The sequence below is a fragment of the Falco cherrug genome, chromosome 4 (genome assembly GCF_023634085.1).
Source record: "Falco cherrug isolate bFalChe1 chromosome 4, bFalChe1.pri, whole genome shotgun sequence".
NCBI classification, from domain to species: domain Eukaryota; kingdom Metazoa; phylum Chordata; class Aves; order Falconiformes; family Falconidae; genus Falco; species Falco cherrug.
This window is the reverse complement of record NC_073700.1, coordinates 94,236,994-94,381,172: the sequence shown is the minus strand read 5'-3', so window position 1 is coordinate 94,381,172 and position 144,179 is coordinate 94,236,994. Positions and strand designations below refer to the sequence as shown.

General features: G+C 41.6%; 2 protein-coding genes and 1 long non-coding RNA gene across 4 annotated transcripts in view; 1 reads left to right on the top strand and 2 right to left on the bottom strand.

Annotated features, from left to right (window-relative positions):
* The window catches only part of LOC129736064 (uncharacterized), an 18,056-nt gene extending 12,218 nt beyond the window's left edge, over positions 1-5,838 (bottom strand). For both annotated transcript variants that reach the window (XR_008732236.1, XR_008732237.1), the window contains exon 1: positions 5,726-5,838. This is a non-coding gene — a long non-coding RNA (uncharacterized LOC129736064). The remainder of the gene's footprint in view (positions 1-5,725) is intronic.
* A 28,635-nt stretch (positions 5,839-34,473) lies between these two features.
* Positions 34,474-98,679, bottom strand: SEPTIN7 (septin 7; the record flags this gene model as incomplete). Its single annotated transcript, XM_027809990.2, has 14 exons — positions 34,474-35,503; positions 36,056-36,195; positions 38,204-38,339; positions 40,991-41,011; positions 45,422-45,547; positions 46,470-46,521; positions 48,634-48,730; positions 49,941-50,033; positions 51,841-51,958; positions 54,946-55,080; positions 55,566-55,666; positions 61,973-62,079; positions 95,694-95,796; positions 98,641-98,679. Coding segments are annotated over 14 exons (1,308 nt in total), but the record flags the coding sequence as incomplete, so codon positions are not given.
* On the top strand, positions 95,688-117,817 carry LOC129735871 (uncharacterized). Its single transcript, XM_055707449.1, has 2 exons — positions 95,688-95,792; positions 115,074-117,817. Exon 2 carries the CDS (start codon positions 115,082-115,084, stop codon positions 115,787-115,789), a length of 708 nt encoding a protein of 235 aa, XP_055563424.1. The 5' UTR covers positions 95,688-95,792; positions 115,074-115,081; the 3' UTR covers positions 115,790-117,817.
* The last annotated feature ends 26,362 nt before the right edge of the window (positions 117,818-144,179 follow it).

Here is a 144,179-nt window from a genome sequence, read left to right as displayed (position 1 = left end):
ACAGGGCCAGTCTGGAGAGCAAAACTTGGTCATTGACAGCTGAAGAGAGCATCGCTTTGAATTCTGTTGAGCCAGATGAGCCTTTACTACATTTTTCTGGATGTTAAGTGAAGGTGGCAGGTTTAAAATAATAAAATTTTATTATTTTAATATTACTAGTAACATTTTATTTAAAATATTTTTTAAAAGAAAAAGGTCATGCACACAAAACCTCGGTCAAGCTACATCGCTTCTTGGTGCCTAATGGTACAAACCCCGTTCGTTCAATAAGAACTCAAGGGATTGCTAAAATATGACACAGATCAGTTGAGAGCCACGAACTACACAGAAAACACCCATGTGTACCCTATCCTTAAACTTGTTGATGGACACTCACACCAGAGATGGGATAGCACAACGGGGGATGGTACCAGTAGCTGGCCACTGGCATGGGTGCAAGGAGAGCAAGGCAAGCCCATCACTGAAATGCACACAGCAGGACATAAATGGTTAAACGGATGCTAGAACTGCCTGCAGATCAGCCCTGAGCTTATCAGGGGAGCAAGAGCTGCCAGGCAGCTGCGGCTCCCGGAGCTGTTCAGGCCAGAGTGACACTGACCGAAAAGACATTTGATTGAATTTTGCCTCGGTGACCCGATTACCTGGCTGCTGCCCAGCTTTTGATATCTTATCAGCCTTTCTCGAGCCAGAAGGGAAATGCTGACCCATGGGCAAAAAGCGGGGGACAGATTATTTTGGACAGACATTAAAATATATATATATTTTAAAGAGAGTCTTAAAAGCTACTGGATTAAGAGACCAGGGGGCTTTCATATTTAATTGAAGAATTCCGTATTTCCTCAGTGACAAACAGGCAGATGCTGGGTCAGGATTATTCTCTGTTTTGCAGTCTAATTTCAATGTTTTACTGCTGCCTTCAGCTGGTAAGGAGCTAAAGGTATCAGCCAAGCACTGGGATCCTTCTCTGCAGAAGGGAGTGTAGAATCAGAACCCAGGTTTGTAACAAGAAAACAAAACAAACAAGACCCCCCGCCCGCCAGAAAAAAAAAAAAAAAAAAAAAAAGGAAAAGTCCTCAGAATGTTTCATTGTAAAGAGACAAAGCAAAACCAAATCAAATCGTAGGGCATACTCCGCTGCAGATGACACCTGTGCTCCAGTACAGGCTTCTCCCTCTGTAGGGGACCCCCAGCCTCTACTTCAGGCACTGCTGTGACTTGTGTGTGAAACCACTTGGTTAAAACAAAGAATCCAAGTCCCTGGGGCACATAGTTTCCATAGCCCAGAAAGTGAGACTTACGGAAAACTTATAGAAAAACTTTTTGTTTCCTGTAGCATCTGACTCTGTGCACAGTCGGATTAAACTTCTCTGGAGGTTCATGTCTCTCTGCAGGTGATGTTGCATATGGCAGTAAGTTTTACTCCCCAGATAAGCTCTTGGAGGTATAAACCATCTTTTTCTTCTGCTTGCTGAAAGCCTCGGCATAGTTCCAACATCTTACTGTGACAGATGCAATAAATAATAAACCTTTGAAATTTTGAGTAGTAATTCAGTGGTGGCTTGGGAGTTTAGCTGGATCCTGTGAAAAGGACTCAAATCACACTGAATTTACTGTCCTTTGATTACAAATGGATGTCTGCCCCAGTGCAGCATGTCCCCCCCCCGGTAAGGGATGCCTTTGCCCCTGCTGCAGGGATCTCTCTGCAAAGCATGCACCCCATGCAAGTACTGGGGCTCCTAACATCACTCCTTCAGCAAACACCAGAGAATATCTGAAAATTGTGTTCAGCCTAGCTAGCACTTCAGTGCTTTTTTCTGGGTTTGCTGGTCCCCGTCCCCGTTCCCCGCCCCCCCCCCCCCCCCCCCCCCCTTGCAGGTTTTGTAATTTCTCTAATCCCTGGGGATGTTCAGGTGAACAAGGTGTGCTGCCAGAGAACAGATTTCAGTGAGGAAGACTAAAGTGCCCAGCTCATGTTTTAAATGGGTCCTTCCCTCACAAAGTGTTTGATGCAATTAGAGACCTCATCTTCAGAGCGTCCAGAGGTAGAGAGTTGCAAGCACTGAGTTCCCTCCAGCACATGCCCTGTAGGGCACCATTTATCTCTCTTCCTATGCAATTTTCTTCACTCACCTACATTACATTTTGTCTCCTGATTTTTGCAAAAGTTACACAGGGGCAAAATAAGAGGCTATTCAGAGAACAAAGGATCTGTTGTGCTGAATTTGCAGATCAGTGCTGATACGAGCACTGACAAGTACAGATTTCAGAAGTTATCTGTTGTTAGATGATGTGTGCATATATAGATATATTTTGCTCATATCATTTATAAACTCTTAAGAGACATGTTTACCCGTGTGCATCTGTAGGTGTGTCTATATATAGTTCTCTGCATATATCTGTCTGCTTGGCACCTCCATCAGCCTCTTCTTAAAAGCATGGCATGCAGCTCCAAGGTCCCCGTTTCTTTATCCTCCCAGTCACATCTCCTTCCTTTTTGCTTCATCTACCTGTTCTCATCCCCTGGTTTCTCTCTTCCTCTTCATCCCTGCCTAGGCTTCTGCCTATTCACCTCCAGTATCCCTTTGCATACAGCCCTCAGTGATGCTGTGTGTCCAAAAGCAGCTCCATACACCTGTGGCAGAGGCGGCAGCCACAGAATAAAAGGAAAATAAAGACATTGCCTCCTGCCAGCTTGCTGCAGCAGAGCAGTTAACCCGCTTCTCACTGGTCAGGTCGAAGTACAGCTGGTTCAGAAACCCTAGAGAAAGCTATAGTTTGCTGTTTATTTCCCCGTGTACCAAGCACGTATTCTCAGAAAGGCAAATAAAAGCAGACTGGACAATCACAGACATTCTAAGCCAAGCCAAAAATACAGTTGAGCCAAATAAACCCCCAAACCCAGCAACAACATAAGGAATTTATTTTTTTCCCAGTCATTCTGACTTCAAAATGCCTGCCATCATTTTTAATAAAAACCACAGATTAACCTGCGTGGGCAAACTAAAGAGAAAGAACATGTCTATTATTGGCAGGCAGCTTTGACTTCAACAATGGAAGAGCTCGTGTCTCTTCTTAACACCTCCCAAAGTGGTCACCGAGGGTGCAGAGAAGGGGGGAGCAAAACAGCTCTGGATCTGCTCCCACATGACTCACCGATTAATTTTTTTTTTCCCCCCTTCTGCACCAGCGGTGGTGGGGACACGTGGTCTCCCCTTCTGCCACCGCTTCCCTCTTCAGGCACCTCAAAAGCCACATCCCAGGGAGAAGCCGGGTGTGTAGGAAGGCAGCATAGCTTCAGTCTTTGCTTCTAAAACTTGGCAAGCTTTAAATGTAACAGACCCTTGCTGGCATAGTGCAGCTGGAGCCAGCCATGCACTAGGATGAAGTCCTGGCACTTGATGGAAACAGATACCGGTAAACCTTACCAGCGGCTCACTGGGAGGACAGGCATAGCTCAGCAGGGCAGGAGGGGAAAGGTCTGCCTCCCAGCTATAATTAGCAAGTAACTCAGCATGATAGGAATGGGTCAATGGACCAAAGCAGCTGGTGCCCCCATGCTATAAGCAGTTCAGAGGTTTTATTTCAGATGAGGTCTGGTATAGTCCCCCAGACTGGGAGTCCCTGCCACAAGGACTGAGAATTGGTCTGGGCCACCCCAGATGGGTGCGGACCAGTTTTGATATGCACGTACAGCCAGCTTCTGGTTTGGTTTTCTCCCCAGGCCCCTGGGTCACGTATACCAAAACACTCCGTCGGCACATCCAGCGCCTGCATCCTGACACACAGCTGCTCCAAACCACAGGGCAAGACGGAGGCAAGGAGACCCAGCACCAGGCTCTTGGGCTTGCACCTCTGCACTGGGGGGAAATGAGAGCTGAGCACAAAGCCAGCAGCCCTGGCTCCATCCTGTTGCTAACACAGAGCACGGGCAGATAACGGTGCCTGCATCCACAGAGCTGCCCTCTGCCAGCAACTGGTCCCTCAGCCCGCCCATCTCCCAGACAGAGCAGGTGTCACTGGGGTGGTCCCACTGCTCTCCGCACCCTCCGTGCATGAGCCCAGCTGACACTGTCAGTACAGAGACAGGGATTGCTACAGACCATCACATCCTTAAACTGGAAATGGGGCAAAGAAAAAAGAAAAGGCAGGCAAATTGCACACTGCATCATGAACCTAGGACTTCCTATTGACTTCTACCAGGGAAATGTCACAGCTCTGGATAGCCTCATGCTCGAGGTGACAAATGGACACATTCATCACAGCTTCTGGTGTCGCTTGACCTTTGGGGGATTTTTCTCCCTACCCCCCCTTTTTTTTTTCCTTCTTGCTTATCTGCATGAGAGGGTTTTAATTAGCTCTGAAATGCCATTAAGAAATAAAGCAGGCCAAGTTCATCAAGGAGTTAAGCCCCCTAGGGTCAGCCATGTTACTCAGGGGGTCAATATTCTCCCACATACTTTTTGTAGTCACGTTATGAAATATGCAGAGCAACAAATAGATGTTTTGACTTGAAATAGATTTCACCAAGGAAACATTCCCCAATCTTAGCACCCATTTGACCTAGCACAAAACCAGCAGCAGCCACAGCTCCCCGTCAGCCACAGAGCAAAGCAAAGCCTGAGCAAATTCTTGTAGCGGTTTGCATAGCTGAGGCCCCAGATGGCTGCTGCCATCCCTGTGCTATTAATAAGGACTATTTTGGAACAAATGATCATTTCGCAAGCAACCGGTCTATTTATTAGCCTTATTATCGTTACCACCAGCTGCAAGGTGTTTCAAATCCTCATGCGTTGCAGATGTAGCCTGACCAAGAGACACAATGGTGCAAGCGATGTGATGAGCTGGCCTCTTTGTGCAGTTTTAGCACTTGGAAAGCTGATGGCACCTGTCTGCCTCTTGGCTCTTTACAGTAATGACCTGCAGCAGCTATTTTTTTCATTGCTAGTAGCAAAAGTGCTGTTCAAATTATCTGGGTTAGTCCTCTCAGGTATTGCTGCTTCCCTTCCCAAGTGCGTGCTCTGCAAACAGAGTTTGATAACTTGGAGTGGCAGAGCCGTTCCCAGCTGAGGCAAGGCTTCAGTGTACTTGTTGCTTTTTATAGATTAAGCTCTTGCAAAATAATGTATTCTGCATGTTGAAGAATAAAACCACATTAAAAAAAAAGGGAAAGCAGGAAGGATGATGAGGCAGCATCAGCCCACAATACGGTACCCTGAGGGCATCCCTGCTTGGAAGCCATCCTGAAACTTTTACTTCTTCAACTTTCTGACACATGAAAAGGCAGCAACGGGATGGGGCTTTTTTTGCTATATGCTTTTGACTAAATGCTAATGCTGTCATTGATTTCTATTCCCAATTAAGCATCTTCTACAAAAGGGTGTTTGGACCCACCTTCACCAGCATTAGGAAGACAAAGGTATGACAAAAAGCTTTGGTAGAACAAAGCCCAGTTTTCAGGTGAGTTTTCCTCCCATCATAGTTCTGCACAGCAAGAGATGTAACGGGGGATGGGCAAAACCCATCTGTCATTCCAGTGACAACAAGCTCTCCCCAGCCAAGGTGGCTGGCAGCAGTCTGTCCCCCATCCAGCATCTACCGGGAAGGCACACAACAGGGTACAATGCTCCCTGTAGTCAGCCTGCCACAGGCACCCCGCTTCAAACTTTAGCTACAGAAAGCAAAGCAACTCCCACACACCAACCCCTTCATCCTAAAGACTGCCTACCTGTGGATTTTGCAGCATCTATGAAGTTTTTCACAGTTTTGAGGAGAAGCCAAAAATCAGACTTATAATGGAAACTGAAGCGCAGCCTTTGGCATAGTTTGGCAGCTCTAATCCTATAATAAACCCAAAGCACACGTGAGTCTGCAAAACAGTGCAGTGAATTCTCTATTCCTTTCCACAGTATTTTTAGCAACCAAAAGAATCGTTTTTAGCCTGGGTTGTTTTTTGGTTTTTTGGCTTTTTTTTTTTTTCTTCTTCTTCTTTTTTTTCCCCCCTCTTTCAGTGTAAAAATGCTATTAAAATACAGGCATTGCTTGCAGTGCAAGCAGCAATCATTAGATTCAGACAGACATGCCTGACATTTCAAAACAAGAAATTCTCAGCAATCACATTCCTGGCATGCTATAAAAATGCAAAAATGTGAAACTGTTACCTATGGCAAACATTTCTCCATGGAATGTATCACAGGACCACAGTGAGGAAATCACTGGAAGAGGAGGGAAAAAGTCAGAGTTTGTGTTTTGCAGATAGCTTAAGGGACAGCAAACCTAAGTCTTGAGCAAATGTTTTGGTTTGCATTGTGGCAAAAGTGTTTGTTTCCTTAACACAGGGTGATTACAATGCGATCTGCATTTTTGTTTAAAAATACTTCTCCTGCTGTCTGGGCTGCAGTGTAAACAGGATGTACTGAAATGTCAGCCCATCCGCAGGCTCTGCTGTGGCAGACGCACACGGGGAACCTACACACTGGTGCTCAGATGTGACCGGCATCCCCAGGATAAATCTGTTGCCCTTTTGTTTTGTTGTTTGCCCAAATGTCATCGTCATTTGATTTTCAGTTTGATGGGCACGGGGGAACACAGGGATGAGTGACTCTATTGTTGCAATTAGTGGGACTGAAGGCAAAGGCTGGGGGATGCACAGCCAGAGCTGTGCAAGAGGAGGGTCCTTAGTGAAGAGCCCAAACCTCACTATCTGTGTTACCTCCCCTTCCCATCGGATTAAACCCATCCTGGCCAGCTCCCAGCAGTTACCGGTACCTGGCTGCCTGTGCAGTGTTAGCTGACAGGGCTGGCCCATTCCTTGGGTGGCTCATCACCATAAATATCAGGAGACACCAAACTGTTGTCTTTGGATGCTATTCATATCAGTACAAAGCTAAGAGATAACTAAGGACTGTCCTATTTGCTAATTTTTCTCCATTAAAAAAAAAAAAAAAAAGACAGGAAACCTGCAAAACCTGCGGGCATAAGCACAGTCTTTGCCAGCCTCTAGGCAACAGTTAAAACACTGGTAGTTTCCAAGAATCAAGTAAATTAAAATTTACACAGTGAAATGCTGCTAGTGCTGGATCCAACCTTTTCCTTTCTGCTTTCCTCCATCAAAAGTTGCCCATGTTTAATCTTCTTAAAAGACAGATAAGTGTGGTCTACGAGAAGCCTCTGGTACTGTACAATCGGTATTGAACTGTCTGGCCTGCAAGAACAAACATTTTCTTTACCATACCTGTAAGCTTCATACAACATACATTGCACCTTCCCTGCACAAACTACTGCAGCAGGTCTTCAGTAATAAAAATATTCTGCATTTTCCTGAGCCCTGATCCAATGCAGCACCTGAGCACCAGGTTACCTTTAAGGATGCCTGTGACCACGCCAAAACCCAGAGGACTGCAGTGGCCTCCCCACAGACAGGGACTCTGTGTTTCCAAAGGTCCCTAAGCAGATTCCTCAGAAACCAATATTTCTTGGAGACCAACTTGACATTAAACACAGCCTTACATATTTTAGCTAGTAAAACTGGGGTCAACGAACACGTTCAAGTGCTTCAGCACTCCAAGACCTTACTCACAGTGCACGAGTTACACACAGATCAACAAACGCCAGATCTTTTCCCACATCCCAAAGGTCTGACAAGAATAGCAGTAGGTAGCCCAGGGAGGTGCAGCCACATTAAACTGAATTACTCATTATCCCACAGTCTCGTGTGTCTGCAGGGATCCTTAGAACCCTAATGAAGAAATTTCTTGTCTCTAGTAATGCTGTCCAACCAAGCTAAAACTGGAAAAAAAGGTTTAGGGGAACACATGTTACTTGACTGTCATCTCTTCACAAAAGAAGAACCCCGGAAGACCAGCTGGGTTTTTATGGAAAAGCCGTTTGCCATTACCTGGGCTGTGGGAAAATATTTGTCAGCATATCGCAGCTACAAGGGCTAAGGATGAAAATAATTGCTTAGAAAATTACTTCACAAAATGAAATAAAGACATTTGTTTCAACTCTGTGAGCACAAACCACCTCTTGAATGAACGATCTTCTATTTTGTTTGTTTATTTTTGGTTAATGAATGACCAAATAGGCTTGTTTTTCAGTACATAGCCAACAGCTATAAACATCATGGTCCCTTGAACCAAATCCTTCCTCTCCATATTTCAGCCCAGAAATTAGTAAGGAACATAAGGCTACCACTGATTTTCTTACAGGTGGCTGTAAATCCTTTACAAAATAGGTTTATCACAGAGATATTCTTGGTGTCTCTCCTCTCGAATGGTATGAGTATCTGCATAACAGATCTGTTACGTTGTCTGCAGCTCAGTTCTGTATACAAAGGCGGTCTGTAAAAAACACACATCTGCTAAAACACAGCGCGTATCGAAGGAGGTGAAGAGGAACAAAACCCATAGACAAACAGCTGTGACATCAATGAATTTTTAGGTGTAGGTGGGACCTAGATCACACGTGAGAGCCCTCTTACCTTGTCCCTGCTGGCAGGGAGTGGGAAAAGGTGGTGACAGACGCTGTTAACAGCTCTTTTCTGGGGGCACAAAATTGACCATTGATGCCTTTTCCAAATGGAGAGCGTTGCAATGTTGGATTGTTCCTGGAATTACCAAGAAACCTCTCCTTTCCCAGTGGCCAACACATTTTTTTTTTCCTAATAGTTTTTAAGGCACACACAGGTTTCCCATATAGACATAGATGCCCTGTCATCAACGGAAAGACATTTATCTGCTCTGGTAAGCCCTGGGTAAAGGTCAAGGAAAGCCAGCTGGAAGGGCTAGGATGTTTTGGGTCAGGAAGTCACTTGGACTTGTGCTGACAGATTTTGGCTGAGCTGGCAGGTGCTAGAAACATAAGATGAGGAGGCGGTGGCAGCAGGTGGGAACGGTTGAACAAGCACAGTGTTTACTGCTAAGAAACAAAATACAACAGGGTAGGTAGGCCCAAACACATGAAAACCCCGGTCCTCTTCTCTTTAGCTTTCATTGAGAGCAAAGAGAAGTCTTAATACATAAAAAAACTACAACTCACTCAGAACTTGCGTTGGTGTTACTAGCGCAGAAGTAAAGCAACATTTCTTCTGCTCTGCCCAGCTGGAGTACGTCTATACATGACGGAAGTTTTACTGTGTCAGACTTTTGGGTTGGGGCCATCCAAACCCAAGAAATCCAAAGGAAAGGTGGAGGATCTGGACACCAATGCAAATATACTGCCTAAAATCTGCGCTGCCTTGCTGGCCGACAGGCAGCTTCCCAGCAGGGGGGCTGGGTCCCCACAACCGCTCTGGCGGGGCTTCATCTCTTGCTCATCATCCCTGCATCTCTGGCCCTCCTGCTTGCAGAGCAGCACTTGAAAATGTGCCCTTACCCCTACCCCAGGAAGAGCCAGGCATTTACTATTGCTTTTATGCTGAGGAGATTAGGAAGATTTTATGGTGTGAAAACGTCTCATGGTTTCAGGCAAAGGATAGGCTGCCTCACGACTTTGAATGCTGAGAGCTGGCAAGGCAGAGAAGGAGAAGAAGCTGGCAGCTAACTCTGAGAAATCAGGCTGCCTTTTTCCCTCCTCCCCTCCCACTCTTTCCCTGCACCAGATGTCAACTGGGACACACCGAAATGCCTGCCACCCTCCCAGCTCCCTGCTCACGGCACGGTGCACCATGCAGCAAGCCTCTCGCCAGCTTCCCAGCACTACCTGCCAGCCCATCCCCTCCAGCAGAACCAGCCACCCGGTGCACGCTGAAAAGGCATCTCTGCTCATACCTCTCCATCCTCCTCCTCCTCATCTCCCCTCCTCTTTCATTCACCTGTTAGTTATACATTGCCAAGGTGCCTTTCTGGTGTGGATAGCAGATATACAAAGAGCGCATCAAAAACATGCTAGATGGAAACCAAGGCAGGAAGGAATAGCCCCAGAGAAACTATAGCAGCAGGGGAATATTAATAATTTCCAATTAAATAAACCCCGGTAAATGTCTGCCTTCCTTTAACATAGGCAGGCTTTCCCCTTTTGTCCTTCCTGCTCTAGACATGGTGTGGTTGGATTGGTTTGCTGCTGGTAGAAACGCCATGTCAAAGGACACCTTCAGACCATCCCCATCCCATGTGAAAGCAGGCATGTTCAGCACCAGCACAGGTCAACCCACTGCCATGAGAGCCTGATGCTTCCTGGGAAGATTTTGGCCACACAACAAGCTCTCCGTGCTCCTTTGGGCACAGAGAGTCTCAGCAGCGACGCCGTGGAGAGCCTGTTCAGCTCCACCAGCCATGCAGCACCCAGGGCTGAGCTCTTGCTGCACTGTGCGGAGATGAGTACATAAGCTCACCAGCTTCAAGCATTCCATGACTGTGGGGACCACATGTTGCTCACCACTCAAGATTGGAAAGGCTCAAATGACTTTCCGTGATGACCAGAGTCAAGACAACCCTTTGTGCTTTCTAGACTCTTTCCCTGAATTTAGAAACATGCTACCCTCCCGTCTTTACACCTCAAAGAGCATGGCACTTAGAGGATGGAGGTTTATTCCCTCCCTCTGAGGCAGCAAGAAGAGAAGTTAAACCGGTGAAGTCTTCCAGGACCAAAGCCTAGATGGAAGGAAGCTTTGGCTTGTGAACCAGACCAAGCCCTGGACTAGAAATATCAGCAAGGGAAAAGCTGAGTTTGACAGACCCTGTACATGGCCTGTGGCTTAGGAGCTTTAGTTTCTTTGTCCTTTTGTCTTAAGGGAGCAAACCAGACCTTGTGCACAGCTCTGAAGAGACAAAGGAAGAATGCAACCTGAGCGTGCTGGTGTTCTGCCTGCAGGGAGTGCAAAAAAGCCCCAAAAGGCAGAGCAGGGGGAAAAAGTCCATCTTGGCTCACCTGAGATGGGGGTTATGCTAAGGAGCCTCTCAGAATTTCGTCTAGGTTTCCTACTCGCGTTTGAAGTCTGAGCCAAATTAAGTTTGAAGTCCAGTGGCAGTACAGGCTGGGTGAAGAAATTTCTTCCCCATCAGATGTCAGGTAGTGACAGAATCACACAGAAGAGCCCAGCGCTTTCTCTCCAGGTACCATCACTGCTGCCTACAAACAAAACTTCCCTGCGCTCCGCAAGAAGTTTTCAGCGGCCACACAACCAACCTCCACCTCCAGGTTCTTCGGTCTTTCTTGCCATACAATTTTACCTGCATATCAGCACACCTGCCACCCTGTACCAGAAGCAGCCAAGTGGCTCTGCTCCGTGTCACAGCCTCTGTTACGGTGGCTTCCCACCAGGGCTGAGTTACTAAAGGTCACCTCCTGAATATATGGAGACAAATTTAGCCCAGGAGACCAAGGCAATGATTTAATCATTCTTGTTTAGAGATTATCTTTAGTCATTATTATTAAAGATTTAATTTGTGAAGAGAAAAAAAAAAAAATCAGAGCATGATTTTGAGTGGGAGTTGTGTGCAGGAGGAACATCTCTCCACCAGCTACGGAGAGGACCCGGGTATGCTCCATGGCTGAAGGCAGCCTGCAACAAAACCACTTGCCTGGGAAATGTTTGCATGGGATGAGCGACAGCTACATTCACTCACATATAAGGTGTCAAGATCTGCCAGACACAAAAAGCATCAAGGCCAGCAACGCTGAAGAATTATCGTATGCTGTTTGCTCCCAAGAAATCAAAATCCCTCAGGAAGAAAAAGAACAAGAGAGGGAGGGGGAAGACCCATCTGGGTTTTGCCATTCTGGTCTGAAAGAGACAGCACAGCCTCGCTCCTAGGGTTGCTTTTCCCCACGAGCTGCAGCTCAAGGGCTTTGCAAGGTGGCACCTTCCACACAACACAAGCCCGGGTCCCACCTTGCAGGGACACAGCACACAGACATGGCCACCCTTCCCCACACGACTCTTCCTTTTGCCAAGAGCAATTCATGGCATCGGAGAGTCACTTGGAGCACGGAGGTAAGATTAAAGGGGTTACAACCAGTTCCCCCTACCTCCACCCCTCTGTGCAGCCGCTGATGGAACAGAACAAGGAGAAAGTGGGAGAAGCAGAGGGGCCACGGGGGCTCCAGAGGGAGGTTGGCACCGGTTACTGTGCCTGCTGCCAGCCGCCACAGCTTGGCCTCCACTTCCCAAAGAGAGCAACGATTTAAGATGGTGCCATCTTGGGAAGTCCCCAGCACAAACACTGCAAAAAGATCAAAGTTTCAAGGGGTGCTAAATATTTTGAGAAAGCCTCCAGACGGCTGCCCAAATGGAAAACTGCAGCATTTTCTCTTTTCTTGCTTCATCCTCGCTCCTGGCTATGCAGTGAGATCAGGCGAGGAGCAGATGCACAGAAAGAAAAAAAAAAAAAAAGAAAAAAAAAGAAAAGAAAAACTGTTAGGAAAACACATATAAAAATAGCTGCAGCAACCATTTTGCAATGCAGAGAGCACAGCTATGTGAAGAATACATTTCAATGCCAGCAAAGAAACTCAGACAAGCCTGTTAAGAAGCACCAGTACCCTGCCCCACTTTCCTGCTCCCATGACAGGCAGCAGCTGCTCCCGCTTTGGAACAACGGTGGGGCCCAGCAGGCAGAGCCCAGGATGGAGTCACGGAAGAGATGAGTTTAGCGACCCTTGAGCACCAGCATTCCACCCTGCTACGGCTTCCCCAGCTGTGCAACGCGCCTCTTCTCTTTTGCAGCATCCCCAAGGACTGCTGCTGCACAGCTACGCGCAGCTTGTAACTATGGAGGATGATCATAGTAGCAGTGATAACATAGGTGGGTCTTCCTCGCAAGGGTCTGGTGCATTCCTTGTTGCTCAGGCAGGGTAGACCTTGAGACAAGGTCTCCTGAAACACAAGCTCACTAAACTGTATGGTAACACGGGCATCTGGCTTCTCTTCTAAGCTTAGTCAGCTTAGAAGGGCCTTTGGCCCCCCATATCTTGTTTGCTGATCCAGTATCGCTGGATCCAGTATCTGATGCAGTCCTTCAGGAAGCACGAGCTGCCCGAGCGCTGCCAGCTGCACCGGGCAGAGCCAGCGGCTGTCGGCTATGCTCTGCGGGGCTGGCTGGCCCTGCGCTTTTGGCTACGCCAGTCATGCACCACCTTTCTGTGGTGCTGAACTTGGCCCACATAAATGCGAAGTAATGCTTTGGCTGGTCACCAAATGGCCACATTTATCTCCTGAACAGCTCATCCATCATCGGCAGCTGACCACCAACACCGGGCAGCAACCTCCCAGGTTACTGCAAGAGTATAAGTTCTCTCTTCACTGTAGGGAAGCTCAAGCATGGGCATGTATGAAGTAGGAAGCACATTCCCTGCAAATCCTGGTGTCCCTATGACGGCCTGAGCAACCACCTTCAGACTCCCCACCTCAGCCATTGATGGAACACATACCCCAACATCTGGAGGCTTTGGTCCTGGGCAGAGGGGACAGCATGGGCTGGCCCTTGCTGCTGCTGGTGGGCACCAGGCTCCCAGATGCTTCACTGCATGTGACCTCTCCCTTTTTATTTTTTTCCTCCTTTTCTTTAAATCGTGTGAGTTTTCCCCTCCGAAGCAGCACTTTGGGAACCCACTCCCTTTCCTGCTCTGCTGAAGTAGCAAACCACACTGTGTGGTGCTGGCTGGACACCAGCAACTCTGCAATACTTACCTGAGAAATGTCCAATTCCTCGTCCCAGAACACATCACAGCTGGCTTTTGCCATATGATTACACACAGGGGAATCTGAAGGACTGGACGGCAGCTTGTTTCACCACCGCTGCCACAGTGCAGGAGGGAGCAGAAGCAGCAATTTGCCCCAAGCGGAGCAAGCCTGGTGGTGCTTGCTAGTAAACCCCACACAAGCAAACCAGCCTCAGCCAGCACATTGCCCCACACACCGCCCCACGCTCCCTGCCAGGGCTGTCTGTGGGGCAGGATGGGTGCGTGCATGTCCCTGCACGGGGCTGGAGGCAGACAGATGTACCCAGCTCCCTCTCCCTTTTCCTAGAAAGGTTTCTAGAAACCCACAAACTGGCTTTTGACTGGAATGATCCAGGGAACGATGTGAAAGAGTCAACAAATGAGAATAAAAGGAGTAAACAAGATTTTTCAAGCCAAGGCAGAAAGACGGGGGCAAAGGGCTCTATATAACTCACGATGGGGGAAGAGGAAGGAGTAAGGAGAAAACCTCAGATCAAAAAATGAAATGGTAAATGAGGCACAAAGGACAAGTAAGAAGAGCGCTTAGCCTGTTGCTGCTCATCCAGCTGCAGTTTCCAAAGCAGGATCATGAGTCACCAACCAGCCCCACCAGATCTGGAACAGAAACCGCAGGTTGCAACAGCAGAGCATCCTGGGTTTTGGCACAGCCAAAGGCTCCCATTTGTGGCATGTGGGAGGCTGGAGATCTGGAATCAGGTGCTGCGGGTACGTGTCCATGGCACAGAGGCTGCAGGAAGGCTGCCTGGCTGGACTGCTCACCTGCATGGAGCAGGGACGCTCTGGGGGAGCGGGGCTCTCCTGCCAGTCCAGGGTTACCAAATACACCACTGCGCAATGTACCAGGCTGGGGCTGTGCTCTGCTTATTCGAGTTTTAGACTTGCTAGAAAGATAAAAAACGGAACTTTTTTCTGGGGGTTTTAATGTTAGTGTTGTTTCCTTCTTGACACAGCGCAGTCGAAGCTCCCACCCAGCCAGTGGTCTGGGCTATTGCCACACTGGAGGCTCCGATCCTGCTGCCAGCGGCATGGGGAGCTCTGTGTACTTACCAGCACTGTCATGGCCCTCCCACAGGAGTCAGCAACACCTCCCCGGTTCCTCTTTACCCATCACAGGCATCTTGCAAGCACTTCCAGGGAGCACACAGCCCTAGCAAAGAGGCACCTGCAGAGCTGCTGCCACAACACTGCTTCGTGACCCCAAAGAGGAGCTGAACTGCAAGCAAAGAGCATCAGCCAGCCAGGAGGGGTTTACAGCCTTTGGGTTTGTTTCTCCCCTGCCATGCACCTCAAGTTTTGGACGCCCAAGCAGTACAGTTGAGCAGTGGTACCCAACACGGTACAAAGCAGAAATTTGGGCTGGCCCCAACAGAAAGCTAGAGACCCAGCTCCAGCCTTCACACAGCCCAGGCTGCTGTGGTGCTCGCTGTTGTAGTGGGCAGGAGGCATGTATGCACATCTATGTACGCATGTGAAAGTGTAGGTGTCTGAGAAAGGTTTCATTTCCCTGCAGTGGCTACTGAGAGATGCATGGAAAGGTATTTTTGGGAAGCCTAACGTCCCCTTGGCATGCAAATCAGCTGAGCAGCCCATCAATGGTCAGGCCAGTCTTTTACTTTTCTGCCACAGAGCATAACCCCCGAACTGGGCTCTGCAGCAGGGCTGGGATGCACAGGGGCTGCCAACCTGGCAAACACGTCTCTGGCCAGCCAGCAAGGTGTCCTGCACCATCACAGCTGCAGAGCTCACCACCCGGCACAGCCTGCTAGCTTCAGGTGCTGCCCTCTTATTTCAAGCCCAGAAGTCATCATCATCAGGGCTCCACTAGTGATAAACTGCAAGCAAACAGGAGCCTTGGCTGCATGCTCTAAGACATGCTGTCAAGCTGAGGCAGCTCTTTCTGGTGAAACAGCAAGGACTTTGCTGATCCTAAAGCTGCCTGACCTCTAGGAAGTAGTAATAGCGCTCCGCAACATTAGCAATGATTTATGTGTCTATAAATGGTGAACACCCTTGTGCTAGTTGATGATATTTCCATCTCATGGATAAAGATATCTTGCCTGGTCTCTCACCCTAGGTCTCAGAAAAAGCCCCATCATGAGTCTATGCACATAGGAGAGGTTTTATTTCTGGCCTGGAGGATGAGATAAAAGAGATTTCCTCCAGATTTTAAAGGCTGCTGGTGAGACAAGGAGGGTCACAAGACCTAGAGAAAATCAGCCTCTCCACCAAGGAGGGAGATGCTCCGGTCCTGGCTCTGGCACAAGGCTCTCCTGCCTACAAGTGCCCAACAGTGCTGTTCATTGCCATCTCTAAAGCAGCCTTATTTAGAATAAAAAACAGCCATTACAGGACCTCTGGGGACAGGTCACCACACAACCTTTTCTCTCCCTGGGACACAGGGCCAGGCTCTCTGTTTGCCCCACTGGTGCTCCTGCACCCCTGGGATGGGCAGGCCAGGGAGACCGGCCTTCATTTTAAAGGTCACCGCAGAAGTCAGGAGAGATATGGGGTTCATTGACTCATTAAGCAAATAGGGTGATGCTAAGCTCATCTCACATCACCCACAACCAACCAATACCTGGGTGGAGGCAAGACCAGAGAGGCTGACAGCTATTCTCCTACCCCACAGCTATTCACGTTTGGGCAAACGACCCCTCCCAAAGGACACGGCTGTAAATTGCTTAAACAAATGCAAAGTTCAGACAACTGCAAATAACTTGTCTCGCTTGCCAAAAAAAAAAAAAAAAAATCAGTGTTTTCAAAAAAACCCCAAGCCTGTGCAGCTTGCTTCCAAGAAAGGTGACAAGATGCCAGGAGCCAGTGAGCATGGCAGGTGACTCCAGTTCTTCCCCAGACAAGATTTTTTTTTTTTTTTTTTTTTGGGGGGGTGGGTTGTTTTGCTGTTATTGCTCCTAAGAAAAGATGCGAGGTCACCTGCAGCCCTGCACTTGTTTGCAGGGAGGGGGACACAGGGCACAGTGGGTGAGGCAATGTTTGATCGCAGCTCCCCGAGCAGGCTGGAGGGCAGCTCGTTGCAACACCCGCTCGGTCAGGAGGTGGCTCACCTCAGCACAGGGGCTTTCACTGTCCCTTGTCCTCAGATCAGCAGGAACTTCACACACAATGATCCCAAACCACTTCAAGGAAAGGGAGCAACCCAGCCAGCATCTCCCACCAAACCAACCCTTACATGCCCTCGCCCCTCAGTGCGTGGGGCAGGCACACCAGCATTGCCTACAGTGCAGCAGCCAGCTCGGCCATGGCAATGCTTGGACAACTGACAGGCTGCTGCTGCCCTTTCTCTCCTTGAAGGCTGGGCAAGATGTTTTTTTTCCACTCTGTGCAATATCACAAGTAACTAGTAGTTGTTGCTCTTCCAAAAGCTTAAAATCACCACCAAAACCCAGCACCTAGGAGATGGACTCAAGCCTACAGAATGAAAACCTCAACAGCCGAAGGGACACAGCTGCCAACAGCAACACAACTGCTTGCGTCCAAAGGCTCAGGCTGGTCAGAGGATCTTTTGTGCTGAACGCTGCAGGCATACCCTGTGACTTGCACAAGTGTCACATCATTCATGACGTGAAGACACGACCGTGCCTTCCTCACACAATCTGTCCAGAGATAAGAGACAAGGAGCACAGATAACTCTCACTCCAATATCCCACCTAGGACCCCTCACTCACGCTTTGCCACACAAAGCACTGTGCTAGAAGCTGTTGTTTTACTGGTTTACTAGGGGGGAAGGTAGAAAGAAAAAAGCCTCCAGAGGACAGAAAGCCACCAGGAGTTTGCACAGCCACATGAACCAGCTGGGCCAGGTCGCTGGAGCAGATGAACCGGTGCTTCCCGAGTTCAGCTGCACAGAAGTAGGTGTCCGGTATGCAGCTCCTCGCACACCCCTTGCTAGGGAGTGCTGCCCAACCCTCTTCAAAGGCTCCTCCAACCACACCGCATTCCTACACGTGGTCTGGTGCATGAAGAAACCTCTCATCCATCCCCAAAGGCTGTTTTCTGAACAATTATTTTCAGCCCCTCTCACAGGCAGAATTGTTACCCTTGTGACTTCTGTCTGAAACAGCTTCATGGCAAGCCCCAGAGCATCTTATCACAACCTTCCCCTGTTCCTCCTTCCCGATGGCTGCCCAGGCAAACCCTTTTGCTCCTCGCAAGCCAGGCACCGCGAGGCGTGCCAGCTGCCCCACAGAGGGGGGATTTAACACCTTAGACCTCACTTCTTTGTTTTACCATCAGGCCCTGTGGTTTTGTTTCCATTGCAGGGATAACAAGCCCCAGGCACATTTAGGAGGTAAAACATGCTATGTGGCCAGCTTTAACGCAACAGTTTAGATCCCACATCTTTCACAAAGAAGCATGTGATGCTGGAACATAAACATCTAAAATTTTAGGGTTTGGCATACAGGGAATCAAAAAAGTTGCTTCTTTACATTTGTCTAAAATCTTACCTTTTTCTCCTCCACTATCATTTGCTGCAGCATGACTTACACTGTCAGATGCTGAAATACCTTTTCTGAGGTCTCCAGTACAACAACATGCTGAGCAAACTGGACTTGTCTACAGCACCAAAACAACCTCCAACTCTTCTTCCTCCTCCCCTGGAGGGAGCCTTCAGGTACCTATATAACCTGACCCCGCAGCTGGCAGCTGTTGGGGATTCAGTTCCAGCTGGTGGAGGTCAGCAGTAATTCACAGTTACCACCCCAGAAAGGTGCTGGCGTCTCTGTGCCAGGAGGGGATGACCCTGAGCCAGAGGGCAGCGGGGGAGCACCCTGGCCCCAGAGGGATGGGACTTCTTCTTGCTGTAACTCTGCCCACCTCCTCTGCAGCAGCTGGAGCAAAGCCTAGCAGGAGGCATGGTTAGTCTACGTTACCTGATCAGTAAAACCAAGTAGATAGGATGGCAAACCATGACCGGCACTGCGCAGGGACGTGGGTGCTGGGCTGGGAGCAGGGCTGCTGTGCTTTGCCAGGCTCATGGGTAGGTGTGGGGCAGCTGTGGGTGGGTTTCCAGAGCAGCCTCACCTCCGCAGTGGCTCTGCTGAAGGGTCTGTGCCCTTTGGGCTTGAATGTCCTGTCATGCTAGGGGTGTGTGTGTGGGGTTTCTACTGGGGCAAGGCTCCCCCAGAAAGCAAAGGAAGGGGGGGAGAGGGAGGGGCTGGCAGAGGGGGGGCAAGGCTTGCTATTGCCTGATGGGGAGGGGAAAGCAGGAACGTCATCCTGCTGCGGGACAGAGGGTGGGATGCTGCCTGCTGTGCTCCCTGCCGGCTCTCGTGCCTGAAGGATTTGCAGAGCTCCTGCCCCGTTTAGATCGGGAAAGCTGTTGTACAAAGCTTGGGAATGCCATCCGTTTCCCACTGCTGAGCAGGTGGGCTAATTAAATAGGCTGTGCCATTAAACGGTAATGAAGATGCATGGACTAGAGCAGCGTGATAGCCTCCCAGCAGGGCCCAACACATCAGAAACTGCAAGCGCTTTTCCACTTGCGCCCAGAGAGAGCATCCTCACAGAGCATCCCCTGCTGCCACCTGCCACCGGTGACCGACGGCCAGCGCATGAGCAGCTTCTGCTGCCAGCGCTCGCTTTGGCTCACTGCCTCTTGCAGGCTGGTGGGGATGGAGATCTGGGGACATGTGCGGTTTCAGGAGGACAATTTGAACTCTTAGCAAGGTCTGATCTGAGGAAGGCTGTGATCAGCCTCACTGAGGATTAAGCCCTTCAGGCTAAGCATGGACACCTGAAGGATGGAAGCACTCCCATGTCAGTAGCCACACCAGAGCCCCCATCCCCCACCTCCCTGTGGCCAGGCAAGGGCTTGTTCCTTACTTTTCATCTGCCTGCAGGTCATGCTGACCAAAGCTGTAACATAACCAAGAAGGAAGTCAACAGAATCATGGGGGAAGAAGAAGAAATTTCCGTAAACACCACTGGCTGCTGCTAAAATTAAATGGGAAGGGTGCTGGTTCCTAATTTACTATTCCTTCTGTGATTTCCCGTCTGCTGGGCTCGTGGCTCCCTGGGATGGACGGCTTTCCGCAGCAGCTGTTCCCAGAGAGTGGTGAGCTGACATTGCATGGCATGTATTTTCAAAGTTATTTGGTTTCCCCCGTCCTTGCACGCTATTTAAGATAACACAGGCGAGCACTGCTGAGAAACCTCACGTCTAAGCACAGAGCAGGGTTGGGATGCTCTCTCCCCTCGCCCTGTTATGGCTGTCTCGGCCACCTCAGCTGGGAGAATAGACTTTTCCCCTGCCTGAGGAACAGCCAGCTCGGCTCATGAGGTGATGGAGGAGGACAGCAGAGCACCCCTGAGAGCTGTGCACCCCGCAGCGGTGCCAGCTATGCCACCAGCTCTCCCAGGGGGAGCTGAACATTTGCTGGGCAAGGGTCGGCAGAGGAGAGCAGCCCTGCTACTAAACCCAAAGGCAGGTGACCCAACCTACATCTTGCTTCACTCGATGGTTATCTGGCAAGTGGATTTCAAAGGCATTTTTCACAGGCTGTTGTCTCCCTGAGGTAGTAACTCAAAATCCAGAGCTGCCAAGGACATGGCGTTCATCGCGTTGTTCCCTTGGCTGCAGCCCTGCTGCCTTCCCTGCTGAAGGGGCCAAGCTCCTCTTCCAGGAGTTAACGAGAAGCTGACTACTAATAAATCAGCCTCCCAGTGCTTCTCAGTGCTCCGTGCTCCTTGTTGGGCCTGGGCAAGTGGATGCAGGATTTGCACCAGCATCACTGTGGGGGTTCAACCTGCACTGCTGGTTTGGGGCAGCACTGGGGAGACACCACACTGGGGAGACCACCGCTGCAGTCTCAGCACAACCCAACTGCTTCAGCACGGATTTGGTGGAGCACCTACCAAATCCATTCACATTTATAGCAGGGAGAAGCACGGCCACTGCAGGGCTCTGAGCACCTGCAGGACGCGTTTGCAGGAAGCCGGGCTCAAGAAAAGCCAAGCCCACAGTGGGGTTTCTGCTCTATTTATGGGACTCAACTTACTCAACACAGGTTCCCAGCCTCCCCGCCACTTCTAGCCCCTGGCCAAAGGCAGCTGCCTGGAGATGCTGCCCACAGCTGGGCTCCTGCAAGCCCCCCAGCGCAGGGATGCTCCGGGAGAGCCGGGGAGCTGTGGCTGGGGCCAGGGGCTGTGGGACAGCCTGTGTGCCTCTGACAGCTCCTGCAACCCATCAGAGTGGGACTGTGCCAATGCTTCCACCTGCTCATAGTCCCTGTTTATTTCAGAGACTGGCTTTCCTTCTCCTGCCATCTTCATTTTACTACTGTTAGTAGTTACAACCGAAATAGACACGGATGAAGCTCGTGGCTTACGGAAGCCTATTTATGCTACAGGAAGGAAATCCCGCAGTTGTCTCAGTTTCCCATGCAAAAGATTTTTCCCGAGCTTCTACTCTGGGTTTGCCTGTAATGGGTATAACATCCCCCATTTTTCCTCATTTTAGGAAGCACCCCAGAAATGTGCAACCTCTGCGTTTGCTGAACATCTTTCCTCCTGGGCAGGGTAAGCTCCCCCTCACCCTCAGGCATCTCCTTGGGGGGTCCCGGACTGATGTGGTGCTTCAGAAAACTGCAAAGCACCAGCAGCTGTGGGAGGGCAGAGACTCCCCCCTCCCCCACCCCCTAGGGAAAAAACAACAGCTTGTTCTCTACCGTATCATTTGCTTGGAAGTTTCCTTTTGGCCTATGTGTGGGACGAGTCTGTTCAGACCATTTCTGACCATTAAAATTTCTCATATAAAGCATTGGTGTCCTGGACCAGTGGGGACTGGTCCAGCCCTGCCACTGCTCTGCTCCTGGCCAGCCTCCTGATTTCAGGGCACCTTTTTTGGCCACAAAGATCCCCTGATGGGATGCACTAAGACAAGAAGAAAGCTGGAAAAAGGCATGTCTTCCAGCGTTGGTCCTGGCACACAGCCCCCAGGCAGTGCTGCTTTCCCCCAGCCCTAACCCCACACCTCCATGTGGATGCAAAGCCAGGAGAAAGACTAATTGCAGACAGTGTTGCCAAGAGACCAAACCTGCCCCAAACTGTGCTGTTTTTAACATCTTCCATCCAAGAATCTTGCATGTGTGTGACCGAGGAAGGATTTTTACCTTCCTCTCTCGGTGTTCCAGGTGGGATAGCAGGTGACCCACAGCGTGAGCCAGTCACTGGGGGCTGCCATGAGCCGGGAACAGCAGCCGGGCTTGCCACCAGGATTGCTGATTTCCAGCTCCCAACACCCAGGGACCTTGCGGCTTGAACCAGCCACAGCATTTCTCCACAGCGTTTAGTCTTCAGGGTCAGAAGAAGCCGGGTGCTTGAAATCCCCTCCCAGTGCTTCTGTAAACAACAGCAGAGAAGATTAGGAGGGACAGAAAACGTGGATTGAGGACAAAAATAAAGCAAAATCATAAAGGGTTGGGGTTATTTTGGATAAACAATATGTGAAGGCTGGCCACAGCTCTTCTGCTGTGCAGAGTCCTTTCCCATGCATGCCTGAGCTGCCCCTCCCCGAGCTGGGCTCTTGAAGACCCAGCCAGATGCAGAGCTGGCCAAAAACCATCAAATGAGAGGTGGGTAAAAGGACCCCGGCTGCACTCAGCACCCAAACCCAGCCTCCAGCTCCCCATGCTGCTGCCCTCCCGGGGGTGACAGAGAAAGCCAGGCCTTGGGGGGTGTTGCTGCAGGACTGACCCCTCCCAGCCAGCCACTGGGACCCTCACATGCATCTCCCTCGTCCGATTTGGTTTTATGCAGAAAAACCTCTGCGGGCATCCCTGGCATGCTGGCATCAATATTTAGAGGTCATCAGGGGTTTGGCATGCCTGGAAAAGGCAGGCAGGAATATGTGGAAGCTGCAACACCTTCCAGGACAACCCATGACCCAATTTAGCCAAGCCTTTGGTGAAAATCACTGGGTGTTTTTATCCAGAGGCATTTCTGGACCTGGGCAATCTGGTCTGAAGCGACTTGCTCTGGTGACACAGAAAAGGAAGCGATTGAAACAGTGAGACGTGATGTGGCAGCAGTACCCTGCCTTAGTACTGAAGTTAAAAATACCTTCAGCTGACTCCCCACGCAGGTAGAAGAGACATCATTGAGACTGGGACTGGGCCAAGGCAATAGTTCACTCCTCCTCTCCTGAGAAAATTAAATGAATGGCAGTCATAGGAGAGCCAAGAGCAGGCAGAGCCTTTAGCTTTTCACTCAACAGGTGATTTTGCACGTGACGGAGACTTAATTTCCATGCACTGGTTCAGCCCAGTGTCAGAGGAGACATCTGAAGGTCTGGAGCAACCTGAAGGACACTAGCTCTTCTGCTGCTTCAGAGCCGGTGACAGCCCTTCCCCAGCCCCCTGCACCCTGGCAGCGCCTCAGAGAGTGAGCTGGCGATGCTGGGTGCAGTTTGGGCAGAGAGGACAGGCAGCACTTCGTGCACAACTTGTTCACTGACCTCTTGCCATGTGGCAGCAGCCCTGGTCTGAAGCCCACCCGCACACCTGTTCCTTGGCAGGTGCCACCCGCCACCCACCCATTCAGACTGGCATGCAAGGGAACAGAGGGATGCAGCTCAGCAGCTTTCTGGAGAGGTGTCAAGAGAAAGCCAAGGTGTGTGAAATCCCCTGGAGTTTCAACGAGCCCAAACTCTCCCTTGACCAAGTGATGGTCCTGAGGAAAAGGGACTCAACCTCCTGACTCCCCTTTGGACAAAGCCCCACACCAGCGAGGCCGTGGTAGAAAGGATGGTGCTGGGTGCACGGGTGATGACTTATTTTGCTGGAGAACAAGGACCTTTTCAGTCTTTGGGATATGTTCATAAGGATGTAGCTCTGTTTTTAAGATGACGGTGAGAGCCGCTCAAAGCGCTCAGCTTGAACCAGCAGGGAATTAATATCCCTGACAGAAATTCCTCCCCTGGGAAAGCCGCCCTCAATGAAAACCCAGCTTGCTGTCGTTTCACGGCGTGCAGCAAGTCGTGTGCCCACCCTCTGGTGCTCAGCCAGGGCCGGAGCACAGCTGACACTGCAGCAGGGATGTTGCCAGCTGCAAATTCAGGTGCCGGTGCCCTGTGCAGGCACAACAGGCACGGCCGTGCCCAGGGACAAGGTGCTCGGCAGAAGCCTGAGGTGGTCGCTCCTGCCTCCAGCCCGCCCTGGGATGTCAGAAGATGCAAGGGCTCTTTCTGAAATCCATGCAGGCTTTTTCTGCTTGCTCCTGAGCCCTAGATGTGGAAATAAAGAAAAGATTTTGTTCATCGTCTGGGTACCAGGTTGCAGGGTGATTATGCCTTAAAATGTAGTGAGGGAGCAACTGGCACTGAATCTGGCTCTCGGAACGCACCTGGAAATCAATTCTGTGCACACCTGTCTGCAAGGAGGGGCTGCCCAAAGCCTCCCACAGCTTAAATCCTGATTTGGAAAGAAGAGACCCCCTCAGATGAGCATGGAGGAAGTAAACAGCTTGATGGAGTGTGAACTGGCTGCAAAGGTGCTTTGCTGCACGTAGGCACTTTCCAGGGCAGAACTCGGGTAGATAAGTGATCGTATATAACCAACACTTACGTATGCAATGGGGGAATCTTACTTGAGGTCCTGTGCCTTCATATGCCACAGGGAAATGCAGCAGGGATGGTAGATGCTGGTCCCCGGATCCTGAATTAGGTCAGTGGAGTTGTAACATCTGGCGACGTAGCCGCTTTTCTGCGGGAATTAGGCACAAGCGCCGCTTAGATGCTGAGACGTAAATACCCTGAGATGCGGCTGGTGGATGCTGGAGGGTCTGGGCATCTGTGCTCTCCCTGCAGCCAAGGGGCTCGGTGGCGGCTTTGGGGGCCTGGAGAGGAGGGAGCCAGTGGTCACCCATCACACACCCCTCTCCCAGCTGGAACCCCGGCGTTCCCCGAGGGCATTGCCCTCCCCGGGGGTGGCTGCCGCGTCAGCCATCTGCAAGGCATTGCAGCAGCACAGGAGGAATCGCAGCGGTGAACGCAAGCAAACTTTCCCCAGGAAACTGGGAGAAACTGCCAGTAATGAGGCAATTATCTGAAAAAGCTTGAGAGCTACCCAGGAGCTCAGGAAACCCAGCTTAGTCACGGGATGAGGCCATGGCTGGGGGGATACCAGCTGCTGAGGGACATTCCCGTTCACCTTGCAAAACCAGGGCCAGCTTTTTATATCCCATACAGAAACACACAGTGCCTCTACATAAGCTCATATAAATAAAGACATAGAGGGCATTGGTCTTGATTAGCACTTTTAGCAGCTTTAAAAATCCTTGGTTTTCCATCATGAGATACCTTTACAAGGCAATTAGGTTTTCCGTGTGGGGTTGTTGTTTTTTTTAAGTGCACAGCTGCAGCGAGTCAAGTGGTCCCTTCCTGATATCTTGCGATGCTCTAGCTGGTCTGGGCTGCTCCACGTGGCTCTGGATGTCAGACCAGTTTAGTTCAGGGTTTTTTCTTTGCCACTGCCATCGGAGCCACCCAAGGGGCACAGAATAATTCAGGTGGGAAGGGACTGGGGGTGTCTCCGGTCCACCCTCCTGCTCAAAGCTCAGGGCAGGGTGCTCAGGGCTGTATCCAGCCGGGCTGCAAAACCCCCAGGGATGGAGCCCACACAGCCTCCTGGGCACCTGCACAGCCATCCTGGGGCCCCCTGAACTCACTGCCCTTCATTGACATCCAACAGATACTGGGGGGGTTGCAGCATCCACACGTGGTCTAACGAGTGCTCAGTAGACGAGGATAACCCCTTCCCTTGACCTACGGGGCCACGCTCCTGCCCACAGGGGTGGGAAGCTGCTGGTCTCTATCACTGCCAGGGCACGCTGGGGGCTCGTGCTCAGCTCCTGTCCCACCACCCCCAGGCATTTCCCACAGAGCTGCTCCCCAGCCAGCCCCTTGCCAGCGCCGCTCTCAGGGGTTACTCCTTCCCACTTGCAGCACTTGGCACTTGTCCTCGCTGAGTCACACACAGTTTCTTTGGGTGTTTTTTGAGGCCAGATGTGACATGTGCCAGTCTCCATCACTAGGACCAACAAGAGTGGCCAGCCGTCTCCATGCCCTCAGGTGCACATGCAGCCCAGCTGCTCAGGCAGATGTGTACGGGTCATGTTCTCTCCTGGAAACCCAGACTTGATCCAACTCCTGAGGCTTTCACCAAATGGGACCCCCACATACAGCCAGGACTATGGATTACAAATTCCGGCGCAGAAAGAGCACGTAGAAAAGGAACTGAAATCATTGACCAGGAAGGAGCAGGTGTTAAGCTTTTCTGGCCATGAAAATTAAATTTCTAAGTAAATGGGGCTGGCTGTTTGCCTGCTTTCTCCACGCAGCCGCATTTCCCTAGCTTCACATGACTGGGATTCGTCCTTGCAGATGTAAAGATGGGAAGACAGGTAAACCTGGAATTTTGGAAAACCAATGTTAATGGTAAGAGCAGATTTTAAAAGGAAGATTTTGAGGCAAATGGAAAACTGATCAGAGTAATATGAATCACATGCCAGAATGACGACCCTGGTAAGTGCAGAAGATGAAAGAGAAAGTGGAAGCACACCTATTGCTGATGCCCATAATGATCCTCACCATTTACAACCACTTCATGACTTCATAAACTGGCCTACTCACCCATATCAAATGAAATCCCCTGGGCTTTCAGACATTTCTTTCTACTCTAGAGCATCTGTCTTTACAGACAGAAATAATTCAGTATCTTTTAAATCAGTGTCACATGATTCTCTTCCACAGTTTCCAGGAACTTCTGGGCTATCATTTACCACCTGCACAGCTACAGAGATTGCCTTTTTGTTGTACCAAAATCTTGTGATCTGACTTCATTTTTTGGCTGCTTCTTTCTCCGTAATAGACTTACTTATTTAGTTAGTTCCTCTGCATTTAAAACAATATGTGACCTTACCTCTGGCCCTCAATGCTCCAAACAAGTGACTTTTACAGAGTGTATTTTCAATGGAATATTTTTCTTTGCTTTATTAGAGCTAAACCTCACCATGCAGATTTCCCACCATTCTACACAGCAGCACATCTTCTTCACCATAAGCAGTTACTCACAGATCTGAAATGTGGAAGTGGCAGGCAGAAATGCACTGAAGTTAGAAAGGGGTTTGGTCGGGGGTAGGGTGTCGCTGGGTTTTTTTGCTAGTTTATTTGTTTGTTTAAAATCACTGCATTTTTGGACATCACCAGCTACCTTGTGCCTCATACCCACGACCATTTCACTTTTGCTAGCTACAGGCATGGAAGAGCTGGACAGTCGAAACTGAGTACGCCTCAGAATAACAGATGTAAGGCAAAGGCAGTGCGCAGAAGAATTTAACCGGCATCCTCTCTGATTAATTAGAAATCATATCATTAAACTGCTTTGTCTGGACCCTGGGGCCTTTGCCAATGCCAGGAGTGCCATAGCTTCAGGTTTCAAACTTCTGGCAAATCCCAAATGTCATTCCCCATCCCACTAGTCTGAGGCTGAGTGATGCTGTGGACAAAGCACACAGAAACAAACAGTGAAGCGGCTCGGTGGGTCCACAGCAACTTTTCCAGATGCTGAGGTTAAAAGATGCCCGAGTTCTCAGGTGTGGGCCAGCTACAAGTTTGTGGTCCCAAAGATGGCGATAAAGCTGGAGAGCCATGCCCAGTGGAGCCAGAGTATCTCAGGTGTAACCACTGTGGTACCAGCTGGATGGCAGGATATTTCAAGTTAGAGCTTGAACTCATATTTCAAGTGTTTTGCTTGCAGCTCACACCTGAGGAGTGATGGAGAGATCCTGAGGACTCCAGCAGGATGCTGAGATTTAGCTGTGGGAGCCAGAACAGCAGCAGCAGCAACACCCTTTAAACAAGAAACTCACTGCACCATTAAAGGCAGTATGAGCAAGACACGTGGAGTCATACTTTAAAAAAAATCATCCAGGATGAACATTCAGCTTGTGATCTGCTGCATCCCAAACTCATGGCACTACAGCTCTGCTATGCCCCAGCTCAGCACCAGGCCACCTCTCCCCACGGGCCAGAGCCAGCCTCAGACAGGGCAGCTGAGCAGCCCCTGTGCCCAGCAGCGGGAGAAGGCAGGCGGAGAGCTGGAGCGTGCCAGGAACAGCCAGGAACAGGAGTGCAGGAGGGCTGGGCGCCGCTCACCCTGCAGGGCCCTTACCCAGCAGCTTTGCCTTGGTGGCCCCTTGCTCACTGAGCAACAAAAAGCTCAGCACAAGGAGCTTTTGCAGTCAGAGTGGGAAGAGGAAAGATGGGATGAATGGCAGGAGGGGACAGTGGGGAGGTGGAGGAGAGGAGCAGGGTGGGTGGGGAGGAGGCAGCTACATGGGGTCTTTTCCCACCGGCACATTAGTCGCTGCAGGAGCAGGAGACGCCAGGGGAGGAGGAGCAGCCACAGACATGGGGTAGGCAAGCAGGAGACAGGGGAAACAAGGGCAGGAGGAGGAAGAAAGTCCTGGAGGTCACCAAGCTGCCCTGCAGGGAAAGGCTGGCAAAGGGAAAGCGGAGATGTTTTTCTAAATTGCCTGTTTGAGAAGCCATTAAAACGCACACCTGTGCACATCCTTGTAATCTGGGAAAGCTTTTGTTTTTCCTTCATCTTCCCCAAATGGGCTGAAGCCACCGTGTAGGGAGAGTGTTTGTCAGTACCAGTGGAGGCATTCCTGCACATCCTCACACAACTTCAGGCTGTGCTTAGCGAAAGCCGTTTGACCAACGGCGAAAACCCACCTTCCTGAAACAGGAACTGTAGCACTAAATTCAAGACACTTCCCCACTGCACGCCCGAAGCCTCTCCCTCCAAGGCACTGGCAAGGTCTGCTGAGAGCCAGAGGCTGCAAAAGCCCAAGGTTCCTCCTGCTGTTGTACAGAAAAGGAAAAATAAACCCTTCATGAGACTGTAAACTGAATTTCATCAGGCAGAGGATGTTGCCACCTGCTGCTTAAATAGGGGCAGATGTTAGTTCCCTGGGGTTTGGGTCATTTCTGGGGTTTGAACTGTTTTCTAGCCCAATAAACCTGCGGGTGTTGCCTAAACTCCCGAATTAAGAATGTTAGATGAGTATGTGCACAAAGTTTAGGTCGTAGAAGGGGGTAGCACTGCATGTTCCCAGGACTAACAGCTGTGCTTGTAGCTCAGGTGTCAGCAAATCCTCTTGCACTGTACTGCTGGCAAACACGACAGACCACAGAACACTTCCTTCTCTGCACTTTCTTCACTGTAATCGGGTTTGCAAACCAGGTGGGCTACCACAGCAAGCAAACGTCACCTGCAAAGCCTTCAGAGGAGCCCAGGGAGGTACCCAGCTGCCACTTCTTCCCTGGTGCCAGTTAGGACAAGGTGCAAATCTTCGGGGACAATGAGGATTGTGACTGGCCAAATCCGGGGCACCCAAAAGCAAATTCAAGACAGGAAGCGCTTTTAAAAGTATTTTTAAAGAACTGTAACAAGTGCATAGCCTAAAACGGTAAGAACAGGTGGTGAACAGCTACCTTTATTTGCAATTCAAAGAATGAGGTTGAAGAATTGAGCATTTGTGCGGGACTAAACAAAAAGGCCCACGTTTCCACCAGACGGTGCCTTGGCAGTCGGAGAGAAAGGAGGTAAAACCAGCCCAAGTTGCTCTCCAGGCAGAGCCGAGGCAGCAGCAGCGTTGGATTGCTGTTGGATTGCTGTTGCTCCCCGTGAAATGCCTCTGGGGAAGGATCTGTTATCACAGCCACCTGGAAGAAAGCCTCAGCAGCAGATGCAGTCATAATGCTGGGGAAGGAACGGCAGGACAGAGCTGGGGGCAGGGCTGAGCAGCCAGTCCAGTGCTGTGGCCGGGAAGGGACAGCGCATAGTGACCGTGCTACATCTGTTCACCAGGGCCAAGGGAGAAAAACCCCACCGGGGTTTGGCACACAGGAATGGAGGTGCAAAGTCTTGGGAATCACACCGATTCCGTCTGAACCTACCTTCTGGTTACTTTCTGTAAGGTGTCCGGACAGGATGGAATTACGCTGCTGCTTACTTCTTTTCTTGGTTAGTTTTCTGGGAGTTGAATCAGCTCCATGCAGGCTCTGACCCCCCAAAGCAGCAGCAAAGAGGGAAGGCGAGGAGCTCACACTGTACCAGGTGGCCACTCAGCCATGGGAGCTGGCCAAACCCATTTCACCCATTTTGCCAAACCCTGTGCCTCTGCCTGCATCTCCTGCAAGAAAGGTGTTTTTGCTTCTGCAGGGAGAGGTGAACCTCCATTTTTGATGGAAAACTAAAGAAAACTACAATTTAGGTGACTTTCCCAAGTTCTCAGAGGCCTTTACTAGCCAGGTGAAATCCTGAAAGCTGTCAGCACAATTCTGACTTGACATGTATGAAGCCAAGCCTTCCCCTTAGCGAGGAACCAGTGGTGTGCTGGTGCTCTCACACTGCTCCAGATAATCTTTGCTAAAGCCCGCAGACCAGGGCAGCTTTTGCTGGGAAGGAGAGGGTGGGATCATATTGTTTCTGAATTTTAACCACCTCTCCTTAGGCATAAGTGAAGTTCAAATCAGCAAAGATTTCGCAACTTCACCACTGCGCTTGCCTTGTGAGAACCATATGGATGAGTCAAGTCTGGCAAGAAGTGATTCAGCAGCTCCCAAATGAGAAGGAAGTTATTCTCAGGTATCCAGACGAACTTTCGAGAGCAGAAAAGGGATTCCTCTTACCTCTCAGTAATCTTGATAAACTACAAAAAAGTTGTGACGTGACTGTTTTTTCCATTTCCTTTCACTGGTTTCCATGAAGATTACTGCTAGCAGAATAAGGGGTGGGGGTGGGGGCTGGAAATCAGAGGAGCCCGAGTAGCAATGCTCCCTTAATAAAGCAAAACCACAAGTTTTATCTTGACTTATGTGGTCTAGCTGTCCCAGGGCAAGCTGAAAGATGATAGTCTTCATTAAAAAATTGCTCTGGCTGCACGAAGTGTCTTGGCTGCCCCAGGGACCTCTCTAGACGATAGCACGGAGGTGATATATTACAGAAAGAAAACCAGAGCTGCCTTCCCAACCATGAGGGGAATGACTACAGATTTCTACTTGCTTTCCAATGTCAGTCAGCAGTTTCTTCTCACGGTATGGCTCAAAAATCTGTTCCCTCCAACATCCACTTCTAAAAGCTCATGAGGAGAAAACAGGGTGCAGCACACAGGGATTATTTGCACCTACAGCCTCTGCAGCAGCACTACCTGGCATCCCAGCCCACTTGCAGGTCTCCCAGTGCAGTTGCTGGGCTGCCCCCCCATTGTTGCAGACGCCCTCCTGCTCAGGCAGGGATGCCCCAGGCAGCTGTGGATACCTGCTGAACGGACCAAGCCCTCCAGGCTCACAGCTCTGTATCCTGCTGACTACGGGAAGGGAAAGACCCGCTTACCGTGCTTCCTCGCTGCTGTCCGTAGCTGGAGACGGCCAATAAACGACATCAGCAAACCAAGACGAGAGCGACAGTGCTTTGTTCCAGCATCAGCAGGTGGTTAGATCCAGGCGCAAGGGAGGGATCCCACTCACCCCCTCTGAAGACGACTTCTGCCATTTTTACCAGGATATAGCGCGCATTGCTAAAGATGAACATTCGTGACTAGTTAGAAGCAAAAGAAGCTGCCAAGAGCAACAGCTGAGTAGCTCCTGGGAGAAGTAACCATGTGGCAACAGAAGGCAGGGGTGGTCAAAACCACAGCGCAGCGCTTCAGAAGCGCTCCGTTCCCGAGGTGTTGGTACGGGGAGCTCATTTCAGGAGGAGCGACACAGCAGATCCCGGTGTCTGGGGCAGGCTGTTGCGATGGCTGGCCACCAAACCCGCCAGCCACCCAGCAGAACAGGATACTCAACAGAACATGGCATGAAGCAGGCATGGGTTCTGGAGAAGGGAATAATTGCCTTGCTGAGCCTTAAGTGGTGTCAAGTCAGGAAACTGAGATCTTGGCAGTGGAGAAATGTAAACTGCATTAAGACAGAGCTGTAAACGTTAAGGTTAGGCTGGCAGGAAACCCAAGAACCGTAAGCAAAAGCAACCCCAGCAGCTAGGCCTCAGGGAAAAGCATCTCCTTACCCCGGGCACCTAACACAGCCTGCCCTCACCACCCAAAGACAAAAGAAGCTTGACAATGCGGCACAAATAGGGAGCTGAACCCACTGCATACTGGTTTGCTCCACACCTTCCGCTTATTCCCAAAGCATGAGCTGGTGATCCAGCCCAGTTCTTCATTTCCTTATTGATTTATTCGCACCGAAACCTTTACAAGCATTAATATTTTAAGCCATTTATATTTAAATCAGATTGAGGAGTTTCTTGAATCAATGAAGACAAAACCAGTCCTCAAACAATTCTGAATCTCTTCTTTATGCTTACTCTGGAAATTAGAAGGGAAAATGCAAATTGCCTCACACCTTGGGATGCCAAGCTGAGGAATGGTTTCGGTATTGCTTCAGCAGCATGGCCGCGAGGAGTACTCTGGTGGTACAGCATCACCTGAACTCCAGCGGTCCAACACATGGCCACTCGAGCCAGAAGGGGCATCAGCCGGTCACTGACTGTTCAACAGGAAAACCGTGAAAACTAGAAGAACGACACCACTCCATCAAAACTTGGCACTCCGTATTTCATGCTGGCAGCAGTAATACTTGCATCCAGATACTTGGGATGCCGAACCCAAATTGTGGTCAGCCACATAAGCAACTCAATGTGGGAATGTATTTTACATCAGAAGGAAGTCCCAAGTTTGCAGTCTTTGTTTACTTTTCCATATATAATAATATAGATGCATTTTCCTATCTAGCTCTATATAGAAGTAGATATACCAAGAGCCCCATACGAACGTAGATGCTGGTTGCCCCTTCAGCAGGGCTGCTTGAAGCGGCATGCCTGACAGGACCAGGATTATTTTCTCCTCCTCGCTACCCCTTTAACAGACCACCCACTACACCGAATTGAGATCTTCATTCTAAAACACAGCAGCAAAATTTCAAGACTCACGATTGCCTGAAGACTAGGCCATATTATTCTAACTACTGTTACAGAAACGTGCAGCAAACGTATGGAACTGCTCTTTAACACCTCTTATTCTGTGCCTCAGTAGAGCAGGTAAAGTTTCACAGCACCTCGTGAGGAAAACAAGACAAGTCTAGTACTGTCCACTGACATCTGGGTGCAACAGGCTTCTGACCAGCTAGCACACACACCACGAAACCTCTGCTGCATGTTCTGTTGAGTTGTGACACAAATACAGAGAAATTTAAGTAGCTATTTATTAGCAAGTAAAAGGAGTTTTGACTTTATAGAAATAACACACTTAAGATTTAGTCAGTGGAAGGAAAAAAAATCCTGGCCTCTATCATAGTACCTCTTTAACTTACAGACTTCTACTAGCTACACAGCTACGAAGTTGCAAGCTGCACAGGTTCAGGCCTACTAATCTCTATTTATTTTTTTATTTATTTTATACCCCCTCCCCAGCTAGAGAGTGTAGAAAGTCTGAAAAAGAATTCTAATTTTTGGCAGACTCTTACTCTTCTGGTGCAGCCCAAACCTACCACAAAAAGCCAAAGCATTTAAGAAACAAGTTCAGAGGTGATAAAAGTCTTCCCAAAAGGACAATGCTCCATTTCATAAAAGAACTCAGAACATTTGAATTCTATATGCTCTAAATTTTCATTCAAATACAAATGCTATGTTACAGTTATCTATGAGCCCTCATACAAAAGATCTAACACAAGCTTATACTAGTATCCTATTATCCTGAGTGTGTGAGAGCTTTGAGACTCAGAGTGGGGAGAAAGAAGGCAAGCATGATTAAAATAAGTTTCCTGATAAATAAAATCTCTATTTCAGAGGGAACTAGAATGCTAAAGCACTAGCATGTCCACAGGCATTATATCTTGAGTTTTGACGAGTCTGAAAAGCAATACAGAATCTGCAGCTCCTGTCCTAGATGGTAACACTTGCCTGGTCTTTTCATTCTTCAATTTACAGAATTAAGTATCAAAATAAATTTACCAAGGGGGTGAGGGGCACATGCAGGCAGTGTACATCCTCTGTGATGTATCAAAATACCAGAATTTACAACTCTGTTCACTTGAAAGGGAAAGTTACATCCACTTACTGATAATCGGTAGCTTCTCTGAAAAATAGATAGCCAGTCTATTTGAAACGTATTATAAGGAGGCCTTTATACAGACTACTGAAAATGTCTTCATTTCTTCGGGAAGCTAGCTGAACAAATGTATTTCTGATAAACATAACTCACGTGAAAGAAAAATGAACAGAAAGTGATAGCAGGAGTACTACAAAGTAAGACAAGGGACATGTCAGGGAAAAAAAAAAAAAAAAGACATTCTTCATCATTCCACAAGTAGACATAAAAAGTCGCCATCAATTTTTTAACAATGTACACTGTTACATTTATTAGAACTGACACAGCTAAAAAGACGAAGAGCCCCAGCCCTGCCCAGAAGCCCAACAGAAGTACCTAAAGAGGCTGCAGGAAAGGGATGCAGCACAGCGCCTGCGGATGCGGGGTGCCCTCTTCTGGGCCAGACAGACCAGTGTTTCGCAATTCACAGCCGCTGAAACCGGATTTTTTTTAACAACTCCACAACGCATAGCTATTTTCTATACCTTAAACTAATTACTTGGATAAATCAAAGAGACGGGTCAATCAAGTCCGGCAGAAGAGAGAAAGTTCAGACATTTCCCAGAGAAGAACTTGGCTGTTTAACTCCTTCAAAATTCCTGACACAGCAGCGTGTTACATCACAACATTGTTTATTATGTGACTTTTTACAATACAAACAAAAATACAGAAATGCAGTATATGAATACAGCTAAATGCAAAATGGTGATGTTTTTCTTGAGGCCATATTCCCATTTCTAGTAAAATAAAGAAAGACTGCACACAGGTAGAAACAGGTTGGTAGTTAACTCCACAATTTTGCCTAGAAATGACCTATAAATGCGTTTTTCCTGCTACTTACCATAAAATGTAAAAAGGGAGTTAAAGGAAAGTTTTACTCACTGGTTCCTACCATATGAAAGAAGCTATATTCTATTTAGGAGGGCCAATATATGGAAAAATATCTAAATTAAATGTTATTACAAAAAATGAAGCAGTAATGAGATCCTTCTGGCTAAAGAAGTTACTAAATGAGAATAGCATATATTTAAAGAATCCAAAACATAAAAGGGTTGTTATAAAAAGCTTAGGTGCACTGTAAGCCTACAACTTTTGTTTTTCCATGTGTACTTTTAAACAATGGAAGTGTCAAAAATAGGGTCAACTGTGTTAGACTAAATTACATTATTGTATAATGCTGCACTGAAAGGAATTCCTGTATTATAACAGAGAAGCATTGTTTGCATCATATTATGGCAATTTATCCTCACTAAAAACAGTCTAGAGTCCTTGCATTTTTCAATATCCTGTAAACCGTCAAACCACCAGAACATGATTGTACAACAGTAAAATGTTTTCTTTTGCATTAAAATGACATCTGTTTTAAAAAAGGAAGAGGGGAAAAAAAAAAAAGGTACTTAGAGCTGTTATTTTTCCAAGTACACAACACCCTAGACAATTCAAGGCATCTCATTCTCCATCAAAATTAACAAAAATATGTCATGCTGTTAAATCCATTACTATGGATACAACTGGTGCAAAATTGGTCAAACGGATCCAACAAACACTGATGTCCAGGCTGGCGTATTGGCAACTAATACATAACTGGTGGTCAAAAAGATGCATTTAAAATATCTTCCCTTTCTTCTTATTCTTTTCCAAGGTCCTAAAATGATATATATAAAAAAGGCTGTTAAACAACGCGTACATGCTCTAATCTTTTTAGAGTAATGACTACTGTACATCTTTTAATATACATTTTATAAAAGCTCTACTGGTTGCAGTACAACATATGAAATTTATTATGTACACAGTACCTGCACTACATGAAGTCAAGCAATGCATTTATCACTAGATTTCCCCTTCCAAGGGCTAGGAAAACTTAACACTTTCATTCTCAAAGCTTCAACTCTTCATCCTTCAGAAATCTGATGCAATCTAGCTTTCAAACACAAACATTTTTTGGATATGTATTTAGACTAGTTATGTATGGATACAGTGTTTTTGCAGACTAAAATCTGCTTCAGAAGTAATAATCTTCCCAATATTTCTAATACATGTTCCTTTGTAACTCAAAGCAGTTCCAGATTTTTCTTGGCTTTTAAGTGACATTTCCATCGTGGCCACCCAGCACTGACCGTCATTACCACAGAAACTGCCTTTTAGCAGAAAGCTACCAAACATTTACTTTGAACTCCAGGACAAGACTTCAAATTACCTGGAAGAATTCTGTTGTTCCAAAATACGCTGTTGAGCTTCCCAGTTTGCTTTCTCATCCTCAAACTGGCGACGCTTTTCCTCTAATTCTTTGTGTTGTGCCTCCAAATTCTTTTTCATTTGCTCGTGGCGTCGCTGCAGCTATAGAAAAAGTTATGAACAGTCAGTAAGTGCAGAAAACACAGCAACTTCTGGAGCTGTAGTAACAAACATCAGTATGATACTAATGCAAGGAAATAGAGGATTATGTTTTCTCTTCAGAGAAAGTAACTCTTAGACCAAAACCTCTAAGGTTATAGGCACTGCCAATAACAGAAATAAAAGGGTATTAATCCCACAGCCTCATTTTATACTTAACAGAAAACACCCCAAATGCTGCCCAAGTTACAAGCAGGGAGCTGTAAGCAGCCACATATGGCAAACAAAATTGAATTATTCTTGAATTTCCTATTTGCTGCAAATGTTAAGAAGCAAATTGCAGAGCATCTGAGTATCAGTAATGCATAAATTAGCATCTTTGACTTTGTGCAGGTGAAAAAAACCCCAAACGTTGATTTCATCCTATAATATTAACTATATTAGGGATCTGTTTGAAAAAATATTAAGTAGATTAATTTATTCACTAAAGAAATTACTATTGGTATTACTGAATACTAATAATACAAGTAACATACTAATAAGAATACATTGCCAGAACAGTGTAAGTCTCTTCTGCAAGTTGATGGGACAGATGACAATCAAATATGTTGTATGTGAGAATGGATCTGTGTGTATGTGCGAACCACTAAGTGATTCCTTTTGTGCGGTGTAACATGTTTCTGAATTGGGTTAAACAAAACTCCCTCTTTCTTTACTCTCTTGCAAATTCCTGTCTTACGCAAACCCTTCAAAACATATTTCCTTTTACAGATTTTTTTTTTAAATGCTTTATACTCAGCAGTGCTTATTGTCTACTTTTCTACATTTAGAGAAATACAACAGAAGTTTGAAGTCATGAATGGTGAAGAAAAAAAAAAAGCACTGCATGAACATTTAAAAACTAGCATCACAGGATGCGCTCAGTCAAAAAGTCATGAAGTATTACATGCAAAACAAGATAGGTTTCTGTTTGGTTTTCATATTACAAGTAGAGTGTGAAGGCCAGAAATATAAATGGGTTCAAAAAGATGAGAGAGAGAAAATGAGGAAGGATAAATCCAGTGACTAATTAAACACAGTGATCCAGATAAAATGCTTAGCTTTAAAATCCTCAAATTGCTGAATGGTGTATATTAGCATTTATGCCCTTATCTATATGTTTCTTCAAAAGAAAAAAGTCTGGATTGATACTTTTTTTTTTCCTCTGATCCAGTATGTCTTGCCTCCTTATAATGCCCAGGCTGCCAAGCATTTCAACATTTCAACCATCCTTCCAAGTTCCCTCACTTTCCCTCAGATCTGGAGCCAAACTTTCCTTCAGGAACTTTGACAGTTTTGAACTTCTCTATTAGGCTTCTTATGGGAAGCTGCCTTTTCAAAATTTAAAATTAATTTTCCAGTTAAATATAATTTTACAATAGTCTCTTAGAAAGATCACTCTAGTTGCTTGAAGGCCATAAAAACAGTTTCACTGTGAGGACTTAACCTGGAGATGACAAATTAAATTTATGTACATTCAAATGACATCAAAATGCTGACAACATATCCCTGTCTCTTCCTTAGTCTTGTAATTCTCATTTAGATGGTTTCTTACAGACATTGTATCTAACTTGTAAAATGATTTTTTAATACGCAAATTATCATTACTACATTAGCTTGTGTAAACCATTAAAGTCTGCAGAAGTTTTTAACGCACATGGAAGAAAACATGCATAAAATATTCCAAAGAAGAGGGAGAAAAAGAGGGTAAGAAAGTTAAGGAGTATTCTAACATACTGTGAAAATAAAATGAAAATGCATGAGAACATTAAAATTATGTTTTAAGTTTGGGCGTACACCATTTCAGCAAAGACAACAAGCTGAGAAAGAATAACCGTGTTGTCCTTAAACGTAAAATCTAACTATGGAATCAAATTATAGACAGAGGTTATGTTGCAAAGTCTTGGCAAAAGGAACCATCTCTACACTTGTTCAGCCTCAAGCATATTGGCGTTTAAGACACTTCGATTACCTCAGCCTCGGAGTCCTTCAGTTTCTGAACTTTTTCTTTGACTTTCATCTCAAACACCTGTTCCATTTCCATTTCCATTTTTTTCATTTTGGCTACATGCTCCCTCCTTTCCTCCTCCATCTGTGCCAACGGGCTCCTGCCATAAATCCAGAAAAAGAAGTTAGCTAGTTAGAACTTTTTTTCCTGTCTGTTACATTAGGGCATCTGTAAAAAACAAGATAAAAATGCTGAAGCATTAAGATAAATAACATTGCTGTGTGCACTGCTAGCTTAAATTCAATTTGCATTATTATATTAACTGTTTAGTTAAGCTTTCCTCCAAAAGACACTTTATACAATATATTTTCCTCCCCCACAATTGATTTACATTACATTTAGGGTAACAGAACTCTTGAATTTATATCTTTAGGAGAACCTGGTAGTGGGAAGACAGGAAACCAAAAGTTACCAAAAAAAAAAAGTTAGCATCTTCCAAGTGATCTTCAGGCATCTTTCCTTTCCTTTCAAATATATACAAAAATCAATGGACATAATAAAAATTTTAAGAGCACTGTAGAAAAAGTGTCCCATTTCCTCTAAATCTTCACTGTTTAAAGTGAGTCCAAAGAGTAAGTTAACATTACAACTGTGTTGAACACTGTGGTCATGCTTTTGAAGAGATAGCAACTTTGCAAAAAACAGATTCAGGAACTGAATATCAGTACTGCACGGAAGTGTTAGTTGGAAGACTTTCCTTTAGAAAGCTATTGATAAACTTAATGTACATTATTTTTATAAGTTAGTTATTTTTTTTAAAATATACTTCACGGTTATTCCTTTTCTGGGTTCTGAATTTTCAAAGCTGTATAAGCCTGCTATCTATGTTATGGCGATACAGATTTTAAATAGCAAGTTTCACACTAAATATCTGATAAAACAGGATGATTTTTATCTAGTGATGATTGCTACATAGAGTCATTAAGATTTTTCTACTGTTCAACAACGTAATCAAAACAAATCACTGGCCTCCTTTTTAGGTTTTGAGTATGTATGGCTTAAAATGACAAAGCTTTAACTATCATGTTGTTAACAATGAAGAACTGAATATATCTGGAACTGTTATGGTCAACCAGCAGAGGGTATCTACGGCAATGTCAGCAAAAAGTCACTCAGACCAGCAAATTGTAGAGGTAGCAAGCCTAAGCCCTATCAAAAGTAATTTTGTTTTCATTTTAAAAAAACAAAACAACCAACCAAACAAATAATAATAAAAGACCCTAAAACACCCCTGTTCTGTTCTGATTCAAATAATGCAAATTCTAAAAGGAGAAAAGAATGACTAACTTTCAGTGATGGTTGAGACAATTAGCAATGCCTATTTTGATTCAGCATTTGCTACTCATTCTTAAAGGAACAGAGATATCAAACATAGTTAAGATCTGGTTTGACTGTTAATGGCTCATTTTACCCTTCCTGCTTGCCCATTTTCACCAACTAACCATACAGTGAGAGTAACTGATGTCACATCAACTCAAGACCATATGGACTTTTTCCTCAAACACCAGTATTTTAAGGGTGACAACTGGTGGGGGGCAAGGAGGAGGAAGAAAAAAAAGGCATTTCCATTTTAAAAAAAGAATTAAATTGAATCTGAACGAATAGTTGCAAAGCTTGGACAGGTAAGTAAAATGCTGTATAATATATGGAACTGAAACTGACCCTCAGTCTAATGTTTACTTTAGCCCTTTAGCAACTTTTGTCAAGGAACATAAATAATGGTTAAACCCAGGTGAAAGTACACTAATACACTAAAATAAGAAGAAAAATGAAGGAAGAGGTGAGTAGCAGTACTTGTGGAAACTAACCAGCTGTCAAAACAAGACTATTTTCTTGTTGTTAAAAGTGTACAAGTTCTCAAATGTATCTGCTCTTCAAAAATTAACCTAGGAAGTAGATCTGAATAGTGAGGAATTATTGCTGCAGTTTCTACAGAGCTGAAAAGGGAGCAGAACTGTCCTTCTGTTGACAAACTAATAATCTAATGGGGATGTCACGCCAGCTGTATTGCAGCTGTATATTCATTCAGTGGTAAAAATCAGTCTGCACAGAAAATCTGATAAACTAACAAGCAAGCATTTACAGCCCAGAGCTTTACAACCGAGGTCACAACTGGTTTTGTTAGGTCATCAGTATGTGACGTGGGTAAAAACACATCATCTTGTAATTCAGGATACAACTATACAAGGGACTTGAACAAAAAGAGAGCTGAAGGAAGACCACCGAAGACATAACACATTTAATAGTAGGATGTATGTTAAAACAGCCCTCAAAGTTAATTGGCAAAAATAAAAAATTATTCTAGATATGTGCAACGTGGAACCTCTGCGAGCCAGTAATAAGATAAAACCATGGAAAAAGATTAAAGTAACTAATTTCCCAATCCAATGAAGTGCTGTAAATCTACAGATAATGATGAACCTATGGATAGAAACTGGGGGGATTTCCCAATTTATGCACTTCTGCTTGAAGTTTGACCAAATTTGTTTGAGGCTTAGCCAAAAAGTTTCTAAAAGAGAATGGGTTTTTTACAGATATATCTGTCACTGAAAGTATTTCTAAATTCCTACAGTTTACACTAGCACAGCTTTAAAACAACAACAACAAAAAAAACTGCTAGGGAAAAAACCAATGCTAAGAACGGGATGACAGGAAACTTTTAAATTTGAAACATTAAACAGTGAAACTCTTTTTTGTTTTTATAAAATTTTTGTCTTTAAGTTTTTTGGAAAAATTTAAATGACCACTTACATGCCTTCAACTGTGTCAAATCTAAAAAACAAAAAATACAGAGGCTTAGCTTAGCATGCTTAAATAAAACCACAAAATCAAAAAGCAATAATTAAAAAAGTAAAATCATTATTAATAGATTCCTAAAGCTAATTATGTGCTCCCCCAAAAGCAAATTTTTCACAGTAAAAGGAAAGACTTAAAGCTTGTTATATTTATGTGAAATTCAGTTAGTAAATCACTATACCATGTCAATATTAAGGCAGGTTTGATGTGCAGACACTTTCAGGAATACCTTCCCTAGAATATGCATGCTCTTAAAGTGATTTTTAAATATTTTAGTCACATGAACAACCGCTTGCTCTAAACAAATTTTCGGATACCAATGCCATATCGAGGCTTCTGTGTTCATTTAAAAATTGTCACCTAGCAAAGGACATTTGTATGAAACCCCCAGGCATGTTCTTGTGCTACAAAAAGAGCACTTGACGTCCGTGGCCAGCAGAGGTCCCGCCGGGGCTGAGCTCAGCTCTGCAGAAGGCTTGCTGCAATGTCACCGCCCCGGAGCGCGATGCTCAACCCGGCCGTGCCTGGCGTTGGTACTTCACTAACACCAGGAGCGGGGGCGGGGGAAGGCTGAAAACAAGATGCTTAGATTCAGTCTCACCACAGATTAAGGTGGGCTTAATAACAATTAGAACCGCTCCACACAATTCTCTAAGAATACAGGGAAAGGGAGTTAGAAGCTGTCTAAGCTAAGTGATTAGAACGACCTGTGAGTTGTGTATTTTGTTACCGGGTGACAGACAGGTTATTGGACAGAGCAGTAGATGGATAAGGCTCATTTTACAGCATACGATACGACTTTCAATAAAGTAAGGTTTTACTTTTAAACTGACTGAAGATAGCAGCTTCATACAGCAAATGGAAAAGATTTTTCACATTAAAAATTTTAAATTTCAGAGCGAATGCCAATTTTCTCACACGTCACACAGTACACACGTGTGAAATTACAATTACCACAGAGTTTGAAGAGACAAGTTATCCATATATGTGAAGACTACCCTTGCCATTTGATTTTTCTAATGGCTGGGATGATGTTGAAAATTTGAAGAAATCAGACGCTAAACCTAAAATACAAAAAGGCTACATAATCACCGAAAATACATGCTTTGGATTGCTCTTCGGTCAACGAGTTACTTGTAGAACAGTCATTTAGAGTTTCACCAAATCAAAGGAGACAAATCAGAGAAAATTATCAACTGCACAGAAGAAATTGCTTCACTTCATCTGCCCAGCATTAGTAAAACTTGTAGCACATACTTCCGTTTTTCTTTCACATTTGCATGTTAACAGTATGAAAAACAAAGATCTGCGAAGATCATAAAAATACAGCTGTTTTAAAGGTGCAAAAAGTCAGTCCAGTCTCCAACAGCTGCCAGTAGGAGATACTTTTGGAGAAGCGCAAAAACCGCTGCATGTACGTCTCTTATGTCTAACCTCCCATCTTAGAGAACAGCAGCGAAGTAGTTTCCAGAGCCAGAGGTTGTGTCCGTGCTTAACAGTATGCTTGCAATACCACCAGACAGCATCAGAGCACGTCTCCATTCTCATATGGAGATACAGGATCTGCCTCTTGTGAAAGAATCAGATTTCCAGAGGACAAGTCAAATATTGCTCCATTTGAGACACAGACGCTTCTTTCAAAAGGCAAGCAGGCAAGCATAAATCTCCTAAGGGGATGCATGGATAAACTGTTAATATCTGTTCGTCCCCCTTTCAATTAATTCCCAGGAAGCCACTTCGTTATTAGGAAAATTCTTTCTATGCTGCTTCAACTATGCTAGATTCAACACAATGAGAACACACTGAAGCCAAAAAAGCATGTTAAAGCTTAAAAAACAATGCTGCAACTCAACATTTGGATAAGGTAACAAGACAAGAATAGCATCAGCTGCTTCATAACCAATATATGCATTTAAGAATTGTACTTAAAGTCACCCTGTGTTTGAAGGAACAAACTAAGGAAAGGTTCAAAATATTTCTTACAAGTTTGCAATAGATTTTGCTATCTTTCAAATGGCTGAATCAAACAAACTGCAATCATTTAACAATTCTTCTCTCGAACAAAAGAAAACCTGATGGCTAAAAGCACCAGTTGTATTTATTCTCCTCCAAGATGCAGTACTGCAGTGTTCTGAGAGACATTTCTTATAGAGAAAATTGTTCCAAAAGGCACGTTTGCCTAGAAATATTCAGATGGGACAGCATAGTGATCCGAGATGGCAGGAGATGCAAAAATAAGCATTGCTTCAGAAAGCACAGGAATTCCAGACCCTCTTAGCGTAAATTCTAGCTAAAAAGAAAATCTCAGCAAAGCTATCAGCAACTGACTGAGAAGGGCAAATGAAGGACACAAAAAGAGTTTTGAAACATTCTAATAGATACATTTATACAGAAATGCATCTTGTTATGATTGCAATATGGGAATAAAAAATAGATATAAAAAAATCACTGGTTTATTCTTTTACAGAAAAATTCAGCATAACCAGTCCTTAACCGGGGATTAAGTAACAGACCAAGATTGTAGGTGCAAGCTAACACAAACAGCACAAACCAAAAGATAGTGAAAGTGTTATCACTAAAATTCAGATTTTTTTCAAAATCTAAGGAAAACATACTAAGGTTTGGAAAGGTATAAAAACATAGTATTAAACAACACAAAAAAATAAGAACTAAACAACTTCATTTGATATCCATGGAAAAGTTTCACTTTTCAGTACAGTAACAGCAAATAATAATACAGTAAACAGTATAGCAATAGCAAGTCAGAAGTCCTGGAGGAAATGCAGAATTTTCTTTTCTGTGCTACTAATAATACACTATCACCTCAGCAAAGAGAAAGTTAGCTCCAGATCTTGCACTCAAGTAATTTTCTTCTCTGACGTGCCCACTTACACTGTTTTGTTCTCAAACATGGGAACTACCTTACATCCCCCCCAATCCCCAATTTTTCCACAGCAACTACCTCATCTAGTAATTTTAGTTCTTATGATTCCTCCTCTCCCTCCCATTAACACTGTACCGTTACAAGGAACAGTGTGGCTTGAGAAATGTTTCTCATACTTGCTGTAAGCATTCAGAACCCTCGAGACGCGACTCAGGGACAATATGACGACAACAAACATGACAGTAAGAAGAAGGAACCACTCTGTTATGGATACACGTATTGGAAAACTACCCTTTTTAAGACTTGACCTCACTAAAACCTTACCTAAATTTACATACACATTCGAAGAGTTGATATAACTGACATATACTATTGTATTTTTTGTCAACATCTCGTGTAGGCTCACACTAGACGGAACCAAGTCATGTCCGCTTAAATCATTCCCTCACGGCCACTTTCAAAGCATTAAGGTAGCACAGAATAGACGCTCCTTTAATGAAAAATGGCTTTGTAGCTGTCAAATGGATGGGAATAGCAGATATTTCCATCTAGTTTCAGAGATGTTTTTCAGGAAGAACAGCTGCAATTTGGCAGGTCATTAGTTGAACAGAATAGTACCCTATATTTTGGTTGAGAAAATTGTATTTAAATCTAGTACAAATAAAAGAAATAGTATCACTAATTATTAATTATTTAATCAGTAATTATTGTTGATACAGGAGAAAAATACTTAAGAGTGAGGCTATTCTCAAACAGCATTATACAATGCAGAATAAAGTAGAGCCTACTTTTAAATCTTCCAGTAACTTCATGAGGCTGGCAAACAACTTGCTGTCAGAGGTAATTAAAATGATATATGAGGGTTAAAAAAACAACAAACCAACTGCAACAAAAGACAAAAACCCTCCTTCACTGCAACTCTCCTCTCACAGAAGATAAAGACGTTGCAATAATTTCCCTGCCATGATAAGCAACCGTAGAAGTAGCCAGGGCAGCGTTTCAAAGATGACAGCAGCAGATCTGGATTTTCAAAATTTCCAAAAAAATTTTAATCCTTTCTTCTCAAAAACGTCCCTGACACAAAGTATTGAGCATTCACGCCAAAAGAACCAACAATCCCGAAAGTATATAAACCAAAATAGAAACACTGATGCACAAAAACTTTGCAATAAGTGCCAGTGAAATAAAACTCAAACAAAAATAGTAAATGTTAGATTCAGTCCTGAAGAGAACTCTTACTAAAACCCAGTTATTTAATATGTTCAGTTAAACTAATGTAAACATTACTGAAATAGAAAAAAAATCAGAAGTAAACAAGAGGTATACAGTGTAAAGACCAGAACTACAGTGAAGAGGCAACTGATGGGAGGATAAATAAAAACAAAACCACTCCCCACAGAAAAAAAACAAAGCCAGAAACCCCACCACACATACACAAAACCAATGAAACAAAAACCAGAGCAAAAAGACTAAAGCACAATACAACCTTAACAAGAACTTACTTTGTTAGCTGCCCTTTATTTTTGTTGTTGTCAACACCGTTGTATGTAACAGCTGCCAGTTTTCTGCTTCTGTAGTTCTCATAATGTACGTTATTAGTGACATCCTTCAGGTCCTGCATATGAGTTCTGTCAATAATTGCAATTTATCAGCTTAGTGCACAAATACAAAATACTACCTGAAAAATCAGTCCATGGTAATTTTGCAGATTTACTTAATTTTATAATTATATCCCTTCATTAATGTCCCACTCCCCACAATGTTTCTTTCTTCCACATAAATTACAGCTGTCAAGACAGCAAAGTCACAGAAATACCAGGTTATTCTGCAATGAACTCTCTCAAGTTTGCATCATTCTAGACCTTAATTTACAGGACTCATCTTTGGAAAATTTGACTTCTGTGGATAAACTTGCAAATTTGGAGAACAGATATGAAAAGTGTGTATTACTACTGGAGTAGGTCTGCCAAAGCACATCAGGCAAGAAACAAACAAACAAAACTTCCTAGTTCCTATCTTTTAAGTCTGCAAAAGCTAAATGTAAAGTTCAAGACTAAGTTACAAGCACTCATTTCCCATAATAATTTTCCATTGTCAGCCTGGAGAAAAGCAAAGCTTAATGATCAAACTAAGACTTGTTATAGCAGATGTCACTTACTGAACTGCTGTTAAGTATAGGACTCAGTGCCTAACACAACGAAGCACAAGCAGTCTTGCTCTAGACAACTGCAGCACTGACTTTTGTTTTTAAAAAAATACCTACAACTACGTACACATCAGCACTAACAAAGAACTCTGGTTCCTATGGTTTAATCACAATTTTCAAGAACAAGTAATCAGAAAGCAGAGAACTATTTAAAAAAATATCACCACCACCGCTTGCTAAATATGTGGTTAAACAAGATATCACTAAGTGTAAGATATTGTTCACAATTAAAAATATAGGGATTAATATCAACTCACTAGCTCAAATCCTTTATCCTCCAATATACGACTTCCAATCTCCTGGACATACCAGAAAACTTCATGTTACCCCCACAGGTTACTTACCTTATCAACATGTTCCTCAGAATTGTGAAATCACAGTGTTCACCATTTTCAACTGCAAAGAGGTAAATTTTTGTTGAGATGCCAACCAAAATACGTGCCCTACATAGAGGTAAGGCTTTTAGATGTCACCCAACTCCTACATTCATTCCAACAACAGATCACTTCCCGCCTTTCCTTACTCAAACAGTACGCGTATTAACAGTAGGACAGCATTAGCAATACATCAATATATCCTACCAGCAGAGTTCCTGTGCTCCCCTAAGCCATATGACAAACCGTACTCCATACAGCAAAAAAGCTACTGCAACAGAAGCACAGTTTTGCCAGTTTAAGTAACTGTATGGTCCTTTGGAAGCCCTGCCAGCACAGTTGTATAAGGATCAGGCACTAACCAAAGACCTCAGTCTAAATACAGGTCTATCCGAAACCTTTAGAAGACAGACAAGGCAATCTATTTCTCCCTGCCCCACCAAATGAGTTGCCAAGAGTCTTAATTTTTATGTGGATTTAGTCCTTTATTACCTAAGCAAAGGAAGGCTGTATATCTTATTTGATGCATAGGCCTACAGGCCAAAAGAGCACATTGACAGCTGTCATTAGATGTCACCCACTCCACTGTGCCTATCATCCCATTACTGTAGAAGAGGCTGGTACTGAGTGGCATTTCCCAATACATAATGAATTAACACTGGAGAAAAATGTACATCTCTGAACTCTCTGGCATGCAGACAGAGAAGGCAACACACAAAGCTCTTGGCACACGCAAAAGAAAGGCACAAGACAGGTTCCAATATGCCCCTGAAGCAGAGATGGACGTTTTTGTGGGAAGGAAGAAGGAAAACAGGATGAAGGAATTAAAATAACCCAGGTTCAGTGAATCCTACAGAAAAATGAAGCACATATTCTCCCTGTGTGTTCAGCTTGTATCTGCACTCCTGCATTATTTTATCCCATGGTTTTACACAAACTGTTAAGTGGTGCTGTTCAAGATAGTACATGAAGTCATACTCTCAAAAAAGTATCATCTCTGACTATTCTGTCCTTAGCTGGCAGACTCAAAGCCATTTAAAGAGGCTCCTTTTCGTTAGGCTAGTTCTTCCCTTCCAAAAATTATACAATCAATGAGTGTAAAACACAAAGTTTTTTTTAAAATGAAGAAAAGCAGCAGCATTTTGTACATCTCCAAATGCTAATGCAATAGCCTTAAATAAAGCTGGATCCTCTCTGGTGCAGCTGGTTTTTACTTTCTGCCAAACCTCATTTCCTGCCAGACATGCACTTCAAAGTGCTACAGCATTTCTCTCTAAAGTATTGGTCCATACTCTGCCTGTTGGTTGGATTTTTTTGGGTCTATTTTACACTGCATCAGATGTACAGTCCCTTGTTCTTGGAAGGCAGAAATAGCAAGAAAAAAAAAAATCTTCCCTTTATTCAATACATGCACACTGTAAGGAAAAAGTTCAATGATCATGCAAAACCAGTTTAATAGTGAGTTTCACTATACAGCATGGTGCAAGGTATGCCATGTGCCATTTCGAAATAAGTGAATAGTATTAAAGCACAGGCAATGGCTGCCTGCAGAACATACAGTTATCTTCAAGCTTCTCTAACAGTGGAAAGTAAATTTAAAATGAGTAATAATAATTTAAGCAAACCCACACCACCAAACATGGAAAAAAAACAACTATCAGAAGTATTCAATTAATTACCAGGTACCTTCCTGTTGCTACACTCCAGCAATTAAGACTCAGATGTTTGGGGAAAAAAACAAATTCTTCCAGACACTTTAAATAGTCAAGCTGATCAAATTAACATTTATAATGCGAATACTTTAGAAAGAGGAATCAAAAAATATGTAGGTTTTGCATGAAGAAAATTAAAATAAGAATGCTAACAAACTGTTGTAATTTAAGTCTCATTGTTAACTGCAGTTAAGTTACTACAGGTTTTACAATTCCCCACTGAGGCTTTAACAGGAATCTGTTTGCAAAGTTACATGTTGCTGAACCTTTACCTTGTTCCAAGTCTGTCACAACAATAAATGTATATTCAATAATTTCCAGACCAAAGCACATTGAAATTAAGCACATCAAACATTTCAAATACAGACTAATGTCTAGTAAGTTTGAAATAGATAACAAAAAAAATCATGAGAAAGCCTTACCTTCTGCAACACCCCACGGGTACTGCCTTCCTCTAACTCTCTTGCCATTGACTTCAATGATCGTATTACTACCTACCACAGCAAGAGGTAAACGGTCCTACAAGATAAAGTATTACTTTAAAAAAATCAAAATTTCTATTGCCAAAAGATACTGAAAGCATGCCTATGTATAAACTTGATGTAAGCTAGTTTGGCACTATAACACAGCTTACCCGAAGTGCAATAATTATGTTTACTGACCTCTGCCTAGTGAAATGACAAATATACACATATACATCTCTCAAATTCCTTACACTGTTGTATTCTGTAAATCTAGTTAAGAAACAGACATTACTGTTATTTAGTAAACTAGGCAGCAGGCAAACCATTTCCTATTTACTCAACTGCACAGTAATTATTTACCAATTCATATCCTCACTGGCTACAAGGCCTGTTACTTTGACTGGGTCTTGTACCCAGTTTTTCAAAGGTTTGGCAAAGAACTACTTGAAATTCTTGTTTTCAGCTGAACCAAAAATCTCTTCAGTGTAACAAGCAACAAAGAGGCCAAGAGCAGCATCACGCTGCTGAAAGGAACAGTGTACAAAGATAAGTATTTTGGACTTTTGTCCTTGCTTTTATCCTGCTCTTCTCCTTTAGGCTTAGCCCCAGAATATCTTACATTTGTGCTATTTGTGTTTATCTATCCTAGGTGACTTCCACAGTAACAAAAAAATTTGAAAGCCTTTATAGGCTGTTAAAGATACTGAACAAACAGAAGCAAGGCTCAAGAAACATATACAAGATGGACTCCAACATAAAAGAACAAACCAAAACCACAAGTAAACAAAGAAAAAGCCTTTCAACAGCCTGACAGTCCTTTTGATTTTCTTTAGTCATTTGTCTCTATTAAGGTTTCAGTATATCAATTAGTCAGACAGCTATTAACTGTAATACAGACACACTGTGCCACTGCACACCTCTGCCTGAAAGACAGCTCTTGCCTCCTTCAAAGCTCAGAATCAAACAAAATGTGGTAGGTGGAGAAAAGTCAAATAGGGATGAAATAAAAAGAAAGTGGTCTTAAGAGTTTATTAAATGAACATGTGATCTAGTGCTCTCATTCTGAAGTTTAGCCATTAAAGGACTTAAGTCATCCAAGAGTGTCATTCATTGCCTCTGCTGAGGAGCAGTGACTCTTAGAACAGGTTTATATCTGATTTTTATCTTCTAAACATTTTGGTGGGCTCTTCAGTAATGACAAAAAGCTTTTACCGTTCTACCACACCCCCCTCCAGTAAGCAGTTTTTCCAAAAAGAATTATTTACCTTTATCTTTTTAACAATCTTATTTTCTTCTTCATCATCTGTTTCTGGAAATTCATATATTTTAATTTTGTGTTCTTGGATTTCTTTCATTATCTAAAAACAAAAATGTTATTTGTTTGAGGAATTCATACTTTGCAGTAACCCTATTTCTTGCTGCAATCTGATTCTCCCTCCTTTTGTTTGATATGAAAGACCCTTGCATATTAAGGTGACTGAGTTATATCACAAAACTTGCACATGTTTAACACCATCAGGTGACCCCAAGGGATTTATTGGCATGACTACCTCTCCTTAACCAGGAGAAGACAGGATCAGAGCCAGAGCCCCACAGCTAACAGAACACTATCCATCAATACAGCAAAAATGAACATCAGTTTCCTGCAGCAGGGCAAACAGACATTTACACTAATGGGAATTCTACCTGCACACAGAAAACCTAATACAATACAGCTTAAATTCCCTAGCTAGTTGTGTAACTGAGTCCCTTAAAAAAAAAATTTGAATAGATAACTGCAGACATGCTTCAGCCCTTGGAGTTCTCACAATAGCTACTGCTGTCACTCCTATTCTTTTCCATTTCTAGCTCACCTGAGCATCAGTTGCTTCAAGCAGAATCACCTGCCCATTTTAATAGAGCTTGTGACTGATGGACTGACTCTAGCAGTTAGCTGTGTTGAAAAGTATTTGCAAGCACTAATGAAAACTTAAGAATAACTGACAGCGTCATCAAAAATGAGACTGTGCTGTTTTGGTGCTTGATTTGCCTGAAGGCTATTTTCAAAAACAAGCTGATTAGTTTTCCAGAATTTTAAAACGGAAAAGTATTAGACCATTAAGCCAACAGCTACACTGCAGAGCCTTGGGGAATATTTCTGGTTCATGGGTTTGCACTCTTATAAGAATGTAAGTTCCCAATTCACATAAGGACTTATTTTCATTTGGGAAAGTCTCCCCTATTTAACACCAACTCACTGATAAAGCTGCTTATATATTAAGAAATATTCTGCGTTCTACCATTTTCTCCCTTCTTTACATAAAAAGGCCTCCTAAAATGCAACCAAAACAGACTTCAGGACTACAGCACCTTGCTTAAGCTCCTCCAAGGAAGAAAATGTCCTTCCATTTTCAGTCTTAGATCAAGAGTATTGCACACAACATCTCTTAATACCAACTTCTTTTCAGACCCTGTATTCTTCTAAGCTAGGACTGAACACAGTTCAATAAAACAAACTTCATGCCTTGTCTTGTCCTTTTCTGGGTCCTCCTTATCCTCCTCATACAATACAACAAAGCCTAAATGTTCTACTCTGTTCATGTAGTTGAAATAAAACATAAACCACTTGGAGACAGTAATACCAAATTTTTTCTACAAAAGAAATTTTATCAGTTGTATCAATGTTAGCATTGTATCACCGTCTTTAAAATACATTACCGCAGCCCAAGACTGAGCAACAGGCATACTGATTCTGATCTAATACCTGAGGCATCTTTAATAAATATAGCGCATCAACACAAAAGTGAATACCACAATACAATCAATACTACTGTGATACTGTTAAATAGCTTTTTTTTTTTTTAAATCTTTTCAAGCACACAACTTCTGTTTGGCACCTAAATCTTGAAAGCTCCCTTCCTCCCTGACTGATTTTTATCTCAGCAGTGAATTATTTCACCTGCCAAGAAACATACTAGACTTGAAACCTCTCCCCCTGAGGATAGAAACAAGATTATTTCACCAAGAAATATAATTAAATCTAGATATATAAATTACTTAGCTTTGCTGTCTCAAGTTGTTGCTTCAGGGTTTAAACTTCATATGCAAGAAGTTAAATCTCACCATTTCCATAGGGGCCTACTTACTAAATTACCCCATGTTGTAAATATTAATCTTTCAGCTCACCTGTTTTTTAAACTGTTGGCATTCCTCAGGTGTAAGTGTGTCTGCTTTGGCAATAAGTGGAATGATATTCACTTTTTCATGCAGGCGCTTCATAAACTCTATATCCAAAGGCTTAAGTCTGAAAGACAGCATTAGAGCTTCGCAATTTATATTAATTAAACAAGAATGTACAAATGATTTGAGATTTGTCCTGACAACTACCCTTAAGACACTGATTTGTGAGCGACAGATGCTTGAATGAAATTCAGAAGGCTACCTGTGACTGCTCTAGGAAATCCCCCAGAACTGTGCAAGCCCAGAGGGTAAGTCGTAAATTAATATTGCTAGAAGTCATGAGACCACTGCTAGCTGAAATTACACTCATTTAAGCAAGTAATAAGAACTCTCCTATGAAGGTAGTAAAGCTTGTGTCATTAGCTGGAAGACAGTCCCACTTAAAGCCTGGCTGGTAAGAGCTTACAGTTGTGAATGATGCTCTGTTCACATATGCAGTTTCAGTTTCTGGAAGTAATGTTTATTTCTATGCTTCTTCCTGAAAGTGGGCTCTGAGGTTTTGGGGTTTTTACTGTCTTTAGCAATCTAGTATATAAACTCTGTGGCCTATGTACAAATGAAGTAGAAATATCTAATCTGTAAATCGCTACGTATAACAATAAAAACATTATGAAAGTGGGTGACTGACATAAAAACTAAACCACCCACCATATGGGTATATAAAACCATTGACGTGGATCAAAGTGGTCAATATTTCCTGCTTGATAAAGTAAAGCCACAGAGGCCGTGATGCATTAATGCTTCAGAATTTCAGCGTTTAGTCAGGCTTAAAGGAGTCATTTAAAGGACTCAAGATTATTTCTCTTCATATAAAAGAAATTAGGATTAGGAACATTAAAAACAGATTCAGTTGGTACTCAAATTTAGCTTCTTTTCCAAACTATATGTAAAAGAATAAATAAAGTGTTAAAGAATATACACTTTAACATTTCTACCTGTCACTGAATTTCTCAGCTTCTCAACATGTTTCTGTTAAGTAAATAACATTAATGCACATCTAGATTAAGAGCACTGGTTTAACTATCTATCCATCTCAATACGCTTTCCTCTCCTCACTCCAAAAAGCTACCCAGGGCAACACCAGCTGCCGGGCAGTTGCCAAAGCAGAACGTTCAGAACGACGACAGTGCTCACCTCAAGGTCTTCAGCTGACAGTGTAGACTGAAGCAGGAAGCCTTTACATGAGGAGCCTAGCGTTGCAGAAAGGCTGCACATTATCACCCCATTCCCTTACCTGGAAGGCTCCTCCAGCCCCTTCACTCTCTCCCCGTAACCACCCCCATACCAACTAACTTATCGATTCAGATGTTTATGTGGATACCAGCTAAAAACAATGGGATGCGTTAAATTGAAGGACCTAACCTGCATAATTTTCTTCTTTATAGATTGCAAAAAGTAGGCTTTTGTGAATGTATGAAGTTATAAGGACAAATGAAGTAAGTACACCTACAAATGGCTTTAATTCAATGTAAACACAATCATGCATTAAAAGCAAAGAGTACATTACTCGATGGGTTGCATGTGCTGTTGGAAACATGACTGAAGACTGCACCACTACAAAAAACAGGTAGGAAGCAAGCAATGCCCCTTCAGAGAAGACAGGATCTTAAGAAGAAATGAATGCTAACAGCAGCACCCATTTTTTCTGTGCTTCATTAATTTCCTTTAATTAGATGACAATTCCAAGCATTTACTCCAGTAACTGAAAAACATTATGCAAACCCAGCTCAACTTTACAGGCCCCCACAAGAATAACATGAAATACCCGTGCAAGGAACAAATTTTTCCAGCTTTTTAGCCTCACAAATTTAGTGACCAAAACTTAATTTAACTGAAGTATTACCTTTATTTTTCCTTACAATTTGCACCTCCCACTAGTTTAGAAACTTTAAATGGGTAAGAGAGAAGTGTGGAGGGAAGACAAAGGTTTTTTTGAAAAAGCTCAAAAAAGATTGACTAACACAAAGAACTGATCATCTTCCCTTTATTTAGATAATATTTTGATTTTGTACACTAGTAAAACAGTGTATGCCAAGGATTTAAAGCGTTTGCATTTAAAAATTGACATGCATGCTGAGCAAAACTGACATTACAAACATGCATGTTGAACAACAACAAAAAATGTTTCATTAAGGCAAGTCTAGAAGAACAACTCTTCTCCACCCCTCAGTACTCCTTTCCAAATTTGGAACATCTCTGTCTAGCTCAAAATGATTAGAACCATTCCAACACTAGCTACAGAAACTGAGCATAATAGCTGGCATTTTTCACTGCCTGAGGAATATTCCTCAAAATTCCTTCATCGCTCTCTTCAAGTTTTACTACTTTTGACACATACAGTAGCATAGGCTACTTCTCTTCCTTCTGGTTTTGAAGGTATAACTTAAGAGTCTGACAAATTTGATCAGCTAGACAATGGTTGCTTAACATCTTATCAATTTCAGACACAATCAACCTGCATCTAATACACCCTGGAAATGCAGTTCTCTCTCTCTACCACTAGATAGAAGTCTGATCAAGTTAAAAACTAAGCAGGGGTGGAAGATTGCATAATAATTGAAAAAAAAAAAAAACCATAATGCCTATATTGGAATTATCACTAGACAAAAGATTACACCCCAGGTGAATTAAAGCGTGCAGGAAACTTCCCATCTTCAATTTATCATTAAAGTCAAAGGGAAGGAGGAAGAATGGAAAGGAAAAATCCTGTTGCTTCAAGTGTGAACCAGTTTCTCCTCCTGATCTGAACAAAAGATATAGATCACAAACATACATGGCACTTGCGAACACCTCTGTAATTTTAATTGTTCTAGTACTATTTTCCTTGTCAGATAATTGATGTGCAATCATGTTTTCTCGTATTCTAATTTATGCTTGTCTGGCTTGCTGATGTTTGACAAGCCAAAGCAAGCTCATCTTTGAAATTAAGGATGGCCTACAGGCCATTAAGAAAATTCTATTTGGAACTTTATATAACTAAGAGTGCCAAATTTGGATGTTTATCCAAGATAAAAGACAGAGAAAGAAAATACAATATACACTAATACGAACCCATGTCCTGAAGGAGCAATGAAGTATAAACAACACTGCACTCTATTATCTGGCATCTGACGTCTGTTCACTCGAGATTCTGCATTCAGGTAGTCCTCAAATTTACTGTCAATGTAGTCGATAACCGGCTGCCAACTGCAGAGGTTACATGAATAAAAACCTGTAAGTTATATCATTTACGTAAAAAAGTCCGTCTTTGCTAAGAAATAGATGTACACTATTTCCCCATGGCTTGCCCTTTTTTTTTTCTTTTTTTTTTTTTTTTTAATTAAGACATTCCAACACAGCACATTTTAAGTGACCAGCTCCTCAACATACATCCAAGTTACATAGCTCTGGAGATACAATCTGTAAATTCACTGAAAAACCCTTTCAAACATAATTACCTTCATTATAATAGCATTAAATAGAACACTTAAGAACAGTAGCCAAAGGAATTCACTTTACTGGTCACATCTTGTGACAGTACAGAAGTTGGTTCTGCACACTGCACAAACTGGATAAAGAGCCAAATGCTCCATTTACTTTAAAGGGAAAAGCTGACAGCATTTCAATGGAGCTATAAAGGTACTTGGAACTACAGTAGTTAAGGTTTTAAGCTAACTGAAAGAATGTCTTACCAATTACTATTATCCACAGCATCGCCAAATCCTGGTGTGTCAACTATTGTAAGTAGTAACTGAACACCACCCTCCTTGATTAAAACTTTTGACTGCTCAACCTGAAAAATGAATAAGGCAAGATTAAATTTTTAGCAATTTTGTCACTCATCGTAAACACCGGGAAAAGCAATCCATGAATAAGTCCTCTTACAAAGAATTACTAACTTTTCTGTTTCAGACGAATACTGCATTCATGTTTTGCTTATAAAGTCTCTATAAATTGAAAATCATTAAAGAGAAGAGTCATAATTTAAATAAAGTGATAAAAGAACCCATCTAAGTAAATAGGATACCTTAATATCTTAACTCCTGTCAACAGGAGAAACCCTAACCAACAATACTAATGCCAATATAAAAAATAAAAATATATATATTAAAAATACTTACATTCTGAGATATCCAGACATTCTGATACAGCAGGCATTATACTTTGGAGTAAACTTTGTCACTTCAAAGAAAATGACAATTTTCAAAACTAAACCTCCCCCCAAGCATCTTAGATACTACATTTCTAGTCCTGTTAATGTGTTTTTAAGAATATATTTATTCTTCAGCTAGTATAATGCTTGGGAAAGGAATCATAGAAAGTGATGGTTTCCTGTTACAAACAGATTGATATTGGAAAGTAATATAATCTAGCTGCAATCTGCTGAGCTAGACCTCATGTGACCGTAATGGATTTGTTCCTGTTAGCTCAGGTCACTGATGGAAACCTGGCTCAGAAGGCAACTGCATCAGCACAAGGCACGATGTGAGATCTGGGCGTGGGAATGCGTGCCTCAAGTTGTGACCACCCATCGGCAGCACAGCTCAGTCAGCTTGCAGTGAGCATGTTATCAAACAGATTAAACACGTCATGACACAGACAACTTAGGCTGAACAGCAAACTGACTGCTACCCCTTTCTTTCTGCCAATACCTCCTTAATTATTGGCAATGCCAACGTCAAGTGTATCTGCTTAAGAAAGTGCTGTACAGCACTGTCGTATCAGTGTGATCCACAGTAGCAAGAAATTACAAATTACAAACTCACGTGAGCACGTTGGCTCTTGCCAACTGCTCACACATTTAAACAGTTTTCCCCTGATATTAAGACAATATCTATTAAATCACTAGTGATGCTGTTTTCAAGATATGGATTCAAGAAATGAACAACGGAAGCCATTTATTCAGAGCCACACACGAGTTGGCAGACGTTGATGCCACCTGGTTGCACATTGCTTAACATTTCTTAAGTCTCCTGAACCCTAACTGGAGGGAAAAAAGAAAGTTAAATATAACCAGGCGAACACCCACAAGAACATTCAGTGAAGAGTTATCAAAGTTTCTACTCTGAAAGTAAATCCTATCTGGATGGTCTCTTGACCAGCTCAAGATCTGAGATTGTATCAACGCAGCTCAAGCACTTGCACATCCCTAGTTATATAGGTGAAACAGACACTCTCACAGCCACACCTGAACATTGTTACAAACACTTTGCAATCACTGGTTACGTGATGCAATGTCAATCTACAAGATAAATTAACACTCTACACAAAGTCAAACTAAATACCTCTTGCACAAGCAAAACACTGATTCCAATTCAGGAAAAGAATACACAAAACCACAGAAAGCAGTAACTAACTGCAAAGAAAGCTCCACATTTAATCTCCGAGTATGCAGGATATTATTTTTATCTGCTCAGCGCTGGGGATCCTATCTGAGCCAGATCAATCCTTTTTACTGCTAGGTGTCAAAAACCTAACTCAGCTACACTATCGCTGTCCAGAGCATGCAATTGTCACGAGCTGGTTCTTCACATAACAAAAACACAAATACAAAATCAGTAAAGCAGCTTCATAAAACAAAGAGTCCCCAGCCCCAACACTGGTTTACCTAGATGCTAGTCTCACAAGAATCCAGGTTGGGGTGGCCTGGGGTTGGGGTGGACTTCCAGGCCACCCAATTCAAACCCCTACTTGAGCAGGCTTACTGCAAAGGTTAGGAAGGTTAAAAAAAAAAAAAAAAAGAAAAAGAAAAAAAAAGCCCCAGTACACACACAGCCTGAGACACCACCAGGCTGCCTTTTCATTAACTATGTAACTCCTATCTTTCTGAAAGCATCCAGTCCAAAACCTTGAGAACCTAGGAATACATGCAGTGCTTTAAAAACTTAATTGTGATGAATGTAATTTTTTTACCCCTCAAGGGTTCTACAGAGAAATTTTATTGAATGCCACAACGCACGACAGTAATCCCCAGTCACACAGTCTACTCAGCCAAGAGTTTACTACTGTCAAGTTTTAGCACACAGATTAACTTCTGATGCCTTGTATTCTTTTTGCTTTCTTGCATATAGTAACTACAATGCCCTCCTATAACTGAGCTCTTTGCAAGTGTTAAGAAACTCCTAACGCTTTCAAAATATTAGAGATGGTAATGTTACGAGCTGTACTCTTGCCAAGTGCTTACAAGGTATCAGCTTTATTCTCCAGCACAAAAATTCCCAAGGAGAATCTTTAAATTATTAAGTACTCACAGTGGAATGCTTTTACAAAAGCAGCAATTAATAAACCATTATCTTGAACATGTGTTTATAACAAAGGAAAAGGAAGGTCAGGAGATACTCAGAAATGCCACGCCAAACATTTTTCCTGATTCTGTATGCTTGTAAAATTTAAATGTGGCGAATTTGTGAAGCCACCTTCTGACAAAGGTGCAGTAACTTTTGCCTGCAGTAACTGAATCTCTGCAGACAGTGCTAATACCTTACTGGGTGGTGAGGATTTAAATTTATTCTTACTTTCCATAAATTCATGTAAGTATCTTGCTATCAGAGCAGGGTTTTCAAAATCCTACGGAACAAGAAACATTAGTTGATCAAATTAAATATCCTATGCTTGTGTTGTGGACAATCAGATGATATCCACCGTATATTGTAAGTGGTAGAGACTATTGGTAAGAGATAGTAGGTGAAGAACCTGCCGTAAGGCCTCTGTAAAGTTGCATTTTTCTAGCCTAAATAGATGTGTCCATACATGGTCAAAGGCACAGAAGGCAGCAACATCTGGAAAAGATCCAGAAAAATTACTGTAAAATAGTGTCATTCATAGTTAAGAATCCAACTGCATCCTATCATCTGATTTACAAGTATTCCCAAGGGATTAATAGAAAACATTAGTTCGAGTCCTGGAATTTAAAACGTTTTAATAAAAGTCTCCTCCAAACAGCCATTTTCCCATGCACTCCAGTCAACTGGGTCACACTGATCTCCTTGGCAGTTACAACACAGCATTCACAACATGATGCTTGTTACAGCTTGACTACTTCTAATGGATTAAACAAGCTCTTACCATACTCTAAGATAGTCAAATGATGTTCAGAGAAAATATATTTCATACCCCATCATTTCTGAAGAAGTTTCCTTTAAATTCATCTGACATCAAATCACTTACTACTAACCGTTTTTCTGTTTTCCATTAAATTAATACAAAGGACCTGCCTCACAAAACAACTTGAAACTGCAATTGTTTTCAAGCCCAAACCAGTTTGTATTTATCTATGCGAGATCTTACACAGTTTCTGATCAGTAAGTTATTCTCACCACATAGAAACAGGTGATTACCACCACCAAGACTTTAGAATGCTCTGGTGGCTTGTCTCATCTCTACTCTACAAAACCTTTGGCATCCTCAGCTTAGACAGATTTACACTGGCAAAGAGTACAAATCCCATGTGGATCCAAATAGCAGCTCCCACTGTTGGTTCTTTGATTTAATGCTTGACTGGAATCACCTCCACAACATACACATTTTATGTTTTTATTAAACCCACTAGATTTTCAAGGTTGTAGGGGGAAACAGTTTTATCCTCACTTAGACACTGACAATTAAATAAGACAGTTTCAGTTTCCTTCTTAAAATGCCATGCTTACCGATTTTTCATTCAGCACAAGTAACTGAAAGCAAAGCAACATTGCACTACAAGTATACACAAACAAAAAACCCCTCAGATAAGAGTAAGCAGTAATTTCTTAGTGGAAGGTGGTCTTGAAATGTATTTTATTCAAATCATATTATTTTCTGAGTCATGACAGACCCCAGTACTGAAAGTAGTTTTGGCTAGCTCTTGTCCACCCTCAGGCTTTAGCCCACACAGTGGATGTAGGAAAAAATGCAATGGCTTTTCAGCCAGGGCTCTGTTCAAGCCCTGACCCCCTACCCTACACCTTAAAAAGAAAAAAAAGAAAAAAAAAATTAAGTGAAGCTTAACAAAAAATATGGGGGTTGTCTTCAACCAGTAGATCAATAAAAATCAAATCACCTCTGAAGAATTCAAAAGGTCAGCATGAACAGATCATCTAACCTTGCCACCTAACAGATGAAAGTAGTTAACTCTGATTCCAGAAGCTATGTGCACAGTTTTAGTTCAATTTTTCTTACACTGATCCACCTTTAGACAGGGCAGCACTGAGTTATCTTTGAAAGATGTCTTGTTATTGTTTTTGTTAGTCTGTATGTAAATTCTTCCCACTTTTCCCAATCTAAAAAATAAAATTAAGTCTTCCAATGACAGGGAATCCAACACATCATTAAGTTATTTAAACTATAATTCAATGAACATAACCTGAATTAGTTTAGCTTCCGCTAAACCAATGTATAATGAACAGTAATGAATGGAATCACACTACATCTCTCTTCCAATAAAAAACAGGTCATCCTCCTACCTAGTTTTCCAACAGGCACTGATTATTTCATATTATTCATATTATACCAGAGCTTAACTATTTGCACACCTTTTCCATCCCACTTAACATCTCTTTGAAACAGGTACATAAATTCCACCTTTCTAATTCAAATAACGGTCCAATGCCCCTGCTAGCAAGTTTTAAGTCATTTTGTCAGAGTTGCTATGCTTTTATATTAAACCAATAAAACAGCTTAATAGACATGACCAAAGCTTAGAGAAATAAGCTCAGAATGTTCAAAAGCTTTCTTCCAAATTAAAGGATTGATATTCCACAGCAAATGCATTTTGTATTAGTATTCAAGATTGATGCTGAGCTGACAAGCAACATCATTTAACCTTCTTAGTATGAGCATAACGTTTTCCTGGCCCAATGGTAATTATTCAATGTTTTGAGATTAGATTAAAAAAGCCTTACCCTAAACCCCTCTAAAAAACACAAACCAAAAGCCCCACAAACCAGTAAGGTCAGTGGATCATAGCACTGGAGCAGTTATTTGATTTCATTGAATAAAACATTTGATTTTACAGCTTCTGTTTAGCACCTCGCATACCCTCCTAACTCAACACAACGCTTATGACCACTCTGTAATTGCAAAATCACTTCAGCCACAGCTGAGGTGGTCTGAGGCTGTCATTTTGCAGCTGGAAGAATTGGGCTGGACAACAGAAGCAATGCTGAGCACCCCCGGTCCTCATCTGTACAAAGTTAGATTATTACAAGCTATATTCATGAAAATCTTAAACAAGTGTCTAACGTGCATCAGCAGAGATGAACAGAGCTTATGCATCCTTATTCAGCTGCTCAGCTGTGGAGGCAGAAAACAGCCCACTGAAATATAATTATTTCCTATGCTACCCACAACATTATTTATTTATTTCTTCCTATTAGGTGTGGAAGGTGTTTCCTATTAGGAAATTTCTTTTTTCCTAATAACATTTTTAATAATACAAAAAGCATGCTCCTTTTCTTGAGAGAAACATATAACTGATCAGTAGCAAATTATTACACAAAATGAATGGATCAACTTCAGTTTTCCAGCCTGACTAAATAATTCTGTTGTATCATGTACTTGCAGGAACATCTTTTTTGCCTAAGCACGGAGTCTAGTACTTAAAAGTCAGCCAGGTTCACCCTAGCCCCTGACAGGTTTCAGAATAACAACTTATAATTAGAAAATGCACGACAAAGGATACAGGCTGCAGAAGACTGGTGGATACTTTCATACCTTATGTCCTTACACTTACGTCAAATCTTTTAACACAGTTTCTAAATGTCTGCCTTAAGCAGTCAAGGGGGTTAGTGCACATCTGTATATTTCTACAGATACACTCAGTATTTTTACTGATAATAAAACATCCCATTTCCAAAGAGAACTGCAGCCATATAAGGTTTCTAAAATACAGGCAGCATGCAAAGTACTTGACTTCAAGGTTCCCACACTTCAACAGACTACCAGTTTCAGAACCTGGAAGTTTTGTATTGCTAAGGTACACTGAAAGACACATTGAGCCTTTCTTGGTGCTTCACATAACTGCTAAACTTACTGGAAATACAGGTGCTTATGTGACAACTGGATCACCTTGCATTACTAGATTGTAAGTTACTTCATTCAAGGTGCAGTTTTTTCCCAGACATACCTGTACAGTCTTTTTAATTCTGTGTGAAGGACCTGGATACTCTGGGGAATACAATTCTGTTAAGAATAATGAGTTGATTAATGTTGATTTTCCCAGTCCAGATTCACCTGGAAGAAAACAAAACAGTGTCAGTAAAACCAGGAGTATCACAGCAGGTATAAACATTTAGATCTATATTTCAAATACTTTTCAAATGTAGTACCTGAAAACATGCACTCCGCTCTAAGGCTTTGAGAACCTGTCATGTTTTTGAATTTCAAGGAAAACCATGCAAATCCAACTGTCACTGTTGGATTCTATAGATGTTCATTTTTCTGATCACATTAAGGATTGAGTGCATTTAGCTCTTCTCCATTGCTCCTGTTACAACACAAAGATGATATCACCCCACGTTAAATTTTATAAACAAGCTATCTTCCTGGTATAACTTCCTAGCTTAGCCTGCTTTGGTGTCACAATATCTCCTTTATTTCAAGTATTATTTGAGAGTCTTATCATCAAGGAGGGGAAAAAAGAAAGGGGGTGAGGCCGGGGGTGGGGGAAAAAAGTGAAAATTAATTCAGTCTCACTACTAAAGCTACAAGAGCTAAAATGAAGTTTCAGAACTGTGGTTTGCCTGGGAATTCTGTTGTTGGGGCAGGGGAGGGAGATTAAAAAACAAACCAACAAACAAAACCAATTTGTTCATCAGCAATAATAAACCAGCCTTGCTAAAGAATCTGGAGGCACTACTGCCACAACAATCCAAGCAAATACAGTTACAAGTCCCCACAGCAAAGCTTACCCCCCATTTACATCTCTACAGAGACAGGAGCAAGAATTTCAGATCAACTACTTATTACAGTATTTAAAAAAAAAAGTTGCTTATTTTTCTACTGTAAAGAATCTACTTCAACACAGCAATTCACACTGGCAACAAGAACCAAGGAAAATAAGCATATGAAAATGATGTTTTCTGTTTAAGTTTTCATATGCAGTGCTGGTAGTCATTGACCTAAACAGTCATGCAGGAATTTGCTCTTAAGCTAACAAATTTGGGTGCAAACTATATAGTTTCACTAAGGGAGTAGAATGAGCTGCACTGCCCCCGCACTTTGAAAAGAAAAAGCCTAACCTGCTAATCCCTCCATTCCCAACAAATAATGGTTGATTTAAAGACTAAACTCAGAAAGCTTCAAAACTGAAGTGCCCTGAGTTAATGCAAGTAGTAGAGAGCTACAAAACAAAGCAGTTACAAACCTCAGCAGACAAGACCTTGTCTTGCCTGTAATAGCCAGCTCGATTTCATACACAAGCTAGTTTATACACATCAGCCATCTCAATTACAATGGCACAGCACAAGGTCTCTGCAGCACGGAACAGAGCAATCTGATTAGCTATACTGTAAACGGATTAGCAGCTGATGAAACATTGCAACCAGAGCTCCTGCAGGCTGGCTAAGTTATTAGTAGCGCTTGTTCTTCAAACCCCACCCTGTCCAACAGATGAGCTGGCCCCTGCTGCAAGCAGGCTCTGGCTACAGCAGCCAAAGAACAAGGAGATGCTCAAGTTATAACCCCATAATAGCGGTGCTGGGAACACTAACCCAAACACAACAACTACCTGTGAGCCAGAGGGGACAGGCTTGCTGACAAGCATTTCATCACTACCACCGCAGGTTTTGACTATTTCTGTGGTCTGCTGCACTAGACCTTTCAGAACTATGTGGTAAATACAACCAGACACTTCTAGGCACTGTAAGGGGGACACATCATCTGCGCTTGCAAGACCTTTAGGGTCCCTACCAGGTCTGCAGCAGAAAGAAGCTTCACAGCTTTCCAGCCTCATAGCGGCAGCTAGTTTCAAGTTTAACCTCCATCTCACAACTCTGCCCAAGATGCACATATCATTCCAGTTAAACGGAATAGCGTTTCATCCATCTACGGGATGCCTTGAAAGGAGGGGTCCAATTTTGCAAAGTACAATTCATAGCCTTTCAGCAAACATCACTTCTTTAGGTGAACATAATCTTGGAAAAGGCTCTCTACTGCACTATTGAAGAAAGATTTGTGTGTCAGATTCTAATTCAATATACAAAAAAGGGTTATCCCTTCTCCTCCCTTCTATTAGGGTTATTGCTGGTCTGGATGTGCTACAGAATTTGAAGTGGAAAACACTCTGAATAACCACTTCTCCTGAAAAATCACAGTGCTTGTCAAGTTGCCATTGAAATTCAACATATGGAAATAAGATTTTCAGCTTTGAAAGAATGTGATGGAAAACCAGCAGCTTGCCCTAGATGGTTCCTGCAGCTGTGGCACTCCATACCAAGTAGTTCCTGAACTGCTGAAGCATTACACTCTGAGAGGTTTGAGGTTTGTTTCCCCCTCCCTTACAGCAGCAAGGATGGGAAGGCAGTTTTGAGCTGAAATTAGTGAAAAAGACAAGTATGCTAAGGGTATTTATGCACCACCTTGTTCCCAAAGGTGCCCAGCCTCTTACATACCCCTAGATAACACTAAAGTCAGCAACTTTCATCAGCCAGTATTGATTTTTAACAGTTTGAACTGCTAAAATGCTACCAGTGATTGCGGTATCACATGTAAGAGTTTGCATCAATACATCAATCCTGGATGCAGTTGTGCCTTAGACCATGTAACAGTCAACACCTATAACGGTAGTAAAAGGCTATAATATCAAATAAAACAGTTACACTGAAACTGTAGGTAAAACCTGTACCGAAACATTCAATGTTGTACTATGGGGAGTCATGCTGCTTCCACTGTAATAAAACAGGAATGTCTCTGCTGACTACAAGGGAAGCAAAATTAAAAGAAACCAAGTGTATTTGAACAGTTCTAGCAGCCTTTTTGGACACAATAAAATATTCTGACCTTAGCTAACAGTATGGTAAGAAAAAAAACCTAAACACACACCCCCAAACAAAACCCTCTGCTCTTCCCATGTAGAACCTTGCTCCACCCAAATTCACCTGAAAGGATTCCCTACTGGAAAGGCCGGGAATGCAGCTTTCAAGGATGCAATGGACTATGAATACAGCAAAACAAAACACAAGAGAACAGGGAAAACAAGTGGAATTTACTTTGCCTTAACATAAAAAAACCCCACCCAAACATCCATATAAAATGCATCTTCCCACACTCATTAAGCATTTCTGATGGGATTTTGCCCTCTCACCGTTACATAAAAGTGGCATAAGAATACAATGTAATAGAACCATTTCAGCAGTAATAACTTCCAATCATTCAATGTGCCATGATGCAGTTGGATCTAACTGCCTAACAGAGTAATTTTTAGAAATACCTTGTGTCTTCTGTTTTCAGCATGAAATGTTTTGTTTCCAAAAGAAAATTAAAAAATGCTTTAACTTTGCAGGGTAACCCTGAATCCAAGAGTTTAATCTTTTTTGATATCCAGCTACTGCTTTTACCTTGCCCTCACTCTCCCACTTAATGTTTCATATATGCTTCAGGTTCTTCTGGACAATTACACTGTTCTTTTTCTTCATTATTTTGTGTCTCACGTTTATCAGAAAATTAGTGTTTCAAGATTTCAACGTTTTCTCAAGCTATTTTCCCTCTGTAATCACATTAAAATAATGGAGCTGGCCACTCCTGGTAGAAATAAGCATGTACTTTACTAACACACTCCTGTCAGTCTTGCAAAGCACAGAATTTTTTGTCAGCCCTTACAGGACTAGCAGAAGTTCCAACTCTTCTCAAGCCTATGAATTTCTAAATGGCTGTACAAATATTGGAGCTTTTCTTTTACACTTGTGTTAACCTGTCAAAAATTAGCATCTTTATACAGATGGCCCAACGCATATCACTTAAAATTAACCTTGGATAGCATAATTTCTTCTTCTGTGAACAAAACACTGATCAGGTACTTCCCTTTTTCTCCACACAGATGAGACCAGCTGTAACATGAGAAGGGAAAGAAAGAAAGAAAGAAAAAAACCCCACACCAACACATTCAACACATTCAGCTTTTTGGGTTTTATCTTGAACATAGTTTTTTGGGGTCAGAACAGACTAACAACAACCACGGTAAATAGTCTCCAGAATAATATTAGTGCAGATAAGTATGGACAATTAACAATTTCAAAAAACGGAACAATGAAACGCAATCTATGGGACTGGGGGGAAAGCAGTGCTCCAGAAGTGAAAAATAAAGTAACTCGGGTTGTTCTCAACCGAGCTACATAAATCTTTCACCTTCATTTCCAAACCACTCTCTGTAAAGGAACCAGAAATCCTGATCTGTGATAATCAGTTAGAAAAATCTATTCGCAGCTAAATTGCAAGTGTTCAGTATATGGGGTTTTCTTTCACTTCAACTTCTATCCACCATCAGCTCATTACAACTTTATTACTGCAAAGAAACTTAAATTGCAAGCATCTCCTCCCTGTGATAATAGACATTAACTGTTATCCTTAAACCTTAATGATACTGCTTTTTTCACCATTCACTGTTGTGACACATTGAGAAAGTGGTACATTTCCAACCTACTCCAACTTTTGAGCCTCAACCATTCTTACGCAAACACCTACAACAGAAATGTACAAGCAGTCCACTCCAACTCAGTTTCCAATCTGATATTTAACTCTTTTTGGAGACTGCTATTTTCTCATTCATATAATACATCACTTGATAATACACCACACTACATCTTCTAGCTACCACATCACTCTGAAAATCCAGGATCAGTTTTCTATCGTGTTTTTAGGATCTTGTTTTCTAAAATCCAGGCCCTGAACTTAAAAATATTACTTACATTCTTAGATTTATGACCCCATACGAGAGTTCATTAAACATGTCAAGTGATCAAGATCACTAACTGATACTGAACAGTGTCAGTGTGCTCTGCACATTCTATTTCCTACCTCTTCATTAAATACGAAAGAATTTACTCATGCAGAAGTCACCTGAAGTTCCTCTATTCTTCACTAACAATTACTTGGCTATCTACCAGTCAAACAGTATTTCATGCTTACACCCTGTGACAATCAACTGCACCGCTGGGAATGTGACCACACATGCTATCTGTACTTAGGCATTTCAAGTTGCTTTCCCAGACTCCAGGTGGGACTACAAGACTGCCTCAGAATCTGCAAGGAAAATGCTTTTGGCAATTCACAGCATCATAAACCAAGACTTCAGTTAAAATGCTCGAAGAAGTATGCTTCATGTCTTGTCACCAAGAAGATGACCCAGTCTCCATCGCTGTATCCATTAACTGAGAACTGTAGCAACTGCAGATTCAGAAGGTGCATTAATGCCAACAGCTCTAGTGGACAAGGGAAGGTAACTCATCCCAATGGGGCTTGTAGCTTATTAGAGACAAGCCACCAACACCTAACAACCCAGGGTAAATGAGTTTTCTACAAATAGCACAATTTATTTTAAAAGCTTCCACTGCATTCTAGAAGGAAGCCTGCAGTTAAGAGTTACTTGATACAAACGGACACAATCTGCAGTGGCTTTACTGCTTTATCAGAACAAAGATATCCAGCAATACTTTTCTTCTTTGATGTGAGGGGGCAGAGATTTTTAGTGCATCTGATAGCTCCAAACAAAGAGTTGTTACACAGGGATAAAATTCAAAAGAAAAATTATGTACTTCTCCACAACTAACATATACAGACTATTCTGTATTATTGTGACAGATCTTGCCTAAAATATAATCCCATCAGTTTGATGCTAGTGATTCAAAGAGGGGTAAAAAGCTTGTCAAAAGACAAAAAAAATTAATGCATTTCATCTTTCATCCTTGTACAATTCAGTTTACCTGCATGACAGCACCTGCAGCTTTATGCAAATGTGCAACAGCTTTGATGGCACTGTAACACAGATGATTTTACTTTTATACAGAAGTGAAGCTACATGAATAATCAAAGAGCCTGAACTATACCGAACGGTATGATGGAATCGTCCTCTCACTAAGGGGAAATTATGCTCTGACATGTCATTTTAGATGACCACAAAAAATGAAGACTACAAGATGCTTTTAATTTTAAGTCTGATTTTAGAAGCTTTTGTAAAGGCTAGTTCCTGTGTTCAGTGCTCTACAAAATACAAATCAACATATCGAGAAATGGACAAGAAAATCCAAACTAAACCCGTCCGGAGGATGGCTAGGAGCAGTATCATGCTGCACAGCTGCTCCCACGTATTTCAGCTCCACGTAGGATGGTATCATGTGAAATCTTGCAAAAAGCTCAGCTTTGTATTTTATAGAAGTTTATAAAAGGAAAGAAAGCCAAAGCTCCACCATTTCACAACATGAATTTGGAGCATAAATTATGGAAGTAACATCTGTTACAGCCACAAAGCTGATCCTAGCAAAACAAAGTAATGGGGAAATCTACCAGCAATAAATTCACTTTTGCCTATCAGCAACTGCATCAACAGCAACAAAATTTGAGCATTCAGGATACAGTAGGACAATCTCATCAACTTTCTTAGAGCAAAATTTAAATTTTAAGTGCAAAAACTGAGGACAGACTTTTGGTATATTGCTCTTGTCACAGATGGCATTTCAATGATTCAGAAAAGCCATTAAAAGCAGAGAAGTACTTCAAAAGAATATTGCAACAGATTCTAGATAGCATTTTTCAAGTATTATTATTTCCCCTCAAAGCAGAAACAGTTCTAGCTTTTTACAACAGACAGGTTAAAATGGCCATGAAACAATGGCTTCACAGGCGAGATTTTTACTGCTGCCAAAATAAATGGTCCCCTACTCCAAACCCACCACTTGCACTAAAATTCATGGTGAGGCAAAAGCGATGCAGCAAACCAGGGCACTAGGAGCTTGAGGATGGGAAAATGAGGGAAAGATGACACCAGACAGATGAGGTAAATCAAGACTACAAGTTTCCAAAGAGAGGGGATGGTAAATGTAAAAATCTCTATTTAGAAATAGACCTCTTCAGTGCAACAAAACCACCAACAACATTTCAGAAGTCAAAGAATATGTGGCGCTTCATGAAGGACGTCACATCTGCTCTAATTATGTACATAGGCTTTGCTCCTGATAAGTAGCATGTCTGCAAAGTAGCCATTTAAAATAGGATATGTTACTTAAACATGAGGCAAAGGAAGCAAGTTGTCAACAGTTTACAAGAAGTTCTAGTGTAGTAAAACCAAGGAACCAAAAATGAATAGAAACTTGTGATTTTAGTCCTTCAACATGACTGCAGAATTACAACAAAAAAAAAATCCCATGGCATTAGTCCACCCATATCTAGTATCAACAACAGCTGAAATGTGACAACCTGGGCTTCAGCATCCAAGCTCGCATGGAATTACAAGTACGCAGTTAGCAGCTGCAGCCCAGGCTTGCCAAAGCTTACTTCACTGTTTTCTATGGAAAACTCCTATGTCTGATCAAGCAGTAGTCATACTGCAATGCAGTTTCAGAAACATTACAAGCAACAAGAAGTTGTCAAAACTAACCTACACAGGAAACCTAAATGCACAAGCTGTCTGTGAAATAACTAGGTTAAGGGATTCAATTGGAAATGACAAACTGCAGAGTTCCAGGACAACCTCATAACCAGCATATACCTTGAATTTTCACAGGCGTTCACAAAGCCAAAATAAATAGCCTTCACAAAAGAAGAAAACACCCATATTGCTTCAAAATGAAAGCAAGAAGAACAAAACACAGTTGTGAAAGATGCTTAAGAAGGATACTCTCTTTACGGCTGACAAAGCATATATCTGAGACCACGACTGCTTGGTCTGGAAAAATTATGCATCTAGAGAAAGCTGCAAAGCTGGACTTTACTTTTGCCACTGTATATGTCTCCAGAGTTATTTATTTTTTTAAAATTCATATAATTGGGGAATTAAAAAAAAATACAAAGACATGATACAAACCTGAAATTTGCCATCTATACATTACTATTGACAACTAATGGTACAGCATTTCCAGTACAAAATTTTTAACATTTGCCAACTCAAGAATGAAAGGTATATTAATAAACAGATCACAGATTAATTAGTCACAGTAGGATCTTTCATTACTTGGGCAGAAATAAAACCCACACAGCTATCTACAGGCTGGTGAGAAACTTATAAAATAGTGATTGGGTTTAGTTTGTCTTTAAGACTGAAATACTTGGTACAGACACAGGGTCAACACCTTACGGACAGTATAGCTTACATTACTTGCATTCTACTTAAGAACAAGCAGTGTTACAGATCAACTCCAGCAAAAGGAGAGAGAGGTGAAGCACATTAGTTATGGTGTTACTCAAATAAGCCACCCAACTGATACATTTAAGGTACAAATATCACAGAAAATTTCCAAAGGACAATGAAGAAAATTATTGACTTACTCAACACTGCATCAGCTCTTCCCTTGAAAATTCACACAAACACAATAAAAACAACTGGAAATAAGTGCAGGTGGGACATTCTGCGCTATTAAGCCAATCCACAAAAAAAAAAAAAAAAAAAAAAATCTGTCTGAGGACTGAACTAGTTTCTAGTGCCAGTCAAAATTTCTTTCAATACCCTATACCTTGTCTCTTGATGCTTTCGTAATGTCTTTGGAAGCACTTGCTATTGCAGGCAGCACAAGAGAAACTATGTTATTAGTACAGGACACTTAACTGCCACAAGTGGCAAGAGAAAGGCACAGATAGCTTGACAGAATTCTGCAAATTTAGCCCAGAGATATTCTTTTGGGGTCAATAAGGAAGGAAAAGTTAGGGCAACACCATTTGCAGGTTAGGATAATTCTGCTTTTCAATATTTGGTCTAGTGTTAGTCCAGGAGCAAAAGGATTGCAGAGATGTGCTCTACTGGATGTACTGCTGCTACTTCAAAGCAACCTTGGCAAAATACACAAATCTGATACCTCAATTACTTGGGGGTGGTTACATGCTTTTCTTTAGAAGAAAGTTTCTGCTGTAGTGGTAAAAATGGGTATTTCTTCTTTAACAAAGGCTGATGTAGGTTGGAATAAGCCCATGTTGTAAAAACTACACCCTTCTTAATACAGTGAGAACTGTTTTGCTTAGGTGCTAAGCCATTGCTTCCAAATTGCTGCCACCACTATTCAGTTTCCAAATAATTACTTAGAGGAAAACTGAGCCACTTTTGTAGCCAACAGCAGAAGCATACATTTACAAAGCTGAAAGGAAAACAGATAGGTCCAATGATAAGGTGATATCCTAAGACCTGTCTAGTGTGCTTGTTTGTTTTGCAGCGGCTAAGAGTGAAGGACAGACACTGGAGGTGGACCAGAACTCCTCCTGGAATTCCTGCCAGCTAGGGAGGACACAGCCCAGAGCCAAGGACATAGAATCAGGTAAGTCACAGGCTTGCCTTTCACAGAAGGTGAGGATGATATTCAGTGAGTTCAGCCAAAAGAAAAATATTTTAGAGAAGTTTTATATTATCACAAATTCTTAAATCATTCAGTCAAATGCAATGAAAAAAACCCCCAAACAAAAAACAACCAACCACTGACTTGGTAAGTTAATGAAAATCTGACATCCTCTCTTTCTCTCTCAACATCTGCTGAGCTGTCAGCTATTGGTTTCTGCTATGCCTGGCACTGATGCAGCAGAAAAGTGGTGAATAAATACTTGCCTATAGTCAGTTTCCTCTAAATTAGCAACTTTGTATCCATTCCAGCAGTGTATGCCTCCACAACCTAACAAAACAAAGAAATCTTGCAATTTTTCCTGTATTACAGTGTAATGGTATCCCTTTAAATGAGCCTTTTTAATACAAAATATCACCAAATCTTCCCTCATCTCCTATTTCAATATTTTTGCTGCTCTAAGGCTCTGAGTTTCACTGTGGATTTTAAATTTACTTGCTTTTGTAGGGCTAGAAGCACATAAAAAATTGTAGTAATTCCTATATTCCATATGTTAGAATAAGAGGATACCACCTTTGCAGTACTGTAGATTTTCACTTCATATGAACTTCAAAATCTGTGTTCAAAAAGTCTCATGTTGCTCTCCCACAGCAAAAAAAAAGTCCCACTCATGTCCTTGAGTAACTGTCAGATTCCTATTCAAGTTTGTTGTTGAAAGTGATATATCATAGACTTGTTGATACTGAAATAGTAATTCTGCTAATGAGACTTTACAAAAAATTAAGAAAAGCTTTAGTGATGCATGGAAGTCCAAAGAAGACACATCTGATTAACACGTTATTTATTTACAGTTTAACATATGCAAAAGCTCACCATGTAATAAAAACTTGGGCAATCATTTGAAAATACATACAAATACTGTTTCCATACGCCACAAATATTTTGTTTGAAAGGTACATCCTAAACAACTAGCTTAAAGCCAAGACTGTATGTGTGCTAAACAATGTGTCATTTATAAAACTTTAAGTTGTTCTTTTTAAAATGAGGAAGAAAGACTTGCCTTCATCCTACACCACAGGGGAAGCTACAACAACTACTGTTTCAAAAAAGTGTCAACTCAAAAGCATGTTTCCAGAGTTACGCGTCTATTAACATCAGCTGATCTGATGCATGACTTCAGCTGTGCAGTGCTACAGGTTGTGCTCTTCCCTGAGATCTCAACATCAGACACATACAAAATCCACTAAATACAACTTTTAAACATTTACATAGGAGTATTTTTCAACCGCATCCTACAAGACTGATTCGTGCATAGCTTCATTTAGTACAAAGGTATCCACAGGATAAGCTGCTCTTCCAACTATAGAAATCCTAAATTTCTTTAAGGAGAAGTATCTCAGACAAACATAGATCCTTCATTACAAGCACCACAGTATAATTGGCAATTACAACACAAGATTTTTAGCCAAAAGCAAGCATTATTTCAATGCAACCGAGACTCATTTTGACAAGTTTCTGAAATAAATGCCTAATCACTGTCATATCAACTAGTACTGCCACCAAAAAACAAAGTAAAAAAAAAAAATTAAATCCCAGCCTCCTTGCCACCCTTCTTTGTACTGACACAAGATTCTTCTTTTGCCATGCTGCAAACAGACTGAAGACTAACCTTCCTTGCAGCTCCCAGAGAACTCTCCAGCTGGATTTGCACACTAATCCAATTTGGGCTGAGTGCTATTAGTTCTTTCAGCAGCAGCACAGACAGACCAGGTTAAAATCTGAACTTCAGCCTAGAGGAACAGCTGCTATTGTTGGATCACAGTTTTTCCTAATTAAACCACAACCACACTTCAAAAATGCCACTGAGGCCAGTATGCCTCTTCAAGGACTTAAAAATGATGGAGAATCATTTCTATTCTCTTACTTATGCAACTGACACCCTCTACATCAACCAAACTTTCCCATCAAAGCATCTTCAAAAGGTTGCCCACTATATTAAGAAACAGTGTGAAAACGGAATTCCAGCATCCATTGAAATAAAAAAGAAAAAATAATAATAAAAAAGAGATGACTCAGTGAAAAAAAAAAAAGCTCTGCAGGAAAAACTAGTCAAAAAGAGGCTGACCACATATGGAATGCACAGTTTAATTTTTTTTCCCTTTGCTTTGTTCTGTTTTTCATTAAGCAAGAAAGCCCTTCAAGTTTTTGGATAGTTCCCCCCCGGCCCCCAACAAAAAGTACTCAAATCTTATTTTCCTAGAAGTCACCATAACCTGATTTGGGAAAAGAAGCTCACAAGCGCAAAACGCTGAAATTAAAATACTAATTTAAATTTTACAGGTTTTTTTAATGTCTGTAATTACTGAAAAGCTAGAAAAAAATGAGAAAAAACACAAACCTTGAAATAAATAAGTCTAATAGCAACTCCAGTGCCACTTGAAGTGGTTTTCTGTACAGTGTTTTATCCATTAACATCTGTGATGCGAATTGTCCTTGCCATGTTCCGAAGGGACACCTCTCAAAGGAATCGGCAGTCTTGGAAGACAGCAGCTCTCATTATTTTCCAGTGGTAACTTTATGCTGGCCACATTACAGATCTACCAACACTAAAATGATCAAAGGAGGACTAGAAAAAGACAGTTTGCCACATCAGACTGGTCAGTGGAAAAAGAGCCATATCGAAGTAATCCACTGGTATTGATATGAAAAAAAAATAAAAGAAAAAAAAAGAAGAAAAAAGCAGCCAAATGAGGTAAAGAACTGCAAAACAGAACCATGGGTAAGGCAGTGACTGCCAAGAAATCTGCATTGATTCTAATATTTTTAAAAAGGAAGATGCAAGTCTGGATTCTTCCTATCTGTTTCCAAATGTTATGGTTAAAATAGGTCATTGTGAGTACAACATGCTTGTAAAAGAAGCCGGTGGAGTGGGGTGATGAAATGGGCACTTTTATAGTTTCAATAATCAGTTACTGTTCAAACTTACTATGATAAAAAAAAACAGGGCAAGTTTTTGTAATTGAATATCCACAGTGCTATCAGAAACTCTGTTCTCAGAAGTAGAGGCAAGACAACAGCCAAGTCACAATCACAAAAATGAAGGACTAAATCAAACAGCCTAAATGATAGGGAATGAAAAGCATGAAGCCAGCAGATTCAGTAGTTATGTCGCACTGTAAGACATATCAAAAATCAATACTCATCAAAAGGTAGACCAGCATGCAAGCATACACCAGAATCAACAGAAAACCTGGGGTTCGAATGAGGGGAACTGGGAGAAGAGAAGGTTAGAAAGTCTTTGAAATGTACAAGGAAGTTTGAATAAAATTGAAAATAAACTGCCAGCTATATCTGAAAACAGTTGCTCTATGTTGGCAGCCCAAATCTACACTGCTTCTGAACAACACTTCTCAACAGTGGGGCACTTAAGTCACACAGCCTAATCAGAGAGAAAGCAAGGACAGGACCCTAAACAGAGTATCATACCAGCAGAGCAGTACTAATCACCCCAGCATCCAATTATGCTGGAGTGAAATAGTCCTACAGCAAAATCAATCAGAAAGCTGTGGAAAATGTTTTTAGGCAAGATTCAGACTTCAGCAAAAATCTCTGCTGCACTGAGCTGTGTTACAGAGCACATCAATAAGCCCTCTGCTCTCCCAAGAATATTGCTTCCAAAAATAAACATAAACAACTACAACAAACTCCCTCTTCACATTACATGTTTCAGGTTAACTGCTTTTTGCAGTTTCATGCAAATTCATCTACACTAAAATAAAGATCAAGGTTATCACTACCACCCCTGCAAAACATCATCTTTCCTTCCAAATTTCCATGAAGATTTTTTTTACTCCCCGTTCATCTCTAATAATGCTTCATTTAAATTATAGGCCTAAATTGCTCCAGAGATAATTCAGGTACTGAAATGACCAACAGACTTACTCACTCATAATTGGACATAACTGGCTACTTTTACCACCAGAGTGGTATGTTTCATAACATCCTCCACTCCCTCAACTGGGGATGCAGCACTGCAATCTCGTATCAGGACACTCTACTTTTTGCTCAACTATACATGTTAAGTTAAAAAAAAAATTTATACCTTCTTTATTAGCTAACATCCTAATTACTGGAAAAGGAGCACCCTCCTGCCTCTAGCCCCCTGCAAAAAGAATATAAAATGTATATTCTTGTCTCTTAGATCTAAGGGCTTCTGCTCTCCCCATCACAACCATAAGCTGTGTCATTTCTGCTGCTTAAAATAACCCTGAAGGACTAGACATAAAGTCTGCATATTTCTGGGTCATTTTTCTTCCTAAAACATACCTAGCTATGATTCTGAAAGGAGCCATTTAAAGCATATGAAATAGAGATTTAAGTTGAAACACTTCTTAAATAATGAAGTATTTCAACTAGCCACTCCTGAAATCCTTGTACCAGGCCTACTGAAGGTATTTCAGCAAAAAACATACGCCGAGTTTTGGGGGGTTTTGTTTGTTTGTGGAGGGGGTGCAGGGGGGTAGCATGGTTTTGTTAGTTTGGAAGTCTTCATTGCAATGATTAAAAGGGCTAATTAGCATGAGTGAGGGAGACTACAAGGTGTGCTGGATGGCTTCTTCCAGTCCCAAAGTAGTTTTTAAGCTATAATTTATTTTAACATAAATAGCCCATAGAGAGTACATTAAGATCTTTAAAGTGATCAGACAACAGTAATGTCTGCAGCACAGGAAGAAACCAAAAGGCCAGTTTGAGCTATAGTGCCTCTGATTGCAGATACAAGATACTCTTTAGCATTAAATTTGTTTTCAAATCAGGCCAGATTTGCTCAGAGCTACATTGATTTCACAGCATTTGTATAGAAGCACAAAAAAACCTGGTCACATCTTTATCACTGACTAGATTTTAGAGTTTTTCACTGGTTTATTTTTGCTGCTAGGATCAATTTCCTAATCTTAAAGATCATTACAAGTATTGGCCTTTACTCAGCAAATGTTTGGAAGCCCCTCAGTTCCAGTACAGACACATCGTATCTGTGCTCCTGCATGCTGCTTCATGCTTAAGAGACCATCTTAAAACGTCACAAATGGGAACAAACAGCAGGAGAGGGAGAAATATCATTAAAAACCCAAAATTAATCAAAGAGAAAACAGAACTATCTGCTAATTTCCTCATTAGGAAAAGCAAACACTGCAAGCCCACTGCAGATTCTCAAGTGCTACCTGTCTGTGCCAAACACCTCAACATTTATGGGACTGAGATGAACAAGCTTGAAGCTTTTACCACTGACAAGTTTGCAACAGTTGACAAAGCAACCTATCAATAAAAAGCAGTCAGAACTACTCTGGCTAATTCGATGTAACTTGAAATATTTGTTACAGCTTACAGCCTGCACATTAAATATGTCATGTGCTTTTATGGATTCTCAGAGTTTCTACACACAAAAAACCTCAGACTTCTAAAACTCGCTACTAGACACCTTGCTGCTTTTTTGTTCTCCTTTTAAAGAAATCAGCGTCACTTCACAGAAAACATGAAATACTTCCTACATACAAGAAAAGCCAAACACAGCAAAATTTACAGAAAAAACTGTACTACAGGAACTAAGACTTGACTACACCTAAGGCCACATTTACGCTTTTACTGGAACAGCTATGCTCAGAAAAATAGTCTTGATTTGTAAACAGTTAATATTGGCTTAATTGCAAGTATACACTCACAAAAACAATTATAAATGTTATGTATTATTAATGTATAAGATGCTCCATAACTGACAAAAACAAATTTGGGTTTCTAGACACCAGTAGCCACCACTTCCTACCAGGCAGGCAGTGCAGGTTCCTCTTTCAGCCCTCTTGCCTCTCTTCCTGAAAAGCATCCTCAGCGAAAGCCTCAAGGCAGACTGACTGAATGCTAAGTAGCAAATGGACCGTATTAGATGTAATCCTTGACAGAATCTTGTGATTTACTAGTGTTTTCTGAAAGAAATAGAGTTCACATTCTGCCAGACTGCCCTATGATGTGAATGAAAGCCCAGTAAATAGGAACAACTGCGAGATTCACTTCAAAAATGGAATTAAGGTCAGAGCTAGAACTGCATTAGATACAATCATCTAGCACACCATTTCACCACATCAGAAACACAAGTGAGCCTGACAGCCAGTAGACTTGTGCTAACCAGTCACCTAACTAACACCAACTGTAGAATAGGAAAGTCTTGTTTATATTGTCCCCCAGGGAGAGAAAGTCCAACAATCCTACAAAAATATTGCAGAAACAGCATCTATATAGTTACAGGACATTCCTAGTCTTCAGCACCTTCTGAAATTCAAGGGGTCCCAGTGTCATCTAGTCAGATGATGGAGTACAAGGGATCTCACAACTGGCAGCATGAGTACTATGTCTTCCACCCATAAGGAAGAACAAGTGCTCTGGTGCCAGACAAAAGGTATGGGGAAAAAACAGCACCACTACTTTACACAGACATCTACAATCTGGAGTTAAGACTATAAAAGCACTGATTTTAAAATGTGAATGCAGAATACTTCCCCAGTCTCAAGGGGCTCTTTCATGTGATCACTGCTGGCCTTAGTTATTGGAAAGCTTTTTGCTAGATAAACTATCCAATTATATGGGTATAATTCATATTCAATCCAGAAAGGAAACAAACCTCCCTTTTTCCCTTTCCTCAAAACTTAAGGGTCTGTCTTCCCACACCCAGGGATGGCAGTGAGGAAGTAAGCTTTTATTCAAGCAAAAGAGGAACACGCCCTAAACCGTTTTTTCCCTATATTTCATATACATCTGTATTAATGCATTTGGACACCAGCTTCCTTACACAAAGCCTTGCTGTTGGCCTGTGTCCTCCTTTTCCCTTCAGGTGCAGAAGCATTGTTTCACCTACAGAACAGCACTTTCTAGTCCTCATCCCCTCACGCTACCTAAGGCAGCCCCCACTGAGTCAAGAGCCACTTTTGATGACCCCACCAAAACATGGTGGTGGTTTGCCAAGCAAGGCAGCAGGATCTAAGCAGAATAGTGCCCTTCCAGAGCCAAAGCTGAAAACTGTAACACTGGTGCCCTGGAAATGAAATATAATTATCAGGAACAACCCGTTGACTCCACTATCAAAGAGTGACTAAAAATTAGCTCTCTTAACCTTCTATTCAGGAATACCACTCAAGAAAACAAGCCTGAAATAGCCTGTGTAAAAAACCATGCAATTTTTGCAACCACATTCCTAATCTCTGAGATTTCATAACCCACTGAATACTTTTTATTTACAGCTCTAACATTAGTCCACTGATTCAGACAGCTACATGCCACAGCTACAGAACATGGTTAGATTATTTTGAGTAGTATTTTGGCAAGTATATATGAATGTCTTATAAGAAAATTAATTTAGCACCTTTGGATAACAGGGGAGAAAACAATGCAATCTCTGTCCTCACAGTTCCAAACATGAAGCACAGCACAGTATGTAGCAAGCCTACTCCTACCTGGAACATGTTATTATGCACCAGATCTCATAAGACTTCATAAAAATGTGAAGACATTTGAGAACTCATTGCATACAAGCTTATACAAAACAAATCAGTACTGAAAAAAACCCAAAAAAACCCACACCACTGCAGCTTTAAAGTTGTCCTTATCTTTTTCACTCATTTCTTTCCAAAAGCACTACTGGGCCCAAAGCATAGATAAAATACTATTTCAGAACTTCAGTGCATTTAACTGAGAAGGATCAACATTAAACTACTATATTTCATAAACCCTCAAACAAAAACTGCCAAGGAAAACATGCATATAAGACAGAAAGCTCTATTAATTCATCCTGTTCACAGCATATACAAACAGTGCTTAGTTTTGATTTATGACCAGTGCTAACTACTAATTAGCAGGCTTACAACCAAGATACTAAGAAGCCTGTTCTGAAAGGCAGGCTAGAGTAGTTTTGACAAGCTTGAGTAGTTAAATTATCACCATGGTACAAGTCATCACTATGCATAAACTCAAATGTGCCCAACAGGGAACATTACAGATACAGTAAAAAACAAACAAAACAAAATACTCCACACCACCTTTCAAAAACAGCGTTACACAACAACATAAATATGCAAATTAAAAAAAGGTAAATTTGTCCTGCATTTTAGCGAAACTTTACTTTGTTGGGAACTTACATATGTGTGTGTTCAAAGTTTTCTTTGCTACTTTGCAGACTCTCAAAAAAAAAAAACCTAGCCAAAACCACAGAACCATACTTTCTATATGCAGGTTTTGTTTATCAAAAAAATATAAAATCCATATTCCCATACTGAATACCTCCTGTGTATTCCTTTGCATTCTTTTCAGCCATACTGGACTCAAATTAAAAACAGTATGATCTGCTATTCTGGCTGTAGCTGACATAACTATGACCTATAATTCTAGATGGAGACTTCAGATTAAAGTGTAATGCCAAACACCCTTCTTTGAAGCCAGTAAACTGACCCAGCTTCTCAACAAGCTGCAAGGCAAAAAGTGAGAAAACCCTTCAGAACGGCAGTAGTCAACAGATCCATGACATGTTTTGGACCATGAACAAACAGACCACCACATCCATGCACCAGCCAATCCTGCACTTAACCTTTAAGGTGCCTGTCTCTGTTAGACATGAATCATTTAAGTCGGGGGGGAGGGAGGGGAATGAAGAAAGAGGATTACCAAATGGATTACCAAATGTATTGAGTGATACTTTGATGACAGAAAGGGCAGGACAAAAACACATTTAAGCCTTCAAGAGGAAACACCCAATGAGCTCACATGTAACCAGCAAAAAAGCTTCTGATGAAAGAGGTATGAAGAAGAAAAGCCCCATGATACAACATTCAAACCAATTCCAAAAAGTTTTAAGTGCAACATCAGCAACTGCATTCATTCTGAACAGTGCTTATGCACACTGTCCCAGGCACAGTACCCACACAACTCAAGACAGCCAAACAAGCCTTCTCTAACACATCTGCTTTGTAATAAACTCTGTTAAGTAGCAACTGATTTACCCTAACCTTTCAGGGAAACACAGTTTACCACCTCTACCTCACTCAACTGTGCAATTCCAGTGTGTCTTCTTACCCTTGTTCACAAAGACTTCAGTCACCTCAAAGAAAGATGACAAAAAGCTGTGGTATTCTGCAGGTTTGAGTTAAGAGAAATCCTTGTGGGTAGTGGGGTGCCGTCTGACACTCTCGTAGCATACTGCAAGAGGCTGAACAGAAATTCACATTTGTTAGCAGATCTGACAAAGGAAACTTCACCATGAACCACAGCTCTCTGCTGTCCCTGCTTACTCTATCACCAGCCAGCAACGTGGTTTTCACTCCTTGAGCAGCACCCACTGCCAAATCAGAACCGTTGGATTTGAACTGAGAGGGCAGCATGTATGAGAAGTATCTCCCCCAGTTGCATTTTTCCACCTTTTTATCCATGAGAATTCAATTACTAATTACTTTTGCAAATAAAAATTTACATCTCAAGGCTAAGCAGCAATACAAGAAGTTTCCTTTGACTTCTGCTTTCACATTCCCTTTCCATACTTTCCCACCTTTGCACCCAGCCTATCAAGTCCTCACTTTCTCCCAGAATAGCTTCAAGAACCACAGCTTTTGCTTGCTTCCAGAAGCAGGTAACGCTGAAGCTATACATATGTTTTGACATACGCAGTCATTTTTGTTAGAATATGTGGAAACAGCCAAAGATGGTTTTGAACAGTAAGTAATAAAAGAGCCTTCTGGAAAAGGTCCGAAATACATCAACAAAAAATATCTCTAGCCAGAAATATCAGAAAAGAGATCTCTACAATTTACTGGTCATGAAAGGATGCTAAATATACTCACCAGTACTACTATGACACAGCAGCTTGAACAAAACATGTAGAAAGGCATGTAAGATGTTGCCCTTGATCTTCCATTCTCAGAAGCATAAACATAATCGTGGCACAATTTAACTAAAAAATCCTAAGCGATCATCCACAGAAACAAAGATAGCCTTTTTAGTTATCTTAGTCATCTGTGCTGAAAAGTACGAATTTCTCAGTTGTTTATTTCTGGTTTGTTTTTCTAAAAAGACACCTCATTTAAAAGCTTCTCACTGTATCAAGAAAACCCATCTGAGGTTTTAAATCCTTTTGCTCTATATGTAACAAAACCTACCATAAAACTTCAGCTATGAAGAGGCTTTCTATTAAAAGCCAAGGGGGGCAGGGGGGAATCTTACACAGCAAATTGAGACTGCAGTTCATTACAAGTAAGAGAAGCTGCATATTTATACCTCTTCATAATAAATAGGTAACACTGAGGCGTTCACGTCACTCAAACAATACTGTCAGTATTAGCATGTGAACCAGAAATATCTTATATGAAAAACAGGTATTTTAAAAAGATAGAAACTTCATGGGGAAATTCTCAGAAAAGAAAATATACAGTAATTACTGCCAACATAGATCTGGCATATACACCTACCACTCTAAAAGATACCACAGTCTGCAACATTTCTGTGTCAGTTAAATCTTCTATCTCTTCTGTAGCATTAAAAGTACTAGAGGCTTTCAAATTCTTACCCAATACAGGCCAGCCTCGAGCTTCATCTAAAGTACATTGACAGTGGGTGTTGTTAGAACAATGTGTCTACCTGATGAAAACAAAGTTTGTAAGGTGTGATGCTTTTTCTAGGAAGTACTGACACCTCTAGTATAACTGCAAAGGTCTAGTTCTCAGTAACAGGACAATTAGCAAGCAGCTTTCTCCTCCTTATTAAAAACCTACAAAATAAAAAACAAACCCAAAAAAATCCCATCACTTTATTAGATAGGGAAGGTGGTTCTGAAGAATTTTAAGTTTTACAGACAAGGATACAGACAAAAATGCAGATTAAGCCTTTAACCACTTACCTCAGAAGAGAAGATGACTTCAAGAGAAGCATTCCATAAAACATGAATATGAACAACACATAAGAACAAGTTATGAAATACCTCCCCAAAACCTCAAAATGCAGTCAGTAAAGATTCATCTTTACTGAGGCTAGAGCCCTAACCTTAGTGCTTATTTTTGCATTTGGCAAGCCAAAGATAGCCTAACACCTTAGAAAGATGTATCTAAATTAGATCAATTGGAAACATGCAAACAGGTAAAGAACACAACATCTTTAGTGAAGCATGGCTGTTGGGCTTTTCGATTACTATTATTTCATTGTAATAAAAAATTATTTATGTATTAATCACATTCAACATTCATTACATTGATTTTTATTTTTTTAAAAAAAAAAAAAGCTAAGAGCAGCAGTCAGTTAAGGAAACTGCTAAAAAAACAATGTTGATAAACATAACCTTACCAGAACAAGCAGAAAAAAAAATTGTCTGCATCTTCCATCAGCTCATCTTACTTACTAGTAACAGGGAAGCCTTTCTTGTCCTGCCTTCTAATGGCACAAAAAAATGATGCAGTAACATATCAGTTTTAAAATGCTAAAGGAATAAGGTAATCAATTACAGTTTTACTAACTAATTGTATGATCTTTTCTATAACAGTTTATTCAAAAAAAAGACATACATCAAAGATTTTCACACTGCATATTCAAATTCGTGTCATTCAAATAAGAACAGTCATATGCAATTTAATTGAACACTAGCTTCTATATGAGGCAACCCTATTTAATCTTGGTTAAAAACCTACCTTTTAATAAAATATTCACAGTGTCTGGTTAATGAGAAACTGAAAATGGCCTAACTTCACCTGATTAGCAACTGCAAAGCACAAATTTAGCCAGAGACTAATTCTAAAGGGTACTGGATTCACAAAGATTTCAGAGTCCTCTCAAACTCTCAACAATGTCTTCCATCTTCCTGAACTCTCCTTCTGGTTGAAATGATATAAAAGCATTTTGGTAGTTTTTGAGGGCAAATGAAACCACCTAAATGGTAAAATGAGAAAGCTGAATGGTAAAGACTCATATGCAGCACAATGATCTCTAGATTATGATATTGTCTATCTCTGCAAACACCTGGATTATCAAGTTAACGTCACAAACTGATTTGACAGAAACATTTTTTATATATTTATTTTAATAACCAGACTGAAGATCCTATGTTTCATCAGGAGTTCAAGAATGCAACAGATATCAGACCACTGTATACAATAATTTACTCAATAAGGCACATGCATGCAATATGCTCTACCAAACCTACAGTATCAAAAAACAACTGTGCAGTGAACATCAGCAGGACAGTCCTGCTGGATTTGACCCTCTGCTTTCCAAACAGTGGTGTACAGCAATAAAATAACCTATAGGAAAAATGAACTGACATTGTACACAAACATAGAATATTGCTTTTCCTTGCCTTCCTCCAGTTAAAACCTACACTGCTTCCCCAGATATTACGTAGCCATAGCTAACATATAAAAGACCTTTCAGAAAACTGCACTATCAGGTATGTCCCCAAGGACATGGAAAAATAAGAAAAATCTTGCCTGAAGCACAACTGCTCTTTCAGCATGAACATAACTGCTCCCTAACATTTAAAAAGAATTCAATAAGCCTTTGCAATAAAAGCTATGTACAGAACCTAAAACCTTGGGTCTGACTAAATGCTGCATACCTGCACCTTCCTGAAACACTCAAACAGGTTATCAGCTGTGACTTCAAAATGGGACCTAGCTTATTTCATTCAACTCAGTATCCTCCTCCTGACAGAAGACAAAAGCAGATGCCCAAGAAAAAGCACATGGAAGTGCTTCAAACAGGGGTGGACCAGATGACTTGGAGATTTCATCTAACCTGAACTGTTAAACTGTTATTATAAATAACAGTTTATAAAGTGTTATAAACTAAAAATAGCATGATACTGTAAAAAAGGCATGCGAGCAAGCAGTGAACTTCCTTGAAATACCATTTAATGTCCCAAAGTTTATGGTGCTACTTGATAGAGATCTTTATTTTGACCTTCTAATGACATGTGCTTGTGAGAAGTTGCAAATAGTAAACAAGAAAGCAAGCATCATCTACAGTCAGGCCCTGATGCTATTAAACTCAAAATTTCTCAAAAACCAAAGGCACCGACCTCAGCTACTCATAAACCCTGAACAAGAAACTGCTTAACATTTATTAGCAGGAAGGCTACTCTGAAGCCTTTTCAAAGAGCTCTACAGATGCACAATCAAGAAATTGCAGGAAGGCGTGCAACTGGAGACCTCTTCACCCATCCTTACCTGCTTTCCACAAATTAATACCATGACATAATTTGAGCTATTGTCATTATGCCGATCCTCCAAACTTCCTGTATTTTCTACTTATCCTGCTGTCTGTATCCTTGCCTGGTCTCAGTCAACTACACAACACAATTTAATAGGCATTAGAAAATACAATTACAGCATTCTACACTGTGCCCCAAAAGAAAATCAGTTTTTTAGCAAAAAGACAAGATAGGAAACTTCAGAAGAGTTCCAAAACTGAGGGACAAGAAGATTATATATATATATACACACACACACTCCCTAGAAGGTTGTCTGTTGATCACATAGTACCGTTGACATTTTGAACTTGTAGGTCTCAACTTCTTTCCAATTAGAAAGCTGTACCAAAATGCTTTGCAATTAGTTGTGGAATAAATGCTTTTGTTGTTACTTAAAGCAGCAGCTGTTTTTTGAGTAGAACCTCACACAGTCCAAGTATCTGCAATGTTCATAAAATACTTCCTCTGAGTCAGTTTTATTTTATTCCGTTATCTGAATGCTTGCCATTTGACATAAAATCAACCAAACTAGATAAATTCACAGTCAAATAAAAATTTGGACATTGCCCCCAGTTCAAACCATAGTTTAACAGCGCATAAAAATCACATCCTGTTATTTGTTGTATAGACTGAAATAGCTGTGAAAATTCAAGCCAAATTGTTTCAATTCAAGGAATACTTAAGGCTAAAATCTGACTTAATCATCCAAGTCTCAACTCATTTCTTTTCATTCAGTCACTAAAAATGTTTGATAATTACAGCAGCTAAAAGGACTGAAATGTCACGTGCTTAAAAAGAGCAAGAACTGCATTTCAGAAATAGTGTTTATTTCCTCGTAAGAAATGTACATGGATTTAGTCTTCCAACCACTAGACTGTGTTAGCCTGTTAAGTGAATTAAAAAGTAATATGCATTATTGGATTAAGCTCCACCTCTTTTGTAGCAGAAGCAGGTATTGATTCTGCAAAATCACTGGTAGAAGACATTTCCCTGCAGTAGTAATTGGTTTTGATTTTTAGCTTCAGTTATTCAGGAAGCAGGAGACAAAATGTACCTTTGAAATAGTAATTCAAATAATTTTATGTACTGAAAGCACCCTAGACCATAAAAGAATAAAAATGGAGACATTCCAGCACAATTTTACAGAATAAGTGAACGTAAAATGCTATTTTTATTGACACAGTCAGTATTCTCCTTACAGGAGGGGATTTGGTGTAGCAGGCAAGATTGCACTCCTCAAGGTCTGACTTCACTAAGGTTTCACTAAAGTCAATCAACGGGCTACAAATAGTAGTGCTGTAGGACACAAAAAAAGTAGTAGGGCCACAAATACTCGGCATGTGGGACAAGAGGCTTCACTTGTCCTGCTCAGGCTAACCCCTCACACAACCCCTAACGTTCCCTCACACAAGCTTCAAGAGTACATGGAAACAAGGGAGTTCAGATTTTGTTTAACACTATTTCTTTCTGCATCAAAAAGACTCATACTAACCAAATTGCCTTTGGCATTTTCAGAGCAAGGAGTGGCCGTACACTAAATGTCTGCAAAGAGATGATCTAATTTCTTTCCACAACTTCAGTTCTGTTGCTGGGAGCACAGAAGAATGGTTAGCACAAACCTGTGCAACCATCTCAAAGGGTTCTACGTTCCGTGAGTCTTTTGCCAGAAGTCTGGAGATACAAGATTAGAATTCTGGTGACCAAACCATAAAAAGTTCAGAAGGGAAATCCCCCTAAAAATAATTACAAGTAAAACTGGAAGACTATTTTATCTTGCTAACCTCTCCACAGGTCACTAAGCAAAACACCATCACATGTTACCCAAGACAACTGATGTTCAGAGTCAAGCTTGTCTTTAGGTCTTTTAAAGAGCTCCTTCTGTTGTTTACCTGTGCCATCCTATGTGAAGATAAGGGTATTTTTACTTCAGGGTATTACATTAATTGCTCAAAGGCCTCTGACAGAGTGTGCCACTTGTCACTTAAAGTATTTTCTGGGGTGAAAAAAAGAAAACAAACCAACCCCCCTTCACCAATGGCAGATGTAAATAGCTAATAAGGAAAGCAGTAAAGCAAAAATAACTGGAAACTGACAATAAACTTTCTCATAGCTTAAACCAAGGAAGAACAGATCGTAAAAGAGAATTGCTGACTTTCACGATAAAACATAAGAAGTTTAGTCTCAGAAAACCTAGAGCTCCCTTTTAACTCTGCAGTGTGGGACAGAATAGTATCTCCTCATTAGAAAATTCATGTATATGTGAAGGCAAATTAATGGATCACAGTTTAATATAGATACAAAGTAAATGTTTTGCAGATTTACATGACCGAGTTTGCAGAGATATTTACAAATGAAAGATCCAACTAGCTCTTTACCAGAATACTGTATCACAGGTGAGCCTTCAGATCTTTCATGAGACAACTTCAGAATATTCCTGAGAACATCTCATTTGTAACAAAAGAAACAGATTATTCCAAAAGAACACAAATCCACTTACGTTAGGTGCAATAGTTTAAAATGCTTTGATTTTGTGAACTGTTGGTCTGACTGGCAACAACCAGAGCCTTGATAACTGGCATTTCCGTCACGGTAGAACAACATAACATTTTGTTATCTCACTGGTAAGTAATATTTAAGGTAAAAAAAAAAAAATACAGGTCTATGAGAATAAATCAAGGACGGCAAGTTCCAAAACACTGGTACAAACTGAAGGTCAATGTCCCTTGCTTCTAAAACATGCGGTCCCTTACCATGCTTTTGAAAACAAAGTATAGCATTTCTATCTTGAAAGACAGACGACATGGGCAATGTGAATCAAGGCAGTAATAATAATCAATGCATGTGTGCAATGAATCCCCTTTGTTGCACCATGCCATTTATCAGGTGCCACCCACTGCTTATGTGACAATTGTATTTTTCAGCAGTGGTTTGTTTCACAGTTGTTCATTTTAACACAATGCTCAGAAGCCTGTACTGCAAAGTGCTTCACAGACATCCCACAACTGCTTTCAGACCACTGAATCACAATTTTTTCACCGACTTAGCAACAGAAAATGAAACAAGATTAAGAATTAGCTCATAAATTCAAAATTTAACAATGACTTCAAACTGCAAAACTGCTATTTCAAAAAGCATTGCTGTTTGCAGTTAGAGATGTCACTGAGAATGCTTCAGATTCTTTCTAAATAAGCAAGCTGTCACCTTATGTGAAAAGCAGCACCACTTCACACATCCCAAACAGTAAAATACCAGAGCCAGATGCTGTTAAAACTGATACTTGCTGTCCTTATCCATCACACATTTGTGTCCTTCTGATGCACTGCTGCTCATTCTGCAGAAGGCCAAGAGTTTAATTCCCTTAAATCACAGCCCATTTCTGCCCTTCTGGAGAATCATCTACCTCCTGAAAAACATTTGTTTAGCCTTCACAGCAGAAGTTTCATCAACAGAAGTATCAGTGATGCACTTTGCATTAGCTTTGACACACCTGTAGTTTTGGTTATAAGATGTCAGTGTAATTTCTGGCTTAAAGCCTCAATGACGGAAGTCAAAACTTCAGTGATAGACAGACAGAACTGGTTGTGAAATTAGGAGGTCAGAACCCTCAAAAAAAACTTTCACACCAAGCTTAGAGGGAAGGAACTACATTGAATGGCATCATTACACACTTAATAAAGCTGATATCAACACTGACAGAAACTTAGCACTGTTCCAAGGTAGGGTGTAAGATTTGTTACATTTGTGCTTTCGGCATGTGTAACAAAACTACTCACACCGAAAAATTGGGATGAAAGAAGGCTGACAAAACTCAGAGAAACTCATTTGATGAAATAACTTCAGCAGCCTCACTCCAACTACTGGTAAGTCTAAATATTCTATGCCTGAAGTATTATATTATGGTAAATTACTGTAAAAAAAAAAAATCCCAGACTGCCACACCAGAACAGAAGTGAGAAAATAATCTTAGAAGATGTTCATTCTCTTTAGTAAAAGAAATTCTAGACAAGAGTACGTTATAAAGTCTAGTTTGTCAGTAAATGTGCCCAACATAAAAACATCCAAAAACCCCAACGGAAAAACAGCCAAAACCCAAAATGAGAGTTGTATGCAATAGCCACACTACATAAAGACACTGGGAAAAGGAACAAAATGTAACAGCTTCAAATAGATTCACAGTGAAGATCTGAACTGACTACTGCAAAATCAGCCAGAGGGAAAAACACGCATAGTGAATCAGAAGAATCAGGTTTAATGGGTCACAGTGGCTTTACTACAATTGGATATTTAGACCACAAATACTCCATCCAAGAATATCACTTTGGTTACAACATTAACCTATTCATTCATGAAACTGTTCACATTTCTTGATACAGCAGGCAAGTCTAACATTTTCAGCCAACAGGAAGAAAGCAGCTGTTTTCAACTCATACAGCATATTTATCTACACAAAAACCTGACTTCTACTTCGAATCTCGCTCCATGCTCATAGCAAAGATGGCCCAAAACCAGTCCTACAGTAAACTGGCACCTGATTATCCAGGGCTAAGGAACTGGAAACTGTAGCAGTGTACTTGTAACAGGTCATTACTTACAAGATGTGCAACATTCAGCTCACACCTTAACAATGCACCATGACAGCTCAGGACAATCTGTTGACTTTTGAGGGTAGAATCAAAGTGAGTGCTGCCATCTGATAACTGATTTAAGAAGTATCCATCACTTAGGTACCTTCTGTAAGATGTGTTTATGTTCACATATTAAACATCATTGCATGTGAACATCTACAAAAGCGTAACTAGAATATCCTGCCGTGACTAATTATTCTTACTCTAATATAAAAAATGAGATTCATTCATTTCAGTTAAACTGCAATCTACAAACACATCACCAACAGGGCAAGGACCAGGTTCTCATGCTGACCTCACCACAATGAACAAGCATACCGTAATGTATGAAATACCAACAGAGTAACTGTGCGTTTGTGTATATGTGTGTACATATTCAGATGTGTAAAATCAGCAAGGACATTTTGATTTAGAAATAAAATGAAAAACTGGTAAGATAGGATAAGAAAAACCACCCAGAGCAAAAATATTTACATAGTGAGAAACACAGCAAAAGTTACAACTAGCCTGAAGTAATACCATGACAGGATTAATTATGTAGGAAAGTACTGAAAAACTCCACAAAGCTTAAAAAAACAAACAAAACAAAACACCAGAAAGAACACAGTATCTCATTAGATTGTTTCCATTATATTCCCTAAATTTATCTATTAGAGACACCATTTTAAATACAGATAGAAGTAAAAATACAGGTTTTTTTATGAGACTGATGAGGAAATTATATATGAAATAAAAAAAAAAAACACAACACATTTCCAACAATCAACACTTGTTTAAAGAAATAAAAGCCAATTAGGCTACAGGCAGATTTTTGCCAAATTATGGGTTCACATCCACACACTTCAGGAGAAGTTTCTTCTCTCAAAAACCTTTGTCAGGAAACAAAGAATTTTAATAAAGAAATTAGGCTCTGACCAAAATGCTGCCACACAAGAAAAAGTTCAGTTTAAATACAACCACTAAAGCTTTACAAAACCTTTCCCTAATTCTTCAAAACAATATTTTAATATAATAAGACTTAGTAATCAAGGTTAGTTGTCAGAATTCAAGATTTGTATGACAGCAAGCATCTAGGAAGAGATACCATACTGAAGTTGGTTTTCATGTTATCTACTCAAGAAGCTCTGCATTTAATAAAGAAAATAAAAACCCAAAGGCTCTTTAGAAGTTGTCCAGTAAGCACTACAATTCCAATAAATCTTGTGGGGGGGTGGGGGTGGAAGGGTGGAATAAAAATAATTGAGAATTAAAGAGCAATCATTTTAAATACCAGCTTCAGTTCTGGCCACCACTGGAGTCTTTAAGCGTCATTCAGTACAAGTCTGAGCTACTGCACAGCAAGGGTAACGTTTAAAACCAGCTTAACAAAAATTAAGATTAAAAAATTTGTTTCTTCATATTGGGTGATTAAAAATCACTAGACTTATGAGCAACTTGTGAAAGTATTTGAAGAGCAATGGTTTCTAGATAAGCTCAAATAGGTACATAAACTGACTTTCCCAGACACTTCAGTTTCCGCAATAATACACTGTAAAAAAGGTTCTCTTCCTCCTTCAGGTTTCAGACCTCCTGCAGGTTTCTTTCCCCAGCACTAGAAAAAGGCACAGGAAAGTACCACAAAGGAGACAAGAAGAGCAAGCAGGCTGCAAAGTATTTCACTGCATTACAAAAGAAAGGGGGGCGGGGAACAACACTCATACAACCAACAAAGAAGTAAGAGAGAAGACCTTTTAATTGAAACTAAGTAGTCACATGAATTTATGCTTCAAGCTCTGACCCGAAAGTAACTCAGTAGAAAATCATGCATTGCTGGCTAGTAAACTCACTGTCAGATCACTGAACTTTCACATCTTGAAGAGATACTCACTTCCTTTCCACAGAAAGGTCTTCAGAGTTCATCTAGACTGCCTTCTCAAAAAACCTTTATCAACTTTTTTGTACAAAAAGGAGTGATACGCTATTGGTGAGGCGTTACTCCATCAACAGAGACTACTCCAGAGGAATGCATCATCTCTAGGAATACCCTGGCTCCATTCAGAGTTCCACCAGTTTTCTATTTCTTTCATTTTTATCTCTGCCAATTCTCCTAAATTCAACATATTTTGCTTTGGCATCCTCATCAGGTACATGCAAGTATTAAGCTATCAATTTTAACACTCTGTAGACATCACCGCTGGAACATGTATCCGCAGAACCAGTACAGGAAAGGCAGTAATTTATTTAATTTTTTTTAACATTGCAAAATTCTTCAAAGTACCTTTCCTATTTCTGTCCTTCACTGAAACCTGATAATCCTGTCAACAGAACATCTGCAAGTTAAAATCTTTATTTTATTTTTTCAGGTCTAGTTTCCTAAGGGAGTAATCTGCCACCCAACAGCTGATCCCAGACTGCTACTGTTCTTTATGGAAAGAGCACCCTGGGAACTGGAAGAGCGCTGCCTAGCCTGGCCCTAGCTCCCTGGCACCACAGTGCCAGCCAGGCAGGCAGCCTGGAAATGGACTGCAGCCAAGGTTGTCGCACAAAACACATGACAGTTTTCAGACCATGACAGAATTGGAAAAACTGAGGTATTTTGAAGAAGTGAAGTTACCAGGGAAAAGGAGCAGGGCTCACTCAAGAAAAATAGGCTTTGCTAGTTCTTTTCCATAATATGCTTGCTTTTTTTTTTTTTTTTTTTTTCCCTAAAATATGCCAGCATACAGCCTTGACTGTATACACAAGAAAAAGCTCCAGAACTGATAATGCAACAATATAGCACAGGGAAGCTAAGAACTGACTGGAAAGGTCAAAACTAACTTTTTTTTCCCTCCAGTAGTTTTTTTACTTCACTGATCCTAAGAAGCCAAATATGAAGGTCACACCAAAGGCCAAACACATACCCGGATACTGCGGTAGCAAGGACACTACAGAAACCTCAATTACAAGAATTTCAAATCACAGCAGGTCAACAAGAACTGAGAACACCCCTGAAGAGCTCCTACTAAATTATACTGCCCATCCACAGGTTATTTTTCACTTAATTATTCTTCCTATCCTGCCAGGTGCTTAAGAATTTTGTTCCTGGGTTTAAAATTAGGGGGGAGGATATCAGACTAGCAAAGAACAAGTAGCTGTGAGCATCTGAGGCTCTTGGTACCACTGGTTGGCTTGATAAACAAACTGCCCCAGAAAGTGAAATGTGTCATTCCAATCAGAACACGATCTGCCGCCAGAAGATACCAGTATTAAAACAGTCCACGTTCTCTTCAGTGAATAATAAAAGCATTTTAAAATCAGAGTGTGCTTTTTCTTTAACATAACTTCAAGTCTTGTAAAATACAGCCCTTTCCATCCAAACCAAAAAGCCATGTTTAAACCAAAACATTTGAGTGTGCATATAATTACAAATGAAACACTATGACAATACTGCATGACATTTTCCTTTAAATTGTACTCTAAAGGTGAACTACAAGGCTAAAGCATCAATTAGAAAACAAACAATTTACTACAGGAGAAGTTTCAAAACAGCTTCTGCAGTCAAAGCTACCGAACAGTTGCTCAAGAAATAGGAACTATGTAGCAAGGTCCCCTGGAAAGTCACTTGACTGTAAGTGTTCGGCACTTTGCAAATCACACTATTTTATTTAAAAAAAAAAAAAAAAAGTAAATAATATTTAAGAGTCCAAACCCTACTAAGGCTCATGAAACTCAAACACCTTAAAGTATACAGCTCTAGGAAAAGCCATCCCAAAATAATTAAGTACATAAAGCCTATAGGAGAAAAGAATTTAAAACTTGTTGGTTCAAACCACATTTTACCAGCACAATTTCAATACAAGAACAAAAGAGGGATTTCCTGTTTCAGTATTTAGAAAAAAAGACACACTGAAAAGCAACTGTGTTTGTTCCATACCTCATTACACTAAAACAAAAAACACACACCCACTACTTAAGCAAGTGTAATTATATTAATAAACAGACATAACTACAATTTCACAATTAAGATTTTCTTTAACCGAGTTACTAACCATGGTAGTATTAATTCTGAAAGTTTTCTTTTCTTAAGCATCTGACTTAAGCAGGTATTTCCTCAACTACACAGCAGAGAAATACAGAGAATACTCTGGATTTCAAAACAGACCAAATATTTATGTCGGGTTCTCACATGTTTCAACAACTATCTTGTACTTGAAAAGATTACACAAGATTAGAAGGAAGCAGCCTACAGAGGAAAACTTGACATTTTTTCCCACTGTTAAGCTTTAATGTTTCAGATGTAGTATTACTTGCTTTAAACTACTATTTAAATGTCATCTTTTGAAAGCATCAAGAATGAAGCTCACTTTAATGCATATTTCTGCCTACTTCATGTCTTACCCTCAGAGGAGGCACTTAGTTTTTATTCTACAAAACAAGCCATTTCAAAAGCAGCGTGACAAACTACTCATTAGCCTTTTAGAATATGATTAATATGAAATTCATTGTCCCATGAAAATTTTAAAGACAAATCAATGTCCAATGACAACTGATCAATAAGGAAAACAAAAGGCTCTCTCAGTCTTCAGTTTTTTAAGAAAAGTTTATAAGTGCTACCAGAAGAAACAATACAACTTAAAACAGAAATACAGTTAATTAAATAGAAACACTGAAATGCTTATTACAGCTAAATATTATAGACTAACCCCAGTTCCTATTAAAGTTAACTTTTTAATGAGTCTTAAACATTAAATATAAAAAGGATATTTTTAACATAATCTTTTTATATTTATGTATGTGTAGTTCATAAAAACTTCACCCTTTAGTTACATGTAATGTAAACACCAGAACACCTGGAAATGAGCAACTATATTTACAGAAAAGACTTCGCTAGCATTCTAAGTCTCAAATAATCTTATTAAATCCTAACTCAAAGAGCAAATTATAGAACAGAGCACTGCCCAAATGGCTGAAATGGAGCCACTTCTGAAGTAGGGGTTGGAGGGAAAGAATTAGATGCATTTTTAATTTAGAAAACTACTGTCAATTCCCCCAGTAAACTTACAGTTAATGGCACAAATGTGCATGCAAGTAAGTTTTACTGCTCAAGTACCAAAATATTAAAAGTAATACTAGTAACAAAATTTTCTGATCAACATCTCATTTTCAATCTGGTTTTGGGCCAACTTCTCTTCTCGATGGTCACAATTTCTGCAGTTCTTCTAAGTGCAATTACACCAAGGTAATTTTACATGCTTTCTCCACTTTCTAATCCATCACTACATCTACTATGTGTGCTTTAAGTGACCTGCTTTTTGCAAGAATGAAACTCAGAAGTACAAATTATACTCCGTTCTGGAATAATACTTCATGAAGACTATTACCTCCCTATCGCCTCCCTTTTTCCTGCAGATCGCAGAACACCAAATTTTATTTAAGGCTAAACTGTTTTGTACCAAATAACAAATTATATACTTGGATGCTAGATTAAAAAGGAACATGTAATCAAGTTCCAAAAGAAAAAAGCCACCCTTAAATTTTAAAATTCTAACTCACTTTGTAATCAAAAGAAAATTGCAAGTGATCTACAATGATTTTTCAGCAATTTGACCTTGATTTCTAACTCCACCAATAGTACTATTGTTACATGCTACACGTTCATGACCACACAACGTATCCATTGTATTGCTGACAAAACATCAAAGCGTTATCAAACTAGCCAAATTACAAAAGATAAAGGTAGGCGTCAAAGACAGCTGGCTATTATAAAACACTTAATATTTTAACCATTAGCGTGTCAAAACTGGGTCACATATCTACTATACAAATATCCGTTACACACAAATGTACCCAACTTTAGTAACTGTCTGTTATCATACAAGTACTCAAAAGAAGGAGAATAAAGGAAATCTGATGTCCTAGAAGGACAGATTACAATTTGGGTCATCACTGAAGCCTTAATGACCTACTCTGCATGGCATTATTCATCCATACCAACTACAATTTCCCATTCTCTGTAGTCCATAGGGAACATAGTGTTTACATTTGGTTTTCTCTGCAACCATACAAACGAGAAAGGTTTGTTTAAATTAAAGCTTTGATTTTGTAGCACAGTTTTGTGGCCACAGAAGTGCAGGATATACAGGATCCTGCTGCCTGGTTATGTGCAAGGAAAGATTCCAACTTTACTTTTGGATCCCAGTTTGCCATGTTGCACTTAACTGTAAAAGCAGTTCAATTTTTTTATTCAAATGAAAATCCAAGTTCAAATTACTTCTATTACGTATTTGCAAGTCACATTTTTACTAGATCCACACCAAACCTTTTTCTTACACTGTATGAACTATACAGTTCTCATTCTTTATTCTCTTCATCTATTTGCATATCAGACAATACGTTCTTTTTAAACACTCTAGATTTACCAGTCTAAAGGGAGAAGATCCATGTTTTCTCATGAGATCATCATCATCATCAGCTTCAAGAATTACATCAATATACTTCTAATGATCACCATTCAAAACAAAGAAAGAAACTTACCTACTACCATGAGTGTGAATTCAAATCCTCTCTTCACAGACTTTCGGTAAACTTGATTTGGAAGATTTGCAAACCCCACATATCCTTCAAGGTTCTTCTGTTGCTAAAGGAAAGAGATATTTAGAAAAAAAAAGTTAAAAGCCTGTCACTTCTTAGCTTCTATTTTTTTTTAGTTATTCAAATGTTCACTTCATTTTCACATTTGTAGAAAGGTGCTATATGCCCAACCTCTCAACAACCTAAGCTGTCTACATCAAAGACAGTGCAACGAACTGAAGCAATAACTAAGATTATTATTTTTTTATTACCTGGCACAGAAAATTAGCCACGTTAACAGTATTTTGAGCAGCTACAACTACCACACTGTGACTGTGCAAGCCCAAGAGTGTACAAGCACAAACGGATTAAAACATAATCAACTTTGTTCTGATGCCCATTTGAAACAATGCAGGCAAGCAGTGGAAGTGTAGCTTTCCTATACTCCTGAGAGTTGTGGTGGTACTGCCCCAATATGACAGGGACTAACTTGAACCCCTCTACTTCTGGGTCACACATTGGAGGCCTTCATTGTTAAATCTAGATCTACACTAATGCAGCATGCTTTCCAACAAACTGTCCATAAAGGCCAAACTTCAGTTGCCTTGTACTGCGAGGAAGTTATTAAAAATATTGCCTACTATGAAAAGGGAGGAGAATTCTGGATGTTAGATGTTCTTCTCACCACATCAATGAAAGTGTTGAAGGTGCCTAAAATGCCTATTCCTTACTGTACTAGATCCAGTGATCCTCCACAGATCAGCCATGCTACTTTTAAACCAGTCTTCCAGTAGAATCCAAGAAATGTGTTTGATATCACACCAGGCCTGAGGATTGTCTTATGACACAAGATAGTTCATTTCTTTTAGAGAATCAGAAAATACTGTTGGAGACAACCATCTATTTAAAGCTACACAAGGTACTGTTTTTCATGGAGCAATGATTTCAGCCTTTAGGCTTTATGTCCATCCATGGTTGAGAGGATATGTTTTGATACTACCTCAATTTCAGAGCTTAAGAGCATTACGTACATCCAGAGAGCTGAAGTGCTGCCTACAGGTTTAAATTCCCCTCCCTAAGACTATCTTCAAAAGGATAGAAGAATTCTAAAAAATAATTTAAAAAAATAAAAAAATTAAAACAAAAAACACCCTCACCCTGTTCTACTAGAGGCACTACTGCCTCAGAACTTCTCTGTATGGAATAAAGTATGGTTAATTTCAGTTCGGTATGCAGTGGACTCATGCTTATTTGGATCATTTTTCTAAAATTGACAGAATAAACTTATATACAGTAACAGCTCCTATAATTTCTTTTTTTTTTTTTATTAAAGCAAACATTCATTGTAAGGATATAAAAAACACTACCACTTTTAAAGCATTAAATGCAAGAAGAACTAGCTTCTTTGCAATCCAACAGCACTAGACAATTAATGGACTGTTTTAAGTCACAACTGATTTCTTCATTTGGCAAACAAGCAATGCTACACCACTACAAAGACATATTATACCAGTACCATCATCAAATGTAAGTTTGAAAAGTCCAGACTTAACAGGACTACATTGCAAATGACAGATCTAATACTACTGGAAATTAGCATCAGCTCTCATTTAGTGATAACACACTGCATTAATTCTCCTTCCAAGCTTTCATACAGAATGAAAAAGGTACATGTAACGATAGCCAGCTAAAGATAGGTGCTATAGTTTCAAGTTCAAATACACAAAATGCAACAAATGTTACTACTTCTCTAAATGTAGGAATGTTTGCCTTGTGTCATCAAGAAACTTTTTTTAAGATGCCTTTTTTTTTTTTTCAATTAAGCCTTGGTGCCACAATAGTTTCATCTGAAAGGTTTAATGAAATTTTAAAAAAAAAAAAAAAAAATCAGTTACTACAGCTACAATCTATTACAGTCTAAAACGCTGAGCAAGAGCCAATGCTTCAGAGATACTGTATGACATGCAAGTGAGTGCTCTTTAAGATATTAAAAAGCTCCTTAACAGTGCAGGTCCTTAATAACTATGAAGGATATAAAATTGTTATTCATCCTACCAGATGTAAAATATTTAATCATAGTCAGACACTCCTTATAGTTCTACTTTGCATCTACATGCATCTTTTAAAGCCTACATACCTTTTAATGTATGTCATGCTTACCAGAAAAGTTCACCCCCTCATTAAATCTAGGTAACACTTCTCTTGCTTAAAAAAAATGGTTTACATTTAAATCTTGTTTTAAATTATTTTTATTTCCTTTCCCCTTCATTTTAAGCTCCACATTTAGAATAGTTTTACTACTAAGAACTTTAAAAACACTGAGTATGAAATGCTAAACAAAAATTGATGACAATTTTGGGGTTGTTTGCTCTGTCAGTCTATAGCATTTACACCAACTTTCAGATAATTAAATACAAATGCTATGAACCAGAAAGATGTATGAAGTGTCACACTTGGTTTTAACGCTCTATTTAATGTCAGCATTTATACTCCACAGCAAAGAACCTTTTAAAAAGCTTAAGTCAGATGCCAGATTCAGAATGCTGGTGTACCAGCACCAATTAAAATTGAAGCTTTCAAAATACTGATTTTTAAGCGGCTGCTTTTGTTCATAACTTGCTACCTCTAAACAGACCAAAATAAACTAGGAATTGAATTTCATATATTCCTGCCAGGGCTTTTAAAAGAAGTTACTTTTTTTTTTTTTGCTAAAGCATTGACTTCCACTATATTGATGGTTGTGCCAGGTGAGATCTCATGATTTTAATACTTACAATAGCTTCCCCTTTTATCCATTCCTGATTGTCAACCAGCTGCTATCTAAACTCAGTTTCAGTTCACCTACTAAAACCCTAATTCTTCTTCTATTTCCACAATAGCTGTAATACATCTGTATCACAGTAATACTTACAGCTACTTTGTAAACAACACGTTTCCACCATTTCCAGCATTGAAGGTATCAATAGAATACATCCAGAAGTAGTCCAGTATAATGATGAATTTGAACCATTGCAGCAACAAGTCCACACAAGTGCAGCAGCAATCCAGAAAGAGAAACACGAACAGCATGAGGAGAGAAGAAAAAGGAAAAAAACCAAAAGTTACTTACATTTGACCAAGGTTACTCACAATACCTTCCACCTAGTATGCTTAGTATATAGTGTTTTATGTAACCTTAGTTTTATACATATGACAGCTTAATTTCACGATAATACTATACATGACTTCCATGCCATTTAATGATGAATACAGGTAATTATTTAATAGTTCTTTTTACCCTAGTTACTCAGTGTGCTTTTTGTTTACCATATACTATCTGAACCTGTAATAGGTTCAAGGGTATTTGTTTTCTTCAGAGGTGTTCACCAGAACATATAATCTCATTTCACCACACTACTGCACAGTATTTTTATTTTAGAGTAGAAAAGGTACAAAGATCAAAGGCACCATCATTGTAAATGGGTCTCAGGATTTTCTATTTCCATCTTACTTTATACATTTCAGTGAATAGCATCAATTCACTTCATTTGCAATACTGACCATTAGAGCACTGCTGCAAATTTTGGCATAACTGAACAGTTGAACAGTCAGAAAATAAAGAATAAATTAGGGGGCACAAGTTAATGTGATGTCTGTTCAGCATCACCTGACTCTGTGGATGACAAGAGACCTATGCTCATTCTCCAATGTGGCACTTGAAATACTTTATAACCACAAACTCATATCACAGAGGCCCTTCAAATTTACTTTTTTCACTAAGCATCTTCCCATGCTTGAGTATTTCAAAACACCAATACAAAATAGAAGGGGGGAAATCTTAATACCAAGTTCTAGGCCAGCAGTCAATAATACTTCTGCCCCCTAACATCTATCAGAGCCTATATTCAGAAAATGTACATTGTTCCAAGTGGCAGTTTCTAGCTAATGAGATATGAGCATTCTGTTTTTACAGTCTCCCTCATATTCTATCAGTGTCCAGAGCCACAAAAATGTAGTATGTTGGGTACTTCGCTGCTGCGCTCTGAGAGGACAAAAAAAGCAAAGCACTGCCAAGGAGCTCCAGTCCCTCTCTGCACCCTGCAGAAAGGTGGCACAAGTTGTTCCATGTAGCTTTGGGAGGAGGACAGATGCACATGCAGCAGAACTGGAGCAAGCTGTACAGGCTGAATACAACCAATATTATAGATTAATACAGCAGTATAAACGCCTAAAGGTTTTGATATCAACCATATTAAGCACTATATTACTATAATTTATCATGTTGCACATCACTACTTTCAACTTTGAAACAAGGTAGCATTGTCAAGCACAGACATCAGTTCACCAAGTGCACAGGAGGGCCTGGTTCCCTAGACAAAAGCAGTATTATTAAACAGTGCTGCTTTAAAGCCATATTCCAGTGAGAACAGCCACACAGGTCAGACCCAATATCCTGCCTTCAACAGTAGCCAAAAACCATATACCTAAGGTAGCACAAAGAACTGAGTAAACAGACAGCAGTATTTTACTAAACACCTCTGTAGCCACCAAAAAGCTGCCTCTCAAGCATTTGTTAATATGGGGCTATCTTCCCACTTAAACAGCATTTGACTGATTACTTTTTCATGTACTCATACACTCTTTTTAGCCTCATGTAAACAGAGCATCCACAAAAGCCCCTGTAGCAGGGACTCCCTCTGATTACCTGTATGTTGTTAAAGGGAGAACTTTATAATTTGAAAATCACCACCTCTTAGCTTAATTGCTGCACAGTGCTACCTGTGCTGGAAAACAGCCTTAATAATCTAGCATACTTCGTCAAGAAGAAGCAGTTTCGTGCTTCTGATCATCTGTGCTGCTCTTCCTTAACAGTGTTCTAGCTCTGTACTCTTCTGTAGAGGCCAGAATTAGAGCTGTATACAGTTCCCAAGATACAAAACAGTCACAGATCCACAGTCTGATCATGTGGTATTTCTTGTACTGATTCTCAACACGCAATCGGCTTTTTTGACTACTTCCGAGTACTGAGCTAACGATACTGTGAACTGCATGCAGGCTCAAGACCTTGCTCCTGAGCTTTAACAGACATTCACAGCTTATCGCTGAGCCTACAGCGAGAAAGCAGTCTGCATGTATATGTATCATTTCACGTTCACCTCTGCTGCACTTCAGCTATCATTTTATATCAAGTCTTCTAACGTTTTTAAGTCCTTGTAGTTGTCCATCATCTCTGTTCTAACTTGGCACAAATGAAGGCAACTCATACAAAGAAATATAAATTTGGCCTTAGCTAAACTTCTGATGCGTCCACTCTGTGCACTCAACGTTACTTTAATGTAGGTCTCCCCCAAGCAAAATGTCAAAGCCCATACAAACCAGCTGCAGAGCTGGTGCTTTTAGATCCATCAACCAAACCAATGGAATAACAGCCAGCAGCATGCTGCTCCAACCGTGCAAATCAGTGAAAAGAGAGAAAGGAGGCACCATCGGCAGCTTTTCAAGGGGCTTTAAGGAAGAACACTGACAACCAAAAAATCCTCTTTTCCTTGTTTTCTATCATCTTTCTTATTACCCAGGCACCATAATTCACATCTCTCCTTTATTCTGTGCTGAATGGGTCCAGGAATGATAAATCTAAAGCCATTCTTCAGATGCCACCATCTGGGCCAAAAGATTAGAGTCTCTGGCATAAGGTCCATTACCTGACAAAACAGCATACCTTATCCCTCTGATCAAGAGGGGATGCAAATCCAAGGTGAGCTAAAGCCATTGTTTACCTCTACTATATACCTCTCGCTCTATAAGACAGCATTGAGCTGCTGGAGCATGTCTAAAGAAGGGTGACAAAGCTGAAAGGTCTGGAGCACAAGTCTGATGAGGAGCAGCTGAGGGAACTGGGTTTTTTTAGCCTGGAGAACATGAACCTTCAGGGGGGACCCTATTGCTCTCTACAACTACCTGAGGGGAGGCTGTAGGCCGGGGGGTGGGGGGGTGGTCATTCGGTCTCTTCTCCCAAGTAACAAGCGACAGGACAAGAGAAAATGACCTCAAGTTGTGCCAGGGGAGGTCTGGACTGGGTATTAGGAAAAATTTCTTCACCAAAAGGGTTGTCAAGCATTGAACCAGGCTGCCCAGGGAGGTGGTTGAGTCATCATCCCTGGAGGCATTTAAAGGACATAGATGTGGTACTTAGGGACATGGTTTAGTGGTGGACTTAGCAGTGCTGCTGGATTAATGGTTGGACTTGATGTCAATGGTCTTTTCCAACCTGAATGATTCTGTCCAACTTGAGAGCTCAGCTCACACTATAAACGGTGCACTGGTAGTAACCAGCAGTCTGTTACATGACGTTATGAAAACTCTTCAAAGGATTTATGATCTAGCCAAACTAGCAGCAAATATTAACACAAAGACAGCTGGAGAGGAGAAAAAAAAAAAAAAAAAAGACAAAACAGAAAAGCAGTTTTACATGAGGAGAGTTTCTGTCCTTTCCAATCAAAGTTGTCTTTGGAGCTTCTCAGTCAAACTTATTCTAAGAGAAAGAAATGCAATACTCTTTCCCTAGTGACATCCTAGGAACCATTATTTTAAGAAGTCTCCAGAAGCATCATAGAAAACCCAGGAATTGTTGAAATCTGACCACAACTATAAGCAACATAAAACAATCCTAGAAAGGACAGAAATACCCATTGCATTAGGCATGTGATAGACATCAACAATGAAAACAGAAGGTGATAATTTTTCACTTATTTCACACATTTGAAACAAGAAGCACATTCTGAATATATTTTTTCTACAAATTTCATTTGCTGTGGAGTCAATTTGTTCTTGTAAAATATCTAGACAGAGGGCAAGTTTCCTTTACATAAAGTTTAGTTTGAAATGATGTCAAAGCTGCCAAAACATAAGAATTCACACCTGGTCTAAGACTGATTTCAATAAAGTTAAAACCATCTTTTTAAACCTTTTAGCCAGTTTCTGTATACTCTTTAGCCAGAGTATTTCCACACAATTTCGTACCATCATGCCATGAGTAAGATCAGTTTAATAAGAGTTTCTAGTTTTACATAGAAAGACTAGTTTATGAAACACTGTGTAAGTATACATTTCTCCAATATACCTGACATGGTAACTTTTTATTTTTCTCTAACAGTGATAGTTGTTAAAATCTCCAAATCAGTGTCCATAAGCCTCCAAAACCTGCACAAAGGCCTAGGGATTCACCCTATCAACATCTTCAAAATCCTTAAAAGCTTTCTACAGTTTAACAAAGTGTATTTTTTCCAACTGCCAACATGGAGGCAATACATAAAACATACAGCTAACACACATCCCCGTCTTGTCCTACCACATCCCAGAGGCAGTCAGCAACTGCTCAAGTCTTGCAACTGTCAGGTTTTGTTACCACATTTTTAAAACAGGAGTTTTAAGTAGCAGTACTTAGCACAGTAATGCTTTCACAAGCCCTGAGCACTTGTTAATACAGATGGTAGCTTAACTTAATTTTTTTTCCCAAAAAAATTAAGATATATGTAATCCATATTAAAAAAAACCCAACTATTTAAAAAGTATGAAAAATAACATAAAAAGGGGGAAACTCATCAGCTCTAGCTGTAGAGTTAAATGTCTTAAAGATGCTGAACATCTACAAGTATGTTTGTCCTTTCACTATTCAAAGTACAGTAAAAACATCTGCCAGGTCAGTAATGTCTGCTATAATCTGCATGGTAGAAGTCTAGTACTGATGGAAAGGAAATCGGCACTTTTATTGCCTCAAATAGGCATCAACTGCAGACAGCACAAAGCTAATAAAAGCCTTCTTTTAAAATAAGAAAATTTGGCTTCCAAATGTGAACTTAGGGTCTTGCCTACACTAGAAAAAAACCAAAACTATTCTCAAAGGATCAAAAAACCAAATAGTTATTTGGATGCATAACCACCATTAAGAAATTAGCGTCTCTTTCCATCTCTAGGAACAAGCTGATTAAGTTGATAATCAGTAACTTCAATCACTGACCCAGTGAATGCACTTTCAACTGTTCCTCAAAATCTCACTGGGCATAGCGTGTGAGTATAGGTGAAGAGTGAGCTTTAGACTCTCTCTTTTCCTGTGCCAGACACTATCATCTGGTTTATTAAAAGACAGTGCTGAAACACATGTGATGTCTAAAAGCAAACTGATTCTGCAAGAAAGATCCTGTACTGTAAAGATCAGAAAGAGTAGACAGCACAGTCCGTCTGTTGAGCTACAGGCAGCACATCCAGAAGGAAGGCAAAAAACTCTGAAGAAAACCAAAGGGGATGCAGCACACACACTAGTAAACCTTAACTTGCTTGTTAAAAATAAATTTGCTAGCCTTCAGAGCCAACCTACAGTATACAAGGGCATGCCTGAGTAAACCGTGCACAGACTGCAGCAGCTACAGCCAACACAGCCAGTGTTGCAGTTCTTACAGCAGCCAAGCAAGTGCAAGAACGCAGACAACTACAAGAAAATGAAGTCAGTTAACTATTTAGAAAAACAAAACTCATTATAGATAGATGGGGGAGAGAAGGACGGGGGTGTCAAACTACAAAAGCAGGACTGCATAACTAAAACATACAATATTACAAGTTCTACTCATGATGCCTCTACACAACATTGAGGCCAGCCATACATACTGACAGTTTTTATGTAAAAGTTCATCTTTTAATATACATGCTTTTACAATTTAAAAGCACAGGAATAGAATTTTAAAGCTTCTTGTTCTTTCTGTGCATTTTCCCCTTTACTCTGGCTTTTAAAAAAGCCTTGGTCTGCCTCCAGAAACCACCATCACATAGCAACTTGCACCTAACAAATTACCAACTCGAAATCACATTTAGCAGTTAAGTGACCAATTATCTTCCACTCCATAAAGCAGGGGTCAAAAGGACTACAGCAAGAAATGGCACATGAGATAGGAAGGCTTATAGAAAGAGGTCACCAAAACAGCAGCCAGGGAAAAGGTGTCAGGAACAGCAGCAGATCAAGCATCAACCACATATCACTTGGTGTGTCTGTCACTTTCAACCTTTCTAACTCCTCCTCCTCGGTTTTGCTATGGTTGAATGTTTATTCCAATACAAACACTGAGCTCAGAGTTGAAGATTAAAGATGCAAAGGAAAAATATTTTGAAAAAAGCTGGGAAAGATTCCTGGATACAAAACATCCAGGGTGAGGGTGGGGCGGGGGGGGTGGGTGCAAAACAAACAAAAAAAGTATCTGTACTCAGTATTTAACATGTCTCTTTGTCTATTTAGTTTGTGGAAGTTTCACAAAGAGATGTAAATAAAAGATTTTTTTTTAAATGGTGGGAACATTCAGGTAGTTTTATCTCACACTATAATCTCCTACAAAGTCAACTAAACCATGAGTTTGAAAAGAGTCACTTTGAAGGAAACACAAATTCTCCACAAAGTAGGTTAGCGCCTCAACCTGGAGACTGTTTCAAGAGTCTTAGGACTGAAAACGTAGTAGAAAGAAGCAACAAAACACAGTAAGTATCACGCTGTAATATATCATTTAGTTCCTTTGCCATTTCCTTTTAATCTAAAAAAAAAAGTTACTGTTGAGCATTTTTCAGTTCTTCAGGTTCACCTGAAGATTGCATTTTCCTTCAAAATTTGCATAATGATTGGTCAGTTAACACAAAAACTCAGTAGGTGGTGATAAGTCATGGTTTATATGTTTAGACCTAGTTAAAAACAAGAAAATCCAACCCCAAAGAGAAACTGATTCCCTCCCTCTCCCACCCCACATCTCTGGGTGAAGCAGCAGCAACAGCAAGGGCATCTTCCATCTGCCCAAGCACAGGAGTGAATTTTTCAGGAAGAGCAGATTGCTGCAGTCCAGCTGGCAGTATTTCAGCCAAGGGACCCTGCAAAAGGCATTTTCAGGTGTGCACTCTGCACTCCCTTCTGTTCTACATGTTGAATAGTGACAGAAGTGAACTCCCCAGTAGTAGATCCCATTCTCCTCATCAAGCAGCTGTAAGGATGGCAATACAAGAAATAGTATTGTTATATTTCTAGCCTAAAGGGCTACAATCAGATCTAGTAAGATTTCCTGAACATGTAGTGCAGAAATGCTAATGAGAGGTGAATCACTCATTCAGAAACACTCAAGTGTGTTCAACACACTCCTGAAGTGTGTTCCCCTTAAAATCATGAGAGAAATTACAGTATTGCAACTCTGGTGCTTGTGTTAACATAAGGAATTCTCATTTAAAGTAACTAGGGTGAAGAGCTTTTACTATAAACTTCTGTATAGTGGATGCAACTCATTCCCACATGGAAACCATCTGATTTTCCGTATAGGCTCTTATATTCATTCCCATAGTAGCTTCTATGCTTAACAGCTCAAGCTCTGGCTTACAGGAGCCTTCAGAAGCCCTGTAGGTTTCACTAAGAAAGCCATTTTGAGCTAAAATTTTAAGACACATCCCTGTCACCTTTCCTTTAAGGTTTATTGTATTTTTGTGCTGTACCGCCCCAGAACAGTGAAACCCCAAGCACTTCTGAAAGCACTGATTCTTTTGTCTCAGACAAGCAATTTCTTCAGAAAAATTCAAATATCTCTTTAGACTATCTCATCATTAAGAAGCTGTTACCAACTAATCATTTAATTTTTATGTAAAAAGCATAGTAGTAGTTCAAAGTTAAGATACTGTATTTTTTATACTTGAAGCTGGTTAGGTATAATTTTCCACAGTGTTCATTTTCCCCCATGGCAGCACATTTTAATGAACCAAAAGGCAGAAGTCAGATTTTTAATTATAAACTGAATTTTCAGGATACTCTGAAATCACACGTATTTTTACATTTCAATATTCCTACTATAAGGTTCATCAAACACTACCAGGAGAGGTCCTTAAAGATTTTATTAAATTACTAATACTTAGAGGATTTTACTTTTTAACTATTTCTATATTGTCTGAGGAGGTCTGTACCAATAATATAAAGAACTCAAATAGGGCAAAGAAAATTTAAAAAAAAAAAAAAAAAACAAAACAAAAAGACACACAGGTGCTATTTTAAAGAATAATGCCAACTAACAAAAACCTCTTCATGTGTTAAACTTAGATGTTTTGAAACACAGCTGCCTGGCTGCATTGGTTTTAGTTCTCTTTATTTTTAAGCTAGATAGATACCACAGAAAGATAGCTCTCATTATAATTACCATGTAAGGAAGATCCTAAGTAAAACTTAAGATTGTTTCCCTGCGGGTTGCAATGGCAACTGATACAAAAGAATGGTCCACACTGATAATAAAATGTATCATCCAGGTGTAATATGAAGACTATTACAACATATAATTGGTTTAATTACCATCTGTAGTGTAAGTTGGCAGTTAGAAACCCTAAGTTTTGACTTAATTTATTCCACATCAAGGAATTGATTTTTAACTCAGCATTTACTGCATACATCTTTCCAAGTGGACGGCAACCCACTGGAGAGCATTCACAACACCAGTGGTCTAATTGCCCTGGATGACAGAACTGAAGACTGCGAAGACTGAAGCAGCAGCTTGATAACACCAAACCTGTTGGTTTCTCAACTCCCCAAGTACTTTTGTTTTTGGCATTAGTAACAAGGCTGGCTGTGAAGAGCATGCATTACCTGGTCCAACATGTATATCAGCAGAGCAGCTAACCTACATAGTTAGCACTAATAAATTTTACAGTGGGAGTTAAATCCCCTCTATACCCAGCTGCCACATGGAGTACTTGATGGCCAAGATTCACAACCAGAAACACAATTCAAAAGAACAGGAAACCCAGGATAACTGCTGCTACACACAGCAACAAAGAACTGAACATACCAAGGAAGAGTCACCTTTACCTACAGGGATATTGGATGCCTTGCAGGCACATTGCTAGGCAAGAAGCCAGACACAAAGCTAGGACCCAGTGAAATTCACTCAGTGACCAAGCTAAAGGCCATCCATCAAATATTTCTTTGGAGAAGCTGTGCCTTCACCACTTTCAAAGCCTTCTCCAAAATCAACTCTCGCATATGTCTGGGCAAACAAGATGTCAGTATCCCTTCACTATTAAGGTATTAACACTCAAATAACTTAACTTGGTCTGCATAAAATACTGACATAATTTCGAACTCACCTGCTAAAAATTTCAGCTGGTTAAGGATTCAGAACACAAAAAATATTGAAGACCTTTTACAGAAGCCCTGCTAAATACATAAAAAGTAACATATACCGAACAGCTCAAAAATTAACTTAACTTGCTAATTAAATTTTAAACTGCTGGTAAGGAAAAACTCCCAGCTTTCCTTGGCAATTTTTTATAGGATAGAAGCTCATTACCCATATACCACCTCCTCCTTCCAAGCATCTAGTCTTCAACATTGTTTTGAACTTCTAACAAAGATATTTTTCCTTTAAGAGATTAAAGAAGAGATTCCCATTACTGACAATCCATAACTGCACAACACCTGAAAAAGGACTGAACAACTATGTTGCCTAGTTTTTGCCCCAGTCTCTTTAAGGTCTTGTTCCCCATTGCTTGAGTTTGTCACTTAGAAAACTGCAAGTTCCTTCCACTGCTTTGAAAACTTAGAGGTTTGCAGATGTCCATGGAATTGCAATTAAGAGCAGTGAAGGTCAGTGCTTGGCACAGCTGAACAGTAGGAGATGACCATGAGCTTCAGTAACTAATACTGCAGCAGTCTGCAGACTATTTTTCTCTTAAGTTCTCCCTCAACTAAGTGCTAAAAAACAAAGAACACAGAACAAGGCAACAGGATGGCGCCCCTTTACCCATCATCAAGAGATTACTCAAGACTGTGATTTTGCACCATCTGGCAAAGCCTCCCAAGAGGAAACTAATTTAATCTCGAATCTCTTGGTTTGTTATAGCTTTACTAACAATTAGGAAGTGTTTGTTTCTAGAAGCAGGGGCCAGGGGAGAAGTAAGAAGATGGGTTTCTTAGCCTCATTCTCCTTTGGAAATTTTCACCTTCCCAAACTTGAAAGCATTCATTTACATTTAAACCAGCATTTGGAACTCTAATTTTGAGTCATTGAGTATTCTGAGTCTTGCATTCTTGTTTTAAAAAGCTACAGTGAGTATCGGTAAGATTGCACAGCCAGAAAAATCACCACTGTCAGAAAGCTTCCAGAAAAATTACATTTCTCCAGGAATAGCTTTCAGTGCCTCTTGACTGTTTGTTTTTGACAAGAAATCAGCTAAAAACCAGTACCTCAACTTACTTAAGATACCATCACAGTCAGCTTCTGGTGAGGACGACAAAGACGCTCTGCACTACCAGATTTCTGCAGCCATCATCAGTCAGGGCTTTAGTTTTGCACATCGCTCAAGAAAGCCCTACTGCTAATATTAGTATTACCATAAACGTTGCAGGTAATGATGCAACAGCAGGTAATAAAAAGTCAGTCACCTCACCCATTCAGTGCTCAAGGAGTAAATGATAGCAGCTAAAACAATTTTATCTTTGCCCACTTCCATTTATCTTCAGGTAAGTCACCAGCTCGGCAGAGAGGGGACAGTACTACCTTCTTAACCACTACCATTAACTCCTCCAGCAGGATAGGGTTTTCCTCTTTCCCTTTCTTAACCACTGGTAGAGTGGAAACAAACAAGTTGTACAACTAGATCAACTACCACGTACCTCTGCTGCCTTGGGCACACTTACCACAACTTTCAGCCTACGTTAAGGTGCAGTGTTTGGGTGGGAACAGAAAATGAAGCTCACTTCTCTTTCCAGCAGTGCCATGTTACACCAGTCTAAACCAGGCACCAAACCAAGACTGCACGTACTACTGCCAAAACGGTCGGTTGACATTCCATCTCTTGCCTAGAGCTCACTTGCATTTCTTTTTTCATGCCAACACTTCCGTGATCCCATGACATGAAATTTCAGGGAGCTCAACTGATAGAAAGAAAACTACCCTTGAAGAAAAAAAAACCAGTCAGTTCCCATGAGTTGAGTCCCATGAACTGACTCGCTGTCGGGTCAAAGAGGCACAGATTAAAAGGTGGGGAGAGCAGCAGAACTGCCTCCTTTCAAGCAGCCGGCCAACAGATTCACCCAGCCACTGTACCATCAGGGGTGAGCTTAGGCTTCCCTTGTGTCAGTTCTGGTAAATGTACAGCTAGGGAACAAGTCAGATTAGCTTGCATATCCAGCTGAAAACTACCATAACGTTAAGACTTCCATTACATCAGCAAGCTCATCTAATCATACCAGTGTATATGAACACTGGAGGTAACACAAAAGGAAAAGAGAAAAACCATAATCAATAGAGTATTTTTCAATTACGGTCCAGTTTATACCAGCATAAACTATGAAAGTGCATGATAAGGTTCTTCAGAAAGAACAAAAAAGAAAGCAGAGGGTAGTGCTGGGCATACCAAAATTTCTTACAGACAGTGAAAAAACTACACATAAATGAGATTAAACCACTCCAACTGGCCAACAGTGGAAAAGGTTTGATTTAAGCTGTATGTTAACATTGACTTTAGCATTCTTGGCCATTTTGACCACCTTACTAGGTCAAGTTTCATTTTATTTGAAGTTCAACTTGAATCATTACAGTAATTGTCTTTTAACATTAAATATAAAAAGAGATAATATTTCATACATTATTCTTCTAATAATCTGCCTGCTCTTACTACAGTGACACCCACTGGCACCAGTACCAATATTCATGCCATCTTACATTTCTTCTCAGCATCAACTACAATGACCTACAAAGCTCTGTCAGACAAATGTCACAACAGAAATTCTGCCATCAATGACTTTAGCTGACTCTCTGAAAGGTCTCTTTGCAATAACATTACTGTACAATAGACTGATTTCTGCATATAATAAGACAACTTTGATTGGAATTTGATAAACTGCTACTTGGTGGCTCAACACCACCAACATTAGAGAACACACCTTATGTATCTAGTTTGCATTCTCTTTTTCTGGTCATCATCCCAATCATGTTTTACCCCAAAGCACTGGAAAAAGCTTAGTACGTTATATTCTCCCCTTTCAGAGCATGCTTCTAAGACCACTGTCACTCCTTGGTCTTTTTTGTGGTCAAACGAAAAATGAATCTCAAGTCAGGGTTGGTTTGGTTTTTTTTTCCTTTCTTCAGGTCTTGCATCCTTTGTGAGCATGATGCAACCTTTCCATTTAAAAAGCTCTATTTTAAAAATGCTGACACCAAAACTAGGTGCTGTATCTTAATATTGATCCCCCTAAAGGTACAGTGCGTCAAAGGAGGGGAAAATCTCCCTAATGTTTTAATCAATCCTCCCTCTTTTTTTTTTTTTTTTTTTACCATTTTTTTACCTCTTTTTTTTTACCATTCAGGTCAAAAACAAAAAAAAAAAACCACCAAAAAACAACCCAACAAAACAAAAATCACAAAAAAAAAACCACTACCAAAAAGTCACAAAATGACCAAACAAAAAGCACACAACTATTAAGCGTAACACGGGGGGCGGGGGGGAGGGAGGGGGAGAAATACAATTAAAAAGCATACATGTTGAGGTAAGATTTTCAGTGTTGACAAAAAAAATTTCTAAATCTTCTGTGCTACCAAGAAATAATTCAGTTCTATTTTGGTTGCTTAAGTGCTTCTGAATGTAACACCCATAGTGTTATTGTTCTGTAATACTGTTTCCAAAAGTATTTGCAAATGCATTTTGAACTATCATTATGTTAAATGATAGAAATCTGGCATGAAAACGGCCACACAAAGAGCCATTTGAAAAAAAGATGAGAGCTAGAGCCCCTGAAGAACAGATTCCTCCTAAGTGGTGTTAAGAAGGGCTCGACCGGGCAGCTCACCCCTCTGTGCAGCAACACTACCAGTCCACACGCTGAAGCCGGCATGCAGCTGTTCGGGTGAGGCACATTTAGAAGCATGGAACAGCACTGATGCACAAAAAGCAGATTATGTGGCTTTCACGGGAAGGAAGTCCGAATGTACATCAGAACAAGGTTTAGTCAGGCACGTGTTTACATATCTCTAGCTCAAACTCTGCCAAAAGAAGAGTGGATACATATTGTCTTCTGAAGTGCTTAAGAACCTACTGGTTACTTTTTGATTTTTAAATGTAACACAAAGAATGTCATAATTTACAGCACCTTCACAGCCATGCTCATGCAATGCAGCAAATGACCTGGTTTTGCAGGACAGCTGCATTGAACTAAAGCAAAAAACAAAACTACAAGTCATGTAAATAACTGTTGCTCTGATTCTTTCCTATTAAAAAACAAACAAAGAAAACCCCAAAACAAACTAATAGGAAAGACCTACCTAATGACATTACAGAGCTATCACAATGCAACCATTAAACCAGGGCTGCAGAAAACTCCAATTTGCCTGACAATGTGAAACACAGTCTGGCAAGGTGAGCAGGAAGTCATTGGTTTCAGTGAACCAAGTCTCTGGACCTCACATTTGAGAGATGTCTTTACCTCACCTACACCACCATCCCCACCTCTGCAAGACATCTATTCTATAAACATCAGTTTCAGACGTTCAAACACTCCTAAGGAATAGTTTGGGACCGCCTACAGTTTAACACTACCCCAAATCTGAATTACTAAACGAGACTTAACTAAACTACTTAAATGGTGACTAAGTGCCATTCTAATTACAGAGAACACACATGCAATTAACTAGCTTATTTCAGGAGCTAAAGCACTAACTTACAGAAAACAGAACGTGGCTCATACATACACATCTCTGGTCTAGACAGGTTAAGTGAAGAGTCTGGCAATAAATTAAAGCAAAAAAAAAAAAGTATATCACACTACAGTTCTTAGTAGAAACCTCTCTCCTACACCTTCTCCAAGGCACATTTTCCATCACTGACCGTGTTTAAAACAAGGGTTTGAATCTGTGGCCATTGTCTTTTGTAACTATTTGTTGTCTTAATGGGTATTTTAAGACAGTATTAAAAACACCATCACAGCAGCACTGAGCTACAAGAACTGAAGAAATTAAAGTACTGAAAGTATGAGCCTGACCCATGGAAGAAAGTACCACTAAGCTGCTAGCCAGTTAAAGGGGGGGGGGGGGGGGGGCGGGGAAGAAGGCTACTGTGCACATTTAGACATCTTTATGCAAAAAGAAAGTCTATTGTATTTTAGCTTATAAAGAAAACAATTCTGATCCTTTATTTCTGCATAAGGTAAACAATCAAGTTTTTATCCATATACACAGACATTTGTTTGTAATACTAAGTATACATCTGAAGCACCATTTTAACAGACTAGTTGCTTCTCCTTGTGGGTAAACTGAAGGAAATGCTGTGAGTTATTATCAGCACACAGACTGATACGCACAGTTCTAGGTGTCTTTGCTTCAATTTCAGAATGACTAAGTAGTAACCCTTTCTCCCACAGTAGCACAGAACAGGTCTTGCATTTCAATTCAAGTTTCAACACAGACGGGCAGTAACTGACCTTTGAAGCAATGGCTTTTTGCAACCTGCTTTCCAAAGTAAAATCTCTATTTATCAGGTTTTGTTATTCACATGTGAACTTAAAAAAAAAATAATAAAAAAAACCCACAACCCACACACACAGACTCACCCAAAGCCAGGACAAAATAATGCTCTTACGTTCACAAGTCACCAGCCAAAGATGCTAGTAATCTCACACAGCAAACAACACACAAGCATTACAAACTAAGCAGGTATCAAGTGGAAGATGTTAAACACCACACAAAATACATCTTTCCCAATTTCTTAATGTTTTAACAGGCAAGAACTTCAAAATATATGTAGACAGAATTATAAAGAAGAAATACTTTACAATAATACTAGTTTGATATCGCAGTGAAATTTCTAGCCAGAAAAATCAGTTATCATTTAGTGAAAATCTACTACAAAAAAAATCTTGCATAAGGAATTATGGTCTACCTTTTAGCTGGGACACACAGCAGTGGCCCCTCTAACTTTCCTCTTTCTTGGGAGCTAAGCCTGCATTTTCACACAAGCTGACTTTTCTTTTGGTTACGATATTAATTCAGATCATAGATATTTCTCCATACAGAAGCATTTCTTTCACTGAACGTAACCTAAAGTCACTATCAGTCAGAGGGAGATTCCAAAGGCCAAGAAAAAAACATTCAGTGAATGGATACTTCTACTTCTGACAGTCTTCTGTTCAACGATTTTTCATCTGCAGGAGGCGGCACACAAACTGCACGCAGAAGATTCTTGAACGTTGTCTTTCACAGAATTACATTTGTACGTAACTGGTTCAGCGCGAAGACGACAACTCCACGCCAAAATAAGTTTAGCTGCTTTTCCTTAAGTTGCTCATCAAAAAATCTCCATACACGATTGCCCCTTTCCCCAGCCACCCTGCTGAAACACTGAGCACCCCTCCAATTTATTTTGCAAGACCGGCTGGCTAAGCGAGGGGCTCACACTGAAACCGCTCATAAAGCATTTCATACAGATTTCCGGGGGAGGGGGGGGAAGCTGTTCATAAATTGTAGTTTTAAATATTTTTTTTGGTTTGTTGGAAAAACGGCCGAGCCCCCGGCGGCGGCAGGGGCAGCGCGAGCGAGCGCAGACCGGGCGCCCCGCGGAGGCGGCCAACAGCCCCCACGCACGCCCCGGCGGGCGGCAAATAAAAGCCAGACCCGAGCGGCATAAAGCCCTCCAAAAACGCTTTAAGATTTATATAAAAAAATTAAAAAAAAAAAAAAAAAGCTAGAGAGGCGTGTAGGCGGCTGGCGGGAGAGCGCTCCGCCGTGCCTTCAGCCCTCGCCCGCTGCCACACACGCACCCACCCGCGCACAGGCGCCCCCTTCCTCCTCCTCCTCCTCCCCCCTCCCGGCGCCGTGATTTCAGTCCCACCCGCTCCTCTCCCGCATATTTGAAGGCTGCTTTAATTCCTGCAGCAAATTCCTCCCTCCCAAATTTGGGCGCAAAAGGCGAAAAGGGGAGGAGGGATGCAGGGATGGGGGGGAAGGGGAGAAAGCGAGGGAGAAGAAATATCTCCGGCATTTTCGCCGCCTGGCTCCCCAGCTCCGCGCAGGCATTATACAATTTCGGCGAGGCAGGAAGTGACTGGTGGGGGGGGGGGAAGGCGGCGGCGAAGGGGGCTGGAGCCGCATCTAAGGAGGAGGAAGGCGGGGGACGGCCAGAGGGATGGGGGCCCCGCGGCGGGGCCGCCGCTCCGCCCGGCAGCCGGTCCCCGCCGCCGGAATGGGGGTCTCGGCGGTACCCGCTGCCTGCCCCCACCGCCGGGGCTGCCTCTCAGCCCACCCATCATGGAGACCCCGCGGCCGCAGGCTCCCGCCTCGGACTGTCACGGGCCCCCCGCGCCTCGGCCCCGGGCTGGAGACTCACCCATGGCGCTGGCCGGCGGCGGTGGTGTCGCTGCCGCTGCTGACGCTGGGCTCCGGCTGGCTGGCCGTCCCCCCTGCCTGCTCCCTCAGCCGCGGCGGCACCGAGCGGGCCGCCCCCTCCTCCCCGCGCGCCTCCCGCCAGCCAACCCGGCGGCCGCCGCGGCGATTCTCCAACGCCCCCTACGCCGATTCCGCCGAGGGGCCGCGGCCCTTCCGCACAGCGCCTACGCGCGCCCGCTCTGGCGGCCGGACGGATTTAGCGGCTCGGCCCGGCTCCGCTCCCCCCGCCGCCGCCGCCTGCTGCTGCTGCTGCTGCTCCTCCTCTTTCGCCTTCGCCGCCTCCGCCCCGCACACGCTCGCTCCCTGCCCGCCTCCCCGAGCACGCAGCAGCGGCGGCGGCTTCCGGCTCGGCCCCTCGGCTCGGCGTGGGACTCGCCGCGGCCCCCACGTCCGTACCCCTACTCCTCCCAGCCCGGGATCTGTTATTTCCTCCCGCTCCCTGTCAGAGAAAAAAGGGACCGCTCGGCAGCCATTTTGAAACCGGGCACGCCCAGGAGCGCGAAATCCCCGCAGCGGCCGCCGGGGTTTGCCCGCAACAAAGATGGCCGCCGGCTCGGCCGGGCTGAGCGAGGCCGTCACAACGCCCCCTCCTTTCTCCGGAGCTATTCTCGGAGCGCCGCTACGCCGCACGCGCCTTGCGGAGTGCAGTGAGCGCTGCAGAGCCTTACGCTCCCTTCGCCCGTCCGCTCACGCAGTTGGCGTGGGAGAGGCCGGCAGGAGAGGGGCATCTGGGGCCGGAGAGAGGGGCCGGGTGCGGGACCCCACCCGCAGCCCCTGGGCCGCCTTTGGGCTGGGGTCGCTGGGGCGAGGCGGGACGCCCTTATCCCAGGGGAAGCGCTCGGGCTGCAGCACTGCGGCTGGCGGGCAGGCGTCCGTCCCTTTGCCTCCCGGCTCCGCCCGCCCTCCCGCATGGCTGAGGGGGCCCCGCCGCGGCGGCTCGGCGCCGGGCTTTCCCCCCGTCCCACCGTGGCCCCGGCGTGCCCGCCCCCGAGCGAGGCGCTTGGGTCCCATTCACAACCGCTGCCTCACCGGCGGAGCCTCTCCCCGCTGCGGGGCACGGCGGCCCGCACTGCCGGGGCGAAGGGAACGGGGCCCTCCTCCCCAGGGGCTCTGGGTGGCCTGCCTGGCAGGTGTGGGCTTTGCGGCGGGGAGGTGAAGGCGCTACCGAGCCGCTCGTTTCCCCGCCAACGGGCCTGAAGCCTGGCCTTTCTTGCCATCAGCAAGTGATAATCGGATGCCCATGGCCCCCCAAATGAACCAGAACTCTTTTAAAAAATAAAAAATAAAATATCGTTGGCAGGCGCCGGGTAAAATCCTTCTAGGAAGCCCAAGGGGTGCTCACAGGCCCTGGGAGCCACGCTGAGGAGCCCGACCACTTGGGCAGGTCTAGTGTGGCCCCGAGACCCTGAACAGGCTCCTCGGGATGCTGCTGCCAGCCGGGGTGGAGGTCTGCTGACACTGGAAAAGGATGGCCTCCAAGAGAGGCAGAACAACAACTTTTGCTTTTCCGATTCCAATACAGCTCTCCACATAGTATTTCCTTTTTATGTTTGGGGCAGGTATCTTTGGAGCCCTTTAAACTCTGAGTTATTTTATGCCCCAGCTGAAGTACTGGAGACCTGTATTTATGATGTGCGATTTGAAACTTTACATACTTTCTTTTCTGTTAGGGATTTCCGAGTGTGGCCTGTTCCTTGCCTTTTCTTTCACATAAGCCATGGTGTATTTTTCTATTAGGGAAAGGTACTTGGCAAAGAGGCAACGTTATATGAATTTATTGTTTATTATATCATTTGGTTTTGCTGTTATGAAGAGTACATTTTAAGAGCGTGCCCCGGTACTAGAAAGATGAAAATAGCAATTTTCATTTCAGCAGCAAAAGGGAAACTTTCAGTATTGCATATTTCTGTAGGTAGAGTCACAGCAAGGCAGACAGGAGCAACAATGAAGACGCTAAGATTGTCCTTGTCTCTCATTGATTCCCATCCAATTCTGTCTTGTCTAACATCTGATTTTCTTCTTTTGGGTGCGTTTGGTAAAGAAATAGTTTTTTATGACAAGGAAAATGCATCATCTTTTCAGGAAGGTATGCAGCTCTGCACAATGTGGTTCAGCGCTGTTTAAGAACTGGAAGTGTTACAATATACTGTGGTTCTTGGATGCCCAAGGGAAAGAGATTTTTATTATCATTGGTCACAGGACTGCCAAATATTATCTCATAAATCTGTGTCTTTCACAATGGGTGAGGTAAGAAATAACCTTTTTTTTTCATTCTGGTTGGTTTAGGTGGTAATGTCCATGGCAATGAGATATAGTTACATTGCTTTCGTGGTTATTTGAATACCAAAAAAGAGACATTTTACACCACAGAAGCTGTTCACTGAATACAAAACACAGTCCCCGCAGCTTTCCCATAAAAATACATTGTGGGAAAACAAACAATACGAAAAATACTTGTTTTCTGTCTTGTAGTAAGGGCTTCAAATTACTCAGAAACATTTATCTTGGTTTTCGGATACGTGTTGTTGAGAAAATAGTATGTAACTGATGGGGATATCTTCAAAAAGGGAATGAAGCCTTTACTTCATGGATTGATCACTGAAAAAAACAAAAGTGAGCTTGCATCTTTGAAATTACTGCAAAACTGGCACAGGCTTGATGAGGAAGCAAGATGCAAGCCAGTGGGTTTTATGTGAGGTTAATGTCCTATTTTTCTGTGTTGTGAATAGCGGGGGGGGGGGGGGGTGGTCTCTTTTCATACAGTAATTTACAGGGTTAGGAAGATTCTGCAAAATTGTGTTCATTTTGAGAAGACATAAAGCAAATGCAAATGGGTCCCAGAGGTTTGAAGAATACTTTGTTCTGTGCACAATATAATAAATCCAAATTTTTGCATTCCTGTAGTGATCTGCTGTTTTTCCTTCAAAAGGAAAAGACTTCACTAAATCCGTCACTAAACTTTAAAAAACTGAACTTAACAAGTAAATTTCAAGACTCCTTAGATTCTATTTATTTGATTCTTTTGAAAGAAAATACAATTTTGTGATTGCTTCTTGTGAAATTAATAAAAAGCTTTTTAAACTTAAATGTAGAACACTACCTGCCGTAACTCAGAACCCATCGGTGTCTTCTATTGTCAAGATACAGAAACAAACCCCACTCACCTTATTTACAAAATCTGTCAGCTAGGGTTGCTGCCAGGTTGGTTCCCAACCAGCCTAGCCAGTTTCAGTGTCTTCTTGCCAGTGAGACATATGAAGACTATTTTGTTTTTGTTTGGTTTTTTTTTAATGCAAGCAGACATGACTCACTAGGTGAATTTGCACATAGCATGAGCTCCAGCATGGGATGTGGTGGAATTACTGAGCTTGTACCCTGTTGGCTTGCTCCTGCATGCCAACTCCAATACCTCCGGGGTTTGTAGGGTGCGTGGTGCATCTCCAGGCTGAATCATGCTTGCTCAGTCTGTCCAATGTATGCAGCATCTTTTTGAGCTGCTGTGCAAATGTAACAGATCTTTGCATACCGAGCAATCCCTTACCAAAACAACTAGTTTCATTACACCAAATGAAGTCCTAAACTCCCACTCCTGTAAACAATCTGGCTCTTGCAAGGTAGGAGGCTGAGGATGCTCAACAGTGAGTAATAATCACAGTGTCCTCCTTCAAACCCATCCTTAAATCTCAGCTTTGCAGTAATGCCTGCCAGCATCTTGACCATTCTTTGACCACTGCTTGTCATACTGACCAGAAATGTCTCCTGTCCTTGTACTTTGTTGCCTCTTTGACAGCTGTTGCCCTTTACATTGGATGATCTTTTTGTAAATGCTGCCATTTTGCTTTGTTCACTAGCACAAGAAATGGCCTAACACAATGGCAGTACAAAAGTGAACAGTAGCATGAGGCATCTGGTGTGATATCTAATTGGGCCCTGATGCCTTGTTCATCAGCCCTTCCCTATTTTGAGACATACCGAGTCAGTAGGGCCCCTTCTTTTAATAAAGGTTTCCAGAATCAGGCCTGTATTTATGGTACTTCTCTCTGTTCAGGGGAGGGCTGTCATGAAACAGAAAACCCTTGTAAACTCACACGAGCAATACAGTAACCAGCTATCCTAACTATCGTTGTTGCTGCCATCACGGCTGTTGTCTTTGGCTGCCACCTACAACACTCTTCTACAAATATGCAAACGATGCAACAAAAAATGTATACCTCCTGGCCCCCTTTTAAGTCTTGCTATTTGCTGTTTAAAAGAGTGCTGTGCAAAAATAAGAGCTATATTCATCAGCAAAGGCTTATAAAATGCTGTGAAAGTTATGAACACAGGCTTCTATTGAACAATTGCTATGGGAAAAATACAGCATCTCTTGTTTTGTAGTGTGTTTACTGTATCGTCCTGGTATACATCCATTACTTCAATTATCTAAAGAAAGAGGCTTTGATGGATTACAACCCAATGATGTGATCCTTGTGAGAGGCACACACATGCACTTATTGTTTAAGGTAGAAAATGGTTGCTTTGTGCCGTTATAGTTGTGTAGCGGGGAATATAGATCAGCAGAAGAAGGAAGGCAGCCCAGCCCTTAGTCATGTACTCATACCAGTAACAATTACTTCCTTAAGTAAGGTGAGATATAACCTTCGTGGCAGTTTCCTTCACCCTTGTGAAGGACTTGTGGCTTGGGGAAATGCAGCAGATTTCCAGTAATGTTAAACTCTTTGAAAAACGCACCATCTAATACGATGTTTGTACACCATTCACAGATACAAGCCAGTGAGCTGACAGATTGAAAGATACGTTTCCTACGCCAGGGAGTCGGAGTCTTAAGCAAAGCCTCCTCTCACCCTGCCACCCCTCCGCTTGCGGGCAGTAGCAGCGATTGCTCAGACGACCGGGAGCAAGGCGATTGTGTGCAGCGTGTGTCTTGTAATTCCAGTTCTCCGTTTGTTTATTTGTTAATAAGTAAACCCCACCAAGGGTTGGGCAGGTCTCAGTAAATCCTTTCTATATACCCAGATGTGTAATCATTAATAACCAGGGCTGTAGCCGAACATATACTGATGAACCATTGTGTCTGAGCAGAGTCCGATGGGCGTAAAGTGTCTGCTCACGCTGCCACTGCTGTGAGAGTGAGGCCTTTGGAGAGCTGGGCTTACTGCCTTTTTACATTAGCAAGTGCTTCCTTGCATAGCATAAGGTACTACCGTCATACTTTGCATATTAAATTAGGGAAAAAAATACTTAGACGTATAATGCAATGTGGCATTTTATTACTTTTTTATTGATTTAAGGAAAGGAGTTATGCCTTCCAAAGGAAAACCAATTTTTCTTAAAATGAATTAATGAGCTTATAATTAATTTCCTGCATAAATGCTAGACAGTTTTTTTCCATTCTAGAAGTAAAATATTATAGAATAAAATAACAGTAAAATATTACAGAATGAAAACAAATTGTTCTGATAGGAAAGAAGTACTGTGTACCCTGTGCCACTGTGGTCCCAGCAGTCCAGCTTGTGTTTTCCAGTTGCCCCCTTTCAATTAAAGGACATCTACATCATCATAGGAATATTGAATCGGGCTTTGACCTTGCAAACACTGAAGTGATCATATGTCTAGTACTTGACGTTAGACTTGAGGTAGCAGTATGCCATATCCAGGCCTTGGGTACACATGTTGAACAACTGAAGTGTTGCAGATTTGTGCTACATACTGGCGTTTTAATCACTTTGTTCTGTTACCTTTAGCTGTGAAAATGTGATGCTGGCTTCTGGCACAGTTACTTGGCTACCTGCAATCCGGAGTCCTCTCCAAACTCATTCCAAAGCGATGGGTCTCTCCCTTCATACTGCAGGTCAAACCAGCCTGGGCCCTGTTCCCTCTGGGTACACAGGTCCCCAGTCCACTACCGCACTTATTCTTCTGAACTACACATTTCTTGGCTCCCAGGTCCATACTTTGAGGCTGCATCTCGCACCTAAATGCATCAATTAAGCAAAATGAGTTGCTTATCAGGACCATCAGGAGTTCAGCACTTCGCAGAGCAGAGGACTTGAACCTCCACACCTGTCTAATCTACCACACCTACACATGTAACTCACCCAAGGTAGTCAGAACATCCCTCCCGTTTTTTTCTGACCAGCTGTTTTGCATGAACAAATTTATTGATGTCTCAGCACCAGAACATCAACCCTATGCTTTCTGAAATACAATTTTCAGATATTCAGTTGCACTTTTCAATTTCAGATATTCCAAGTGCTTTTGACCTTTAGCTTCCAGCTTAAAACCAGTTGCTGAAGCCTCAGGCTAGAATCAATTAATACAATCTTTACAGTTCACTGTTTGGCTTTATCTCCTGCTTTTGTCAAAGGATGGCTTATTTGTACCTGTGTTTTGGGCTGTGGTGACAGTTTATCTAGCAGCAGTCATTAAGCTGACCACACCTATGCATGTATCTTCAGTTAATCCAATAGAGCTACTCACTTGTCCCTTGCAACAAAAGGTGATCTTAAAGAGTTATCAATAAATAAAAAGCAAAGCCTATTTTCTTCTTAAACCGTGTGTAATGATTCATGTCTGTTTACACATGCGACCCACAGAAGCCTACTGCCACCGATGACCGGGAATTTTGCAATTGGTTTTAAGGGTTCTACAATCTCCTGCAGTCAAACCTGTCTATTGCCAGAAAAAAAATCTCAAAACTATGTTTTGTGGGAAAACCACAAACAGCTGAGATAGGAATGTAACAGTATAGAAATACTCAGAACACATTGTAGTTCAGTCCAGTGAGCTAAATTATAGGTACATTATATAATGTGGAAAAAAAACCAAACTGAAATGTAGATCAAGGAAAATGCTGAAACTTAATTCAGATTACTTCTTTGTATTTGTATTCTGAGTTACATCATCCTGAACTTCTCTTTTACATAAGGAGAACAGTACTTAGTGATTTTGCTATGATGACTGAGCAATACTAGAAACAGAACACACTTCTGAAAGAATCGGTTATGCAGACATTTGGGATTCATAATGGAAGATAATGGTCCTTTTGATGATGAATCCACTATATAAGCCAAAAGTATTTCAAGAGCTTGTTTCAAAGTAGATCCATTAGCATAACCCAAAACATATCCTTGGTCTTCTAGATATGAAAAGTTCTTACATGGTTGTAATAACATAAAGTTAGAGAGTCTTTGAAGAATCTACGTGCTTGTTACAGAGCCAAACTTCAGGTTCACTCCTTTCAGCATGTACATTTCCATGCAAAACACCACATAATCTGCGTTAGTGTAGAAAAATTGGGGTGGGGGGTTGTTTACATGATATCATAGATATGTTTTATGAAACAACTTCTGGATCATGGGGTTATTAAGTGTCCTTCTTGGATTAACTGGCAGTGTGAACTCTTCCTACTCAGGATGTTTCTAAGTTCCTTGCCAACACCTCTTCATTTTTTCCCCCTAATTCTAATGTAATGCTCAATGTTCTGTAAAAAACATGGTCAAATATATGGTAAGCATAGACTGTTTGGTTATACATTGATAGTACTTTTTGATAGTTAATCTTCTGCTCTACAGAGTGCAGGGCATCACTGCTGTTATATAATACACTAAATAAAACCACTTTTTCTCTTATACCTGGAATGCCTACTTGCATGACTTCATGTTTTATGAATATACTAGTATTTGTAATGCCCATGCCCGCTTTCAGATATTAGTCATCTTCAGCAAAGACACTGTCATAGAAGTAGTCTATTGGACATGACAGTTACAGACTAGTTGCTGTGTATTCTTTATTTCCTTGAAATATCTAGCTAAATAATTGAATGTTATTGAAAGAGGGTTCAGTTGTGCAGGAAGCAAATATTTGGCTGCGTTACCCTTCTTTAAAATGTGTTTTGACTACTTTATTGCAAAAAGAAACACAGCAGTATTCTACCTGTAGTGTATTATTATGCAGCTCATGCAGTTACTGTTCTGTTGACTAGCTGGTCCAAAAATTCAGTGTATTTCATTCCAGTTTGCAAGCCAGTGATCTCCCATTTTATATCAATTTATTTCTTGATGTTTTTCTAGTTTATTGAATTTATCTCAACTATGTAAAAAGTCTGCAAATATCCCTATGGTAATGGAATCCACTTGGCAGCAATATATAGTTATATGATTCATAACTAGACAGTAAATAAATGGTTTAAGGCACAACTAAATACCAAATGGAAGCTGATATGTTTGGTAACAGCTGAAGGTGTTTATTGTGAATATACCTCAACACCATTAATATTCTTTCCTGGAAAACCCTACTTCTCAAAAAAGCTGGTTTGGATGCATTGAAGAGTTGGGTCCTGATGTTTTGGGGGATGTCCCCCAAAAAAAATCCTTTCCCTGCGGATGGGTGGTTCACCCCATAACTCTGTTGTGGCTGAGTCCAGAGAGCAAAGGTGGCTGTTGGAATTCTATACAAAAGAATTGGGGAACATTGAATTTTTATGATTATGGATCTGTTACTGCTAGGGCTGCCCATAGCAGTTAAATGGAGAAGTAGCCCTTTAGAAAGGTTCTTAGGTTGAGCCTATGCCTTTGACAGAAAGCAGGCTAAAGCAGCATTAATGGACCTTCAAAAGATCTAGTGTATGTGCATGTAGCTTCCAATGAATAAACGAGTCACTGTTTTTTGTAATGGCATATAATGCAATAAGATGGCTGAATACTTGCAGAGCATTTTTTTGCAAGAGAACAGTATTTGATTTTCTTGGGCTACAATTGGCAAAGAAGCCTTTTTCAGAGTATTCATAACTACCACGCCTATGAAAAAAGTGTCTGTTCAACTCAGTGTCTTAGATGGACCCATTAGCTACTGATGTCTTGTTGCATAAATGCACACAGTTGCAAAAGTGACACAGGTTTTTAATGTAGGGTGTCTTAATCCACTGTGATAGCTACATGGCTTCTCCTTCGAACATAGAGGGAAGACTGTGCAGTCAAGGGTATTTTAATTCCATATCTAAAGTTCAGCAAATGGAAGAGAGAGCATTGAAAGACTTAAATAAACCATAATGTGATAAATCATAACAAAGTACAAAATGAAAACATTCAGTTTATTTAGAGAATGTTCTCAAAGAATGGAATACATCGGTCTTGAACCAAAGCATACATTTATCCAGACTGCTGTTAATTCACAGTTTATTTATAAAACGATTCCATTTCTGATAACATCTGTATATGGCAGGGTGCCTAACCTCTGGGGCACAATGGGGAAAACTTCTTAAGCTAGCATCCTCCTTCCTCTTTATCTACAAGCAAAGAAGCTGGAAGGAGTCGCAGTGTTAAACTTTGCTGACTGAACTCACACAGCAGCACCGGGTGGGTCTTACTAACTTCCACTGACTGGAGAAAAGACGGAGCTCCTCTAAAATGGAGACAATAGGAAATCTTGGTAGGAGGTTCTCAGAATGGCCAGCCAAAACAACCTAGGTGCAAGACTGTAGACCTGTTGTGATACAAACTCAACACTTTGACTTCAGACATGGAGGAAACTAAACAAAAGTAATCACACAAACTGACAAAATGAAATCAGGAATTACCTTATATGTTTTCTGTCAGTTTGTGATAAAAACTCCAGCTGTTTACAGGCAGCACAAGCCCCGCGGTTATTGTAATTCTGCTTTTCTCTCCGATTACTTGACTGGGAAAATACTAAAACATAATTTCTATTTGTGAAAATCCTTGAAAGAGCAGTGACTGCTTATGAATAACACACCTAAAATGCAACGTACTGATCTGGATGGAAACAAAGATCTTAAAATACATTTTTATGTACAGAAATTCCATTTGCTGTACATCACTGGCAAATTTAATGTGGCTGAAAAAATAAATCTGATTAGCCACAAAATGTTTTTCTCTAATAGTAATGGCCTAAAATGTATTTTTGATATTGGAAAAAAAATAACATATTGGTCATTTTGTCTGACAGATTTTACCACTTCCTGCCTGATTATTGAGGAATTCAGAAAGCTTTTTGGCCAACAAGAAGTATGCCTACGCTAGGGAATTTCTTGTCCTCTTTTCAGGAAACACAGCTACATTAGAGCTATTAACGCAGGCTTTCTCACCACCATTTATTTAATGCCGTCTGGCCTCTGTTGCTTTTCTAGATCCCTCTTATCAGCTCCACAGCTGGCCTCTATCCTGCAATTAATTGTACTTGGTACAGAGATTGGCAGTGCTCATCGTGAGGTCCCGGCCATTACAGATCCCTGTACGTAAACACGAAGGAGAGAGCAGTACCTGGGCTAGCAAATATTAAGCCAGCAGTTTTCTCACATTTGCGTGGAGATCAGGCTGAACTACTTCAGATACGGTTTAACAAAGTGACCATTCACCGTGTGAGCCTTTGGGGCAGGGACCTTGTGATCCCAGGAAAATGGGGTCCCCATCCTTGCTGGGGCAAGTAATTAGGAAAAGAAGATGGGACCTGGCTGACCTGCTTCCCATTACCTGCTGCGATCTTCTCTCAGCATCAGCTGAGGAGGTACATCACTCTTCACCCTCAGTTGTTTGTTTGTTTGTTTAAATAAATCTTTAATTTGCTAAAACATAACCATTTTATTTAATAAGAATTTAGTAAGAAATAACACGTTATTAGCAAATGGAGGGGTGTTTTTAAGACTTTTCTCCTCAGCAAACTGGCTGTCACTGAGCATTACACATGCCCCTGGTAAATAAATTAGGAGATAAAGAGCATTAAACTCATAAAACAATTGCTGTATTTTGCTGATGGTTGGCATCTCTGCAATACAGCTGCTTCTCCCAGCCTCCTGGGAGCAGAGAAAGGGACAATAGCGAGCTATGCAGTGTGACTGACATCTCTTCTACCCCACCAGCCTAAAGGCACACACACATATTTACCCATACTCACCATCGGGTCAGAGTAATTTCTGTCAGTTTGAGATAATCTTAAAAAACTTTCTGTCACCCAACCAGGAGCCAACAGATGGGCAATGCAGGAGGTCACACAGGATGGTCCTAACAAATTCTTTTGGCCATGCAGTCCGTTCATGATTAGACAATCTCCCCGTATGTGTCAGAACGTGCCTTTTTCCTTAGCATCTGGTCTAGCAGGTGCAGCTCTGCCTGTAAGCCGCCCCCAACAGCCAGCTGGGCTTGCAGAGGAACATTACGATCTGTGACCATCAGAGGAGAGGGGTCCTTGCCGAAGGCTGTAAATAAAAGGAGAAGAATGTAGTGGCTTTGGGCCTCCTGCCCGAGCAGATAAACCTTGACTGCTGTTGCGCCTTTGCTTTCTTAAGAAGCCCCAAGTGCTGTTTCTGATCAGAGAAGAAAGAAGTCCTCTGCTGTGACCCTCATCATAGGCTGTGGCCGTTCCAAGCTGGAGTTCACACCGAAGGCCAGGAGACCCAGGATTGAACGCTGTAGCATTCCTCCCTTCCATGTGCAATCCCCCGTGCTGTCTCCTGATTGCTCTAGCCCGGTCCTAAGCGTTTCCTCCTCCACCGCTGATTGATGAAGGGTTTTCATTACTCACACCCTGTGTCCCAGTGCTGGTGTCCTGTGAGGAGCACTCTGCGTTAAAGCAGGTGTTGAAAAGGCAAGAGGGAACAGGAAGGTAATAAGTAACTGGGTGATGGGTAATTCAATTAGCCTTCCAGCAGCTAAGAGACAAGAAATCTCACACTCTCAAGGAGAAGTTACTCCTCAGGAAATCCTTACTGATCATTGTTCCTATGGAGCAGGAAAACAAGCCTCTCACAATAGAAAATATCTTCCCATCAGCAGCACTAGAAAATGATAAAGCAATCACACTGTGGTAGAGTGAGTCATCACTCAACAATTTTTCTTCAGCGCTTTCCCAGTGATTGCTTGCAAAGGTCATGGATTGCTAAACCAGAGTTTGAAGGCTCTAAGATGGGAAGGGCCACCAGGAAGGTCTGATGCTGACAAAGATGCTTACTTCTAAATTTCAGTCAAGCTCAGAAGTAGAGTCTCAGGGGAAAGATCCATCTTCCTTGTTCTAAATTAGACTTGTGTTTTAGCAAATCTGAGGGAAGTGTTGCGGTTGCTATGGATAAAATAGATGTAGGGTCCAAACCTCAGAATTCACTCTTTTAGCAGATAGAGAGCAAAGAAGACAGGAGAAGTTGAAAGAGTGTAGTACTGTCACATCTCCTGCTGACACATCCAGTTCAGGGTTAGTTCCAGATCATGACACAGAAAGTAGCTTAGACTGCGGTGTTCCCGTCTGCTGTGATAATCTGGCCCTAACATCCTTCTAGTCCACTACAGTGACTAACCTATGGAACGTCTTCAAACCATCATTCAGCTCTCTCTTGAACTGTCCAAGTGATTAATGTACCACCTGTAAATCTGTGATAGTAGGAAGAGTTACGTTCAAAAAAGGAAAATCACTGCTTTCTGCTTCATTTATCTTAAAACTAAATCCTTCCAGAGGTGTCACATTCCCTTCCTTCCTGCAGATGTAGGCTTGTCTAAATAGCCACGTTCCCCTAACATTCAGTTATCTCTTGTGTAGCACCATCGCCTGTAGCACCACTGACAATAATTAAGATAAGACATTAGTGTTTTATCACTGTGTGATAAAGTTAAAAGACTTAAAGCAAGTCTGATGGATGTAGAAATAACAAATAAATAAAACCCAACTATGCCTAACAGTACCTCTCCTGCCCTACAGCCTATATTGCTATTGACAATCCAGCCACAAGGGAAGTCCCAACAATGGAAGACATTATGGAAGAAAGTCTGGTGGAGACCCAGATTTTGGAGTTACACACTGGGGTAGCAGATGCAAGCAGAGGAAAAAACCTGGAACTAGACTTCATGTCCATTCTGTTCTCATTTTTCTGTGATATCCCTGTGAAAAGTGATAGGAAAGTGCTTAGGTAGTGTTAATCAACAACTAGTGACCTCCTGAGCTCTAGGGAATTTACTGCTTTCACGGAGGTTTCTGGCTTGTTTTTTCAAGACTACAGACAGATTGTTTAATTTCTGTGTGTCATGGTGGTTTGATTCACCGTGAGCTCCCCCTGCAAGGGTAGAGCAACAGGCTGTGCTTGGGTAGAGCTTCTATCCTGAGAATGTCCAGACATGCCCCATTCCCCTAATGAGATTATTTTTACTCGGTTTTAAGGGTATTTTAGGTCTCCACAGAAACTGGGTTTTAGCTGTATACCTTACAGGCATATTAGATATATAAAGACTGATGTTAGCTGCATGCAGTACTGCTTAGAGTATGTCAGTAACGTATGATAAACAGAAAGATGTGCTTGGGGTTTCAATCATCTTTATTCTTAGTGAGGTACTTCAGGACTTCACCTAAATGCACATGTCATACATTAGAGAAGCTTAGCAGGCTCAGAATACGTATATCCCCATTTCCCTTTAGCCTGTGAAGCTGCATTACTACCAAAGCTGAGTAAAGTGTCTTTACCAAGTCAGTGTAAACAGCTCCTATTCAGCTCTCAGCATTGCAGGCACACTACTGGGTGGGTTGTTTTTTTTTTTTTCCTGCAGCTTTTTTCTTTTTCGGAAGTGAGAACCTTCTCATGCCTGTTGATTTCATCATTCAGGAATTTAATTCAGCAGTCACCTTAAAAGGCCATTCATTTAGACTTTAGGGAGGAGTGCATTTGCTTCCTTTGCAAAACGTGATGTCAAGGCTTGTATTTTTTTCCCCTTTAATTCATCTTAAAATAGGAAACACAGAAAGAGGTGGGTGGGTCCATAGTAGAACACAGCACACATTTATAGGGTCACTAAATAAACAGAGCTGAAAGACTCACAAGTAATATATTTCTGACTGAACATGAGTACACTGGATGCTTTTTCTGAGGGTCACAGGTATGGAAAAAGGCACAACCTATTTCAGCAAGGTGCTGGCTCAAGCTTCTTAATTAGCCAGCTAGAGAGATCAAAGAGCAAAAAGAAGTCAGATGAAAGCTAGGTGCTGGTGTGGCTGTAATTCCTAACTATCTGGTTCCCAGATTACAGTGATGTCAGGCTGTATCTGTCACAATTAACATGGGGAGGAGGAGGATAAAACAAAAGCCTGTTTGCTGTAGGCTTCACCAAAACAGTTTTTGTACAGATTTCTCCAAATGAAATGAGTTACTGTAGGTGAGGGGTGGCTCCAGGTATTATTACAGTTGTCTGCACATCTCATTACAAAGCCCTGTTTCCAGCTGGTTGTAACTTCTCGGAATTCAGCTCCTAGAACAGAGCCGTTCAGTGCCGTCTGGCTGTATTAGGTACACCTACGTACACGCAGCTGTACTTTTCAGACACAGGATAAAAGAAAACGTGTATTTTGCTCAGGGCAAAGGGGTTTGGGGTGAGGATTTGGCCGTTGCAGTCAGGAGGTGTGGGGGGAGGAGGGAGAAGGGGTCTTTCTGAAAGGGCTCTCTCTTACACTCCTTCAGCAAATCCAGCCACAGCTAACTCAGGCAGAGAGAGGGCTTTGAAAGTCTGCAGCTCACACATGTTCAACAGAAACCTTTACAATCTGAGCAGCTAACTTCCCTGATAATTTTGTCTGCCTTGAGCACACCCCAGTCCAAACTTAAGATCATTTTTCCCCCCGTACAGTTGTTACGAGGCTCTGTGGCAGGTCACGCTTGATACTGATATCCGAACTGAGCTGGGGGGCACAGCCTGGTTTCCAGCCAGCATCCCCTGGCTGGCATTACAGTGGAAAGGGGAAGCTGTTGGGGAGAAGGACCCCCAGAATGGTGGAAACTGGTCCCAGAGGTGGCAGGAGGAAGGGTGAGAGGTTTAAACTGGCAGCAGAGATGGGAGGAGAACGCTGACGCTGAAGCAAACTGCAAGGCAGAAGTTGGAAGGGAGCTGGGAAGGCAGCATCAGGGCTGGGGGGCCTGGGAAATGCCCCCGAGCAGAGCTTGGGGCTGAACCTGCCTGAGGTGGCACGGGAGAAAGGGAGAAAAGCAGTGGGGACAGTGATGCCAAGTCAGGGAGAGAGTAACGCCACTGGTCCAGGCAACAAGCCGTGCATGTGGCTGATGCCTGCAGTCCACTTATCTTGGATTTGCTAGGGCCTAGGATTTCCTGAGCAAGGAGATTAGGGCTCAGTGGGAAGTTTATGGGGTGGAGGTGAGGACTGGCTCAATCAGAGGTACAGGACTTAAAGCTGAAGGCAAGGAGAACATCTGGTACGGTTAAATGGCCCCTGGGATTTAAATGCTGCCTTGGACTCTGTCCCACTGCTCCAGAACTCCTTGAACACCAGGCAAGTTTTGCATTTGGTTACCTGGAAGCTCCTCATTTCCCTGGTGATCAATGTGATGCTTGATGGGAGAAAGTGCTGAGTGTTCAGAGCCAGAGCTAAAGTCAATGGGGCCTATGCTTTTTGCGGATACAAAAAAAGTCAGGTGCTTAAAAGGATTAGGTTTCAATATCTCAAATTGGATGTCAAAATTAATTTATCTTTTCCCCCATTTTTCATCCCCTTACCTCAGTTTTATTAAAAAAAATAATATTTGTAAAGTACTCAGATCCAATAATGTTAAATGCAAATAAATAAGTATCTTGGGGAACAAAAAATTCTTCCTTTGGGGTGAAATAAAAGAATACAGCACAGTAAAATCTGAAGCCCCATTAAACAACCAGGAGAACACAAATCACTGAACAGTTGCTCATTACATGACCAGCTCTTCTACTGTGTACTGGCTGAAGCAGAGCTACTCTGAAAATATAGTTAAGTATCATGCTACTATGAGCTGAGTCATCCATGGAAGTACTAATTGGAAAAATACCATCCACTTCTTTTCACGTACTAGTAATAGTGTAAAAGCAGTGGTTTTGAGCTTTCTTCACTTGTAGATCCCTAAAAACTTTGCAGGAGAGATGAAGACCCTTGGATAGGGACAAGACAACAGCTTGTTCCTTAGTTACCTCTTCTGCAGCCCTTGGAAGTAATCTGCAGAACCCTTGGAGTCTGTAGACCACATGTTGTAAACCACTGTCTCTGACTGTATAGCTCACAATGGCAAAAAAATCCCTGTTAAATCTAGAATGGTTTTCTCAGTCTTTCCAATAACATGCTCTGTGTAATAACAAAGTAATGAATGTAGTGAAAGTACTGTTGTAATGAAACATTCGTCGCCCTTGCTGCTAGCAGTAATCTTGAAAGGGAACAAGTTTGTTCTGACTTTGCCATATCAGATGCTCTGCCTGTGACTTGTCTCCTTGTTGTCTTTGTTTTCTCTCCCTCAGTCACCACTGCCATATCTTGCATTTCTCTAGTTGACCATCACTACTGTACCACCAGTCTGAGTTAGGATCCCAGCACACTAGCTCATCTCTGCCAACTTAGTCTAGCTCCTAATATGCATCACATAGGGCTGCCATCTGGTTTAAAAGCTCACATACTTGAATGTTTCCATTCCATTGCAAATTAAGAATGTTATTTGATTCTGCAAAAACAAACATTATGAAGGTGTTTCCCCTTGGAGTTTGGGAACTTCTGTCAGTGATGTGCAAGGATCTGTAATTACAGCAGTGTTCCCTTCCATCCACCACAGGTGTCTCCGGCAATGTTCCCCCTCATTAGGAAACTATCCTATAATTTAAGATTAGAACTGGAACATAAGGCAGTAATTGCCCCTTTCTGTTTGAGTCTTTGCAGAATCTACGTTGTCAAGCTGAGGTGTCTGTTGTGCTTAAACCTCTCCACCCCTTGGCAATAGGTCTTTACTTGAACTTCATTTCGCTTTGCCTTGTTTGCATTAGCAGTTCCCTAGTTCAGATGCTGTGCGAGCTGGTTGCAGATAGCATTTGCTTCAGGGAAGTGCAAGCCTCTGATTCTCTTGATAACGTTACAGCCACTGACGATTTTCTCACCATCTGACATTCAGCTTTGTGCGACAGTTGGTGACCTGTGTCGCTTTCCCATTAAGTTATTCTGGCTGTGAAAATTATGGAAGAAGAATTGAAAGTGATGTGAAGTGATAGGTTCATTCAGTTCCCTGTTGGGAATATCTGTTCATTTCTGGAATATGGAACAAGGCACATATATCTTTATTCATTACCCTTTAAAATGACACATCTTTTTAAACTTTGTTAGTTCCATCTATGTGATATATGAGATCTTCCTGAGCTCACAGTATGTCACTGCTGCCTCTGGGTGACAATCTTAGTAATAGATGCTGGGCTGGTGACAGAGGATGTGGCCTCCTGCTCCCTGATTTCTCCTTTTTTGTTCTAAGCCCTGAGCCCTGGCTGCTCTCCTCTGAAAAACTCTGTGTTTGTTAGCAGAATTATAACAACACAGATAATATAAATTTGCCAGCAAGGTCCCTTTAATTTTTGTTCATTTTTTTTTAATTTAAATTCGCAAAACATAAAAAAAGATGTATTCCGGGCTGCAAGCACATTTAACAAAGGATTTAAAAAGCAGAGCAACCCCTAAGAGCTTTAGTAAACCACTAGCTTTTTACCACATGCCAGGGCTCTTCATCAGATTTTTCAAGACTTGCAGAGTGGACAAGAAGGGCTCGGTGTGGGTGGGCTTAGGACAGAGGTCTGACGTGTGAACGTGGGCTCAGAGTGCTTAAGCCCTTCACTTCTCCAGTCTTTCTGCCTCTTGCCTCAGTGTCTACGTGGAGGAGGTGCGCACATACATACATATGTGTGTATACATGAGCATGTCTTGCCCAGGTGCACGTGTAATATCCATGTATTGGGAATTATGCTGTGAGTAGCTACTCACTGCATTAACTGTTCCTGTTTCCCCCCTGAACCACCAACATTAAGTTATTTTTGCTTTACCGCCAGTACACAACACGATGCCATAGATAAATTTTGAAGTTCTACAGATAATTTGCTACAATTTCTTTCCAGTTACCCCCAGTTAGTGTGGATAAACATTTCCTCGGAAGACAAAACACTAAACCACATTCTGGTACTCGCCTTGACTTTTTTGAGAGATTGACTTTTACAAAGCCATCTACTGCTTCATGGGAAGAAGGAAATTCCATTTGTGAAAATCAAGCCTTTCTTTTTAGAGAAAGCTGTGCAGTTTGTGTTTGCTGATTCTCTTCATGTGTTGCCAATGAGTAGGGATGGCCTGAGCCTGACTTGTCCTTTCTCATATTTGATGCATGTTTACTTCCCTCGTGGGCTGTGTTTTGAGCGTGTTTATTTAGTTTCTCACTGTTTGCCATACCAACTTCTTTATTCTTTCCCTTTTGAGTTTGCTGTATATTTTATTTCAGTCTTGCATCTGCACTCTGCTTCACTTTGCTCAGCTGGGTTTAGCATCCTGATTGTATGAGGATGTGCCTTTTTTGTCATTTAACCTCTTGAGGGTTAGTGTTCTGTTGAAGAGAGACTGCAGAGGGGAAGTCCAAAAATCAACCCCCTAAAATAGTCCTACCAACAGCAAAAAGAAAATTAAAAAGCCAAAAAATAAGTATATACAAAGCTGAAATTAATAAAATGGGTACAGGATTTAAAGAGCTGCATAATTTCTTCCCATCGACATAATCAAGATGTTATTCAATAAAAGAATAACTTTTAATTATTAAAAAATCATATTTATTGCATTGTATAATCACTGTATATTTTGAGTTCAAGAAAAATATGAAAAATCCAGGTTCAGTAAAGCACACCTTTCAGTGGAATCCAAGCCTTTCTTAGCATGTTTTATGGCCATTGTGCAACATGATCCTCTTATCTCTGGTAAAAGTCTGCAAGGTTTATCAGCAGCTTTTGACACAAATGAACTTAAGATCTGGCTGCTTTTCCGCAGAAGCTATCTGTGATCAGTGGAGTCATTCTAAAGATGAAAACTATTTGCACTCCCTGCAGAAATATCAGAGAGGGTCATCTTAGTTATCTTCCTTGCCTCACATCTCCTCGTGGAAAGCTAGTTGTCAATATTTGCATCAATGGGATGTTACTTTATGAGATACCTCAGATTTTTAAAATAAACAGTTATACGTATCTTGTAATCTGTACTGATCGTTACAATCATCCAACTATAGCCAAGCCTGGGAACAGTGAACGTCAGAAGAAAAGAAGCTAACTCAGAATAAGTTTGAAGAAAAGACGAGTAGGGCTGACAGATGGTACAGCACTTCAAGGAAATCACGAATTTCTCCTCTTTCCATCAGTTGCTAAGGAGAGATTATATATGGGAAAGTATCAAGAATATCAGCATTCAGGTAGAACTTTCTTACTTAATTCTATCAGTGTTTGAACACCCATGAAGCCATCTTACACTCCTTCCATCTTAATCCAACCTGCTTCTTGGGACTGTGGCACTCATCCCTGTGACTATTTCTGAGATGGAAGGTGGGAATGCTTTACCTTCTAAACTGATCATAAAGCTCAGAAGCATTAACCAGTCCAGCATGCAGTTATGCATCTCTAGAGCTGCAAAGGCAAATGGGAACATGTCAGAACATATTTCCCTGCAGCTTAGTGACTCCACATTCAGTAGCTGATTTAAGCCAGAACAATGATCTTTCTCTTTTTGGCTTTCCACGGGACAGGGTTCAACACCATTAATGACTGTATTTCCCTCCCTACCACTCCAAGGGTACTTGCTGAGAGGGGATGATGTAATTTTCATGACTGAAGTGAATCTCGGATCAGTTGAGGAAACAGAGTTTGAAGAACATGCATTTGCCACAGAAATGCGTCTGCCAAAGAAAAATAAAGAAAAAAATGCAGAAGATCATTGCTCACTTTAAAAAAAAAATAAAGGGATTGCAAGATACTTATTGTTTATTCCATCTTTAAGTGGCTGAAGGACAGAATTCAAAGGGTTGTAGTGAATGAGGCTACATCTGGCTGGAGAGCAGTCACCAGCAGTGGTCCTCAGGGTTCAGTTCTAGGGCCAGTTCTGTTCAATCTTTTTATCAATTATTTGGATGCTGGAGTTAAATGCACCATTAGCGAGTTTGCTGATGATACTAAAGTGGGAGATGCTGTTGACTTTCCCAAGGGACAGGAGGCCTTGCAGAGGTATCTAGATAGATTGGAACATTGGGCAATCATCAATGGCATGAAATCAAACAAGAACAAATGCTGGATTCTGTACCTGGGATGGAATAACGTCAGACATAAGTATAAATTGGGAGAGTGGCTGGAGAGCAGCCCCGCAGAAAGGGGTCTGGGGGTGCTGGTTGCCAGGAGGCTCAGCAGCAGCCAGCAGTGTGCCCAGACAGCCAAGGGGGCAAACCCCACCCTGGGGTGCACCAAACACAGCACAACCAGCCGGCCAAAAGGGGTGATTATCCCGCTGTATTTAGCGCTGGGGTGGCCTCACCTGGAGCACTGTGTGCACTTCTGGGCCCCACCACTTAAAAAGGCTGTGAAGGTCCTTGGCTGCATCCAGAGGAGGGCAACCAAGCTGGTGAAGGGGCTGGGGGGCGTGGTGGCTGAGGGGCAGCTGAGGACACGGGGTTTGTCTAGTTTGGAGGGAAGGAGGCTGAGGGGTGACCTCGCTGCTCTCTACAGCTGCCTGAGGAGGTGGAGAGGGATGAGCTGAGCTCTGCTCCCTGGAACCCAGTGCCAGGGCGTGTGGGAGCAGCTCAAAGCTGCGTCTGCCAGGGGAGCTTTGGACTTGGCATGAGGGTGGTCAGACCCTGGGACAGGCTTCCTGGAGAGGTGGTCGATGTCCCATGCCTGTCAGTGTTTAAGAGGCATTTGGACAACGCCCTTAAAACCATGCTTGAACTTTTGGTCTGCCCTGAATTGGTCAGGCACTTGGACTAGATGATCATTGTAGGTCCCTTCCAACTGAAACAGTCTGCTCTACATTCTAAGCTTTCATTCAACAGAAGCAGTGATATATTGCCTGCTAAATAACCTCCCTCATCTACTACTTTTAACTATATTACATCCACTAATTCCTGCAAAAACAACAGCTATAGGAGAGATATTCCAGGTGATGATGGACCAAAACAATCCTCAGAGCTAGATGAAGTCATCTTTACAACATCTTCCTCTTAAGTGACAGGCAGCATGCTAAAAACCAGCCACATCCCATCTCTCCCATCTGAAGTAAAACCAGCCCGTTTTAGTAAAGTGACGCAGAAAACTGTGCCTTGTATTTGGTGAACACACACAATAATGGCAATTATGACAGGAATGCACATGAGTTAATGATGAACACTCTTACTTGAGAACTGAGATCCACCAACAGAAGTGCCTGCAGGTGTATAGGGTGGAATCCATCACCATTGCAGAGAAGGATGCAAACTAGTATTTCATGAAAGGCCTTCAGGGAAGGGAAAAAGACCAGGCTTGTACATTTTTGCAATGAAAAGCACCAAAGAGAGCCCAAAGCACCTTGAAGTGTTACTGGGAGAATCCCCTGGGCTGCAGTGAGGGTGAGGTTTAGGTGACTGGCAGCAAAATGGGCTGCAGACTAACTGCACATGACTATGATAACCAAAATGGAAGGCACAGAAAAAACAAGAGGCTGGGGGAGCTGGTCAGGAGGACAGAGCCAACGGTGGTAGCTGGGGGACACTCATAAATTTTATGGCTAGAAAGGAAGACAATATGAAGCAAAGGCTGTAAAAGTGATTAATATGATTTAAGGCCAGTAGGGAGAGGGAGCAGAGATGAATGGGTGAAGCAGTCACTGGAAGCAAGTTTTTGGGTCAGAGCACAACAGTGAGGGTGAGGACAAACATCGCTCAGACTTCCCAGGCCTTCCTCAGGGTGCACTGACTTCCTTATTCCACATAGCAAAGACTTAAGATCCTCCTTAAGATTCCTCTCTTTTGGCTTGACTTTGACTTGACATTAATGAACAAACTTCCATACTGGTGCTGCACACCCTCCGTCTTTCCCTTGGTTTTTGCAGTGTGGTTTGCAACTTTCTCAGTAAGACTGCAAGCTCCATAGTAAACCATTATAGCCGTAAAATATAAAGTGCAGAGAATTACAGCACCTAAATGGTATCAAAAGCACACCTATGGTGTTCTACAAATAATAACCTACCTAGCTGTAAAAACAAATTCCAGAAACAGATTACAAAAGGGTAGGATGTAGAACTCGTACTGTTGGACTGGCTCCTGCAAGAGGGTTGGACTATCGTAGGAGTTTTCTGGGAAAAAGTAGTGGTTAAAGAGAGTTAATTTTAGTTTTGAGAGGATCTGTTGTGCAACAAAAACCCTCTGTATGTCATGAGCATGCAGAAGAGAGTGGTGCCATCATAACATTATGATGAACTAGATGCACCCAACTCTAGTCAAATTAAGATGCAGTCAAGAATTTTAAAACATCATGCTACACATTTTATCTAAAGCATTTAGCAGCACACAGAAAACCTCTTCACTTGGTGAGAAGCTGTGACACATTTCTAAAGCAAGAAATACCACAGCACAGACAGAGCTGTCACCAGCGAAAAACAATTTGGACTCAAGTGAAAGAAATGGTAAAAAAATGATGATAGGAAGCCGTTATGGGACACTGGGGGAGGATGAGAAAGCAGAACAGGAAATGTTTATGTAGATAAAGGAAGCCTGCAAAACAACTACAACAGGGATCATAGGGATTTCAATCAGCCTGTTACTGAGGGGAATTGTAATTAGGAAATATCAAATAAGTGCAAAAAGCTGAAGACTTTACATACCCCTGAATTGTCTTTAGGCAGTTTATGAATGTGCAGCTACAGACAGAGAAACAGCCTCATCCTGGCTTTTATCTCCAGCTCCAAAACAGTGCAGGTCTGAAAGAATCAGTTTATTGACCTTCTGGGTTATACTACTCGCTCTATTTTCTCAGGCCTTCTGCAGATGGCTGGGGGCTGGTATATTCACAGAGGATGTAGTTCGTTTAACTTCTGGGGATTGACTCTTCTTATGTTTGTGGAGGGCATGAACTATAAATTGTTGGGAAGACAACTTTGCAAGCTATGAGATGCTTAAGTGGCTATACATATTTACCACCTGAGTTACTTAGAATATATGATAGGCAATAACTAGTCAGTTTTGGAAATTACAATATACACACCAACAAAAGTTTAGTTAAATTTGCAGTTTAAAAAAAATCAGGTACAAACCCCATTCTGCTGCCAGCAGTACCACCTCGGCTTCTGTGAGGTTTAAATACTCCACTGCAAAAGTGTAGTTTGAGGCTTTGGCAAAAGTGCAATGTGTTGTAGTTGTAAGAAAAAAACAGTTAAATGAAGATTACTGGATGTTACTCTAGGCGATGCTAAAGCATCAGGTGTGGCAGCACTGGTCTTCTGTCCACCCCTAGCTTTTGCTTGCCTTTTGCTCAGGCTCTGTGTGTCTGCTGCACTGCTGCAGGCCTCTCTTTGCCAGGGGTTTCCACCTGGTCCTTCCAGTTGCCACTCAACTTCCCTTGATGCTTGCCTCATCCAAAACCATGGTGTTCTGCCATTGGGCCAGCATAAAAGAGGTGGAGGTCCCCCCTGATGCTGGACTTCAATAGACTGGAGGAACATCATCTCATACTAACAGGACTGCAGCCGGGAAATATGAAGAGTCGCAAGAGTAACAACCAAATATTTATGGGCAGTAGTTCAAAGCATGTTCTTCTGAGAAGCTGAAGCTGTAAATTTTATTTCACTAGACTTCTTGTTTGCAAAGATTCATCTGAACAAGCATCTGGTACATTCTGATTCACAGCACACGTCTGCTATTGTATCATTCTGCACAACAATAATCACTTTAAGATTAGTCCTGACTTCATTCAGTGTTACTACCACAACACAGATTATATCTGATGTCTGCTAAAATGGATAACTTACTTTTATAGTATTTTATCTTTTCTGGTCTTTATTTGTCCTGGTGAAACATGATCTAGTTGCTATTTCTCAAGACATAATTTTTGAGTCTGGAGTCATCCGTGTTTGTGTAACAGAGATTGCACTTGCAAGAATTGCAAGGGATTAGAATGAGCATTGATTTTATAAAGAGACTGTGATTCACTAAGGTTTTGATGAAATCGTGGGAGAAAAGTGCACAGTTAATTCTACTTTCCTCTGGTTCCATGTGTACACTGGTCTCCAAAAGCTGTGCAGAGAGGTTTTCAAGAACAAACTCTAATCAAACCTTTTCCTAGGAAAGTCTTCTTCACAGCCTGCAGAAATGCCTGCTTTATTTTAATGAGCACTTTCAGCAGTGTCACACAAGTGTTTTCATAATCTCAGAACTCCTATTTAAATAGATGTGACAATCAAGCCAATTATGCTCCCATGGACCAATTTTTAGTTATCTTTGGGAGGATTCCACTAAAAACATATTTGTGTCCCTTTCCTGTCAGCTGAAGTATTTTTTTGGAAATCAGTATTATTTATCTCACTAATTACCCTTTAACTTGCTTTTGCTTATTTTTACAAATTTCCCTTTTTTTCCCCCTACTAGATTATTTATTTTTTTAAGGCTTACTACTTATTGTTTCTACTGACCTTTGGATCCCTGAGCCTATGAGGCTCTGGGATATTTTTCCTATTTAAAAGCCAAAAGGAGACATTTCAGTTTCCTTCCCCCCCCCGCCCCCACCCCCCGCCAAATATTTTCTGCCAGTGATTCCCTTTCATACAACTGCTTAATTCTGTTTTCCCAACTCATAGAAATTCATGTTAAAATAGGAATAGAGGAGATTCTTTTGGCAGCCTGCCTGCTGAACTCTAGAAATGCCACTTCACATAGTCCATGCTTTGGATGGTTGAGTGAGTTCCAGAGAATATAGCTGGGCAGACAAACCTGCTGACTGAAGCCTGTTCATCTGAGAAGAAGGGAAGCCGTTCTCCGAATCGCTTCATCCTGATCATTACATGTCTGTTTTATTCCGAGTGCTTCATCTTGGCAAAGTAATTCATTCTCTTCACCGCTTCATTTGCCAGTCACTGTGATAACTCAGCCGGCAGGCACTAATGGTGCCGGGGAATTTTGTGACTCTGACCCCCATTTATTAATAAGCATAGTAAGATATGGCATACACATGACTACACGGTTATTAGATAGCAATGACTTTACACCAGTGCTTACCTGAATATCCTTTAAGACAGGAATCTGGCTGGGAAAGGATGGCTCTGTTGCCACGTCATGGTCATCTCCCAAACAAGATGATCCTAATTGTGTAACTGAGAAGACCTAAAAGCATTTTAGTCTTTCCTAAGTGAAATTAAACTGCAAGTTTACACTTGATCTTTGTATGGGAAATGTTAAAATTCACAGCAGGTTTCCAGACGTCTGCTTCCCAACTGTTTTTAAAATCTAGGTCATTATATAGAAGTGGCATCATATAAGTCTCCATGGAAGTCTCAGAACATCTTAAACAGCAAAATGGGTTAGCTTTCTGCAAAGCTTTTAACCATCTGATTAAAGCTTGTAACCATCTAACACAGCTTTTCATACATGTGTAGTCCAAGAAAGGTTAAATATCTCTCTTGACCCCTCACTGAGTGTGAATTTTTAACATTCCATGTTCTCATTTGCTCTGTAAGGCAGCATTTTCTAGGTAAATTCCCCTGCTGTTTCAAGTTGTTTGTTGTTTTTTGCCATCCCGTACGAAACCTATGGCAATATAAATCCTACCTTGTTCCAGACCTTGGTCATTCATTTCCACATGCTGTGCAGTCATTCCTTGACTGTAGGCATTTTTCATGAGCTGAAACATTTGACGTGCCTCAGCTACTGCTATTTCTTTGATTTTGTTATTATTATTCTCCTCATTATGTTTTCCCAGACCGGGATTGAAACAATGCTTCTGAAAGGTGCCCCACTCCCTGTGTGCAATTTTGCTCATGCTTGCAAATGATTTTCAGACTAGCAAGCAACACACGTTACTCTAAGCCATGGCAGAGCAGAGGTGTGGGGTAGTGCAGTGCTGGAGAGTGCTACGGGATGGGCAGAGGTGGTCACCAAGGCTGACAGTACCATCGGTAGGGATGCAGAGAGACATCAGATGCAGATGATTCCAGTGGCAGAAAGATGAGTAAGACATTGCTGGGTAAGGAAAGCAGCGGATGCTCAGACTCTTGGAATTTCTACAGGTAGAAGTTACTTTACCTATGGAATAAAATGTTGGAGGGGATCCTGCCATCACTTGTTGCAGCTATGTCAGCTTGGGAACCTTCACCCCAGTTCCCTCAGCCTGGATCAGGTCCATTGCTTAGAGGCATAACCCAGTTACACAGTACATGATTCCATGCCTCAGGGAGAGCCACGGGGGCCCCAAGGCAGAAGTGCAAACCAAACGACTGCCACATTTTCTCACCACCAGCCTGAGTGCCTGAGAACCCAGCTGAGAGCCTGGCTAGCGTGAGAAGGTACCCGCTAGCCTGAGTGAAAGGCATGACATTTGGCAGCTCCATTGCTCTATGGGCTATTGAAACCCATTAAAACACTTCCAGTGCTTTCAGGGGACTGCGGATCCTGCCTACAGGCTGCTTTCCTTGTGCCATGACAGCACTCCAAGAACTCCGTTAATTATCACCACCTCTTGAACATAAATACACCTGCATCTCAAAGTGTTTGGTTTTTTTGTCCCTGAGCTTTTTACATCAGCTGCTTATTTTCATGTACTTGCCCACAACTGCCAAAGAATAATTTGTCTCTTTTTTCTCATTTCTGTCTGTTGCAGCCAATACAATCTCCTTGTGTCTGTTGCAAATTCCTCCACCACTGAGCTCTTCTGGCATCATATTGGCTTGTGTTTTTAGGGCAGAGGGGAGAAGGGTTTTGTGTGGTCATTTAATGCATGAGAAAACTCATTAATAGATTTTCTGGGTAACTGAAACGTTGTTTTTATCTGCAGAATAGAGCGAGTTTAACACTGCAAGCTTCCTCCTGATGCCCTGGCAGTCTCCTGCAATTCCAATTTGGTGTGACTGGTTTTTTTGGAAGGAAAGAGTAGCTCAAACTCTGTGCTTATTCATTCTCATTGCTGAGGCTAATCAATGAAGCAATTGTAATTTTTGGTGATGTGAGTGCCGGAATGTTTTCAACTGACAGGAGACCATTCACACATACTATTGCTAGGCCACCAGGTGAGAAGGAACAAGAACCATGAATAAGCACCAGATCCGAGCCCACAACACAGCTGCGGAAGCTCACAGCCCACGTTAGACAGTGGAAATACCCAGTTCCTCCATAGTGGCTTATTTGTGATTTTGCAACCTGTTGCTGTGAAATTAAGGTGATGTCAAGAACTGATGATAATTACTTTGGCTAAGTTGTATAAAACAGCAACAGATAGACTGCTCAACCAGAGCATTAAAAAGATTTTCTGCAACTCACAAACAATTACATAAAATTAAACAGAAGAACAATATTGTGTGCAAATTGAACCATTTTAAAACAATAAAGTGAAAAAGTCTGCATGCACTGTCCTTATATCCCTGGGGAAGGGCGCTCTCCTCCTTGCCTATGGAAACACAGCTTTGTTCCCTGAAGATGGCTAGAAGCAATACAGCCATCTACTGACTGGCAAGGTTAACCACAGCATGTTTATATGTTTGTCATTTAACTCGCTCTCTATTTCCATCTTAAAATTGTGGCCCGTGGAAAACTGGTTTTCAGCAGAAGCTAATTACTGAAGCACACAATTAATAGCTGATTAGTAGCTTGCTGACTCTCCTTATTACTCATTGCTTTGACATCTGGTTAGGTAGCTGCATATATAAGCACCCCTAAGCATGTGCCATATATTTTCCCAAGCATGAGATGGCATCGCATCTCACAGTTGACATGCAAGGGCTCCGTTCCCACGTCTCCACTGCTGTGTAGGTCTAAAAGAAAATCATAATCACATTTCCACCGAAGAATGAGATGAAACTCCCTGATGTCTGTGGCTGTCCTGTTCCCCTTTCGACACCTTAAGACGGTGTTTGCTGAATACTGATCACTTTGTAGAAAGTCAGAGAAACACCCTGGACACCAACATGATGTTGACAGAGCAACCTGGCAAAATAAGGGGACGGGAGTCTGACTCAGGAATTATTCAGGATATTTAATTGTGTTTAAGAGCTGTCTGTAGGTTGCGTGATGATGCAGGTGTTTGAAATGGAGCCTGACATGCAATACCCTGTGTGTTACGTGGCTTGAGGGCTTGCATGCACTAAGACCATGGAATCTTGCAGGAAGCCCATGTCTTGCCACAGACTCTCATTAAAACAAACTAATGAAGTACACTTCAAGTTCATACAACTATAATGAAAGATGCAAGAAAGGAAATGGAATGGAAGTGGATGAAATACTCCTTTTAAAGACAGTTTGTATTACAGGAACACCTAGATCCTGGATGGGTGTCAAGAAGCTCCCTTTTCGCAAAAGGCTGTTTTAATCCTTAAAGGAAAATGAAGTGTTGGTTAAGAACCATATAAGGCTCAGCAAGAACGATGTCTGCGTCAGCAAATTGAAAAAAATACCTGGCATATTTGCACAAGTAGCTGGCTGAGCAGTTCAAAAGGTACTCATGAACACATACTGAGACAGCAGACTGTGTGTAAATATAAAAACAGCCCTACATTGTTACAAAATGACTGTAGGGAACAAGACTGACCAGAGCGACTGACTCTGCATGATGAACCTCACGACAGCTTATAGAACATGGTTTTTACAAATGATGAATGAAGTCCCACGATCCTCCTCAGGTTTTGGAGGAGCCGTGTAACCCACCGTGCTGCTGGGAAAGCTCTACATACTCGGTAGGCAGCAGGCTGATTATATGCACACATATGATTCCTACCCTTGCTGGAACTGGAGCATCCAGATTTACACGACCAAGACTTCTCTTTGAAGTGTCACTAGGAGGAAATTGGGACCTTCCTCCTCCTGCAACTACTTCATGGCATGGCTCAAATTAAATTTTAGCTATGTTCAGTCCCTATGCTTATGTAACATATAGGCTGAAATCACCCTCCGCAATGTTTAGAACAATCAAAAGTCACGGCATCAAGAACTACAGGCAAAATAAAACTCCTAGGTTATTTTACTTTATCTTGCTATTGTAAATGAGATGTTACTACAGATTCTCAGAACACAGTGTAAAGCTCCATGTATACG

Coding starts and splice junctions, on each gene's coding strand:
- LOC129735871 (XM_055707449.1), top strand. CDS start 115,082: ATGGCGCTGGCCGGCGGCGGTGGTGTCGCTGCCGCTGCTGACGCTGGG.